This window comes from Rhodamnia argentea, chromosome 7, assembly GCF_020921035.1.
Source record: "Rhodamnia argentea isolate NSW1041297 chromosome 7, ASM2092103v1, whole genome shotgun sequence".
NCBI classification, from domain to species: Eukaryota; Viridiplantae; Streptophyta; class Magnoliopsida; order Myrtales; family Myrtaceae; genus Rhodamnia; species Rhodamnia argentea.
The window spans coordinates 8386367-8526570 of record NC_063156.1 but is presented as its reverse complement, the minus strand read 5'-3'; the positions used below and the strand labels follow the sequence as shown (position 1 = coordinate 8526570).

The 140204-nt window shown below is 40.0% G+C and overlaps 15 protein-coding genes across 21 annotated transcripts in view; 9 read left to right on the top strand and 6 right to left on the bottom strand.

Moving 5' to 3' along the window:
• LOC115752536 overlaps positions 1-572 on the top strand; it is a 2872-nt gene extending 2300 nt beyond the window's left edge. Inside the window, exons 5-6 of the mRNA XM_030690769.2 lie at positions 59-141; positions 254-572. Coding sequence (XP_030546629.2) covers positions 59-141; positions 254-380 — 210 coding nt within the window. The 3' untranslated portion in view covers positions 381-572. The remainder of the gene's footprint in view (positions 1-58; positions 142-253) is intronic.
• An 851-nt stretch (positions 573-1423) lies between these two features.
• On the bottom strand, positions 1424-5919 carry LOC115752534 (long chain acyl-CoA synthetase 8). Its single transcript, XM_030690767.2, has 11 exons — positions 5315-5919; positions 5145-5225; positions 4756-5028; positions 4134-4265; positions 3886-4059; positions 3470-3699; positions 2745-2862; positions 2361-2492; positions 2141-2275; positions 1834-2040; positions 1424-1688 (listed from the first exon to the last, which is right to left on the bottom strand). The coding sequence occupies exons 1-11, from the start codon at positions 5816-5818 to the stop codon at positions 1524-1526; spliced, it is 2151 nt and encodes a 716-aa protein (XP_030546627.1). The 5' UTR covers positions 5819-5919; the 3' UTR covers positions 1424-1523.
• Positions 5920-8993: 3074 nt separating this feature from the next.
• On the bottom strand, positions 8994-13438 carry LOC115752537. 3 transcript variants are annotated; one of them, XM_030690772.2, is made up of 4 exons: positions 13289-13438; positions 12104-12366; positions 10962-11150; positions 8994-9631 (listed from the first exon to the last, which is right to left on the bottom strand). In XM_030690772.2, the coding sequence occupies exons 2-4, from the start codon at positions 12347-12349 to the stop codon at positions 9551-9553; spliced, it is 516 nt and encodes a 171-aa protein (XP_030546632.2). In that variant the 5' UTR covers positions 12350-12366; positions 13289-13438; the 3' UTR covers positions 8994-9550. The 3 variants fall into 3 exon arrangements, with proteins under 3 accessions (XP_030546632.2, XP_048139140.1, XP_030546630.2); XM_048283183.1 differs by lacking the exon at positions 13289-13438 and adding an exon at positions 12739-12936 and having other exon boundaries at positions 12104-12350; XM_030690770.2 differs by lacking the exon at positions 13289-13438 and adding an exon at positions 12739-12935.
• Positions 13439-16399: 2961 nt separating this feature from the next.
• Positions 16400-20414, top strand: LOC115733811 (oligopeptide transporter 1-like). The gene is made up of 7 exons (XM_048283137.1): positions 16400-16963; positions 17487-17929; positions 18152-18249; positions 18356-18925; positions 19027-19288; positions 19428-19610; positions 19714-20414. The coding sequence occupies exons 1-7, from the start codon at positions 16867-16869 to the stop codon at positions 20329-20331; spliced, it is 2271 nt and encodes a 756-aa protein (XP_048139094.1). The 5' UTR covers positions 16400-16866; the 3' UTR covers positions 20332-20414.
• Positions 20415-23835: 3421 nt separating this feature from the next.
• LOC115733812 (oligopeptide transporter 1-like) lies at positions 23836-26994 on the top strand. The gene is made up of 6 exons (XM_048283138.1): positions 23836-24319; positions 24569-24666; positions 24773-25342; positions 25436-25697; positions 25871-26053; positions 26325-26994. The coding sequence occupies exons 1-6, from the start codon at positions 23867-23869 to the stop codon at positions 26940-26942; spliced, it is 2184 nt and encodes a 727-aa protein (XP_048139095.1). The 5' UTR covers positions 23836-23866; the 3' UTR covers positions 26943-26994.
• Positions 26995-31304: 4310 nt separating this feature from the next.
• LOC115752491 (GBF-interacting protein 1) lies at positions 31305-39634 on the top strand. The gene is given in 12 exon segments (XM_030690693.2): positions 31305-31855; positions 33111-33154; positions 33356-33458; positions 33734-33863; positions 33966-33990; positions 33992-34358; positions 34452-34634; positions 34726-35092; positions 35616-35907; positions 36026-36187; positions 37718-38215; positions 38724-39634. Coding segments are annotated over 12 exon segments (2625 nt in total). The 5' UTR covers positions 31305-31692; the 3' UTR covers positions 39015-39634.
• Positions 39635-47349: 7715 nt separating this feature from the next.
• On the top strand, positions 47350-50282 carry LOC115752498 (U-box domain-containing protein 3). Its single transcript, XM_030690708.2, has 2 exons — positions 47350-47809; positions 49108-50282. Exons 1-2 carry the CDS (start codon positions 47439-47441, stop codon positions 49982-49984), a joined length of 1248 nt encoding a protein of 415 aa, XP_030546568.2. The 5' UTR covers positions 47350-47438; the 3' UTR covers positions 49985-50282.
• A 144-nt stretch (positions 50283-50426) lies between these two features.
• On the top strand, positions 50427-53227 carry LOC115752479. Its single transcript, XM_030690683.2, has 5 exons — positions 50427-50767; positions 51015-51070; positions 51953-52137; positions 52539-52640; positions 52885-53227. Exons 1-4 carry the CDS (start codon positions 50578-50580, stop codon positions 52636-52638), a joined length of 531 nt encoding a protein of 176 aa, XP_030546543.2. The 5' UTR covers positions 50427-50577; the 3' UTR covers positions 52639-52640; positions 52885-53227.
• Positions 53228-57241: 4014 nt separating this feature from the next.
• LOC115733074 (probable E3 ubiquitin-protein ligase XERICO) lies at positions 57242-87539 on the bottom strand. 3 transcript variants are annotated; one of them, XM_048283184.1, is made up of 3 exons: positions 87379-87539; positions 85964-86552; positions 57242-57260 (listed from the first exon to the last, which is right to left on the bottom strand). In XM_048283184.1, the coding sequence occupies exon 2, from the start codon at positions 86450-86452 to the stop codon at positions 85979-85981; it is 474 nt and encodes a 157-aa protein (XP_048139141.1). In that variant the 5' UTR covers positions 86453-86552; positions 87379-87539; the 3' UTR covers positions 57242-57260; positions 85964-85978. The 3 variants fall into 3 exon arrangements, with proteins under 3 accessions (XP_048139141.1, XP_030519602.1, XP_030519603.1); XM_030663742.2 differs by lacking the exon at positions 57242-57260 and having other exon boundaries at positions 85740-86552; positions 87379-87537; XM_030663743.2 differs by lacking the exons at positions 57242-57260; positions 87379-87539 and adding an exon at positions 87203-87350 and having other exon boundaries at positions 85740-86552.
• On the top strand, positions 66393-69702 carry LOC115752481 (probable LRR receptor-like serine/threonine-protein kinase At3g47570). Its single transcript, XM_048282040.1, has 2 exons — positions 66393-69141; positions 69305-69702. The coding sequence occupies exons 1-2, from the start codon at positions 66393-66395 to the stop codon at positions 69700-69702; spliced, it is 3147 nt and encodes a 1048-aa protein (XP_048137997.1).
• LOC115752444 lies at positions 81413-84005 on the top strand. Its single transcript, XM_030690628.2, has one exon. It carries the CDS (start codon positions 82068-82070, stop codon positions 83778-83780), a length of 1713 nt encoding a protein of 570 aa, XP_030546488.2. The 5' UTR covers positions 81413-82067; the 3' UTR covers positions 83781-84005.
• A 13182-nt stretch (positions 87540-100721) lies between the features above and the next one.
• Positions 100722-104940, top strand: LOC115752446 (RRP15-like protein). Its single transcript, XM_030690632.2, has 8 exons — positions 100722-101229; positions 101304-101405; positions 101494-101575; positions 101675-101694; positions 101814-101874; positions 104180-104259; positions 104429-104536; positions 104701-104940. Exons 1-8 carry the CDS (start codon positions 100747-100749, stop codon positions 104761-104763), a joined length of 999 nt encoding a protein of 332 aa, XP_030546492.1. The 5' UTR covers positions 100722-100746; the 3' UTR covers positions 104764-104940.
• A 1345-nt stretch (positions 104941-106285) lies between these two features.
• LOC115752445 (zinc finger protein CONSTANS-LIKE 9) lies at positions 106286-113904 on the bottom strand. 3 transcript variants are annotated; one of them, XM_030690629.2, is made up of 6 exons: positions 113724-113904; positions 112027-112774; positions 110220-110441; positions 108266-108567; positions 107022-107153; positions 106286-106880 (listed from the first exon to the last, which is right to left on the bottom strand). In XM_030690629.2, the coding sequence occupies exons 2-5, from the start codon at positions 112594-112596 to the stop codon at positions 107024-107026; spliced, it is 1224 nt and encodes a 407-aa protein (XP_030546489.1). In that variant the 5' UTR covers positions 112597-112774; positions 113724-113904; the 3' UTR covers positions 106286-106880; positions 107022-107023. The 3 variants fall into 3 exon arrangements, with proteins under 3 accessions (XP_030546489.1, XP_048139118.1, XP_030546491.1); XM_048283161.1 differs by having other exon boundaries at positions 106286-106874; XM_030690631.2 differs by lacking the exon at positions 113724-113904 and adding an exon at positions 113467-113661.
• Positions 113905-116203: 2299 nt separating this feature from the next.
• Positions 116204-118937, bottom strand: LOC115732294. The gene is made up of 4 exons (XM_030662933.2): positions 118692-118937; positions 118464-118563; positions 116700-117092; positions 116204-116515 (listed from the first exon to the last, which is right to left on the bottom strand). The coding sequence occupies exons 1-4, from the start codon at positions 118796-118798 to the stop codon at positions 116384-116386; spliced, it is 732 nt and encodes a 243-aa protein (XP_030518793.1). The 5' UTR covers positions 118799-118937; the 3' UTR covers positions 116204-116383.
• A 330-nt stretch (positions 118938-119267) lies between these two features.
• On the bottom strand, positions 119268-120554 carry LOC115732293. The gene has a single exon (XM_030662932.2). It carries the CDS (start codon positions 120370-120372, stop codon positions 119443-119445), a length of 930 nt encoding a protein of 309 aa, XP_030518792.2. The 5' UTR covers positions 120373-120554; the 3' UTR covers positions 119268-119442.
• Between the last annotated feature and the right edge of the window lie 19650 nt (positions 120555-140204).

Here is a 140204-nt window from a genome sequence, read left to right as displayed (position 1 = left end):
TGTTTGTTCTGCTTGGAATAGTGGGGAAGCTAATTAGGATATGGAACCTTTTTTGCAGATCCATGTCACAACCCTCGATTTCACCCTACTGTCTGCATTTGCTCCTTTCTGGGTTTACAATGATATGACCTCTCGGAAATGGTAAGGCATTCCCAATACGACCCATGGCTGTCGTTCAGTATTAAATAGTTTCTTGAAATATGAGTATGGTTAGTTTCTGGGGTTGGATGACTACTGAGTTGTTGAATTGCAGGTACGAGAAAGGTTCCTGGCTTCTCCCTCTTTCTGCGGTGCCTTTTCTTGGCCCTGCTTTGTATCTCATACTACGGCCTGCAGCGAAAACTGTTGCGCTTGTTTCGAGTACATCCGAGCAAAAATAGGTTTGTCAACTCCCTCGTCATCGTGCAGAATCTTCTCTCGGAAAGAAGTGGACGGAGCCAAACAGTCTTCGATTTGGGAGGAAAAATTCATTGACAGAGTGAAGCTTTTGAGATGTCTGGAGATGAGGGTGGATTTGGATGCTCAGATTGTTCCATAGGACATGAAGGTAGGATAGACAAGAGTCTCCAGAGGAAAAAAATTATCAGAAAAACAGTAGCTTGTGTTATGCGGTGCCGATTGGTGAGATACAGTATCATAATCATTGCAACGTTGGATTCAAACTGAGATGGCTCTAGAAAAACAGTTGTGAAGACATCTGTGACACCTAGTAAAATCAGGTTACGCAGGCTGAGACGTACCTCATTGGAGATCATGAATTCGAATATCATCAATTATTTACGAACTTTGAAATTTTATAACATTATTATTTACCTTTTGTTTAACAAAAAATACATCGACTCCTCCCAATCATTGTGGAAAACTTCAAATTTTCTTTTTTTTTCGGTCGAAGGAAAATTTCAATTTATAAAAAAAAAAAATAGCCAAATTTCTTTTTTACCAAAAAAGAAAAAAAAAGACAGAGAGAGAAACCAAATTAGCCAAAGTTTGTTTCATTTTATCATCATGATTTAAGTGAATACCACTGCACGTGCGAATCGAAATTTTGCATGAGAATCATTCACTGTGTTACCCTACGCATAATCTTGGAACAGCAAAGATAAAGAAACCATGGAGAGGCATCAAAGGAGGGTCATTCAAGATCAAATTATGTCTAAATTGTCTGGTAGATCTGTGAATCCAAGCCATTGACTATGCCTTCAGATATCCACAATGGCCTAGACTTCCAGGTATCATTGACCGCCAGCCCTATCAAGGTAGATTGTATGAAAGAACTGGAATCGCCCAAAGATTTTAGACATATATACTCCATTGGAAGTTCAACACAATGGCATCGCATCTCCCTTCTTCGAAAAGAAAGGGATCAAAGTTAAATACATGTGATCCTACTAGCTATCATCTGATGGTAGAGAAACCATTGCTAGGGAAAACAGCAATTCATGGAATTAGGAGCTAAATGATATAGACCTCTGCGGCGGTAAAACGATATGGCAAGCGAGTAAGCATCTAAGTCTTCGCACATATTACTCGTACATCTTTTGGAGCTCGTCTTTGAACCTGGCCTTTAGCTGTTCTCTCTTTATTTTGAGCGCAGCAGTGACTAATCCTGATTCTGGTGTCCATGGTTCTGGCAGCAATTTGATTTTTGCAGGAAGTTCAAACTTGTCTAGTTTTGCTGCCTTTGCTACCTGCAAGTGTGAAATTGATTGTTCAGCCCCATGAAGACGAGGAATTTCTCTCTCAAACACGAAGTAAAAAATAAACATGATTACTACCGCTTTTGGATTAAAAGGTGATATTAAATGCTTTAGGAGAAAATGCCATAAAACCAACCTCGGAAAGTGATCTCTTAATCTCGGCCACTGCCTCAGTTCTGTCGCACAGCTCGACATAATCACTGTAATTAATGCCTGCTTCCTTGGCCCATTTCTCCAGCACCTGATGTGCGGGAACGACTAGAGCAACACAATAGTTGTGGAATGGATCTGCATATACCATGATGCTATCTATGTAACTGCTTGAGATCAATGCAGCTTCAACCTGCACCAAGTAAATCAATAACCTTAACGCCAACAGAGAAAATCATGGTCCAGCCTCAAAAAACCTATACTATACAAGAAACATCTATCATGCTCCACACCTTTCCAAGAGATATGTACTCCCCATGTTGAAGCTTAACAATATCTTTCTTCCGGTCAATAATTTCAAGGCAGCCATCAGGATGAAACCGTCCGATGTCGCCAGTGTAGAACCAACGCATGCCTGTCTCGTCTGCCTGAGACATGTAATTGGTCATAAGAGACCACAGTTGACCTTGTCAAATCTCATTACGTTAAGAGATGCAGGTGATGAATAAGTACCTGATACACCTCCTTGGTTTTTTCCTCATTGTTAAAGTAACCAGCAGTAATGCTGGTCCCACCAACTACTACTTCTCCTTGAGGCATTGGTTTGTCTGATATTTTATACCCACCTTCTTCCCAAGAAACAAGCTGTGATGCAGATCAAAAGTGTACAATGAGAAAGCACACATGACATAATAACGACTATAGAAATACATGAAGTTAATGGTCACAAGTCACCATGGGAAGTAGGTCGGGAAAATAAAGGGGGTCATGGTTAGAGCTTCTTCTCTAATGGCAAACAATGCTCTTTTAGTCTTTTAGACTCTTGCCAAAGTGTAGTATTTCGACCAAAAAAAAGAGCGTAGTATGCTTCTTATATAGGAGTGCATTAATGAATACCTTGATATAGCTACACGGCAATGGTGGGCCAACACGGCCCACACTATTGTCATCCCACTCACTAAATGCAGCCCCAGCACAGGTTTCTGTCAAGCCATAACCTTGGCCAATAGGAGCCCTGACATCAAGAGAAAACCATAATGATTTTACAATTAATACCAACAGGAGAAACATGAAAAGCATCGGATCTTCCAACTATTTTGTGTGACAAAGTTGAAACAGACAAAACAAATTAGGATAATCACCAGATGTTGCACCATAAACTTGTTATGGCACATGAGTGAGTTTGACCTGTCTCAAATTGAACTCTTCAGAGTTGGAAGGAAAAAATAGACATCCTTTTCTAGTCTGTTGGAGTATAATCATTCCCTAATTTTGGTTATGCCATACTCCAGGAAGAAACAATCATTGAACATTCATGCAGTGACATTACCAAATGAAAGTACTGTGATGATCTGCCAATACATGAAGAATGCCATGCGACGAAAGTATAGATTTTAGATAAATCAACCTGTAACCATCTAACCTGAGCAAATTAACAGAAAATAAAAGCCCTCACATCATGGTAGGATCTATGTAGTAAAGTATTAGCATCAATATTGTGCTTACAAATTAGCACTTAGTAGACACATGTCCCTCCCCCCACCCCAAAACTTCTAGTAAGGTTAATGGCAATTGAATGAATAATGAATATAAAGACATGTCTCAGAACGAGAGAACCATACCCCATGCAGATGTTGATAAACCGCTGCGTATCACCAGATAAAGGAGCTCCACCACAAAGCATAAATCGGATATGACCCCCTAGTACCGTGCGAATCTTCTTAAAAACTATGAGATCCCACAACATGCTTTCCAATCCCCAAGCTCCAAACCAGCTTCCTTCTACAGCAGCTAGTCGACGCTTATATCCAATGTCGAATAGATTTTTAGCTAAACCCCCTTTCTCTTCAACCTGGTTTCGTAATTGTGAGTAAAAAAGCTAAATTGATGCATTCTTGAAATCCATTTGTTAATCTCGGCAATATAAAAGATTGCAATAGCATCGGCAGCTACCTATAGCCTACAAGTGCAACAAATGTGAGCCAGTAAGCTCAACTTTTAACAAAAACATCAGATAAAGGGCAGCACATCTCAACACCTTTTTCAGAACCCCATCTCGAACGCGATCTAGGATGGCAGGAACTGCAGCCATGAGAGTCGGCTTCAACACAGAAGCATCTCCTTTTGTACCCTTCTTAATTTTGCTAGATGTGTCTGTTAAAGTTAATGTTGACCCATAACCGATGGCAACACCTGCAACCAACATCACAGACTAGAGAACCATAGTTGTCAGAATATGATGTGTGAGCCTTAACAGAGACAAGTAGACTTCATATGCTCAGATACCTCAGCTGCCAATTCAAAAACATGGGCTAGGGGCAAGTATGCCAGATAAACATCATCGCTACCCAATTTTGGGACCACAGTTGTAACTGCTGCAGCAGTAGCCACGATGTTGCCATGAGTAATCATGACACCCTGTTTCATAAAGCTAAAAGAAATTAGTGCTCACAATTGGGTACAAACATAATGGACACCTCACAAATGGAATAAGAGATCAAGGAACAGCTTTCGAGCGCATTAGATCTGAAATCTGTTCTGAGAAATGTGCTTTGCATCAAGCGCCATGCAGTGTAAGATACAATGCTTTGGAAGATTGGCTCTACCCAGCCTAGTAAAGAAAAGGAGTCCACTTACATACACCACCAAGTGCAAGCAATTTTATTTTTGGGCCACCCAAACATCCCTTACAAAACTATCCGCAAACTTTCTAACGGAAAGTCATTCTAGAGGATTTGCTTATTATTGGACTATTATTTAGTTGCATTGTCATTGGCTATGACCGACAGGCTATGCAAATGTATATGATTACAATCACCACATGTTAAAAGTATCGGGACACTGCAAATACAAAGAAACCCACCAATAGTTAAGCATTATGCATATCAAAATAACAAAAGGCACAAACCTTAGGCAGACCAGTACTTCCGCTTGTGTACATTATGACTGCAACCCCATTTTTAGATGGTAGGCTAGGAGGGGAAGGCCTTTCTTTGCCAAGTTTCTCAATCTCAGAAAATGATTTCACAATCCAATTGCTAATGCTTCCACACAATTTAGAACCATTCTCTGGTTCATCATCATCAAAATAAATGACATTCTGAATTGTCGTTAATTTTGAACTTATGGCAGCCAACTTCTTCAACTGTTTGAAATCGCAGACCAGGGTTGAAACTTGAGTCTGTCAAAGCAGAGATCTCAGAATATGAAAATGTGGATAGATATGCCTGTAACAGTCGCTATACTGAAGTCGTGATGAGATAAATTTCAGTAGTCACCTCACTAGTAGTCACCTACCTCATTGAGAGAATGGACTAGCGCATCCTCACCTAGGGAAGCATAGATGGTGACAACGGTAATATCCTGCCGAAAGAACCCCTGGAAACAAAAGGTACTTTGCAATTGTTACCTTCGTATACAACAAAACCCATAAGGAAATATTGACGAAGGGAAGTACAAAATCATGCCTGAAAGGCAATGAACCATTCTGCTCGAGTATCTGCAAATATGGCTGCACGGCTATCCACATTATGACCCAATCTGACCAGTCCAGACGCAAAGTTGCAAGCACGATCAAGAGCCTCTCGATAAGTGATCCATTCATAATCTCCCAAATGTACTTTCTCGAACTTCCTACCATCGCCAGCTGTGACAATCTCCTTGCTAATGAGTTTCCTCGTCCCAAGAAATCTTTGTTGTGCATGTTTCTTGCAAGATTGCTCAAACAGAGCTGCCATGGTTGTGGCACCCTTCCAAGGAATTTCAACCAATTCGCGCGATCTACTGTTGCGTATGGCATAACCAGCCTCACCACCAACCTGTACGGGTATTCCTCTTTGTTTCACTTTTTTCTTTCCCAAGAGCATAGTGGAGAGAAGAATGGGTATAGCTACGGCAACAAGAAGAGCACCCAAAGCACCACGAGTTCCATAGCTGTTCCAAACTGACATATCAGCATCTAGTTTTTCCATCACTGGTGAGGACAATGAACGTTCTTCTGGATCTCCCAATTGAGGGCACTGGAAATTACAGACTCGCTTATTTCATTTCCTCAAATCGAAAGCAAAGTTACCTGTTAAGAACTACCGTCAAAAATTCGCATATTGTACACCAGCAGAAAGTAAAATTGAGTCCCAAAGGGCCCAAACTTGATATTCAATGAATGCATCTGCATGCACACTTAAATGAATAAAGATAAAAACAGTGCCGAGTGAGCAACCACAAGGTGCGGTGTTGACAAAGCAATAAATACAAATGAAGGCAAATGTGCTGATCGGTGGAGCTACACAACAAGCTGCATATCCCGATATTGCATTTATCACTAAATGACACACATGTATCTCCATAGAACTTCATAACAATCATGAAACAAAAATGGAGTACCCAAGTAAAGGCCAGGAGATAGTACACAAACTCGTGCTTTCTAAAAACATGTCCAATTGGGGGATTCCAGTAAATCAGAAGCAAGAAATCGCCAGCCCCAATTCCGCTTAAACTGGATAAGGAATCTAGGAAGAAGCCAAAGAAATACAAGAAAAAGAGGTTTGTAACTCGTCATTTGCGCAACAACAATAACAGCCACAAGCATGGGGAACCGAACAACCTAGAGCACAGTCGCTGTTTGCTTGGACAAGATACCAACAACAGTGCGGTTTGATCATTTACTCCAGCACCTACAATCACCAACAACTAAAACTTCATCCATCCATACGAGCAACTCTGCTCAAACAAGAGACGGAGATCAAGCAAACAATGGAGAAAGAGGCCACGACCGATGAAACTAAAACCAGCTTGCGGTCGCTCCAAAGAGGCAAAAGCAAATACCTCTCTGTCAAGGCGTCCTACTAAATTAAATCATATTCCCGACAGTCGCTCTCGGAAATTACTAAACTCCCGCTCAAGATCAGACCATGCGATCGACCTGCCTCGACTGGGATGCCGCACGCAACAACTAAACCGACCAACACGAAACAGCTCAAGAGCTCACTCAACTCACCGAAAACACAACAATGACCTTCACCTCAAATGACCACGAATCTCCATATAATTTAAAAAAAAAAAAAAAAAAAAAAAAAAAACCCCGTCACCTAACGATGAACACGACTCGACCACAGCCACAGGCCAGAAAACGAAATGAAAGCGCAGAGCTCCACCGTACCCCGGATGGTGATCACGACAACGACTTCGACGAGCGACGGCGGCGGCAGCGGCGGCGGCGGCGGCGGCAACGAAGAAGGAGGAGAAGAGAATCGATTACCCGTGGGAAGCAGAAACCGGGAAGCCAGAGGAAGTGCCGTGAAGCTCTCTGTAGGCTGCTCCAGTGCAATTGGGAAAGGTTGAGAGAGAAGAAGGAGCAGAAGATGATGGGCACGCATGTCCGTGCACTGTTGCGTGAATGTGTTATTGTTGCATCTAATTGCAAATAAACGGTATAAACCTTTTGACCAAAAAAAAAAAAAATACAAATAACCTTTTTTTTTTCTTCACACCCGAAAATACAATGCCTTGAAAATCACATACTTTTCTTAAATATTACGTATTGTCAAAAAAAAAAAATTCTTTCGATAATTTTCACCTCGTATGTCGGGTTATTCTTGCGAGAGGCGAGGAAAAAAAAATGTGATGTTCAGATTCGTTGAAACAAGTATGGTTGATATGTAAACTTATATGAAATGAGTTCCTTTTTGTGGACTTTTTCAATGTTGTTAAGTGTATTGCTTAGAAAAGTAAATTTAGCTTGTATCTTATGCCGATGATTCGTTTTTCTTCTCGTTCTGTTTTCATAAGATAATTTCTGCATTAAGAACATCCACCACGTTTTGTTTCAAGTACTGCGTATATTCTATATATCGGCCAATACCCAATTCTGATTGAGTTTTGTACAATATGGAGATACAAAATTCTCAAATTTATTGGAGTTGTCTTATTTTTTTAATTATTGTCCCGAGCGACACGTGATGTTTCCATCCGATCTTGGTACATGTTCGGGTCCAAAGCATTTTTAATATTGCCCGTATCAATTCAGCATTTATAGTCAACGTGAGGTGACTTTCAAGTTACGAGATTGCTGCTAAATCGGGAATTCATATTTGTCAATCATGCTTGATAAGAAAATATCGCAATTTTTAATAAAACTTATTTGGATATAACATTAGAATGAAAAGGTGCTGAAGAGAAGAATCTTCTTTTCTTGGGTTTTTCACAAAGCCTTCAAGCATTTATTGACGAAAATACCTTATTGGATGATCTTCCTCTGACTTTGGGGACCCACCAAGGACAGCACAACTTAATTTTTACTATCCACGTGGCATGGAAAGAGATGGTGTGGGCCCCTCGAGAGAGAAAGCGACCACGCGCTGAGTTACACGTGGACAAGTGGGTGGTGGGATTCCCCAAGAATTGATGATTAGAGTTTACAAATGGGATTTTCGAGGGAGTTCGATTTTCCGTGTGATCTGGCTTCCTATCCCATTCGGGGAATCCTTCTTTGCGTGCAACTGGACAAAGGCTGAGGTCCGCATCTCAAAGCTCCTTCTTTTTTTTTTTTTTAAAGTTGATTTTTATCTCCTGTTTTCGAAATATCCAAGTTAAGTTCTTCACATTCGTGGTCTCGTAAAAATCATGATGATTTTCAATGTCGTGTAATAATAAATTATCTAGCCGAAAAATTTCAAATGGATTAGTCGTTTCGGATTCTCGGATTAGTCATGTTCATGTCAAGAAAATGTATTTAACACTAGCATTTGGGCAAAAGTGATTAGAAAAGAGGAGAGAATTTGAATGATTTATAAGAGAGAGAAAAAAAAACAAAGGATTTGAAGTTATCGAGATTAGATGTTAATTCTGATTCCTAATCACGATTGTCAATGTTCCGACAATATGGTTTCCAACGTTCTGGCTGCCTATCATTGTTTTGAGAATTGTATTTTTCCCTCGTAAGAACGTTTAGCGAGTGTCTGAAGGCAGGCATTCCCTCACAAGCCAAAGTGAAAAAAATCACTGCATCTTAAGATCCGCGGTACCTCGGATTAAGCAGTGATTGCTTTTGGACCGTCTCCGTGTATAATTCCCATCCAGACGGCCACGAACGGCTAACTTCCAGAGAGTAATCACTCCAAAACAAATTACATGAGCGTACAGTTGGAATGAAGTTTCTATGAAAGCCAGAAAGCCATTCTCAGCGGCAGCATGCATCGACCAGAAAATCATTTTGGACATATCCCTCTCGGCCACTACAGACTAAATACAAGGTAAGTTCCCTGGAACATTGCAGGAGGAGAATTAGAGGATGCATAACACAGGGTCGCATTCCATAAGACTTCTGTGGCCGCATACATAAAAGCAACCATCGACCAGAACTATGCTCGAGACGAAGAACGGCCTCCAAGCAACACGGGGCAAAGCCTCATGTACTTTATTCCGCTTATGCATGAACTTTATGCATTGATACATGATCCAAGTACAGACAAAAACCCTGGATTGTTTTAGGGCACCGTTTGGTACCGAATCTTGGGTGCTGTCGTGCTCCAGTCCAGTCCAGTTTCCAGTGGCGAGAACCTCAAATGTGGATAGTATTTTAACACACGCAGAAGACCCCTCGAAACTTGTGAATCAAGCATAGGACAAGGTGTCGATCCATTTTCGCGAGGAATGATATGTGAATGAAAGGGGAAGCAGAGAACGCACTAAACCAAGGTCACAACTCACTTAGGGTTGTGAACGCTTTCTTCAACTCGGGCAAGCGCATCAGCAATCACATCAATTGTCCAGTCCTTCAGATCCTCCTGCAATAATACCAAGACAAGAAAAAAGGATTAACCAGGGTTAAATAGGTTGCAGCTTGCATTCCACATGCAAATACACCGATAAACTTAACGAAAAAGTCGCAAGCAATCTTATATAACAGAACTCAAGAGAGAAACATCACTGAAGCTAAAAGGCAGTTGCTTTGTGCAGTAATATGCACAGAAATTCCAAGATCAAGACTTACTTAAGACATGTTAGAAGTGATCTATAAAACTGCTCTCTTTAAGGCTATAGGTGAAACAATAAGAGAATTTCCTTCTTAACACACCCAACCAAATGCCCAAAGTATAAAGCATCTGAACTCTAGCTTTACCTCAACCTAAGCACTTTGATTTAACGCCAAATAGACGTGTCGCAGAGCCCTCAGCTATACAGTTCTAGAGGCAAACAAACCAGGCAGCCACAAAAGCAACAGTCATTTGGGAGTGTTCCTTTAACAATGATGGAAATCTGCATCACCTGAATAGTCCCTCCTCGCAGTTCAAAGATCTATTTAACCACAATAATCCTCTGACACATTTGGCATCCACAAGGATTACACAAGATCCAAAAGTAGCATACAGGGGTTGTATCTTCTCTTTCATTAATGGTGAACCAGAAATATCACCTAAATGCTTAATTCCAAATCTAGAATCCCATTGTCATAGTTCAAGCAGCTCATTTCGAGTTGTTCTGATTCTCCCCTCCAAGAATATTTTGTTAGTCCTTACACTTCAGTAACAATGACCTTCCAAATAACTGACAGAAACACTTTCCTTTAATTGCATTTGAAGGTAAGTCCAATCCTGATCCAGCATTGAAGAGCCACTGTATACACGATAAGGAAGCCGGAAATGCAAGGACCATACTGTAATGAAGCAAACTGCTATACCCACAGTCACCATCTATATCATATCTGACTAACACGGATAAATGTCCTCAGTACAAAGTATTGAACTTCTGAGCAATAATGCAGCTAACATAGATGGGGAAATTGGACAGCTCAAAATTTTGTCTAAATCTATGATGAGAAAGTCAACATTACCATACCCTCTATCTAATGGAGGCAAGACTAAACTTAGACAATTCAATTCAAGTAGAGAAGATGCTACATTGGTAATATGCAAACCCACAAGCAGCTAGAATAAACTCAGTAAAATGGAGAGACCCCGAATAAATTTATTAGTCACACAGACAATACTTAAAGCCTTTCATGATTTTAACAAACTATCAGCATAATCACACAAAAACTACTTAAAGCCTTGCATGGGTTTAATCAACTATCAGCAACATGGGAAAATTTAAACTTGCCAACAGCTTTAATCTCACCATGCGCAAGGGTTCTCCAGTTCTTATTCTAGCATTTGGTCGAGCAAGCTTGGATTCAAAGGGAGTCCTGGGCCTCACTTCTCGTATTTCATCCCACTCTTCACGAGTGAGCATCCTAACTGTGCCTTGACCAGCAGGAGCATGCTTTATTTTTCGCTCAATCATTTCCTGTGATCTGGAATCATCATACTGCAGTGAAAGTCACAAAAACATCAATCTAGTGGAACAACAAAGTTCAGCCATGATTAACTCTGGAAATACCAGAAAGGTACCCTCTGAATACATTCCAAAAGAAAAGGAAATCAAATGAGATATCCATTGACAAAAGCAATAGGATAGAAGAAAGCTTCAGATTGTCATAGGGTAGAATTTGAACCAATTGTCTTGCATGTTGGCAATAGACACCCAATTAGGTGAATCATCCCAATAATGCTCAATTTTATAAAACCTCTTACGTGGTTTATATTACCTACAAGATGGTAAACGAAGTCACCATACAAAAACTCTCCTATGTCAATTATCAAGACTGCAGTATGTGAATGGCAGGAATAGTTGGTTGACAAAACAGAAACATCTAGCACTTAATAATTTGGATCATTCAAGGTGTAGCGAGGGAAATAGTTCCATAAGTAGCTTTGTTTTGATACAAATAAAAACAAGAACTTTTGCTTTAGTAGAATGAGATGGCTTATAGAACAATGAATTCCAAACTACTAACAATAGCTACTTGTACAATATTTAGTGCAATATTGAGCTAACAACACCATAGAGTTTCTCTTATGTTGTTAAAGTTGTACAAGTCAGCATGGGATAGTTTAGTTGAAGATTCTGATGACCTAGGGCGTAAAAGGACCATAAAAACCAGATGAAGCTTCCCGATCTTACTTTGAGGTTGTCTACCAATCCTTGTAATGATGAGACTATCAGGTTTCAGTATGTAGAAACTTAGAGCTCACAAAATAAATAAGTCAAAGATGGAACTACTACATACTCATGATAAACTTCACCATAGTAACCAACTTCTCGACTTAATTACCACATGAGATTGAAAAAGGAAAAAAAATTATGAAACAATAAAATTAACAAGCATGCAACGATTCAACAAGCAAAAGCAACATGTTCTTTTTTATTTTTCCCTTTACCATCATGAGCAGCTTTGCGAAGAGTGCAATTCCAACACCGGCGAGGACCATCGGCCAAGTTGCTGTATCAAGAAATGTTTTTGGCTCCGGAACCTCGACAAATACTTGATTTTTCCTAGGATTCCTCCTCTTCTTCATCTTCTCCAACTCAGCAATCTTCCTCCTCAAGGTGTCGGACGGGCCATCACCCGACACCGTGTGCAACCCTCTTCCAAGTGCTAAAATCCTTCGGCTTAACCCGTACATTCTCGGAAAAGAAAATTCTACACCAATCACATGACATCACATCACATACGAGTTCATACAGAAACTGCAGCCACATGTAGTTTCACATGATTAACCCATTTGGCACCTGACTTGACAAGCACCAAAAGCTCTAAGAAGACGAATTCGAGCTCCTATTCTCGTTCAGTTTCTCAAAAGCCTCTCGCCCATTCACACTTTCTTCACCACCTTCACCATCAAGCACCTTTTCGATCATTTTACATCGAAGAGAAGCCAAAAAAAAAAAAAAAAAAAAAGATTTTAAGCCTAGAGTACCCTCCGATACGAGCTTGAACCCCACAGAAGATTATCCAAAATGACGAAAACTTGAAGACGACTCATGAGTAATTACGAAGACGATGTTCGCTTACCTTCAATGAAAATCGATCAGTCTGAGCAATGAAATTTTTGGTTCCCAGACGATTTTGCAGCGACCCGTTCTCGCGAATGGCATTCAAAAGCACGAAAACTATCGAACCAATCGAGCCTATCTCCCCGAGTCTCCGACAAAATAAGCGGACAACGAACGATCCTTTTCAACCTGTTCGATTTTGTTCTGAAACTCCTCTTGTGCGATTTCCCCCCACCCCCCGGCGTCAATCGATGTCGAGGTGGGGGAACGGTCCAGGCTAGGACAGGCCCGATTGGTTGGACCCAAACCGATTCCGAGGAGAATCGAAGCATAGGCCCGGCTCGAACACTTCGGACCTTTCTCCCCGAGGCCCGAAACATTCCCCCGACCGAACGAGATCGGGCCATTTCGGGCCGACGCTCGAAGCAAAACCCAACCAGCGAATTCTGGCGCACTCAATCGCGCAACGAACTTAATTTAAAAGATGCAATCAAGCTTCACAAAAACCAACGTCTGTATTCCCGAAGCAAAATTAGAAGAAATTCGAGAAAAAAGCTCCGGAAGAATACCTGCCAGAGGCTGAGCGTAGTGAGAGGGCAAAATCCAGATGAGAGAGAGAGATGGATCTCGCTCACTGTTCACTAAAATTGGTCCTTATAGGTGGTGGCCAACGGGCGATTTTCGTGCCCGCCGTCGGCGGCGGCACAACAGACCGACTATTTCCACGGCTGCTGGTGGTGGTGGTCAGTGAGATTTTGGTTTTTTTTTATTTGGGGGGTTGGGGGGGGGGAGGTCCGTGAAGAGAAAAGGAAACATGAATAAAATTTCGGACGGAGAAAAGTAGCTATACGGATATGATCGAACAATTTGAAAAAGTTTGGGAAGCCCATGTAATTGCCCGAGTGATACTTTCTATTTTCATTCCGACTCTATTTTGATCTTAATAACTTGAATAAACTTTCCCGCCCTTATCAAGAGATAAATTAAACATTCGGTTTAATTGTAGTCCCATAGTAACTATTATAAGAAAATGATCATATTAAATGCCTTTTCCTCGAACTTGTTTAGATGATTATGAGAATCGACTACATTGAACATCTTCTTAGAATAGAAAGTTTGATAACGCCCAAAATTTTTGTTTGAAAAAATGTTCCTTCCCAATTTTTTCATTTAAGTCAAATAATTATGTAGTTACTTTTAAAATTACATCCTAAATTGAAGACTAATTTCAATGCACACTAAAATAATTTAAAATACATTATTTTTTTAGCATGTCATAAATGAAACACAAATTTTAATACAAACTTTAAAGTTATTGAAATAGGGATCCCACATTAAGAACTCATTTTCCTTTAAATGTTGCGTTGTCTCAAATTTACAGGGATAATCAAATTATCCAACAAAAAAAAAAAAATTATCCTCCTTGATATAAGTCCTTACTATCATTTGCAACTTCTATCCAAATCCAAGTGGGTGTTTAGCTTTAGTTCGCATGCGTAGATTTTCTATTTTTTGGGAGACATAACATCAATATCTATCATCTTCTCATTTGCGAAGAGTGAAATCTATAAAATCTATAAATTTAGGCCCAAATTTATGCAAATGAGATCAAACTAGCCTAATATAAGCTTCTATTTTTAGGAGTTTTTTAAATTTTTTGTGATTTTTTAAAAAATTTCCATTTTTAATTTTTAATTTTTATTTAATTTTATTTTATTGAGGTCGAGGAAAACTTGAAGAAGCCCTTCAGGTTCAACAAGAAGAAACTGAATTATGATGTACATTCTATCTTCAAAGCCAAAATTTTTTATTTTTTTTATTTTGCACCATGATGATTTTCTTTAAACCGTGAGCATGAACAAATTTATTTGCCTCTAAACCACGATTCTCACCTTTGCCAACGATTCCGCTAGATCCCGATTGAATAATTTGAAAAAATTACTCAATAAAAGGCATCTAGCACATACTTGATGATTACGGGACCTTGTCACATTATTTTCAAGTGGCCCACGAAATGGTTGACTATATGGTCCCTAAATGTGCGATATAATTCGGAACTTTCATTTGTTTAATGCGATCTCCAAACTTTTAAAACATTTTCAACTGAATCCCTAGATGTTAAGAAAATATCAAATGCCATCCCTGAACTTGAATTAATAGAATGACTATATTGAACATCTTCTTATAGTTTAGAAATTAAGTTGAACATGTTATAAAAGTTCATAGATCATATTAATGAAATTAAAAATTCAAAGAACACATTAGATATTAGGCTAAAGTTTAGAGACCAAAATAGTCAAATTTAAAGTTTAGGAATCAAATTACCCGTTTGCTCAAATTTCAGGGACAATTTGTGTCATTATCCCTTCTCGGAGCATGCTAGATTTTCTATTTTTGAGGTCAAACCAAACAGCAGTTTAATTTGCTCGAAAGGTCGTGAGCCTTTGCTGATCAAGTAACAAGCACTGTTCTGGAGTATCTGTTATATTGAGTTGCCCGGAAAAAAAAATTGGAGAAGCCCTTCAGGTTCAACGAGAAGCTGAAATGATGTACATTCTTCTCAAAGCCAGTTTTTCTCTCTTTATATCCCATGTGCCCGTGAGCATGCATTGCCTCTAAACCTCAATTCACAACGATTCCGCTAGTCCCGTTTGAATAATTCGAAAAAAAAAAAAATTAGGGATCGCCGATACTATTTTTCCCCCAAATCTATTGCCGAACGATCTAATCGGTTTCACTCCGACTCTAGTTTCCTTTATTAATGGATCGGGAAGCACCATGACCACACTTGAAACGATATAAATTTAGGTTTGAGTTTGTTATAGTAATATATGTGTGGTCGATGTGTCGAATTGCTCAAAAGGGCTTACCTAAAAATAGGTAAGTACTCACCATGCGAACGTCGAAGCTACTCACTCTTTCTTCTTATTACCCAACACCTAAATGAAGGCTGCACAAATTTAACCAAATAAGCGAGCCACGTTACTAAGTATGCTTCAACTTTTGCCAAGCGAGGGAGTCATATCAGCAGAATCACATTACATGAGAACTTATCCAATGGAGGGTCAAGCCAATCCGAAAAGTTGAGGTACTTGATTGATAAAAAAGAAAATTCAAAGATGGGATTTGTGAAATCCGTAAAAAATTCAATTACCTACGATGTGATTATATCGAAAAGGAAATGAACTGCCAAGCAGAACCTCGTATCAATTATGACCAAAAGGCATAGGGCATGATGCATTTTCAGTAACAAACGTTCTTATCCATTAGAACAATCATGGTGTGGTGGCAGCTGGGCGGTCAATTTTCACTTCTTCTTCTGTGGGTCTTCCATCATGTTTTCCAAATTGTACTTGAGGATCGAAACCTAGGACAAATGTTTAGATACCAAACAAGAGATTGCTCTCTAGGACGAACAGTCCATCGCATTCGCGGTCACAGATATTGCGCACCGAAAATAGTCCGCATAAAAAAAAAAAAAAAACAAAGTTGCCATCTTTCAGATGATAACGTCAATCTATGGCATCCGAGCGCGAAATGTGAACTCTGGAATCCCAATCTTTTCCTCCGGCTCTGTATCATTTCCCATTTTTCTATTTTTGGGGACAGAACAAATTATCAGTTTCATTTGCTCAAAGTTCGGGAGCTGTTTGCAGGTGAAGAACAAGCTCTCTGTTCTAGAACGTCTGTCGCGTGGAGCTGCCCGGAAAACAAACTTGGAAGCGCTTCAGGTCAACAAGAAACTGAAATGATGCCTCAGGGACCCCAAAGACCAAAGGGAGTTACCCCTATGAACGTGCATTACCTTAAACCTCAACTCGCAACGATCTCAGGAATTCCTACAACTGACTAACTCCCTCGTTTGTTTTCTTGGTTTTGTTCCTTTTAATGATTCTGGTAACGTGCATGAAACCAGCTCACAGGCTCTGATCTCTCTGGTTAAAACCCTCTCGTGGTCGGACACGAAGAATTCAGTTGGTTGATCTCTTCGACGCCTGATATTTAAGAGCAGGATCTGTGTTCTTCTGCAAGAACTTTTGCACCCTGAATTCATCCCAGTGATAGGGCAGGAATCCCCTGAAGAAAAAAAAAAAGGGTAGAGAGAGAGAGAGAGGGTGCTGTCAAGTTTCTGGGTTCAGAAATCCCCATGAAAACAGAGGAGAAACCCATCTTAAACCAAGACATTAATGTGGAACCAAGCAAAGATGTTGACTTTGGCCTCAAGGATTCAGGAATGAAACCCAGTAATCTCCCTCCCTCTCTCTCTCTCTCTCTCTCTCTCTCTCTCTCTTTTGTTGAATTTGGTCGTGTTGTATTTTTGCCATCTTAAAGCCTTGATAAGTTCCATTATCGCAGAAACTATTGCCTACGCTTTACTATTTCGCGATTTGGCACGATAGACTGAGATATTTATGCAGAAGATGGCAACTTTATGCTCACGTGGACTTCGGTGCATGAACTCTATGATAAATTGCGAATACGACCGGCTAAATTTCGATAGCCTCCAGCCTAGGAAAACCTTTGCTTCCCACCTGGACTAGCCTATTACCAGCGGAAACAATACGACGAAAAACGAAGAAACAACATTGACCAACCATCTGGCACAATAATTGATTCTAATGACTAGGAATGGTTGCTGCTAAAATGCTGCATAGCCTGTGCCTCTGTTCATTACTAAGATTAGCTTCCCGCTTAGCAATTCATTTGTTTTCCTACATCCGTACTGTTTGATTCGCTCTCTGAAGCGTCCATTCATGATGATTTCAGCTGACATCCCCAATGACTCGCCCATTGAGGAAGTGAGGAACGGAGTTCCAGTCACCGATGACCCGACGCTCCCTGTCCTAACAATTAGGACATGGGTGTTGGGGCCATTAGTGTGCGCCGTCACGTCTTTCATGTACCAGATTTCCACGTATAGGAAGAGCCAGATGTGGGTCAGTGAGTCATGCGCCCAAATTTTACTGCTTGTCCTGGGGAGACTACTGGCCTCCACTCTTCCTGCCAAGATCGTGGGGATCCCGGGAACAAACTGGAAGTTTTCTCTCAATCCGGGACCGTTCAACATCAAGGAGCATGCGCTGCTGGTCATCCTCTCCACGACAGGATTCGAATCAGTTCAGTCCATATCGACCCTTGATGCCATCAAGGTGGTATATCACAAGCATATAAGTCTTTTGGCTGCTATTTTGATGATCATGACATCTCAGGTGAGTTCACTTTCCTGAACTTTGCATTACAACCACAAAGAGAAAGAATAGTCCGCATTCATTCTGGAGAATCTCAGGGCAAAACCAGCTCGGCTTTGGCGAGTGTTGAACTTACTTAACATGAATGCTATGCAAAAAATTATGCCTGGTCTTCTGTAGTGTCAAATTTGTGTTTCTAGGAACACTAATTGCAGAAAGGCAGCTAACTCTTTCAATTTGCAGATGATGGGATATGGTTTTGCTGGACTGTTCAGAAGGCTTCTTGTGGACAATCCTTACATGTGGTACCCCTTAATAGTACCGAAAGTATCTTTCTACAGGTCTGTTCTGTACTTCAAACTATGTACTTTATCTCAGCCCAGCGCATTCCTTCGACCAACCTATGCATCTAACGTCTTGATCTTGTTCTTGCTGACCATATTGCAGAGCCCTCCATGACAAAGAACCGAGAGCTAGAGGCCGGCTCAGCGGATTCCAAATTCTCATCATCTGTGCTGCCTTTGTCTTTGCCTATACCATCGTTCCAATGTACTTCATGCAAATTATCTCGGTGCTCTCAGTCCTCTGCTGGTTCTGGAAAGACTCAGTCGCGGTGCATCAACTTGGCGCGGGTTACTATGGTCTTGGGCTCGGTTCTCTTGCCCTTGACTGGGACTCGGCTACAGCTTATGTGGGCAACCCTTTGATCTTGCCTAGGTTCGCGATCGTGAACATACTGGTCGGGTTCGTGGCTATAATGTACGTGTGCATACCGCTGGGCTATGGGATGAATTTGTTCGACGCGAAGAGGTTCCCCATATTCGATTCATATTCATATGATTATTCGGGAAACGAATACGATATTACACGGGTTTTTGGAGAAGACTTGAAACTTAACGAGCAGGCGTACGGCGAGTACTCAAAGTTGTACATGAGCATCGGATATGTCTTCAAACTAGGATTCACATTCGCTGCTCTAACCGGAACAGTGACTTATTTTCTTCTGTTCCATGGAAGGTTTGGCGCTTTTCCTAGTACCTTAGGAGGAAAAGAAACACTCTTCAATCAATTTCATCTGTACTAACTACTAACAAGGATACGATTTTATAAACTCTCAGGGAGAGCTGGCAGCAGCTGAAGCAGTCAAGGAAAAGCGGGAGCAAGTCCGGCGACATTCACAATGAGCTCATGAAGAAGTACGAGCCTATCCCTCGGTGGTGGTTCTACGTGATTGTTGTGTTGATGGTCGGTCTCGGCATTGCCAATTGCGAATTCTTTGGCCATGAATTCCAACTTCCGACTTGGGCATTTCTACTTTCCTTGGCTATACCATCCATCTTCATTCTTCCCCTGGGCCTCATTGAAGCTACCACTGGCACTGTAAGCGACCAACCAAGCTATAGTCCTCAAATTTGAGTCAGGTTTCAGACCGTTACATCGCAGTTTTCCCGGTCCGTTTGGACCACCAGCCACGATTAGAGTCTTAATTCCTGTCATTTATTGTTTCTCATGGGTGCAGTACCTCGGATTGAGAGTCGTCGCCGAGTTATGCATCGGCTATCTATACCCAGGGAGGCCTATAACCAGCTTCACTTTCCCGGCCTATGTTCAAAGCACTAAGATGCACGCCCTCACGTTTTTAGCCGAGTTCAAGCTAGGGCATTACATGAAGATCCCGCCGAAATCTATGTTCCTTGTTCAGGTTTTCAATATAGTACATCACAATGATCCTCTCTATGTTTCAAATTTATTCAACACATTCATCTCAATGCATCTTTCTGTCCAACTTTCTGCGTGCCTCCTAGATCTTCGGCTCGCTCCTCTCCAGCTCCGTCAAGCTTGGTACTGCGTGGTGGGCCCTGACGTCGGTCGAGAACATATGCGACAAGGACAAGCTGCCGAAGGGGAGCATGTGGACGTGCCCCGGGATCCAGAACTCCCTGACCGACTCCCTGGTATGGGGCGGTCTCGGGCCAGCCCGGATCTTCACATCGGGGTCCTACGCGAAAGTCTACTACTTCTTCCTGGTGGGGGTGGCCGGCCCCCTGGCGGTGTGGCTCGCCGCCCGCGCCTTCCCGGGGAAGAAATGGATCCGGCTCATCAACTTCCCGGTCATCTTCATGTCGGCCTCGTTCCTGTTCCCGGCCCAGCCGGTGCACTACTGGACTTTCTTCGCGGTGGCGGGGGCATTCCACCTGGTGGGCCGGAGGTTGGCGAAGGGGTGGTGGGCCCGGCACGTGTACGACGTGTCCAATGGCTTGGAACTTGGCGCCGCCTTCTTCGCGGTGCTCCTCGCTCTGTGCTTTGGGTTTTCCGAGGTACAGGGGCCGTATTGGTGGGGCAGAGACTTTGAATCCTTCTGTCCATTGCGCACGTGCCCGACCGCACCGGGCGTTGTCGTCGAAGGCTGCCCCGTCTTCTGAGACTGCCCGACTTGAAACTTCAACTTACACACACACGAGTCAAAGCCATAGCTTTTCTTAGTTTTTTTTTTCCCCCCAAGGGGCTGTCAAATTCTCTGCTTTTTAGACTTCGGTGTCGCCGGCATCATCGGGACTCCGCCGCTGCCTCGATGTTCTCGAAGGCGGCCTTTTAGTTTTTCGATCTCGACCGTGAGGCGATCTTCCGCGCTGTCTCGGGGGCCGGCGATCAATGTAAGCTGCATTCTGTTCCTTCATGTCTTTCAATGTGAGCTCGAGGGTGTCGGAAGTATTCACATGGTTCCAAAGACTTGCGCTCGTGGAGAGAGAGAGAGCTAAACGATTGAACACGAATCAATGTGGAGATTTAAGGAATTTAGAAAACCGACATTTTGCCTCCACTACCATTAATGTATGTACCATAATGTATTAATAGAAAGCCGCATCGCCGTCGGCCTCGTCGAGATGCCCTTCGACAATCGGATTTCCGTCCATCGATACCGTTCAGCCGCCGCCGATTTGACGGGAGGGATTTCTTTTAAGATAATCAAAAGAAACTACTACTTAGGCTTAATGATGTTGGATAGATAAGCGCTTATATCGCTTATGAAAATGGATGAACGCAAAAAAAAAAAAGAAAAAGAAACAAATTTCATCGTTCACAAAATGAAATTGTCTGGACGTAAATCTGTTTCCGATAATGAAAATAATTTTATGGATCGATTATTTCAAACGATATAAGAGAATATTCGTGGGAGAATATTTTCAAGATCGTTCATTTTTTTTTTTTCACGAAACAAACGCAACCTTAAAGTGAGGTTGCTTTCTCGCCGTAAAGGTCCAAAGTTGACATTGTCTCAAATAAGGGACTGAATTGGCCGACTTCATCTCTATTAAAGATCGAGGTAGTTGACTAAGTCTCAAATAAGGGATTGAGCTCATCGGCCGACCAAATCGTATTCACGAACAAAGGCATTTTCATCAAAAGAATATTTTTCATTTTTCTATTTCTCTTTTTCTTTATCTTTTTTTTTTTTAATTTTTCTTTTCTTTCTTCATCTTCCTCTCAACCCTCTTCCTTTGCGCTTCATCACCTCCCTCTTCGCCATCCATCTTCAGTCTCCCTACCAGTACCAGTTGAGCTCGCGAGCTTCGCATTAGATTGACATTTGATCAAATCAGAGAGATGGCGTTATGGAAATCGGGCGGGCAAGTTCGTGGTCATAACCCCGCGCTGAGTTGACACACCGTGACCGAGTTTCGATGAAGAAACGAGATCGCAGCGATAGTTTTGCACCAAGTGAGCAGGAACGAACGGAACATGCGAGAACCGACATGGTGACGATGACAGCGAATTTGAAATCGGCCAAGCCGGCTTCTAGCTCTCGGTTCTTTCTCAAGTACGATAGGCAAGGACAAGATATACGAGTTAGACCGCGATGGGTAAGCGATTGCAAAATCGGGCAAAAGCCTCGGGTGCTTTTAACGTCTGTCATCCCGAAAAAGAAGAAGGAGAAGAAGGAATTGCTAAGCAGAAGCTCATGTCGACAAAGGCGTAGGCCATGCAGCATTTTTAGCAACGAGAATTCTAAAGTCATCAGAACAATTATGGGGGCAGCTGGGTGGTCAATTTCGTTTCTTCCTTTCTGGTTCTTCCGTACTTTTTTTTTTTTTCATTTGGGAGAATTGCCAAAAATATTGTAAATTTATCGTAATTATGTCAATTCAACTTTGATTTTTTTTTGGGCTAATTGAGTCATAAACTTTTTATATTTGTGTCGATTCAATCTATTCGATCAATTTTAGATGGAAATCGCCGACATTAATGGTTGTCGTCCTATGTAGTGCGAGCGGCGCTGATATGGGCAATTTTTAATAATGTTTTACATATTTTTGAATATTTTTGTTTTTCCTGTTTTATTTTTGTTTTCTTTCATTTTCTTTTGTTTTCCTTCCCCTTCTTCCTCTAGTCGGTCGCCGAACCTCGGCTACCGATCGGAGGTGAGGGCGAGCAAGGCCGACCATAGCCAAGTTGGAGAAGGTGAGCCTCGCCTAACCAATGGTCGACCCTTGCTTTTTGCCAGACGGACTAAATTGGCACAAATGCAAAAATTTTGACACTCAATTGACAAAAAAATAAAAGTTTCATGGCTAAATTGAAATAATTGCAATGACATTTTGGGCAATCATTGCTTTATCATATTGTACATAGGATTAGAAACCTAGGACAGTCTTTCTATGTGAATCAAAAGACTGTTCTCCAGGCCGAATCGTCGAGCTTAGCCAGTCCTATTCAAACTCGAATAATCTTTTTATGTGATCTTCCACATTGTTTCCGGATCATGTTGGATTTTCTATTTTTGGGGGGGACCAAAACAAATTATCAGTTTCATTGGCTCCAAGTTGATGAGCTGTTTGCAGATGAAGAACAAGCTCTGTTCTAGAGCATCTGTCGCGTGGAGCTGCCATGAAAACAAACTTGGAAGCCCTTCAGGTCAACAAGAAACTGAAATGATACCACAGGGACCCCAGAGCCAAAAGGGAGCCACCCCTGTGAACATGCATTACCCCTAACCCTCAATTCAACAACGATCTCAGGAATTCTTTCAACAAGCTAACTTCCTTGTTGTTTTCTTGTTCTTGTTTCCAATGATTCTGGGAACATGCAGGAAATCAGCTCCTCCGCTTTGGTCTATCTGGCTAGAACCCTCTTCTAATTGGGCACGAGGAATTCAGTTGATTGATCTCTTTGACGCCTGATACTTAAGAGCTGGACATGTGTTCTTCTGCAAGAACTCTTTGCAACCTGAATTCGTCCAAGCGATAGGGCAAGAATCACCTGAGAAAAAGCACAGGGTAGAGAAAGAGACAGACAGACAGAGCCAGAGACAGAGACAGGGGGTGCTGTGAAATACAAAAGAAAAGAAAAGTAGAAGTCTCTGGTTTCGGAAATCCCCATGAAAACAGAGGAGAAACCCATCTTAAACCATGACATTGACGTGGAACGAAGCAAAGATGGTGACTTTGGCCTCAAGGATTCAGGAACAAAACCCAGTAATCTCTCTCTCTCTCTCTCCCCTCGCACATTAAAAATTTCCATTATCGCGGAAAATATGGCCTCCCCTATAGTATTTCGTGATTCGGCTGCGATAGACTGTGATATTCATGCAAAAGATGGCAACTTTATGTTAATGCAGACATTGGTGCATGAACTCTGTGATAAATTGCGAAAACGACCGGCTAAATTTTGATAGACTTCAGCCTAGAGATCAGTCTTTTGCTTCCCACTTTGGGATTGTCCGAGGTTTTAATCCTATGTACAAGTTGAACCAATTGTGGAAGACGCGGGAAAGAAGGAACAAAATTGACCATCCATCTGCCACAATAATTGTTCTAATGTGACTAGGAATGGTTGCTGCCAAAGTGCTACATAGCCCTATGCCTCTGGTCATTATTAAGATGTGTGCTTCCGCTTGGCAATTCATTTGTTTTCCTACATCCGCACTGTTTGATTCGTGTTCTGAAGCCTCTAGCCACGATGATTCCAGCTGACATTCCCAATAACTCGCCCATTGAGGAAGTGAGGAACACGATTCCGGCCACCGACGACCCGACGCTCCCGATCCTAACAATAAGGACATGGGTGTTGGGGCCACTCGTGTGTGCCGTCACGTCTTTCATGTACCAGATTTCCTCGTATAGGAGGAGCCAGATGTGGGTCAGTGAGTCATGCGCCCAAATTTTGCTGCTTGTCATGGGGAGACTAATGGCCTCCACTCTTCCTGCCAAGATCGTGGGGATCCCGGGAACAAACTGGAAGTTTTCTCTCAATCCGGGACCATTCAACATCAAGGAGCATGCGCTGCTGGTCATCCTCGCCACGACAGGATTTGAATCTATGAAGTCCATAGCGACCATCGATGCCATCAAGGTGGTATATCACAAGAATATAAGTGTTTGGGCTTCCATTTTGATGGTCATGACATCTCAGGTGAGTTCATTTTCCTGAACTTTGCATTACAACCACAAAGGGACTAAATAGGTCGCATTCATTGTCAAGAATCTCGGGACAAAATCAGCTCGACTTCAGCGAGTGCTGAACTTACTCAACATGAATGTTATCTTACAGGCTAACCAAACGAGTGGCTATGCAAAAAGTTATGCCTAGTCTTCTGGACTATCAAATTTGTGTTGCTAGGAACACCAACTGCAGAAAGCAACTTACTCTTTCAATTTGCAGATGATGGGGTATGGTTTTGCTGGACTGTTCAGAAGGATTCTTGTTGACAATCCTTACATGTGGTACCCCTTAATAGTACCGAAAGTATCTTTCTACAGGTCCGTTCTATACTTCGAACTATGTACTTTATCTCAGCCTGGCGCGTACCTTCGACCAGCCTATGCATCTGACTTCTTGATCTTGTTCTTGCTGACCATATTGCAGAGCCCTCCATGACAAAGAACCGAGAGCTAGAGGCCGGCTCAGCGGATTCCAAATTCTCATTGCCTGTGCTGTCTGTGTCTTCGCCTATACCATCGTTCCCACCTACTTCATGCAAACTATCATTGCGGTCTCATTCGTCTGCTGGATCTGGAAAGATTCAGTCACAGCGCATCAACTCGGTGCAGGTTACAATGGTCTTGGGCTCGGTTCTTTTGCCATTGAGTGGGAATCGGTTACAGCTTGGGTGGGCAACCCTTTGATCTTGCCTAGGTTCACGATCGTGAACACACTGATCGGGTTCGTGCTTATAATGTACGTGTGCATACCAGTTGCTTATTGGATGAATCTGTTCGATGCGAAGAGGTTCCCGATTTTCGCTCAAAAATCATATGATTATTCGGGAAAAATGTACAATGTGGAACGGGTTTTTGGAAAAGACTTGGAATTTAACGAGCAGGCGTACAACGAGTATTCAAAGTTGTACATGAGCATCTCATACGTCTTCAAACTGGGATTCACATTTGCTGCACTAACCGGAACATTGACTTATTTTCTTCTGTTCCACGGAAGGTTCGTCGCTTTTTCTAGTACCTTAGAAAGAAGAAAAACTCTTCAGCTCATTTTCATCTGTGATAACTAGGATGCCATTTCGGAAATTTTCAGGGAGAGCTGGCAGCAGCTGAAGCAGTCAATGAAAAGCGAGAGCCAGTCCGGCGACATTCACAATGAGCTCATGAAGAAGTATGAGCCGATCCCTCGATGGTGGTTCTACTTGATTGTCGTTTTGATGGTCGGCCTCGGCATTGTCAATTGCGAATTGTTTGGCAAAGAATTCCAACTTCCGACTTGGGCATTTCTACTTTCCTTGGCTATACCACTCATCCTCATTCTTCCCCTGGGCATCATTGAAGCCACCACCGGCAGTGTAAGCAACAACCGAGTTATTGTCCTCAAATTTGAGTCCGGTTTTTTTCACATGGCAGTTTTCCTCGTCCGGTTTTTGGGGCCGTCACATGGCAGTTTTCCTCATCCGATTTCGACCGCTGGCTGAGATTAGAGCCTTAATTTTGCCTCATTTATCTTTCCTCTTGGGTGCAGTACCTCGGATTATCGGTCATCTCGGACTTGATCATCGGCTATTTATATCCGGGGAGGCCTATAACCAGCGTCACTTTCCCATCCTACGTGCAAAGCACTAAGATGCACGCCATCACGTTTATAGCCGAGTTCAAGCTAGGACATTACATGAAGATCCCACCGAGATCTATGTTCCTCGTTCAGGTACTCAATACCCATTTCGAAACCTACGAGACAGTAACATATCCTGAATCAGGAAACGATTATGAAGGCTTAACCAGGTTACCCGACTTTAAGGAATGAGCGAGACGCGTTAGGGGACTTATATGACAATGTCCTTCGAACTTTGGCTGATCCTGCATTTTATCTGAGCGGCCGCATTACAGTTCATCACATTGATCCTCTATTTTTCCTAATCTAATCAGCACATTCATCTCAATGCATCCTTACGTCCAACTTCCTGTGTGCCTCCTAGATCTTCGGCTCGCTCCTCTCCAGCTCCGTCAAGCTCGGGACAGCATGGTGGGCCCTGACGTCGGTGGAGAACATATGCGACGAGGGCAAGCTGCCGATGGGGAGCATGTGGACGTGCCCCGGGATCCAGCAAACCCTGACCCACACCATGATATGGGGCGGCGTCGGGCCGGCCCGGATGTTCAGGCCGGGGGCCTACGAGGGCATCTACTACTTCTTCCTGGCGGGGGTGGCCGGCCCCCTGGTGGTGTGGCTCGCGGCCCGCGCCTTCCCAGGAAGGAAATGGATCCGGCTCATCAACTTCCCGGTCATCTTCATGTCGGCCTCATTCCTGATGCCGGCCAGGCCGGTGCACTACTGGACGTTCTTCACGGCGGCGGCGGCGTACCACTTGGTGGCCCGGAGGTTGGCGAAGGGGTGGTGGGCCCGGCACGTCTACGACGTGTCCAATGGGCTGGACCTCGGGAGCGCCTTCTTCGGGGTGCTCCTCGCTCTGTGCTTCGGTTTTTCCGATATACGGGGGCCGTACTGGTCGGGCAGGGACTTCAACGAGTTCTGTCCCCTGTCTAAGTGTCCGACCGCGCCGGGCGTCGTCCAGAAAAACTGCCCCGTCGTCTAAAGACCGCCTGACTTAGAATTTCAACGCACGGGTCTAAGGCCATAGCTTTTCTTAGCTTTCGAGTTATTTTATTTCGAAGTTATCTAGGATTTATCTTGATTTGTAGTTGCACTAGGATGTTTCTCTCTCGTGTTTCGAAAAAGTGAATGAAATATTACTTTGATCACAAGAAAAAAAAAGGCACGTTATTGTTGTTCTCTGGCTTCTAGATTTCAATGTCGCCTGCATCACGGGGATGTCTCCGCCTCGACGTTCTTGAAGGCGCCTTTAGTTTTCTCCATAAAAATCAATTTTTTTTTTTTTTGTCGAACTACAAAACTAAATTGCATTACAATAGAAAATGATATTTTGGCTCGATAAATAGAAAATATTTTCATCCCAGAACTACCCTTTTTTTCTAATATGCTTTTTCAGGAATTTTCTCCTTTTTTTCACATTAATGTAAAGAGAAATTCCCCAGCAAATCCATGAAAACTCAAAAATAAAAAGACAAAACCAAACAGGATTTTTTTTTTTAAAAAAAAGGTCCACATAAAAGGAAATTATTCCAGGCCAAAAAGAGAAAATGCCACGTCAGACCACTGCTTGGGGGTCACGTGCTGGGCCTCTAGCAATCCGTCTAGTAAATACAATCATGGGCAAAAAGGCTAATAATCATTCTTTTGTGGGAAAATTTCAAAAAAGGGCCCAAAGTGGTCCGTTTTGGTGCACGAGCCACCCTCCACCACCATTAATATATACAATTTTGTATTCTTTTCAATATTTTTTTTTTTTTTCCCCCTTTTCATCATCTCCCCATACTCAAACGCCTCTATGCGCCAAAATTACATGGTGCATAAGGCCACTCAACTGCGAATGACATCCCAACAACACCCATCTCCCCTATGCCAATAGATACTATCCGTCGAAATAAAAGTAGAATTTACCCGATTGGCTTTGATGACGGAGTTTGGCCAAGTAAAGCGTCATGTGGCTCGTGAGGTTGAAGCTCTCCGTCAAGTGCACCCCAAGGTATATGGCGTCGGCAGATAAAGAGGCGTGCCGTCGTATCAGGCCTCCCGAACACCTTGGTGTTCGCCCCTCGCCGACACTTCTTCGGAGTCCATGATGGACAGTCGGGTTTTCATTCCTCCTCCATAGCCAACATTAAGCCTCTGATATGACCCAAGAAGAAACTTTGGTAGATTGATCGAGAACAGATAACCGATAGAGTCCAATGCCAGATTTTTATCGGGGGATTCGATCGGATATAAGTAGAGATGAAACATGATTCGATCTTGGAGAGTAGTTGCTGAATGGGAAGAATGACAACGCATAGAGAGAGAGATTAATGCATTGATTGCGAGAGACTAAGAGAGCTTTGTAGCCTTGCTCTTCGTCAACTGTTTGGCCAATTGGAATGAGGCGGGACGTGAGATCAAATTCTTGGAGCGTCGAAAATTCCTTTGGGTGACATTCCCATGAAGAAGTCGTGCTTCGGGGAGATGATGAACGAGGGGAGGGAGGGGACAAAAAAATGAAAAACAGAAAAGAAAAGGCAAAAAGACAAAAAGACAAAAATACCCTTTGAATAGGCCTTTTTTGAAATTTTAATTAATGCTTTCTATTTTGAGAAAATGAGACCACTTCGGGCCATTTTTTGAAATTTTCCCTTCTTTTGTATATAATCCGTTTTGGTGCACGAGCCACCCTCCACCACCATTAATATATACAATTATGTATTCTTTTCAATAATTTTTTAAAAATGAAAATTAATGGTGATAAGGCCACTCGTGCGATTTTTTTTTTTTTTTTTGCCGATAGATATATCGCGAAATAGAAAGAATCGCATTCATGTACCGGGCCGGGATGAACGAGGATTTACACACCCAATCTCCAAGGTATATGGTATTGGCAGATAGAAAGGCATGCCGTCGTCTTAGGATGCATTTCGTCGCTATTCTCGGAGTTTGCAATCAGGTTTTTCATTCCTCGACACCCATTAAGCCGCTGATATGACCCGAGAAAAACTTTTAGTTGATCGAGAACAGAAAACCTATAGAAGCCAAGCTAGATTTTATCATGGTCGTTGGATATAGTACAATGTACATCATTCGATCGTGCCATTACTGAATGCGGAATGAAATCATCGGAATAGGATTGGAACCCCTGTTGCCTTTCTTCGTACTGTTTGGCCAATTGGAATGAGGCGGGACGGAGATCAAATTCTAGATCGAAAATTCCTACATTCCCGTGTTTTTAATTTCGATCGAACGAGGGAGGAATGAGCGAAAAATCAAAGATTGTGAAAAGAGCTAGTGCGCAAGTGGGTTATTGATTTAGCTCAGGTCGGTACCTTTTCCACAGGGAAAATTCGAAGTGGTGAGGAGACTTACCTAATCTGCTATTACATGTGACATTTAGAAAGACTAAAGTTCAGATCAGAACAAAAAATAAAAGAAAAGAGCACATTTCAATTTCGACATGTCACCGAATGCAGTAATTTCTAGGTCAATTCCTATTACTTCGGATTGCCTCGTTCTTGTACACAAACGGGGCCCAAGTATAATAAAAGCCGACATCATTTCATCTTAGGTTGTAGGAACGAACTTTTTAATAAGAAGTAAAGGGAATTTACTTAGAAATTTAATTATCTTGGCAAAATATTGACTGGTACAGAAAATAATGGAAGTTTCTGGAACATTCGGAATCAATTTTTGGTTCAACATATAAAACTTTATTAAGGACTGTGTAACGGCGGCGCCCTGTTTTTTTGACATGATAAGAGAGCCTCATTTGAGCATAATAAGAATAAATAAATTCATTAACTTACATGCTCTACTTATGGAGAAAATAAATTCAGTGTTTGAAAATCAAAATTACCATGTAATGGCATATGTGACTACCATAATGGCGCCCAACTCGGCCCTAGACCGAAGCTGCGTTTAGTCGTCTGGATTTTTAGCTAGAATTATGGGTGATCGGTTCCGGACTTGGACTTTGAAACCTATGCTGTTATAAACGGTTCCCAATTTTTTGAATATGGAACGGACTATATTTTTCTAAAACCGGTTCTAGAATGTCCCCTTTTTTTTGGCCTACATGAGAACTTCTGTTTTTTTTTTTTTCCTTTTATGATTTCATTTTATTCGGCAAAATAATATGAGTAACAAAAAGACTCAAAATAAAAAAGGATCAATATAAACCCATATCCGCCAAATAAACGATGAAAAGTTCAAACGCATATCCACGTACAATTATAAACAATAAAAATTTCAAACATGTAACATCAAATATAAATTATAAAACTCTATTCCCAATTCATCAAACTAAATTTCTAAACTCCATTCTCCATTCATCCATAAAAATATTGCTCCAAAGAATAGAGAGAGGTGATAAAGAATGGAGAAGAAACAAATGAGATGAGACAAAGCTAGACTCAACTTAGAGTAATTATGTTGTTTTTACTGTAATTAAGAATCGGTTCCAAAATCGATCTAGTTTTCGGCTAGGGGTTTCACTTGGAACCAAAAATGGGACTTGTTCAAACCGGTTCCAAAAATTTGAAATCGAAAACCGGATCCGTTCACGTTGGAACCGAGAACTGGATCGATTTTTTGGGTGGTCCATTCCCGTTCTCGGTTCTATCCGGTCCTGCTACACACCCCTAATCAAGATATGATTGGATTGGATAAAATATGAAATCTAGAGATTTTGTCATATCTTATTTACTGTTTGGTGAATGGCAATATTAAAGTTGGATATCTTTATATCTCATTTTGTTCATTGTTTGGTATGGACGGAATATCGGTTTAAATGAACCTAAAAGTTGAAGATGGTAAGAATCTCTCATGACGCTCTTATCTACTTCATTTATTCCCTTCATTTCTTCGACCTTTTTTTTCCTTTTTTTGTTCTTTCTAATTTGTTTGCCAGACTTTTCTTTTTCGACTAAACTTCTTTTCTCGTCTTGAAATATATGCCGTTAATTTCTCATACAATAATCACGTTGTGACTAACAATATCATTGATGAACTGATTTAACTACAGAGTCGAATAAATACTTGCAAATCAACTCTAGCACCATCGGCTGAATTTACTTTTATTCGGAACAAGATTAACATAACGTGAGTTGGAAATACGGAATGTACCATCTTAAAAAATAAATTTCTTTTGATGATGTTATGATGCAATAAACTTCATGTGTGCATGAAATAAGTAGGTGAATACTAATCAACCCAACTCGAATATGATATAATATGCCAAATTAATAAACGAGCTTTGATTAATTTTTGGAATACTATAGTGTAGAATGTTAATAATTAAGATTAACATTTTTTTTGGTCGGAAATAATTAAGATTAAGGAAGCATAGAAGACAGCCCTACACTCTCAGAGACTCTTTTCATTTGCCTCCCTCCCTTCTCCTTCCTCTCTCTCTCTCTCCCTCTCTCCCTCTCTCTCTCTGCACTTCACCTAGATCAATTCGAAAACCCCCATCAACCCAAATCACCCGCACACTCGATCGATTCTCTCCTCACTCGACACCCATCTCCGCCACCCTCAATCTCTCCATTACCCACAATCCCGAATCGCCATTCCCTCCGTCTCCTCTCGCTCTCTGCCGCGCCTCCAATTTCCGTCTCTCACCCTTTAAAAAACATCCCACGCACGCACGGGTGCTCTTCGCCATAAAGCGGAAAACGAGCAGGGGGGTTCCTGTTGGGTGGGGCGGGGGGTTTCTTCTTTCTTTTTTGAGGTGTTAATCGAAGATGAGCAGTGGTGGGTCCAAGGTCTCAATCCCGAGCAGCGTGAGGAAGACGATCCAGGACATAAAGGAGATCACGGGCGGTCACAGTGAGGAAGAGATTTATGCGATGCTCAGGGAATGTTCCATGGATCCAAATGAGACTGCCCAAAAGCTTCTTTCACAGGGTATTCCACTTTCTTAGCTCCGGTTGCGTTCGGGTGGGGTTGATCTTGATTTTTGTACTTTTTGGCTTTGGGTCTTGATGGGTTTGTCGTGGTTTAATCTTTGCGTTGAAGACTTTTAATCTTCTGGGTTTTGAGTCTTGGAGCTGTAATTTCTGTAAAGATTTGGATTTGGTGGTGAGGCCATGTTGTATGAGAAGTTGTAAGTGCGATGACTTTTAGCTGTCTCAACTCTCAAGCCCTATAATCTCTGGCTTGTAAAGCAGTGTTCATTTTATGTACGACAACTCGTTCCTTTGATTGCCAGTAGTGCTATGATTGGATTTCCGGTAAAAGTACATGGTGATTTGTTCAGTCCGAATGATATGATGCATTTTGGTGGTTGGCGCCGAGACTAGAGGCCTTTGGTATATCTGTATGCGGGTAGAAGAAAGTGGTGATTGACTAACTAGTAACCATACTGCGAGTGAAGTTACTGGACTTTCTGATTTCGCTGATGTGGAATTTATTGATGGGAATAGTTTCTCACATTTCTTTTCTGACCTTTTGCTTGCTACAACCGTTAGGACAAGGCATATCTTCTCTGTCCGCAGGAAGAGGCATCTTCAAAAGGAACTTGCTGGAAGTGATTTCCGTAATTTTTGCGCAATATACTTGTGGTTTAAAATTCAAAAGCATTCTGTTCTACATTATTGTGTTTCAAAATTCAGTGTGTGTGTGGTGTCTCTGCTTCCACGTGTTTGGCAGTCACTCTGGAAGTGAACTGTTGGCTTTCCATCATGCTTATGCCGCTGTTCTTTTGATATAAACAATGTCTTATCTTGTGGAGATCAACTTATGCAGCTATAAAGTAGTCTATGTCTACCTCATCTTGCTTTATATGTTGTATTGAGAAATCTATATTTTCCTCTGTGATTTTATGGCTTCATGAACTTTGAGTGTGATCCTTTACATTAAAAAAATGGAGAGATTGGTTCTAGTCTTTTCCATGCTGTGGCAGTAGGGTACCTGAATTTCAAGAGGGTGTGAGGCATTGAAGAAGTAGAACGCGTTTAACTTCTGGTGTTATGTGTTCTTTTTCAAGCTATTCGAGCAATTATATTTTTTGTAGGAACGCTTTCACTCCTTTCATTTTGCTTCATATTTGTCTGTGATCTCACTGAAACTCATTTGTTGCATTTCATGCTAGAGTCGTAATTTTGCTTAACTGTCAGTGACTTATGATTGTTTTGAAATTTCTCTCTGCTTTTTATATCAGATACATTTCACGAGGTCAAAAGGAAGCGTGACAGGAAAAAGGAGGTATGGGTTTATCGATGTTCTCCATATTTTTCATTTTATTCTGTTGGTTGTTGTTCTGCTTCCTTTTTTTGCATGATCCTGCATGTATTTTTGCCAAGCATCCATTTGCCTGTATTATTCCTGGCAAAATCTGATTAGTGATTTCGTCAAACCCTCTCAATTTGCCATGTGGTCAATATTCCTCTTTCTCTGTTTGCACAGAATTCGAACCGAGAGTCATCAGAGTCCCGATGGCAGCCTGGCTCGCAGGGGCGAGGTAGTAAGAGTGGTCGTTCCAATTATTTGCCTCGGCATGTATCAAATGGTAAATGACTGTTGGGGATCAATTTTATTTCATCTATTGTATTCTTTAACTTTTACAGTAGTCTCTTGACCAATATCTTTTTGTATGATGGTTATATACTTGACATTCTTAAATTGGTGGCAAATTTGTGTAGGCTCTCTCATTCTATGACATGTGGTTGAGCATTTCTTGAGAAGCCTTGTGTGGGCTGTTATCTGCAATTGGCCATGTAGTAAAGTTACTTATTTTTCGGTCTCATGAACCCTGTCTAATTATATTGTTGCACCTCTTCTCAGATGCTGGTGATGGCAGGAATGCCGCTGCTGTCAAGGAGAATGGAATTAATCCATCAGCTGATAAGGGTGTCGGTTCATCTCTGCCTACTTCACACGTGATAAAAAATAAAGAGACTATTTCAGTGGCAAGGTGAGAGCAATTTCATAGATTTAATTTGATTTACATGATATACAAATTATTTTTCATTTGGAGCGAAGTTATTACAGTGATTTCTATGACGACCTTTTGCAGCTCTCTAGCTGGTGCTATCAATCATCCCAAATGCTGGGTCCTCTGCAAATATTACTTTTACTGATGCTGTCAGTTCATCTGGAGGAAATCGGAGAGGCTATTCTGAAATGATTTCACCATCTAAGCATGGTCTTGGTAAGGTAGACAGCGGATCAACCCTTCTTGATACCAATGGAAGTGTCCAAACTGCAGTAGGAGGCGGCATCCCTTCTGGGCAGTCCATGCCTAACACTTCGCCATCTTCTTCAGTCTGTTTCTCATCTTCTGATCCTGTCATAGTGCCCTCCAATGATTCATGGATACCCAGTTCTGTGAGTACAATAAAACGTGAAGTTGGGAGCCATCGAACTCCTGTTGAACCAAATGCATTGAGCAAAAACAAAGCAACCACTGGTAGGAACTTCACAATTTTTTTCCGTTTTTAAGAAACGTTCATATTTGTTGATGCTCCTTAGGTAATCTTTTTCCTAAATATCAATGCTGTAGCTTCTGAGGTTGGTGGCTCTCTCGAGCATGAAAAGATGCCTGACCAATTTCAGGAAGCTGAGAAGACTGGAACTGTGGATCCCTCTCAGCATTCATTTGGTTCAACTCATGGTGTCTCTTCTGTTAGTCGCCCATCATCCAATTACAACAATCGTTCGCAGCAGCTAGTTGGGTCTCAGAAAGGCATTAGTTCTATACTGTTTAAAGTGAATTTGTCTGTAGACTGATAATGTTGGTTAAGTTCCCTAAACTATTAGTTTTATCTTTCTAACAGTGGGTTCAAGTAAGGAGTGGAAACCAAAGCCAACAAATCCTACTGCTTCTCAAAGGTCTGGAACGGCTGCACCTGGAGTCAATACAGTTACCCCCTTGCCATCAGCACCAAGCATTCCTGATCCAGAAGAGGCGGCTTCAAATCTGCAGAAAAAACTGGAAACTTTACGTCTTTCTCAACGTCAACCCGTTATACTCCCAAACCACATCCATGTCCCTGAATCTGAAAGAACCAAGTTCAGCTTTGGAAGTTTTGATGCGAGTTTTGGCATAAGTACAAACTCCATCAGTGCTCCTGAGAGTGATAAGAGCTCCACAATTGTCTCGGAAATGTCTCTGGCTGTCGAGGAAACCATAGAGGACTCAAGGTTTGTAAGCAGTAAAACATTTGTTAGTGCTCTTATGAAATGTTGACTTTTTCAACTGGAGGTCATTATTGCCTATATTGCTTCGTAAAATAAATTTATCAATGACCGCTACTCTGAACGTCAGTAAACCCCAATAATTGGTTGAACATTTAGTGACCTATTGATCGCTTTACTGCCTGTAGTTATTCACGGGTTACCACACACAATAATGAAGTTCGGGTAAGACAAGAGTTAAAGCTAACATTAAAAAGCAAGAGGCACCTAATTCAATTAGTGTTGATTATGGTGGTTTCTGACTTGGCTGGATAATTGGAAGTTCAAGGGCATTGTTTCAGAGCTTTAGTTCATACTGCTCTAGGTTCTAGTTGTTAAGTTGTTAACCTGTATGTCTTTCAATTTGACAGAGGAACTCATTTGATTTGGTTGTATCTGGCGCAGAGTGGTTCTATAATTAGCATTTAGATGGTGTAGCTGTTCTGAACCTTCAAGTTGAATTAATGTTATGTTTATCTTGTTTTTCCAGTGGCCAAATTGCCCCGGCAACTGCTGACGAAGAAAATTATCAGGATTATCCACAATCACCAAAGAACGTCCCTGAGAGTGTTTCTCCTGCTGAGGATGACGTCTCCTCGAGTGCAGCTCCTGATTACAAAGAGTTAAAGCACGAAGCTATATTAGCCCAACAGCACTCGGTAGTTCATACTTCTCCCAACTATAATTTTGGGTTTGGGCCCCCAATAGTAGGAAGTCAGATTGCTCCTTTCGAAAATTCTGAGTCTCAAACACGGGATGCTTCTCGCCTACCAAGCTTTGTGGTAAGAATTTCGCCTATCTCTGTCCTTTTATAGGCAGATTGCTACATTTTGCTATAGTACTCTAGCTGTAGCTTTGAGCCTTTGGTTCATGATCTTTCTTAAACGGTCTTGTATCCAGGTTCAACAACCTTTTGATCCAACAAGTTATTATGCTCAATTATATCGGTCAGGCGTTGATGCTGATGGCCGCCTTTCTCCCTTTTCTTCACCTGGAGTTTCTACCAAGTACAATGACAGTGTTGGGGCCTTGCAGCAACAGACTCCTCAGCCTTCCCAAGAGGTTTGTATCGATACTTTGTTTCTTATATCATGTATTTTAATGAGTTTGGCCCTCATATGAACTGGTTGATGTTTTTCTTCCGCAACTTTGTACCTTGTATACTCCTTCCAATTGTGACCAGAACTGAGGCTGAATACTATTCCACCATTGAAACGACCTATAGCGGGGTAGTTCATTTAGCTTTGCTTCCTCTGTGCTTATTGCCTGCTGCCAATCTGCTTTTTCATCTGTGAAGCCTGCATAAAATTGTTTGTCAGAACTTCTGAAGTGCGAATAATATTTCAGGGCTGCTAAATAATCATCGCGTTGCTGTTATAGTCAAGACCGATCATTCAGGGTGTATACATCAGCTCTTGCTGATAGAGGAATGGAAATTAACCAATCCTATATTTTGTCTTCTAAGTAGATAGCAGTTTACTGAGTAGCAGACTTAAGAAATAAGCTGTTAGCTTTTGAAGTGTCAGCTTCCAGCCTTCTGAATCCTGCTCAGATAAAGCCTGTAATTCCATACAAATTGCAATAAGGGAATTTTCAGGTTACTTTTCCACAGTTTGGTTGCTTTTCACCATTTCGAGCCAGTGATCAACTAAGATTTTCAGAATGATCATAAAACTCCCACAAACATTCTCCTTTTGTTCCTGCATGTGCACTGCCGATGGATGACTCATTTGAAATGGAATATTGTTGTAAAAATCCAACTAATGCCAAGGTAAGAATTAAATGATCGGTGGAAGGTTCTATTCCAACCTAGTGTCCAATGACAGCAATGAGCTCACCACCAATTTGGGCCTTATGAATTGACGGGACTTTGTTATTAGTTAGCGCCATCCTGTCCGAGCATTGCCTTTTCGTCTCAGTGCAGTTGCAATATCTAAAAGAATGGCTAAATTTTAACGACCTTATAATCTTTAGCATCTATAATAAACTTATAGTCACAACAAATGGAGTCCCTGACAGACCTGAATGATGTGATAACTATAACATTCTAGTTCATGTTGAAAGCAACCTGTTTGGTTCATTTCTCTTTTTGATGAATATTGTTAGTAGCTTGTGGTTGACATGGTGTTAGTGAACAGACTTGCTGCCTTTTCTGTCCTTTTTTTTTTGGTCGAAGCCTTTTCTGTCTTTACATGTCTGTATGAACGTAGATTAATGTTCAAACAAATGTAAGCTAGCCCCTGGCCGCTGAAGTTCAAACCTTAAGAGTAATGTGTAACATCTTTCTTGAAGGTGAAGGGACATGGACCATTGGAGCTTGGATTTTCTTTTATTGTGAAAGAAGCATGACTTTGTTCTGTCTTCTTCCCAACATCTTTCTGTCTTCTGAAAAGGGATTTAACATTTTGAGAATTTTTTTATGTCCCATGATTTGGTAATTAACAGTGCGTCATGGTGTCCTCATGTTTGTTATTGTTGTTTTAAGCAATTTTTTGATTGAAGGAAGGCATTGTCCTATTAATCTGAAGATTCTGAACAACAAAACTTCTTTTTATCAATTACCGATGCTTCCGCATGTTTATTGTGCCACAGGGTGGGAACTCCTTGGTTCTGTCTACAGCTGGACCAACTCCCCTTGTGACTCAGGCTGCTGGGCTCATGCAAAGCTCAATCACCATGACTCAGCAACCACTCCCCGTATTCCGTACTCCCACCGGGGTTCATATGGCTCCTTATCCCCCAAATTACATTCCTTATGGACACTATTTCCCTCCATTTTATGTTCCACCTCCAGCCATTCCCCAGTTCTTAGCGAATGGCGCATTCGCTCAGCAGCCTCAGGCAGCTAGTTTGTTCCCTGCACCACCTACTGCTGCTGCTCCGGCGGTCAAATATCCACTACCTCAGTATAAAACAGCTGGTAATGCTGGTAATCCGACCCATGTTGGAGTGCCGATTAGTTATGGGCCTTATGGTTCATCTGCTGGTTATAATTCTGGCTCTGCTGCAACGGCTGGGAACTCCAATACTAATGAGGAACTTGGTGCATCTCAGTTCAAGGAAAATAATATGTACATTGCTGGACAACAGGTTGGCTTTGTTTTTCTATAATTTGCCGGGTATTTTTTGTAAAAGTGGTTCCATTCTTCTGTTAACTTCATCTGAAAATGTACTTATTTAGCATGAGTAATAAAAGTTGACTTACTGAAGGCTCTCCTCTCACTCTGGTTGCTTCAGGCAGATTCAGTCGATGTATGTTGAGAAGTATTAGTTATGTTCAGTTGGATGTTGTGCAGCAAGATTGGCAGAGTATGAAGTTGTTTAATCTTGGTATTCTTGCTGTGGATGTCTGTTGTCTAGGAAGCGTGCTAGATGAATAATGCTGAGGGTTTTCTTAGATGGTGTTGCGTAAATGTGGTGTCTGGGTAATGTGGGTGAGGGACATTGCATGATCTTGCCATGTTGGCTTTCTATTAGTGAGGGAAGATGCAAATACACTGTAGGATGAGGAGCATCCTCTATCAAATAAATTACAATAAAGTTTCATATTTTCCTGAGGGACATCATCACTAACCTGGACAGATTTACTATTCTGCAGAGCGAAGGGTCACGGGTTTGGATTGCTGCACATGGCCGTGAAATTCCTAGCTTACCAACCACTTCATTTTACAACCTTCCTCAGCAAGGTCAGCATGTTACATATCCTCCAACACAAGCATGGCAGGTTTGCCAGTATTTGCCACCTTCGAGTGGCAGTGAGAGCTCTAACCGTGTCCCAACATCTACAGCTGTTCAAGACTTGAGTGGAGCAGTCGATATGACAGGACCCGCGGCCAATGTGTATCAGCAGCCACAGCATGCACAGATGCACTGGCCTAGTAACTACTGAGAAATGATACTTTCTTCTTCCTTTTGACTACAAACCTGGTAAAGAAGTCTACATCTAGGGTTTTCCTTTTTTTGGAGAGCTCCCGCGAGTTGAGTATGCATCTTGAAGTTACGGCATTGGTTGGTTCTGGGAGTATGTGATCAACGTAAAGGAGGCTGGAGTCAATTGTATCTTCTCGTTGTTTACTGAAGAGATAAAAGGTGCAGTTAACCTGTAGCTGGTCGATCATTGAAGTAAAGTTGAGATCATGATGTCAGGTTCTCTTAATGCTCTTTTTAATGATGTTATCCCTCTTCATTTTTGTGGTTTCAACTCTTCCTGTTTTCTTCTTGTACCCTTTCTTTCTTCCCCCTTGCCGTAGAATTTGGACCCACTGATATTGTTGTTTAGTGAGAATATTTTTCGGGTTTTCCTCTTCATTTCAAAGTTTATAGGGTTCGGTAAGTTGATAAATAGATTGTTGTCAAGTTTCGATTCCATTTCCTCTTTTGTTGCTTTGCCTGTAAAGTGAATTTTGATAGCCGGAAAGCGATGTATGCAACTGTTGTACTTGGTATAAACAAAGTGAACATTTGAGTAGATTCAGCTGCTTACTGAAGGAATATTTGATTCATCATCAATGGATAGCATTAGTTACTACTGCATTTCCGAGTTTACATGTTGTCTACTAGTGGTTTCATTTGATTCTCCAGGAGCAATCTGACTTTCCATCTCTGAAATATTGCCATGCCTTTTTCCCGAGCAGTTGGATTTCTTGATTGGAGTTTGAGTAAGCAATGTTAGATCAGATTCTCATACCACTGCTCTGACTTGCTTATTGTTAATTAGTTTCCTCTGGCGCTCTTAGTAGGACTGTGTAAGTGTTGATTTATATTAAGTTCTCTATTTATGCTCGTCTGATTTTGCCATTTACAGTGACTGATCATGATTCAGTGCTGTGTCAACATGGAATATGTGGTACACCTAGTGAGCATCATGATTCAGATCTTGATCCCTTAGGTGTACACATCGACTAGGAGTCCCCATGAAATTCATGAACCATCTCCCTGTTCATAGTGTGGATATAATGAATCATGGTTGATGACTTGGTATTTTGTTCTCTGTATCAGACTCCAAACCTTTATGCGGTTGTGATAATTGGGCTTGCATGTCCTTTGAGAGACGAATACCATGCATGTTTTCCTGAATAACTTGTTTCTGCAGGTCCAGAATACTGAGGCATGGAAATTTTGTTATTTAGGTGAAATAACAGAATTGTATTGCCTTAATGTAGTTGCCAGAGGCAATGGGGTTCTCTTATGCTTTGTGTGTTTCCGTGCTGTCTCAATGCTGGTCTGTCTTTGTTGCTGAATTGGAGGGTTGTAGACTTTGTTCTGTATGACACTTTCTAGATGTAATGGTTTGTACTGGCAAAGCAAGCTGTTTACACAGATCCACATCATTTCATGTATTAGATTTCACTTGACAATTTACGGCAGGGGAGGGGCATGTGACGGGAGGGGGCCGGACAGGGAGGAGAAGCTTTTCCCCGCCGTGGCCCGTGCCTCGTTTGGGGAAAAGATTTGAATTATTTTCTTTAAATAGTATATTGAAAATATGTAGTTAATTGGTATTTTTATGACAATAGTGACCTATACAAATTAAAACCTCCCCATATTCTATAACTAGTTAATTTAATGAAAATATCAAGTAAGACCCTGCCTATTTATATTAGTTTTTTGTATCATGCGCTTAATAACATGTATTTTTTGGTTGTTCTCTTAGTTCTAAATTAAGTGGGTAATAAGTTATCATGGGGTATATGATGTAATAATCTACCTTTTAGTATACTAATTGTAACTGAATAGTAGTTACAAACATGGTTTTCTAACATATATTAACAAGCATGGTGGGACGAAGACCGTCTTTGCCTCGCCCCGCCCCAACCCGCCCCACCCTGCCAAGTTGCCTTCCTTGTTTCCTGGCAAATGCCATGCTGGGCAATTTTCGCGGAGAGATTTTGCTCGTTTGAGCAGGTATCGGAGGGGACGGATACCCTTGGCCAATTTCTAGTCTTAAGGCTCGTTGGGATTAAAACTATCGTAAGCGCTTCACCCACTGTAAGTTGTTTGAGTGAGCTTTCTTAAATAATCTCTTGCCTATCATTCTTTCATCTTCACTTTGTTATCATGAAAGAATTGGAAAATGACGCAAATGATCTTTCTGTACTTTGGTTTAATGTGCAATGTTGCACATCGACTTTTAATATGTTCAATATGATTTATGAACTATTGGTAAATATTCAATCTAATTCCGAAAAAAAATGTGAAAATGTTCAATATCATCTTTTCGCTAATTTTGAAATCTACTAAGGTGGCTTTCAATCTATGGAGTTTGGACGGTTGACAAAAAAAGTTGCACATGAATTATTCAGGTAAGATATTTATCTCAAATCATGATATAAAAATCTAAATAATCAAATAATAATGGACATGGTAGCATCCTAATTTTATTTTTCACTTTTTGAAGTAGATGATTTCATACCAAAAAAAAAAAAAAAAAGAGTAGATGATTAAAAGTATGGACATATTGATTCACCATTTTTAAATATCTAACTTGGCACATGACAATTCACGTCATTAATAATGTTTGATTTGTCATTTGAGCAAAATGAGGAGCTACATTACACATTTGAAAGATTGCATTGAATAGATGAAAAGTCCAAAGGCCATATTGCGCATTAGATCCAAATTCACAGACCCTTTTTGTTATTTTCACTTAAAAAATATTTAAAGTATCTGGTGTTATATGAGTGCCGTTTCTTGTTGGTAAATTGAATGCTGCTTGGGGTAAAAATGTTGCCCTCCTTTGGAGTACTAGGTTTTTTGGTGGAATGATGTACCTGGGATTTACTGCCAAAAGAATGTAATTTTGAATTTGGAAGAGATTCGGACGGCTGATGCTCATCATAATTATCTCGTATCGCCAAATCTTACTTCCAAACATATATGCACCACATGAGGGTGACATCTTTGTCTCTCGAGTGGAGTACTACGTAAAATCATCGTGGGATTGGAAGAATTTAAGGATATTATGCACATCAAGAACAATTGAAACCTAGGACTTTGCGAACTTCGATTCCATGATATGTAGGATTGACATCCCAAGGCAAAGAAAAGGACATCTAAGGAAAGGGAAACTCCATTGTTTCTTGAGTAGAAGACAACAATTGGAACTTCACTCCTTTGAATACACTGACATAAAAATCATGAATATGGTATGGTTTATGTCTTTCATCATCCACATTATTTAGTGGGAGTCCCAAATTCATTGTAGGTAAGGATAACCAATTCAATCATAAACTTTTCGATTTTGCCAATTTAGTTCAAAATATTTTGACTATTTGTCAATGTAGTCGTTTCGGCCAATCTTGGTGAAAAATCGCTGATATGGACGTCGGCCAATGTTGACATGTTCCAATCCAAATTAGCCGGAAGGACTACCATTGGTAAATCGTCAAAAAGACTTAAAATTGAATCAGTAAAATCGAAAAGTATATAATCGAATTGATCATCGTATGAGTTGTTTAAGAGCTCTTGATGATTATCCCTTGTTTAGCTGCTAAACATGTTCGGTTGCTCACTATTGGGCATGGGGAAACCATTGTTTCTCATACGTATTTCTGGCCCAAGTTCTAAAGAGCAAACCTAACATACAAACATTAAGACCTTGTGAAGGATTGAATGCCAAGATTCAAAACTTATGACCTTGTGTGCGAGGAATCTAGGAGTGAGCGGTTTAAGATTGGTCCAAGTTTTATCTAGAACTTGAAATGAAGCCATCGGAACCGATTATCTAATTTTTGGAACCCAAAACCTATCCCGTATAGACTGAAACTTCTTATGTCACGGGTTTCGAGGACGATTCTAGGTTCTACTTAGGTTCCACTTGTATTATCAATTAAACGATTGCGGTGAATCATCACCTTTAATGACCATCATTTGCAGCTACAATCGATCGACCACAACTCATATTTATGCATAAAAAGTATGAAATATTGACAAAATAAAGTCTCAATAATGAATATTGCTAGAAATGAAAGCTCAGATTAATGGTTCCAGATTATATACTTATCATCGGATGTCATGAAATACAGCAAGATTACGCGAAGACATAGAATAAGAAAAACACGATCACATTGAAACACGGAACCTAACTTCGAACCTACTTGTTATAATTGGTTCTCTAATTTTTAAAATCTGAAACCTATCCTGTATACCATAGAATGGAAATCGAATTAGCTTTCGATTCTACCATGAAACCATGATCATTCCTTAATAAATTTGTCTCCTGGGAGAGTCCGGTGCACCGAGAAAAGCTACGTTGGACGTGTAGCGGAACAAGCGAATAAGACCAAGAAGAGACGGACAAACATAAGATATTGCCTCGTACTTCACTATGCAAAGGCCAGCTTTGATGTCACTGTTTTCACATTTACTCTCATGTTTCTGCATACCCCAAAGTCGGCATCTGTTCATCTTCTTCATTATCCCCCTCCGCCAAAGATGATAGGCTGTTGGCTTATTCCCTTTGGCTTCATCGACCCTCGCCGATCCATATGACAGAACGAGCTTGCTTGAAAAACTTGTGCATTGATCAATCCCAAGTGGTCAGACTCAGACCCTCTTCCACCATAGCCCAGTCACTGAACATCATTATGCTCCACAAGCTACTCAAGGTCCCCAAGCTTGCCCGCCCCTCGCGTCCTGCCCCGCCCAAGTCCGCCGCCGCCGCCGCCTGCGCCCCGGACGAGGATGCCTCGTCGGTGTTGAAGATCGTCCACGCAGGGGGCAACGTCGAGTGCTACTTCATGCCGATCCCCGTGGCGCGGATCGTCGAGAAGTACCCTTCCTTCTACGTGACGTGGCCCGAGGTGTTCCGGCGCCCGTGGGAGGCGGTGTTGGGGCCCGACGAGACCCTCGCCCTCGGGGAGAAGTACTACCTCGTCCCCCGCCACACCGTGAAGAAGCTGCGCCGCAGGACCCGGCGGCCCAGCAGGGACGACAACAGGTCGGCCGACTTCGGGAACTCGCGGTCCTTCCACGGCGGCGGCGCCAGGGCCAGGAGGAAGGACGGGGACTCAGGCGGCTCGTTACCCAGGCGAGGCGACGACACGAGCGACGTGAGCACCGACTTCTTCAAGGCCTCTAGGAGGAAGAGCTCGACTGCTAAAAAGCACGTCAGCTTTCTGGGGACCGACGAGAAGCCTAGGAAAGGGCCGTTGCCGCCGCCTCCCGCCGCGGCGGAGAGGAAGCATGGCAAGGTGGTGGAGAAGGCAAGCAAAGGGCAGAAGAAGAGAAGTCAATCCAGTGGGGAGAAGGGGAAGGTCAAAGTCACCTCGACTTGGCAACCAGCCCTTGCGTCAATCAGTGAAATCTATGGGTCTGATGACTAACAGTTCCTGATGCTTATGCAAGACAGTTTTGTTCTATTTTTACTCCTGCTTCCGTCTAAAAACATACTCCTGTGAAAAATATATATTTTTTGTGGGTTGATCCATGTGTTTTTCTTTGGGGTGTGTGTGCTATTGATAATTGACAGAAAAATCAAGGAGAATTACCAAAAAAAAAAAAAAAGTGCTAAACCTATTGCGATTATGCCGATTCAGTCATTAACATTTTTGCGTTTTGTAAATTCAATCTTAAGTCTTTTGCGTTTGTCCCAATTAAGTCTATCACATCCATAGATTTCACTAAAGAAAAGCTAAAGAAAATAGAAGAAAAGAAAAAGAAAAAATTATAAAAAATTCAAAAAATACTTTTCATAATGCTTACGAAAGAGTCTATATTAGCATTAGCTAATCATAATTGGCCGAATGGATTGAATTGGCTTAAATGCAAAAGGATTTAGGACTGAATTAGTAACAAAAAATGACTTATGATTGAATTAGCACAATTAAAATAGATTTAAGATCATTTTGGTAATTCTTTCAAAAAATCAATGTGTTTAAAATACTTGTGCTTCTAGTTCTTGGGTAGCACCTCATCCATCCATCCAGCCAACGGAACAAAAGATATTCTCCGTTTATTTCGCGAAAAGTGAATAATTTAAAAAATATTTTCTTGAAAATGATCTCTGATATCATTAAAAAGTTATTAGCCAATGAAACGAGTTTTATTACCGACAAGAATTTCTGTCTTAACATTTTTGTGGACAATGAATGGAAATACTTTTCGTTTATTTATTTTTATAAGAGATATAAACAATCACTTTCGGGAAAAATATTTTCTAAATTGCTCAATTTTCGCGAAACAAATGCAGCCGAAGAGAATATTTTACGAACAAAAATAGTGAAATTTATTTTCAATGATTGAGTGAGTAGACGAACAAGGTGGTGTTTCGAAAGCACTTAAAAAATAGTTTATGATATGACAGTCTTACGGACACCTAAAAACTGTTATATAATCGATTTTCTTTCGTAAAAGACGCTCACTTTGGATTGAGATTAGTTGAATTACTTTTTTTTCTTGTTGCTAAACTGTACACTTCAGGCAAAATGACTCATATAGGGTCATTTCTTACATTATAATGAGGTAACTTTAGCAAAAAAAGATCTGATAAAAAAAAACAAGAATTTATTTCATAGGGCACACCCTCTACTTTTTTTCAGGGGGGGGGGGGGGGGTCATAATAAACTTTTCATTAAAAACTAACTCAAAGCGGAAGAACCTGAGAGGTGGGCTTTAGTACAAAATAAATCCCAAAGAGCATAAGGGAGAGAGGACACCCAATCCCGAGGTAATACATTTTTCCTATGATTTTTGGCTATCCAATATATAATCTGATTGGCTTTCTCTCGACACATAGGAAATTAGCACTTTGATTGGCATCTTTTCTTACTAGCAGCAAATCTACTAGGAGAGAATTGTGAACTCAAATTCTCTAATCATTTCAATTGAATCAATGTATTTTTCCAAAAGCTTTGACGTGAAAATGAAATCAAGTATGTCCGATCATTCGTTGCTTGAAACTTTTGATCACGACATCCGGTTTTCGCCGGTCGTCTTACGTGTTATAGTTGACCACCCGATGTAGACAAGTTCACTTGAAAATGATGTCGGTATAGTTAATTTTCTGAATTTTTTGTTTTTGTTTTTTTTCCTTGCCCTATTTCCCCTATTCGCATTTCATCCCTACCCCCCACCAAGCTTTTTTTTTGTTTGCAACATAGAAGGTGGAGCATTGCCAACCCATTCCCGCTTGCAACTTCCACAAGTCCAGTATCTTGACGTGCTGTTTCGACATGCATAAGATAATTTTACAATTTTCAATAAATTAAGAGTTAAAATATAAATTTATCAAAAATATATATGCTTAAGTCATATACCTAGCAACCCCAAAATTAATTTACCCAGCCAACCAAAAAAAAATCTAATCGTGAATGCCTAACAAAAGAAAAAGAAGAAATTCATTGCCGATATTTTTATATATACATGATAATTAATTATGTATATATAAAAATAGATATATAATATATAACGCGTCCCAATGTGTCAGAATTCTTTATTTTTAGAGAAAATGACATGTCGTGTCATATCCTGTTGTGTCGCGTGTCGATGTTGGTACTACTTAGCCCCCCACAATCATTGACATAGGAGAGGGTGAGGGGGCAGCCGCAAGGAGGCGCAACGTCGATGAGACCACTTTCAGGTTGATACAATGATGGAGAAGCGGTCGATGGGGACTTGAGTAGCATGGCTCAATCAACTAGGAGGATGTGGAAAAGAATGGAAAAAAAGCAAAAAAAAATTAAAAAAAAAAAATAATGACGCGACAATTCAATCACACCGACGGCACCCTAAGTAGAATAATTGTCGATGTTTAGACCGCTTTATCAGATATTTCAATCGAAACTTGAGCAAAAATTTGGTTACGAATTTTCTCTCACAATATTGGTTCAGTTGAAATGATTAAGATTTGATTTAAATATTGCTCGACGAAGACTGAATCTGCAATTCCCTAGCACAAAGTAGACACCTATGAGCAAAATTCCTTAGGAAAAAAAAAAAAAAAAGCAGCCATATTGATCCAAGATGCAAAAGTATAACTCTTCCAAAGCTCAAAATATCAAATACAATTATGCCAAATTCTCCTCATTTAAATAATTGCTCTGGAAAAAAAAAAGCTTTATTTCTGACAAAATTCCATTATCCAGATAAACAAACCGGAAAAGGAAAATAAAACAAAAAATAAATTTAATAGATTAGCCCGTCGTAGAAACTCCGGCGGCGGTGGTCGTCTCGTCACCAGCATCAAATCAACGACTAAGAGAGAGAAAGAGGGAGCTCGGAGCCGGTCCTTCTAGAGAGAGAGAGAGAGAGAGAGAGAGAGAGAAGCGCAGAACGGCGGAGGAAGGAGAAACAGAAAAAATGTTAGAGGAAGACGATGCGGTGGTCGAAGACGAAGAAGAAGGAGGGCGAGGAGGAGGGAGGAGGAGGAGACAGAGCGAGAGGCGACGTGATCGTGTGGAAGCAGCAGAGGAGCCACAGCCGTAGCAACCTGTTGATACAGGAAGTGTCGGGGCGGTTGATCAGCGGAGATCTCCAGACCAAAATCCAGGCCGCCAGGGACATCAGGAAGGCTGTCAGGGATTCGGCGTCGTCGTCCTCGTCCCCGTCGTCGTCGCTCAAGACGAGGTCGAGGTTCGCCGCCGCCGGAGTCGTCCAGCCGCTGGTCCTCATGCTCTTCTCCCCGAACGACGAGGCGCGCGAGGCCTCGCTCCTCGCGCTCCTCAATCTCGCCGCCAGGAACGAACGGTCTCTCTCTCTCTCCCCCTCTCTCTGGTGATTCATTTTAGGTTTTTGAGCTCTCTGCTGTAGAATTGCATAGTGCTTCCGGTTTTCGGCTGTGTATTGATATCACTTTTCTGTTTGTGAGAGATGAAGAGAGGTTTAAGTCAGGATGCCGTGCATGAAAGATTCGAGGTTGAATTATATAATTCAGGAAGATTCATTGACCAGTTGAGCTTAAGAGAGGAAATTTGAGTGGTGGGTCTTAGGAATAGGTAGTGAATTTTTGATGATGAAGTTGGATGGAGTTGCGATTGACTCCGTTTAATTGGGCCTGTTGTTTCTCTTGCTTCCTTTTCTTCCTTTCTGGCGGAGCAGATTGAAGATCCATGATGTATTGATATGAACTTCTAGCAGGAGATTTGAGGGACATACAGGGATATGATTGTTTAGAAGTTTCTTTGCTTAGTAGGGTGTTTTTCCTCATGATAAGAATGGAATCCTAAGATACTGAGGTTAGATTGATGGTGGTGGAGTTACTTTGATGGATTTGTAGGAGAAGTGCGTTGAAGTATGAGAGCAAGGCAAAAATTCAAACTTTTGGAGGAAGAAAATGTGATTCGCCTGATATATAGTATACTGTTAGAGGCAATCATTGTTGTTTGGTATTAAGAGATGCTCGTTGCAGAGAAATTGTTGCTGAGATTGTCACCTATATTCACCTTTACTATTCTTGTGTCTTAGTTGTACGTTTGAAATCTGTGATGATGATTAATTTGCTAATTACCTGAAGTCTTGGTCCGTCAATCAGATTTTTATTGTTTCACCTGTGATGAACCAACTGAGTTATATGATGCTCTCTCTGTCAATTATGGTTCTTGAGCTGTTGCTTGATGAAATTAATCTCTCAAGCTTGAGGCTACGGGATATTCTTTATCTTGGCTGGAAGATCGATTTAATATCCTTTCCTATTCCACCCTTCAAATGAGTTCTGCCTGAATCCTGAAATTTGACTGATAATTCTCATCTATAGACTACCATACTCTTAGTCTAAGCGGTAGATCCAATTTTATAGCGGTAAAGATTGTAGTTATATTTTATACCAAGTATGTGAGGACTGTTTTTACGAGAAATGGGCAGCTAAGAAGATAAGGACATTCTTATGAATTGATAGGTTGTAGGTTGATATCTTTGGCATATGCCACGCATTTTGGAGGTTGCACTATTGTTTGCAAAGTTTTCATACTTAATTCTCCAAGAAGATTCTTTTAACTGCGCATAATGGAGATTTTCTCATGCAAAATACTATGTTGTTATATTTTCAGAAACAAGATCAAGATAGTGGCCGATGGTGCAGTGCCCCCTCTTGTAGAGCTCCTTAAGATACATAATGGCAGCCTAAGGGAACTAGCTACAGCGGCTATTTTAACACTCTCCACTGCTACACCAAACAAGCCAACCATTCTGGCTTCTGGAGCAGCACCTCTTCTAGTGCAAATTCTCGGCTCTGGAAGTGTCCAAGGTAGAGTTGATGCAGTTACTGCCTTGCATAATCTCTTCACCTGCAAAGAAAGTGCCACAGCATGTCTTGATGCTGCAGCAGTGCCAGCTCTAATTAATCTTCTCAAGGAATGTAGGAAGCATTCCAAGTTTGCTGAGAAAGCTAGTGCTTTGCTGGAAATACTTTCAAATTCTGATGAAGGTAGAACGGCCATTGCAAGCTCAAATGGTGGGATTTTAACCTTAGTGGAAACAATTGAAGATGGTTCTCCAGTTAGCATGGAGCATGCGGTGGGGGCTTTACTTACGTTATGCCTGAGCTGCCGAAGTAAGTACAGAGTGCTTATTCTGAATGAGGGTGCAATTCCAGGGCTTCTAAAGTTGACTGTTGAAGGTACTCCAGAAGCTCAAGAGAGATCCCGCGCACTTTTGGATCTGCTGCGGGAGTCGCCACAAGACAAGAGATTGGCCTCCTCTGTTTTGGAGAAAATTGTTTATGACATTGCTACTAGGGTCGATGGAGCTGATAAAGCCCCTGAAACAGCCAAAAAGTTGCTACAAGATATGGTTCAAAGGAGCATCGAAATCGAAACAAGCCGAATCGTGTCCAAGGGTGTGTCTTGTACCACGGAAGCTTCCTCTGTAGGATGTTCTGAACTCGAGCAACATACTTCAGTAAGTCATGAGTATTTTGGGCTGTAAATGCATACGTCAATGGGAGCTGTTCTTTCCATGTAAGAGCAGAAGCATGGAATCCAAGGAACTGGACAACACCCTCTCTGGTTTGCTCGTGAATCGTTGATCATCTGATCTCCATGCTTTTGGTTGTATATCTGTGAATCTGCTCTTGTATATATAAGAACCTCCCTGTTTTATGTTGTGGGTTCTTATGCTAGACGGCTATTGTAGTATAGGAGGTGTTGACTAAAGTTTTCGAGTGATGACGGGTGCTTGTCAGAAGCTTGACATGTATTGATGGCTAACCTACTTCATTTGCAGATGTTAACCTAGACAAAATGAAAGTGAAAAGATTTAATTTCTTCTGCATAAGTTGGGAGCGTGTTCCGGTCCAGTATTGGTTGGAGTTTGGAGTGGCTTCCTACCTGTTTAAATGCTTCTCCATTTTATTTAATTTCTAATTTTTATAGTTCGGTTTCTTTTTGCCTTTTTTATTATTCTTTTGTTTCTTTGCGTCCCATCTCCCAATTTTCATTTTGTCGTCTCCTTCCCCAACGATCCCATCAGACCGTTCCTCTTCTCCTCCTCCTCGTCTTCTTCTTCTTCCTTGTCTTCAGATGGACTTCGATATCAAGAACAATGCGCAGTATCCACTGTACAGGACCATCTCGTCTACATCGTCTTCAGCACCTCAGTCACCGATGTACAGACACTCTGTGTACCCCAAGGTGGCGGCTCAGCCACATGCCTCCGCTACCCATCCCTCCCCCTATCACCAGACCGCTCATCCTCCTTCTACCTCATCCTGTAAGCTCACACGCGCCTCTCTCTCTCTCTCTCTCTCTCTCTCTCCGGCTGTTAAAGAAGTTGTTGAATTGGTTTATGATGCTATTGGTGATTTGATTGGATTCGACGGATTAGCTGAGATTTTGCCTTTTCGTTGTCCTTGGATCAAAATGAACTGTTCACTTCTGCTTTTGACTGATGTTCAGTTGATCCTTTCCGCGCAAATTCTGACTGTACCTTTCTCTTTTGCTTAGTTTTGGCAGTTTAGCAGCAGGATTGGGCGTCAGGGTTGCTATATTGCCAGAGTACAGGATACCTCCTCCGGTGAGTTTTATTTTTATTTTTCTTGCATGGTATGGTTGATGTTGTTGTGGTGTGCCCCTGGTCGCAGTTAGAGATCCATAGGGTTACTTACTATTGATCATGCGAGGTTGATTTACATTTACTGTTGCTGTCCGAAAACTTCTCTGGATATCCTTTGTACACAGAATTATGCGAAAGCTGCATGATAGGCTTGCTTTGTTTGTTTTATTCCTTATCAATGTGTGACCATCAAAATGAACCAGGAAGTTATGCTCTCAATTATGATGTGCCAAAAGTCTTCCCACTGCATGTAAATGAAGAGCTAAGTGATGACCGACTGTTTGACAATCTTTAGATGGGTTTATGGGCTTGTTATCAAGTGAAAAGTAGATAATGTCACCTTTTCTGCCTTCACTACTATTTCCCCTCTATACTGGAGAATGTGCTTTCACCTGTTAAAATTGGTCGTGATGACATCATTGTTTATAAACTGGGAAGAGTTTCAACTTGATTAATACTATGGACATAGGTTGCCCGTGGAATTTTTTGTTCCTTTTAGATTATAATAACCATGGAGTTTACTCTCACCTATACAGAGTGCGACAGCGTGAGTACAGTTCCTGTCTTTTGTGCAAGACATTTTCCTGGAGCTTAGTGTGTCTCTAAGAGCGGGTTGTATGCAAGTGTTGTTCTAGTCCTTTTGCTTCTGAGTAATTTCTTGGCTCCATCCTTATTTGCATAGTAATTGGACCTTATAAATTGGATTTGGTCAGCTGAATATTTAAGTATGTGGAATTTGGACCTGCTATCTCTTCGTATCCTTCTGCAGTCTGTCCTGCTTCCATGCTAGTTGTGATTCTAGTCTGGTTTTAGACATATAATTGTCTCATTCTTACGTATCAGAATGTGTCTGATTCTCCTTATAGCCCCGTCTTTCTCCACAAATTGGAGAGAGAAGTCAAAGCAGCTTCCAGTTTGACTTTGACTTTGAGAGAAAAATTTGAGCTTAGGCAGAGAAAGAAAGCGAGAACTGGAGCAGGCTTGCCATGGAAGATCTTCCATCACGAACCACCAAGCCAACTCAATCAGTATGCAGTCCTTTTCTGAAGTTTAGCTATATGAAGTTGCTATATTATGGATGTTTCCTGCAACTGTTTTATCTAACTGCTATAGGTTTTCAGGTTAAGCCTGAAAGAAGTCGGTCTTTCTCATTACCTAACTTCTGGACAGTTAATTTTTGTCGAGGAAAATGCTAAATAGTTGAAGAAAAATCAATAGACTTCTATGATTATGTGGGAATACTAAAAGAACTTGATCTATTTGGTAATCTGTCTTGTTCCATATATTGGATATCTGATGATTAGGTTCTAGTGATGTATCTCCTAATGAGTTCAACCTCCTATATAGACATGCTTAGCTTTGAGAAACTTAGCCTTTTCTGCTTAAACATTGGTTATTGTTTATTTATCTTTTTCATATTCCAACCTAGGGTCGTGGTGGCAATCCAGTTGTTAGTAAATACATTGCATCCGGGCTTAGTCCTGAAGCTGTTTCTTTGGCAGTTGCAAATTACAGGGACACTCCTGTGAAGGTAGTTTTTTCCCATCTTTCTAGAAGGCTAATCAACCGTCTTTCATATTTGTTTAGATCTTTCGATACCGGGGCATTATAAAGGCACATTCTTCCATTAGAATCTTAGGGTCCAAATTATCCAATGGCGCAATTACATAATTAAGCCCGCCAATGCATAGACATCCCGCCTCTTGCAAGCATGTGATGGGTGCACCCGCCATCTAATTTGACTCTTATAAATTGCTTCATCTTTAGCTATCTAGGTTCGGGAATTCGTAAGTGGGTAACACTCTTTTGCGGAAAATGGGGTTTTCGTCTAGTGGTGTTGCGGAAGTCTTGGTCACATATGATAACGACTCTGAAAAAGCATTGGCTCATTTCCTCAATGATCCATCTTGATGCTACCTGATGATATTCAAGATCGTATATTGCAGAAGCGATCTTTCCTTTTCAGTCTGCATTTTCTTGTTGTGTAGTCTTCTATGCGTGATGAGGTTTGTCAAAATACAGGTTGACATTAATATACATCATGTGAAAATGGATCTGATGGTGAAAAAGATGTCTAATGGCTGGGACATGATTAAAACATTGTCTAATTGCTTTCGTCCCAGCTTTATTTATTTATTTATTTTTGGTCGAAACGTCCCAGCTTAAATTGAGTGGACACATTTTAGAGAGGTACACTGTTGTGGATTTAAACATTTTGGGATACATTGCGCTCAGGATTGCACTCATATTTGTCATGAGGATTGTCAATTACTGTCTTCTGAAACATAGGTTCTGTTTATTCATACGCCAATAAAAAATCGAACCGAATCGTTAGGGTGTACACATGAACTGAACCGAATAACTACCCGAACTGAACTGAACGCAACCCAACCATGGTGCAGTTCGGTTTTCCTCTCTCTTTTTCCATTTCTGTTTTGTCCTCGGGGCTTACTCTTCCGAAGCATTAAACCTTGGCGACAATGGCGAGGGGGATGGCCAGGAAGAGGACAGCGAGCTTGGTCCCGAGGAGGACTTACTGGAGATTGGTGAGGAGACTCCAGAGGGACCCGCATGGGACCTTCGAGAGAGGTTGGACTTCTTGTGCAGTGATGACGACGACATGTTGTCCGCAGTGCAGCCAGGCCTTATCTCCCTTGCTCGACCCTTGAGGCTGCCGGCGCCACCATTCTCGATGAGCCCTCGTTTTGCGAATCGTTCAGCATTCTGAGGAGAACCGTCCGTCGATCCGAGCAAATGTGTGGATATAGGATGGCTATGAAACAGTGGTTTTGGTGCGAGTCTGTGTGTTGTGTTAGTGTTGTGGGTGGAGATATATACATGGTTTGTGAGGTATTTTTGGGGAAAGTGCTGCATGAATCTTCCTGGAAGTTTCATGGGTTTTTTTTTGGTCCTTTTATTTTTCCTTTCCTTTTTATGCAAATGTAGGTTTTACAGAGAGGGAAAAAACCACGTGGCAGACATGTAAAGTGTCCAGATCTTGAGAAACCATTGGAGGAGTAGGAGCGAGCGACCGGCCGATCGCAAAAAAGGAATTAGAATAATTTGACACTACATGATGAGATGATTAGGCTGGTCAAAATGGACGTTGGCATTTGATAGAAGAGAGAGTTGGTAGAGTTGGATAAGGATGTAGTTTTCCCCTTTTCGATGCATTGTTATCATGGAAAGTAATTTATAGTCAAGGATAATACTATAAAATATTCCAAATCGGCCTATCCATGATATATTTACCTCTAAATTATATGTCGTAAAAAAATATTAAACTGGTATACCAAGACAAATCTACCCTCATTTAGCTTGTGTATTTGTCTAGCATACTCGTTGAACTATGACGTGGAAACATGCGTGGCTAGCTGCACGTCTGGCGTTGATCCCTCTTTAAATGACGGCATTATGAGGAAGCCAAACTTGAATAAAATGAACTGAGATTGGGAATTAGGGAAAAATTGAATTTGCCCACTCTCTCTCTCTCTCTCTCTCCCCAAATCACCAAAATCTTATGGCTAGATTCGGGAGTTAAAAAATTTTTGAAATGCGAGAGAGCTCTTGTTTGGAAGGAAAGTTGCTGAAGATGGCAAGAACGGAAATGAGTTGGTATCCATGGCCATCAAGAGGGTGCTAAAATGGAGACATAGCGAGGAAGGATCCTAGGGGTCTCATAAATTCTTCGCTCAAGAAAGGGTATCCTATGAATTTGGCATTTTTCATGGAGGAGCTGATTGAAGAGAGAGAGGTTGCACATGTGAAATAAGATGAGGCAGAACTAGCTCTGATACCGTGTTAAAATGTATAACTACGAAAACTTAAGTTAATAGGTGAATGAAGATCAAATATATGTAAAGAATATATGACTCGTTTTATTCTATAGAATTTATATAAAGGGAATACATTTAAAGATTTTAAATCGCACCAAACAATTACTATTTTTGGTCATTTTGATTAAAATCGGGGGTGATCGATTTGAAGATGGCTAGTTTATAAACTTGGAATCTAGTGCCTCAACTCTCGGGGGTGGTTCCCCAATCATGGAATTGGGAACTGACCTTGTTGACCCTAGAACCCGCTGGTTTCTTTTTTTGTTTTTTGCAATTTACAAAGCATAAAATATGCACATGTCAAACAAAAATACAAGTATTTTCGCTTGAAATAATATGCCAAACATATTCAATATCAAGAAATATTTTCTATTTAAAAAAAAGAGTGCAAGAACTTAATTAATTTGCAGGTCACCCGATTCAAAACTTATTTGATTCCAAGTTCTACACTAGAACTGTCCTTATAGGTTTCCGGCTTCAGGTTCACAGTTTGAATCGGTAGGTTTAGAATATAGAATTGAGAGCCGCAAGTGAGTCTTCTCTTTCTGTCTACAAAAATGAGCATGCCATAACTTGATGTCTTTAGTCATTGCAACTCTTATGGATACTTCGTCTAGTTTCCAGCTTTTGGAATCAAGAACCGAATCACTCTTCGCGTAAACCGGACCGACCTTCGAATCAAACTAGTCCGATTGCTCACCCCTGATTAAACCGATTCAAGAGTAAACATAATTCTTAAACCCCTGACAAGGATACAAATTTGAAATCAGCACGGAATTCCACAGAATGCAGCAATATGATGGCGTAACTGATATAGACAGCGAACCGTGGTGCAAGGTAACAAAATCAGGGAATAGAATGAGAAGTTTCCGGCAATGGAGTGATTTTAGAGAAGAATTTCTAGGGCCTCTCTCTCTCTCTCTGTCTCTGTATATGTATATGTATATATATGTATATGTATATGTATATGTATATGTTCTTCATGTGCTGCTCTTGATTTCCAATTTTCACTGGGATTTCAGTGAAGACTCTACTTTGTTTTCCCCTTCTTTTTGCTTTTCAAGTCAGTTTTGCTCGTGCATATTTACTTAGTTCATGTTTTGAAAATATGGTGTTAAACGTTGCCTTCTTTTCTTCCAGGAAGAATTGTGTGCGCCTGTGTGTGTATATATATAACCAATGAGTACAGGCCATATAAATCACGGTCCTGACCATTAACATTAGGTTTAGGAATTCAGGTTCTAGGGTTTAGGGTTTTTAAGCATAGTTGGTTTCAATTCCTTCATTAGACACGAGTTTGCGTACTTTGTCGCTGCTGACATTTATGTTTAGTTCTATCTAGGCCGTAGATGCAGATTTAAAGAGGCACGAGAACATACCTCACGAACTCGAATCCTCTTTGAGGTATGCTCATCACTCACAAATAGTTATCCGGACGCCAGTGACATATATCATAAGGCTTTTGGGCCTCAGAAATATCCAACTCATTTTCTCACAAGGCAAATTGTAAGCGCTAAGTTCATCCAAAGACGAACAATTTAACCACCACTTTAACCTTTTTTTATCCTCTACAACCTATAATAATAGGGCTCTTAGGGGAGTTTATATTTTTCTTTCCTTAGTTTTTTTCCCTCATCTTAGGTCGGCTAAAATTGACACAAATACATAAGGTTTAAGGGATGAATTGATCCAAAAAGAAAATTTAAGATTGAATTGGAACAATTATAATATGTTGAGGGCTTTTTTATAATTATCTCAGAGATTTAGTGAGAACTTTATTGGACCCTCTACACCTGATGATCCTCATGCATTTCGATAGACTCAACGCGCTCATTTAGTCAAGAGAGCAAGGGAAGGGTGCTTCCAAGAAGTATCCTATATATCTTCCCCTCAAACAAGAAGATTAGACGTGGCATTTGTTGAGTAGACGATTTGGGGGCATCGGTCTTGCCTCATCATTGACAAGAAGACAAATTGACGATCCATTGAGGTTTGAGGAACACAATAAGAGAGATTTCCCTTCGACGCACACGAATAGATGGACATGGTGCGTTCTTGCCGTTTCCATGCACGTAAAAGATGCCTCATCCTTTCGTTTCCATGCCCAAGCTGTTGTTCCGGGTCAAATCTTGCAATAAAATGTGGCCACGCATTTAGAAAAAAAAAAAAAACGAAGGATAAGCGTTCGAACCCGATGGTAACAATACTTTCTTAGAATTGAAAATTCTTCGTTTAAAATGGTTCGACTCTCCCTCCTTCCGTTTTCGTTGATGAATTGGCATTTTAGTTATCTCCTCTCTCTCTCTCTCTCTCTCGGACTTTTCTTTGTTTTTCTTCTGTTCATTATAATAGTTAGAATCGGCTTCAGAAAAAGGAAGGCTAGAACACTAACAGGTGTCCAATATTGAACTCACCTGGTGCGACGAATTGAGAGCTTTTCTTTCAGATAGTGTAACCTTTTGAGGTCTTGTGAGACTCCTAATGTCCCATGGCGATGTTGTTATCCCTTAACCATGTGAAGGTCAAATTGGATAGAGGGCTTACATGGCTAATCTCTGGAGGATCCTAATGAGAACAATGCGAATGAACAGTAACGTTTTATAGCGACTTCTTTAATAAGTAACCAATTGCATGAGAGATACGTAGAAATACAAGTGCAGGGTCTATACGTATGTTCGATTCCAAATGAGTGAATGTATAAGTTAATAGGGATAAGCCGAACCATCCCATATTGCTCGAATGCATAGTTTCTTTTAGGATTAGACGTACAAATATAGCAAAGTAGAGAGATAAGGCAAGAAAGAGAAATGGAGATACAAAGTTTATCTTGACTCACCTTTAAATTAGAGTTACATTCAATAGAGAATTTCACTATAATTAGCACATCCCACATCTCTATTACAACACTTAATTATAAAAGAAAACTATTATATATAACGATAGCTATTCATAAGCCCAAGTCTAAACTATCAATCAAATACAAACTCAAATTATAAAAGCTCGTCAGAGTGGTCCCCTCGGACCTCCGCCCGCTTATCGAGAAGCGAGACCCCTCTTATATTATTTTCGATAGAGAGTATGAATCATATCCCTACATTTCAATAAACCATATATTTATGAACATATGACAGAAGGGTTTCTTATTCTTGTCCTTGTGGTGTCATGAATGAACTCTTTGAGTGCTCCTTCCTCGAATCTTCCTATGATAGAGCTGAAAACCGAAAACGGTCCTAACGTGAGGCCATGACCAATTGACCATCACTATATGCCGTCGGCACAACGACACAGGATGTATCCGAGGCTGACAATGGAAGCTGTAATTGCGTACTTTGCTGAGAAGAACTTGCTTCAGTGTCTGTTCCGTCTGATACTTCTCTCCTCCTCCTCCTCCTCCTCCTCCTCCTTTCGCTGTTTGCTCCAATAGCTTTAGGAAATACCTTTCGTTTTGATTCTTTTCCGGTGTACAGTTTCGATCTGAGGTGGTTAGACAATTTGTGGACCTTCTATGTCACGGAGCTGATCTTTGACTCGGGGCGTGGCCTGCTTTGATGCTAACACGTAGCGTCTGTTACGTGTACGATACAGATCGAGACCTACGAAAGGAAAAGGGATCTTTTCACTTTTTCACTTTTGAGTGATTAAACAACTTTTTGTTGATGAGGCCGGGATGGCTTTTAAGTCGTTTATATTATGCGAATACATAATTGATTGAGCATAGTTAATTTTTATGCATACACTATTAGGATTGGCGCACAATTGTAACGAAGTAAAAGAAGCGAGAAAGAGAAAAAATTTGAGGCACGAGATCTTATATTGGTTCACCCTTAAACTAGGGCTACGTTTAGCGGGGGATTCTATTATATCAGCACATCGCACCTCTTGTTATATCACTCATTTACAAGTGAAAAATAATATATATAGTAGTAGCTATTCATGAGCCATATGCCCAAACTACTAATAAAAAAAATATTGGCTTAAATTGTAAAAAGACTTTTGATGTCCAGGAGCACTACCCCCTTGAGACCCCCTCCAGCTCGACTTCCCCGGACCCCACTCGCTTATCGTGGAGCGGGGCTCACGTGCTTCCCTGTCGCAAGGGAGAATGAACCACACCCTAGCATACATGACTACGCACAATGTAAGGGATAATAACAAAAAAAATGTCCTAAATCTATTTTATGAATTCCAATTCAATCATAAACATTTCAATTTATCAAATTACATTTTAAACAATTTGATAATTTGTTAATAAAGTCATTCCGGCTAATTTTAACAAGAAGTAGTCGACGTGGCTTGTCCAATCATTGTTGGCCGTAGTACCTAGCACATCACCGTTCGCCATAGCACCCGGCACACCGACATCGGTCGACGTTAACGTGGATAATTATGTAATTTTTTTTTAATTCCTAATTTTTTTTCTTTTTTCTCTATTTCCCTTCGCAAGTCACTAAGTCTCGGTGATAATCAACGAAGGTTGGGACACCTTTGCCGACCATCGCTGAGGCCCCATAACCGGTGGAGGAGATAAGGGAAAATGAAAAACAAACGGAAAGAAAATAAAAGGAAATAAAAAAGAAAACATTGCAAAAATTCAGAAAAACTTGAAAAAAAATGTAAAAATTATCCATATCAGCCCTCACGGTGCCACACCTAGGACGATGTCCACATCATCTATCGATTTTGCGTTCGGAAGTGGAGCATAGTATCATGTAATGGACATATCTCGTTTTCCACGGATTAGATGTTCCCATTGCAAGGACAGAGCACGGTCATCTATCAATTTTGCGTTTGGAAGTGGAGCATAGTATCGTCATCGTTCTTCACTATTTTCTCTTTGTTTTTCTCTGTAGAGTGAACGTTTGAGAAATGGCGTATTATAGAAACATGATTTTATTACATTCAAAAACTGATAATTGCATTTGGTAGTTAGCCAATATGAATAAGCATCCGTATAGCGTTCAAAGCGCAAATCTCCATCTTGATAACTCAGTGAATAATCGACAGTACCCTTCAAATACCTCAAGATTTTTTTGATAGCAATCCAAAATACTCGACCTTGATTGGATTGGTATCTATTTACCATTCCAATTGTATAATAAATATAAAGTCTTGTATATATCATAACGTACATTAAGCTTCCTACAACACTTGCATATGGGGCACTTTTCATTCGTTCCTTTTCTTGTGGAGTCTCGGGACATGTTCTACAATTCAATCATTCACCTCTTGCAAATAGGATTATCTAGGGGTTTACAGTCTTACATATGAAATCTTTCAAGGATTTTATTTGTATAAGTCTCTTGTGAAAGAGATAATGATATCTTTGAACCATCTCTTGAAATTTTAACTCCAAGATGGTATGTAGCCTCACCCATATCCTTTGTTTCAAAATTGGCAAGCCACCAGTTCTTATCTATATGAACAAACTCCATATTGCTCCCAACAATTACTATACCATCAACATATAATAATAAGATCACAAATTGATCTTTGGATCTTTGATATAACAAAGACTTCACGACCAAATAAACTCTATATACCATTATGACATAGTATATATCAATAGATCTTTTTTCTTGTTTTTTCGTAACAAACCTAATAGCTTGTTATATATAAATTTCTTCTTCCAATTCTCTATTGAGAAAAATAACCAATCTATCCTTTTGACATAATTCAAGATCCAAACTAGCCATTATTGCCAAAAAAAGGAAATTGATGTAAATCTCACCATAGTAGAAAATATCTCTTCATAATCAATTTCTTTCTGTTGATTATATCATTTCACCACAAGGTGAGCCTTCTACATTTCAATTGACATCAATTTTACACTTTATTTTGAGAATCCATTGATTCCCAATGGCTTTGCGTCCTTTCAAAAGATATTCCTTAAATTTGGTTTGATCTCATTGATTCCATTTCTCTTTCTATTGTTTGTATCCATTTTTCCATAGCATGGCAGGTTGGAGAACCTCATTTACATTTCTCTTCTCATCCCCTTCTTGTGGAGCAACCATGGAAGCTTCCCCTTCAACGTCAAAATGTCAATGAGGAATGCTTTTACAACTCAATACACTTGGTACTTCATGCTCCATTACGCTCCCACTAGGATTAGATGACAATGACATTGTCTCATCAAATGGTTGCACTTGAGACTTATTCGAACTTAATTTCCCACATCTTACATTGCTCCCATTTGGATGAGATGCTCCAATAATATTGTTATTGTTACCACGATCTAAGGTTTCAAATAGGGAATAGCATTCACCTATGTTGCCCTTTTTTGAAAATTCATTCTCTAAGAATGCGACATCTCATGATTCAAAAGTAGTTACACTTCCACTTTCTTGCTTACCTATAAACTTATACCCTTTCGAGTACTTTTAGTATCTCATGAAGATACTCTTTTTGCTTCTAGGGCCCAATTTTTCATACTTGCGGGAGGACCCGTGTGTATAGGTAGGACATTCCCAAGGTTTAAGGAAACTCAAAATTGATTTTCAATTTGTCCATAACTCATATGAGTGAAAGTAATTGATTTAGAAGGTACATGATTAAGTATACACACGACAATCAACAAAGTATCACCCTAATGGAAACTTAGCATGTGCTAACATAAATCTAACAATTTTCACTATGGTTCTATTTCTTCTTTCTGCAACTCTATTTTATTGAGGAGTCGCTGGAATAGTTGATTGTCTATCTATTTCTTTTTCATCACATAGGTTTTTGAACTAATTAGATAAATACGCTTGACTTTGATTGGATCTCAATGCTTTTATTTTCATGTCTAATTTATTTTCTACCATGCTCATAAACTTCTTAAAGCAACTTAATGCCTTAGATTTATGAGAAATTAAATCCACATATCTGAATCGAGTATAATCATCTATAAACGTGATAAAATATACAATCTCATACCTTACTATCACAATCATTAGACCACATATGTTTGAATAGATCAAATGCCAAGAAAACTCAGCCCCTGTTCTTTTTCTAAATGATTTTTACGTTGTTTTCTCCGCTAGGCAATACTTACAAATAGGCAAATCGACTTCAATGCTTCATAATAAGCCCCCTTTGGCTAATTTATTCTTTCATTGTTGGCCAATATTACTCAGCCTAACATGCCATATATTCACTTCATTATCATAAGATTCAGAAGATGTGAGCAAGAAATAACAAGCATTAACATTATTGCATTCAACATTTAATACAATAAAACCATCTAGAAAATATCCAAAACCATAATAACTTGTTCTCAACAACAAGTCAACACCATCATTATGAAAGTTCAAAATAAAACCAAGTTCAACCAAAACAAAACCAGAAAACAAATTTCGACAATTCTTTGGAGCATATAAACCATCATGTAGGAACAAAGTGTGACCATCGCGCATATTTAATAGGCATGTGCCAATCCCTTTGAATTTCACTATAGAATTATTTTTCACATATATCTACTTTGCTCCATGTGGAATTCGTCAAAATTCCACAAAGCCATCTTTGTCCTTCGATACATGGTCTATGGCCCTTCAGTCTACAGTCCACAAATGAATAAAATTTAGTTAGAAAAAGTAAACTAGAGACATCAATAACACTCTCAAGTGTATAAAGGGTTTATATTTTCTTTGGCTTACCACGATCGCGACCAAAGTGATCCTTTTTACCACAATGAAAACACTTTACTTTTCAAACATTTTTCTTGAAAGGACGCTTTCCTTCCCCATGTTGGCCAAACTTTGATTTCTTTCCTAAAGAATTTGTTCCTTTTCCCATCCACTTCTTAAACACACCTTGATGCTTGCGCTTGGAGTTTGAAGCCCCATGTGAGCTAGAACTAGCATAGTAAACGTCGGTTTCCTATTTAGCCACAAGAGGTAGTCCTCCTCTAGCTCAAGATGGCTCATAGCATCCTCAAATGTCTTTATTTTTCATTGTGGGTAAAGTGAATTTTCATATGCTCCCAGCTGCTTGCATTTCCTGCTCATCGGTCAAAATGTGGCCAGCATCTTTTAGTTCAATAATCATGTTCGACATTTGCCTCAAGTGCTATTTAATATTTTATCCACGAGGCATTTCATAAGTGTCAAACCTTATAGTGAGCTGTCATTGCTTAGTGAGTGATATCTCACCAAACTTGGCTTTTAATACTTCGTGCATGACTTGGCATTTTCAAAACCACCTAAACTCCCTCATGACATATTTTTCAGGCTACTTAGCAACGTAATGCGAACAATGGATTTCTTATTCTTCGTCCATGTAACAAATGCCTATTTATCCCTTCTATGTTGTGCAGTATTTCCATCTTCAAGTTTTTTCATAACTAGGTTAAGAGCTTGTAGTGCTTCTCTCTTCTAGAACATACTGGATTTTCACGTTACATATTTCATAACTCTTGCCGTTTAATTTCTCTCCTTTGTTTAGCTCGGGTACGATATTCTTAGAAGCTATAGCCATTGTATCTTAACATGAAGTTATTTAGACATATATTCATGAATTATTAATGCCTAACATTTATGCATCTATTTTACACTAACTAATTACGTTAATGAATAATTTTACAAGAGGTTTTAGATTCGAAAGTTCGCTAAGTTTCCAATCATCATCTAAGATCCCTAATTGAAGTTATCATCAATATAATTATTTATGTAAATTTGACTTCATTAAAGTTACTAAAACTTTCTAGAACTCCTTCATTCAAATAAAGTATTAGACATAACAAGATATGAACTAATACTCAAATAATACATGCAGTCAAATTACGGAATACAAGATACAAATAGCAAGTAAATTAAATCTTATACATGCTATCAACAAATCATTATTTGCACAATTTCTATGTGGTTATATACATGTAAGACAACTTCTGCATTTTTAAAAAAATAGAGAAATACAGGAGAAAAAATACTCAAAAAAGCCCCAAAATTCGTGCATGTAGGGTTTCATACATATCTTTACAACTTTAACATCATCAAATATGCATAAAACTCATACCAAATTGAAGATAATTCTAAGACAAACACAACGACGCCTCGCACGCCCACATCAAAGCTCTCACGTGCCTACACACTCCAATCAAAGCTTCAGTGCGTGGAACCATGTGCGGTCAATGTTGACTGGATCGGATCCCGCGCCAAGTTGAACTCGGGTCTGGCTAGAAATCGAGTTGCGGGTCGAGTCGGAACCCGACCAGCATGACGTCAGCCTATCCGCAAGCACACAATGGTTCGCGCTCGTGAGCGTGTGAAGCCCATGCTCTAGCGTGTGGCTACCTTTAGCGTCCTCTAGCAGAGAGAGACCTACCAAAATTCTCGTATCAATGAGACGATACCGGCGGTATATTCAAAATCGGGCAGTTATTTTTAGCATATGTGATGAACCACGTAACCGTCGACAGTCCTCCAATGACTCGAAGGAACTTGAATCGTCTCTTTCCCGCCTCTATCGATTATGCTTATGTTCTTCTGACGGTTGTGTAGAGGGTGCAATTGTCGATGGCCATTCTTCCGCCGGATGTTCAAGCAACCACTTCTAGCACGTATTTTGAAAGATGTTTCAAATTTTTGGACACATCTCCTGTTGCTAGCGCCAGAATACGCAACTATTTCAATTCCATCATCGTGCCTTACTAATGGACACGTGGCATTAACTTATATCATTGCCGATAAGCATTTTAACATCTCCGGCCAATCGATAACCGTGGTAATCTCACATGCCGTGAGCATTGACTACCCATGTCATGATATTCTGCTTTAACTCTTTCCGTTGTGCCTCAGCCCTAGGCACATGTGTTGATGGGCGAACTATTTTTAGGTCAACCATCGCTAATATAATGTGATTTGGTTGAGACAAATGTGGTATGGTTGGATAGGTGGGAACTTTAACATGACAGGTGATTGTTTAGTTGGAATTTTTTTCAAGGAAATTATTCAAAAGAATTCTAAATCTATTGTATGATCGCCAATTTACTCCTACATTTTCTAGTTTGGACAATGTAGTCCCAAATATTTTGATGATTTTCTAATGCAATCCATCCAGCCAATTTAGGCAGAAATGGTTGACGTAATGATCCATTCAACGCTAGTCGACCTACATGATAGAACCGATAGGTATTTCCTTATTATAGATAACGTATGCATAGGTGATCTATTTAATGGGCTAGCGTCACTACTAAAGCTTGACGATCTTAAATGAAAAGACGCCATTTTTCAATTTTTTGAAGGAAATTTTGAATTATTTCTTTTTTTCCTATTCTTTCCTTCTACTATTCATCTTTTTCCCTCCGTCGATCAACAGGTTCTCACCAATGGTTTACAAAGGTCGCCACCCACGGGCAAGGGCTGAGACACCCTTGCGAGATCAGGTGAAGGTCGCGATGCCCTCGCAGATTTGGGTGAGGGTCCCAAGTCACCCTTGCTCAAATTAGACGAGGATGTTGCGGCCTTCACCACGCCCTTGCAGGCCATCACAAAGGCTCTTGTGACTGGCAGAGGCAAGATGAACAGTATAAAGATAGAATTGAAAAAAAATGATAAAAAAAGAAGAAGAAAAAATGAACTATACTGCCATATCTAAATTATGTAATAATATAGATATGAAGTGTGTTACACACGGATGTGGACAAAATATATTTTATAATGTAGAAAGAAACTAGAAGTCATAAATACGTAAAGGAATAAATAAATAATTTTTATTTTTATTTTTAAAATTAGAATTTAAATATAATTCATATTTAATTATTATTTTAATTTTACAATTTAAGAAGTTTGTTATTCGAGAAAAAGTTTAGTACTTAATTAGTACAGGACAGGATAAACTAACCACCAAATGCAACCTAAAAGGTTTAGGATTTCATTGGCCAAATTGAAAAGTTTAGTACTTAATTAGCGATCACATAATAGGTTTAAGAAATTTTCAATAATTTTCTCCGCATTTTTTAGCTTGCTCCCTCCAATGGAAAAATTATTCAACTGTAGAGTGTTTGTCGAGAGACGACTCACCAGGGCGGTCGACACGTCCCCTTGTCGAAAAGTCGTGTTCAAATGGAATCCTAAGACTATTCCAATGGGATCCGGCTTGGTAATGCAGACAAGAAAAGCACCGTTCACTTGACTTGGCTTGACTATGATTGTTTGTCTCTGCACCCAAAGAGAAATAAAGAATGAAACTTCACAATTATATTAAAGCCAAGGGATATGTGAAGAGAATATTCTAAAGCAGCAGTTATTTAACGACTGAGCATACTTACAAATCATTATTCCAAACAAAAGCAAACAAAAATCGCATTAGAAGTCTATTCAAACGAAATAGCAGCATCCCTCCGAAGTCTTTATTTTCAATATTTTCTGGTAGGTGAAATGCGATGGCTTCAAACTCAATAATACACTCATAGTCAAACTTCAAAACTCTGTGACATCAAGAATTTTCGCATGTTCCCATTCATAGAAATGGATACTGCTTCGCACGAACACTCAGAAAGACTCCAGCTGAGAACAGCTTTGTCTCAAATCCTCATGGCCCTTTCCTATAGAGATCGGGTTTTACCCGAGTCATTCTCATGCTTAGCCACCATCATTCTTCTGATATGGAGTGTCCTAGCTTCAGCAGAAATTGGCGGGAACGAGACCGATCGGTTCGCTTTGTTGGAAGTCAGGGCTCAAATAGCTGATCCCAACGGTGTTTTGAGCTCATGGAATGATAGTAGCCACTTCTGCGAGTGGTACGGTGTCACATGCGATCGAATACACCAAAGAGTTGCCGTACTAGACCTGCAATCGAAGCACCTCTCCGGGGTCGTGGCACCCCAGATCGGTAACCTGAGCTTTCTGAGGGAAGTCTATATGCAGAACAACAGTTTTCGCTCCGACATCCCTCCGCATTTTGGACGCTTGTCTCGGTTGCAGAAGTTGTTCCTTAATAACAACTCGTTCAGCGGACAAATCCCTTTGAATCTCTCCTATTGCTCTAATTTGCTCGCTCTCAACTTAGGCTACAACATGCTCAAAGGAAATTTGCCAACGGAACTCGGCTCCTTGTCCAAACTCCAAGAACTGGTATTTCAAGTCAACAGCGTGATGGGAAACATTCCGCCGTCATTTGGAAACTTATCCTCCCTTCAAGTCTTCGGGGCATCTTTTAATAACCTTGGTGGTTTGATTCCAGAGACTCTTGGCCGGCTGAGAAATCTAAAGATCTTCGCTCTCGGCGCGAATAAATTTGTTGGTAAGATTCCTATCTCAATCTTCAACATATCCACTATGACAATCCTTGATGCGGCTGGAAACCAATTAGAGGGGGCCTTGCCCAGTGACTTAGGCTTCACTCTTTCGAATCTCGAGAGAATCATTTTGAGTGACAACCACCTCACTGGATCCATTCCTGAGTCAATATCCAATGCCTCAAAACTCAGCGCAATCCAAATGATGTTGAACAACTTTACCGGGAAAGTTCCTTCTTTCTCAAAGATGAGAGGACTCTATCGCTTGCGTATTGGCGAAAACAACTTAGGAAGCGGGCAATCTGGTGATTTAGACTTCCTATGCTCTTTAACCAATTCGACAAACTTGAACGTATTGGGCATGGCGTTTAATGCTTTTGGAGGACCAATACCCGATTGTATTTGTAACCTCTCTATCACCTTTTCACAGTTTGATTTAGGTGGCAATCATATTTCTGGAACCTTACCTTCTGGAATTGGAAATCTCATCAATTTGGAGATCCTAATAACATGGGGCAATAGCATCTCGGGAAGCATTCCTTTCGAGATTGGAAATCTGAGCAAATTAAAGATTATGGATCTCAGCCAAAATAAATTCTTGGGGCAGATACCAGAATCTATCGGGAATTTAAGGATGTTAACCAAAATGTCCTTATTTGGCAATAATCTGCAGGGCTCTATACCATCGTCTCTAGGAAACTGCCAAAATCTACTTCTCTTAGACCTTTCAACCAACAACCTCAGCGGCCACATACCCCTAGAAATTATGAGCCTCTCATCTTTGTCAATTTATCTTAACTTGTCTCGAAATAGTCTTATCGGCTCCCTTCCAGTAGAAGTTGGAAACTTAAAGAATCTCGGCAAATTACATCTTGACGGGAACAAATTATCTCAACAGATTCCAAGCAGTATTGGCAGTTGTGTAAGCATGGAAAGCTTATTTGTGCAAGATAACTTCTTTGAAGGGCCTCTACCATTGACTATGAGTTCCATGAGAGGCCTTCAGGTTTTGAATATTTCCAACAACCGGTTGTCCGGTCAAATCCCAGTGTATCTAGAGTCGCTGAATCTAACAAATTTGAGCCTATCGTACAACGATTTTGAGGGTGCATTGCCTACTAGGGGAGTTTTTGGAAGTATCATCTCAACTTCAATTGTTGGAAACAAGAAGCTTTGTGGGGGTCTGCCAGATTTCCTACTACCGAAATGCGAATACAAAGAGTCAAAACGGATAAGAATAAGCAGAACTGCAAAAGCTCTAATATCAACAATCTTTGCTCTTGGAGGAGTGGCCTACATGCTCTCTTTATTATATTTCTTCCGGTATAAACACAATAAGAAAGCATCAATTTCAAGCTCGTCTGATGAAGGGCTTTTGCATGTTTCTTATCAAAATCTACTGAAAGCAACATGTGGATTCTCCTCCACCAATCTGCTCGGTGTGGGTAGTTTTGGATCCGTGTACAAAGGACTGCTTGATCAGACTCAGTCGATTGTGGCCATCAAGATTCTCGACCTTACGCGTCACGGAGCTTCCAAGAGCTTCATAGCCGAGTGCGGGGCCTTGAGAAGAATCCGACATCGTAATCTCGTGAAGGTACTCACTGCATATTCTGGGTTTGATTTTAATGGAAATGATTTCAAGGCACTGGTCTATGAATTCATGTCGAATGGGAGCTTGGATGAATGGTTGCACCCAATTGTTTCGCAACATACAACGAGACGCAAGTTGAGTCTACTTGAGAGAGTGAATATTGCCATTGATGTTGCTTGTGCACTAGATTATCTCCATCATCACTGTGAAACGTCTACAGTCCATTGTGATCTAAAGCCGAGCAATGTCCTTCTTAACGATGAAATGACCGGACATGTAGGCGATTTCGGGCTTGTCAGGTTCCTCCCAGAAGCAACGCATAAGTTATTGGCTAATCGATCAAGCTCTGTTGGAGTAAAAGGATCTTTTGGCTACGTGGCTCCAGGTAATGTTGTAGAAGTTGGGCCTTTTAAGTTTATTTCCTTATATCGAGCACGCAATTGGAGACCCATCCTTAGATAAACAAGCATAGGCATGAACCATCACCAGAGCATATTTCAATCTCAACTATTAACTATGCATCACCATGCTCTGTTGACCTGTTGTAGAGTACGGCTGGGGAAGGGCGGTATCCACAGAAGGAGACGTGTATAGCTTCGGAGTTCTCGTATTGGAGATGTTCACAGGTAAGAGGCCAACCGATGACATGTTTGAAAGCGGGCTGAACCTTCATCGCTTTGCAAAGACAGCTCTGACAGATCAAGTGGACAAGGTAATTGATCCCGTTCTACTTCAGGAAAATGAGGGGTCGAAGAAGACACCGGTTGTCGCTCTAGATGGCAAGAACAAAAGCTGGTTTAGTACTCTGGGGTGTTTGGTTTCAATCATCGAAATAGGAGTTGCTTGCTCTTCTGAGTCGCCAAGGGAACGAATGGACATCAGGGATGCATTGACTAGTCTCCAAGGAATCAGGAAGAAACTTCTTGAGTTCATTGCCATTGCCTAGTTGATGTACAATCTAAACTTCATATGGAGTAATGTGGACTTCATGGTCATTGCTTTGTTCGAAATAGGCTGTGGAATTTGGCCATTCACAGACAATTTGAATCTGGCGACAGCAAAACCACAAGTGATGTAGACTAGTGACTTAACAATCTAAGAAAGATCAAATTGGTTTATGTTGCCGTAAATAAATTATCACTGCCCTTCAGCTGTGTGAAAAATAAATATATTTCGTTTTGCTTTAGCCCAAAAGGTGGAAATTCTATCCTGCTTGATAGTTGCACTAGGAGAATGTATATAAAGAAAAACGGCAGCCTTATTTTTGCCCTTACTGTGTAATACCGTTCTTATTTCGTTGTTCAATGAATTGTTCCGTTTCTAACAGAATAACCAACAAAGCTAATTTTATTTTATCACCAATTTCACGCTATAAATGTTCCATTTCCCTCAACAAGATATTATCTTATCCTGTATTAGAAAAATTACCAAAAAAGTCTTAAACCCATTATAATTATGTTAATTCAGTCCTAAATTTATTTTTGCCAATTGAGTCTTAAACTTTTTTACATTTGTGTCAATCCAGTTCATTTTTCCTATCAACATTGATGTGGCAACGCTAGTGCACATGTGGCAAATTTTTTATAATATTTTAATATTGCTCAAATTTTTAATTAATTTTTTACTTTTTCGTCTTCCTTTTTTCTTTTTTTGATTTAGGGCCAGCAACCTCCGATGGCCATTCAGCAAGGGATGCGAACCCTCACCGGCTGCTGGCCGAAGGCTGCCGTCGTCGGCGACCTCCTACCGGCCCTAATAAAAAAGAAAAAAAAAGATAGAACAAATTACTAAAGAAATAATTAAAATTTTGAATTATATTAAAATATTAACAAAAATTTGCCACATCAGTGCCTTACTGGCCAAATTAACTGAATTGACAAAAATTTTAGGACTTAATTGAAAAAAATAATTTGTGACTGAATTGACACAATTGCAATAAATTTAGTACTTTTTTGATAATTTTCTATCCTGTATATCCCATTAAAAAACTGGTGAAATTGGTCATTACACTACAAGGATAATTACAAACTTTCACCTGAATTTTAGTAGTTAACTTTTTTTTTTCCTTTTTATCATTTTTCTTTCACCAATTTTACTTTTACGTCTTCTAAAATTAAACCGCGTCACAACATTAAATTACTATGTAGATGGGCTAAATAAGAAACTTAAATTTTGACCCAAAAAAAAAAAAAAAAAACCTACAAGGAAGGCAAAACCTACTTTCGGATACTTTTAAAGAATTCATTTTCTCTTTTATCAGTAACAGAGAGGTAAACATAAGGATTTATATTTACCAAATATATATATAAAAGGATTTATCAATTGTATAAAGTCTCTGTTTGCTAAAGTCAACATCGTACCTTTTAAAATAGACCAGCCTATATTTCACACGAGGTCAATATACAAATGGATACGGCATGTCACTATTGCGTGCTGACTATGCGTACTTATTTAAGTACTCCCTTATCGTCTACCATATTACTTTGTAAGGCGATTTTATAAATTGCCTATGACATATGTAGCATTAATCAAATTATTTTGCAATAAACTCGAGTTTAACTATCAAAAACAGTTAATTCGTGGAGCATTGCGTAGGATTTTTGTTGAATATGCCCCAGAATGATGTACACCACAATTCGTGCCAAATTTAGGTTTACCAATTTTCATTCCATTTAATTTGTCAAATTTTGTTAAGCCTTGTCATCCCTCTAAAATCATTTTGGTCCCTCTAAAATCATTTTGGTCTCTGAGCTGCAAACTGTTTTCACATTTTGTTCCCCAAGTTTGGTTTTCCAGTTACATGAAGAATCAAATTGGTTTGGTTTTTGTCTGAAAAAAAAAATCGATTTTCCTCCAAAACTTAGAGAGGAGAAAATTATATCATAAATCTTAAAAAATTATGGAAAACTGTGCACGAATATACTTGTGACATGCTCCGGGAGTCTCAAATAATTTGAATTCAATGAAAATCTTACTACATGAGTCGCCAAGTATAGAAAACACAAAATAATTTTAAAATGCAAAGTCATACGAAACAAACAAAAATATTCCTCTATCAATCGGATTGGACAAATTCAATTTTTGAAGCACATATCACAAGGGTCACGCAAATTTGTGGAATCCTCAGAAGGACTAAAATGATATCGAGACCATACTTATGGGACCAAATTGCTAAATTCTAAAACGGAGAGCTGTTGTCAACAAATGATTTGGCACTCTGTATATATGCGTACATTCAATTTCACAATCGGTGATTTACTAGTAAGGAAAATTTTCAAATAAGAGCCCGAAATGTCATTATTTTTTTCAATTAAGGGCTTGAAGTGAACCTTGTTTCGAATAAGGGCCTGACAAACTCTTAATATTTCAAAGAATGGCCTGACCAAGGTCATTTTCGCCATTTACTTTTTTTCTTTATTTCATCTCTTTGTTTTTTTTTTTTTCCGTTCTTACGACCGGTGAGAGCACCCTAGCCTAGGCCCTTGCCAATTGTGGCAAGGTGACTCTCGTCCCGATCCGGCGGGGGCCGATCTTGGTTGTGGCCTATGAGGGGTTGCCTTGACGAGGCCATCTCTCGTTACCATCAAGGGTGGCCTCACCCTGCCGTTGTCGGTGGTCGGCCATCGCCCGAAACCAGCCATTGGCAAAAAGGACGGGAAAAAAAGAAAAAACGAAAAAAGGAAAAAAAATAAACGACGAAAATGTCATTGATTAGGCGTTTCTTTGAAATAATGAGAACAATTCGGACCCCTATTTAAAATAATGAATGCATTTCAAGTAATTATTTAAAATTTTCCAAAAATTTGAATAAGACCACACAAGTTGTGATGTAACTGCATAAGCAGAACCAGTTGCCAATGTAGCAAATGTGAACCCGAGAACCACACCATACACTCCAAGAGGCCCATTCCTCGTCTGGGTAAAAGTTGTTCATGGACATGTCACAGCCAGACAGACATTCTTCACACCAGGCAAAACGCGCGTAAAGGCAACGTTTTGCTGCGACCTCGAATGGCCCCCGCTCCTATTGTGGCGTGTGGGGCACGTGCGACTTCTCCCGGTGTCGTCCGGTGATGGGCGACCACTCCAAATTCTCGTCTCGATGAGAAGGTTTCATTGATTTGTTCAAAAACGGCTTTTGTTGTGCAGAAAAGAATCAATTGACAATGAATAGTACGTTCGAAAACGGGTTTTTCGGGCTAAAAACGATTACGAAACACAGACGACCTAGAAGCAAGAACGATTATGCTCTGATACCAATAAAGAAAACACATTCCCATTGTATATGTAGCGGATTAGACCAAAAAACGTGTCTATAGATAATCTTGAATCATTTATCGCAGAAGTATATTACGTAACGGATATATCTCATTTTCCACGGATAAGATGTTCCTGTTGCAATGAGAGAGTACAATCATTTACCCATTTCGCGTTCGGAAGTGGAGTATGGTGTAGTCATCGTTCTTCATTTTTTTTCTTTTTGTTTTTCTCTGTGTAGTGAACGTTTGAGAAATGACGTATTAAGGGAAAGTGATTTTTATCACGTTCAAATACTAACAGTTATCCAAGGTGGGCAAGGGCTGTGATAGCCTACATGGACGGACCACGGTTCACCAATAAATCCTAACACAACCTAATGCTTAGTTTGTGACAATCGAATTCGCTCGAGTTTGGGCTCGAAGAGTCACAATACTATGTTACGTTGAACTTGAGCTCGGCCTCGAGAAGTTGGCTCCCCCAATTTGGATTCAATTTTGTATGATAAGCATCATCAATTGAAATTATATCTCGATTGCACCGCTCGAATTTTCTCCGTCGAGCCCGCCGGTACAATATGCTAGTTCCGTCCTTATTGCCGTCGGATGTTGGACTTGCATTTACACCTCATTATGTAAATCCTTGAGGTTAGCACGCATTACTTTCAAGTGGTTACTTTTTCCGGACAAAAGAATAAAATGCGTTTCAAAATAGTTGTTACGTAATTTTTTACGTTTTCACTTTTCATTTCCAGAATTGAAATTTTCGTTTGACATATTAAAGATCTTGAATTCGTAAAGAGAATATGCTGACGTTTTGATTGAAAAAAATGTGCAATTTCATTTTGCAAGGTAATTTTTGTCAAAGGTATATAAATAAAATACTAAAAAGAGAAATTGTATTCCAAGTACACTCCATATTAAATAATAGGGTTAATACCACGAAAAACCCTAAACTAGTACATTTGTAATAATTTAATCCCAAACTTTTTTTTTTGTCACTAAAAATATCGAACTGGTACATTTGTAATAAATTTACCCAAAACTATTTTTTTTACCATGAAAAATTTCAAACTAGCACATCAGTGATAAATTTATCCCAAATTGGTATACATATGATAAATTTACTCTCCGTTAATTTCTATAAAATTTTACGATCAAATTGCTGAGTTGATGACACGTGACACTTGATGGGTGAACTAGTTTGGGATTTGTACTCTCTATTCGTCGCAGGTGTATCAGATTGGAAATTTTCATGGTATTAACTCAATTTAACAGAAACTAATATATGGTAAATTCGTCACGGTGTATCGGTTTGGGATAAAATTGTTATGGATGTACCAATTTAGGGTCTTTTGTAGTAAAAAATAATTTTATGGTAAATTTCTCACGGGTGTCGGTTTAAGGTCTTTTGTAGTCAAAAAATAGTTTATGATAAATTTATCACATGTGTACCAATTTTGAGTTTTTTGTATTCAAAAAAATAGTTTGGGTAAATTTATCATAGGTATACTAGTTTAGAGTTTTTCATGATATTAACCCTAATAAATACGAGGTACAACCTTATTATTCTTTTTTAAAGAAAGGGGGTATAAGCCGAGTGCGATGTTATCACTCTTCTAATAAAATTATATCTAGTCTAATCTCCTATCAAGGTTTCAACCAAAAAAAAAAAAATCTCCCATCAAGGAAGGAAGTAAATCTCTTGGGACCTATCTAATGGTATAATGTCATTTACATCATAGGATTGAAGTACACAATTTGTTAATCAATATGCACATGAGTTTCTTCCCTAAAAGTAGGTACGATTTCAACCTGTTGAAAATACTCTAACGTTTTCTCCATATGAGGAATGAGAATGTCACCAAAATTGAGAGAGTAAGTTGATTTCTAAAGAAGGGAAATAAGTTGATTTCTAAAGAAGGGAAATGGACACTTTGCGAATCTACTTTCAAAATAAGTTTGCGAATCGCGGAATGCCCAACATGATGGTCATTTTGAGACCCAAGTAAATACCCCAAAATTCCGCTTTAGGCGAAGAACACTTTCTCACGGTTGGTACGAACCTAGCAAAAAAATTAACTAATTCATTACAAAGAAGCTCACCTACTGAAGTTGGACCGGCTTGCCTTTAGAGACCCCACTGGAATTGAGTTTTACCCAACTAGGAGAAACGGTCCGAAAGGATGTTCTTACGAACCGAAGGGATGTTCTTAACATATCCAAAAATTAGACCCACATCTGCGCTGTGAAAAGAGAAATCCATCTGAAATACTCTTCCTTCAATTCAAACATGTCAACAAGTTACACAAAAAAAATAGTGGCCAGTCAGTCTTGAACCTATTGCATAGATGCTATTCAGTCCTCAACTTTCGAAATTTTACTAATTTAGTCATAAACTTTTTTCATAGTTCAATTTAGTCTTTTCGGTCAATATTCATTGAAAATCGCTGACCTGAAAGTGTGCTACGTAGGATGGCCGTTGATGACTTATCAATCTAGTTTATTGATTCAATCAAAATATAGGTCACTGATTTTTTTTTTTTGGATCTTTTGAACGCACCAATTTTGTTAGGGGAAAATTGTTTAAAAAGTTTTACACCTAATATACAATGGTCAATTCAGTAATAAATCATTCAATTATGCCAATTTAGTTCTAAACCTATTGTATGTTTAGTTCTAAATCTTTTAATTATACTTGTACATTAAGTAATAAATCTTTCAATTGTACCAATTTAGTCTTTATCCTTTTCACATAATAGCAGCAATGTGTGTTCTCCCAAAGCAAAAGAAGAGCAGCAAGTGATTTGAGTACATGAACCGTGGAGATGTAGATTGAAACGATGAGCATCTTTGATAATCTAGCATCCCGTTTCGGCCCAACTGATGATCATGCCGTCCCTTGCCTGCCTTCTATTGCGGCAAAATGTCCTTCTAGTGATATCAAGGCCCCGGAGTTTGAGATTGCAATTGCACTTTTGTGCAGAAAAATTATCAAAAAAAAATCTTAAATCTATTACAATTCATATCAATTCAATCCATTCGGCTTCTGACAAAAAAAAAAATTCATCCGACCAATTTTGGCCTGCTAACATTGACGTGATAATTTTTAATAATATTTTAATATATTATTCAAATTTTTTTTCCTCTTCTTCTTCCTCTAACCGGCGAGGGTGAGCTCTGCCTCACTAGCCCTAGCCTCTGGCTGGTCACTGGAGCAACTAGAGGAAGAAGGAGAAGGAAAAAAAGAAAAGAACATAAACAAATAAATAAATAGCTCGAAAATATATTAAAACATTATTAGAAATTTTCCACATTAGCTCCGGCCAAAGTTGATCGGATGGATTGAATCGGCACAAATTTAAAATTTCTAGAACTCAATTAACACAAAAATAAGGTTTATGTTTGAATTGGTATAATTACAAAAAGTTTATGGCCTTTTTTGTAATTTCCCCCTTTTGAGCTACATCAATTAATAGGGAACAAGAAGGGAGAACAGCAGCACTATGCAGTCACCCAACTCCCACATTCAAAACCATCGAAAGAAATTCTTGAAAGATGCGCTGCGACGATCCAACCAATCGGGTTTATCATTTCGCCCAGCCTCGACGTTAAGGACACGCATGATAACCATTCTATTTATGAAATTAATTTATTACTAGAAATAGATTTTTTATTTCTAGTTTTTGGATGAGTTTTTGAGCGAAAAAACGCGTTTGATAACGACATAAAATTTATGTTCCTAAAACATAAGTTCATTTGATAGCGGTTGAACTTCTGGAATATTATTAACACAAAATATTCTATGAAAAAAATTCTACTTCATTTTTAATTTTTTTAATAAAAATAATTTTTATTATTAGAAAATATTATTTCATATTGAAAAATAAAAATTATTGTACATTTTTTACTCCAATGGTGGCGGTGGTTGCGATGACCGAAGGTGGTGAGCGGCAACGGCCGGCGGAGGGTAGCGGTCGGTAATTAGCGGCAAGGGGTGGTGGTCGACGGTGGAGAGGTCGGCGGTGGGCGGTGATGGCTTGTGGTGCGGCACGGGGGCGATGTTCGGCGGTGGTCACGATGTTGGATGGTGGAGAGCAATGGTTGGCGAGTGGGGGGCAAGCGATGCCGCTGTGCTGGGTGGGGTGGGGGCCGAGATCGGTGATGGGCGTGAGTGGGGTCGACGGTTGGCGGGGGCCGGCGGTGGTCACGATGGTGGTGGTGGTGGGCGACGGCAAGGGCTATCGGTGGTTGCAAAGCAAGGCCAATGGAGGTTGCTTTGGTCATTGGTGACCGCAGATAGTGGGCGGGGGCGACCGGCGGAGATTGGAGGTGGGTGGCGGTTAGCAGCGGTGGGCGGCAACTAGCAAAGTAAGGGCAACAAAGAGAGTGCGACAAAGACTTGAGAAAAAACAAAGGGCTTTGATAAGTTATTTCTTATTTCTGTTTCTAGAACATAAAAGCTACACAATTTTTAGTTTCTCATTTTTCTTTCAAATCTATTTATGAAAAAAAAATATTCTAAAAATAGAAAAATATAATTGCATTACCAAACGAATTTTTATTCTAAATCTGAAACAAATTTGAACAGAAACGGAGAAATAAAATAATTATCGTGCGCGGCCTAATCACCCATGATATCATGCTTCGAGAGCTATAAGGTTGGGCCGCTAGCCGTGCAGAGGCGTTTCGTCGACTGATTGCCATGTGTCCACAATTTTTACTAGATTTTCCACTCTCATTTTTTTAACTATAAATAGAAAATATTGCCCAATGCATCAATCACGTAAGACTGGTTTAAAAATTACCATTACAGAGTGGAAATGATAAGATACCAACTAATTGAGATGAAAACCCTAGCTCTGTCCAAATAGCATGGGCATAAGGGGTCACTTCTTAAATGGCAAATCATGAGCACAACTTACAGGGGAAACCAAATTCGAACATGGAAGGGGTTATTGACAATAGCCTTATACCATAAAAGTTCTTAATTTTTGATTCAGTCCTAATTTTATCTTAAATTTCTTTTTTGTCTCATTAAAAAAAACCTGACTTTTAAGTACAGTCTCAATTCTACCTTAAAATTTTCTTGTCTCGTAAAAAATTACGAACTTTTACTTGAGTCTCATATCTATCATCGTTAACTCTCCGTACAAAATCGCCCTTAGTAATATTATATGGCATTTCCACGTCATTACTCTTGTTTTTTCCCTATATTTTAGATTTAATAAGACATCTTTGGAGATGAATTTCCACGTTAGTCCAAAATGCATCTTCTTAAATTTGTAACTTGAGTAAAAATTAGATAAATTAGGGTTGGCTTTCTTCAATTGCTCTTAGTCTTAAGAGAATTTTCCTTCCATCTCATTTGAGGATCTCCAATTTTGCACTCAGTTTTTCAATCTCTTGTGCTCGGGACTCTTCCAACCTGCTCGGAACGCCCGAATTCCTCGCGCTCGAGAGTTTTTGATCTCTCAATTCTCAACAAGAAATTTAGGACGGAGGGCTAATGGAAATAAGATTTGGGATTCAAGTAAAAGTTAGGGATCTTTTATGAGATAAAAGGAAATGTTCATGGTAGATTTGAGACTAAACCTAAAGTCGTGAGTTTTTCATGAGATAAAAAATAAATTATAGTAGAGTTTGGATTGAAGCTAAAGTTTAAGGTTTGGGTTAATACCATGGAAAACCCCAAACCGATACATTTGTGATAAATTTGCCTCAAAGTATTTTTTTAATCATGAAAAACCTCAAATTAGTGCACCCGTGACAAATTTATCTTAAACTATTTTTTGACCCTCCAAAAATCATAAATTGGTACTTTTGTGACAAATTTCTCATAAACTAATTTTTTTTACCGAGAAAAACTCTAAGTCGATACACTCGTGACAAATTTACTCTCCGTTAAATTAGATTGATACCACGAAAAATCATAAATTGATAAACCTATGATAAATAAAGGCTAAAAATTCCAAACCGGTCCACCCATGAAGTGGCATCTCGAATTTTTCCATACTAGAAATAATTAGAGAGTAAAAGAAATTCTCTCGATCATTATTTAAGGAATTTTTTATAAGTGGTTACTCCACAACTTCTCAAGAAAGTTATTTCTAAAATTCTCAAAAAAGCTATTACTTAACTTATTTGGAAAGTTTTCCAAAAAAAAATTATATTAGAAAATATAATATGAAGAAATAGTTTTTGAATTAATATTAAGTCAATTGGAAGTCAATTTTCTAAATGATAAGATTAAAGTCAATGCTAAATCAATTAAGTCAATGGTAAGTCAATTTTCTAAAAGATAGAATCAATGTCATTTTCAAGCATTTGATGATAGGATAAGATCAATTTCGTTTTCATGCATTTGATGATAGGATAAGATCGATGTCATTTTCAAGCATTAAATACTAAGATAAGGTTCAATAATAACCATAAAAATGGACCAATCAAATGAGGATACATAACTGCTCTAGAAACCTAAGAGTAATAGCTTAAACAAGTGAACTAATAGAATACCGATAAGTGGCTAATCTAAGAGCCTAAGATACCTAGGGTTTAAGATGGACCAATAGAATTTCGATAAGTAGCTAATCTATACTAGGATGACATATATAGTGCAAGGTGGCCCAATAGAATGGAGATAAGTGGCTATTCTAAAGATAGGATGAGATATTGAATAATAGATTTGCTAGGTGATCCAATAAGAATAGGACAAGAAGCATGTGCATTAATGGTATAAAAGACAAAAACTTTAGGCTATAAAAGGAAGATGGTCTCCCATTTTTGGATCACAAAAAAACCATCATTTTTCTCTTCTTTACCGCCGACTCTCTCTCTCCCTCACCTCATGCCATCGACACCGTTGCCTCAAGCCACCTTTGCCTCAAGCTGTCGAGGTCATGCCGCCGTCGCCTCTTCCTTTGGCTTAATTTGGGTTTTGTTCGTTAATCATAGTGAAATATGATAATCCGGTGAAAGGTAAATGGAATTACTAGATCTAATGCGATAATGTCCGTTTGTTACTTAAACGAATTATTGCATTAGATTGACATGAATTGTGTGTATTTTGTGTGCGATAAGTATGTTATTGCATTAAGCCACAACAATATTTTTTTGCATTAAAATAATTTGATGCATGCGCCTACAAGAATGTGTTTGTGTAGATTATCCGAGAAACGACGTATGGCCCGAATAGGCAATTATTATAGTTCGGATAGGCAAACGTTTTCTTAAAGTCTCAAGGGTTCATATTGTGAGTATATTGAGCCGTCATTCCCATGAAAGTGATTATGCGAGGCGTTCACCTTTTAGTGACGTTGAACCCATAAGTGAGCGTTTTCGAGATACGCCTTACCAACTATGGCCCGGATAGACAAATATTTATGACCTAGATAGGCACACAAATTGGCAAGCTAAGAATGACCTTTTGATGTGACTTGCATGGATTGATATATTCATGGCATATGAACAAAAGTTATGTGGTGGATTCCACTCATTTGATGATTTACAAATAAAGGTTCATACTCATATTTACAATAGATCGCATGATAACTTTGTTGAGTATAAATCTGACATTCCTACCTTAGGCTTATTAATTTCATTTACTAGGCTGCTTGCTTATCCCTTTATTTTTTTCAAGAAATTGATGGACCCAGCACAAGCTCCTCTATTTGGCCAGTCCACCCACATGCATGTGTACTAGAATGACATTGTCGATGTGGAGTCTTGAGATGTGGGTGATAATAGCTAGAGAGAGAGAGTATGAGAGTTAACCTCTTTCGTATTTCATTAATAGAGTAATAAATGAGAGGTTATAAATAATGATTATAAGATATATTGATGCATAAATAAGATTATGTGTGTTTATGTATGGAGGTTGTCATGTCTACTATTTCAATATGTCCACCGTTATAAATAAAGGTTGATAGAAAATAAGGAAGACGGTTAAAGAAAAATATAAACAGGGTGATAAGGGGAAAGGTCCTGGGGTCTTTACACATAAATTGCCACATGCCATCCGACTTAATAATTTGACAGTTAGATTTAATGAAAACTAAATGGGAATAAATTTGTCACAAGTGTACTAGTTTGAGGTAAATTTGTCATAAGTGTATTAATTTAGATTTTTTATAATAAAAAAAATAATTTGGGATAAATTTATCACGGATGTGTCATTTTGAGGTTTTTTTTATGGTATTAACCCTTAAGGTTTTTTAAGGTATTATTTATTAATAAATGCGATACGATGGCACAACACGCCTTAACTTCATCTGGGGCAAGCTCGACATGGTTAAGATAGGATCTCTGTCCCTTGGTACTCCCTTAATTACGTGTTTGCCACTGGCCCTGTCGGTGTGTCCCGTTAATGGCCGAAGAAAGGAAAAGAACCCAAGTCAAACACACCCCTTCAAAGACGACAGCTTTCGTCCCCGCAACGGAGCGACCCAAATACGCTGAGCGTCGGATCTCCATCCAACGCCGCGGACTCGCTACGTGCCAGCATCAGAAGGCCAGAACCACGCTCGTGGAGCGAGCGCGCGACTCGCTCTAAACCTAAGCTTCGTGATTTCTTTAATTGGATTTGATTTAATCATTTGCCAATTCGTTTTCTTGACTTTTTGCACACAGAATCATGGATCTTCCACGAGGCTCTCTACACTGTCATAAACTACCCAGCTCACACCCCACTTACCCTCAAGAAAGAGAGGAGAGAGAGAGAGAGAGAGATGGATATGACTAATGCTCGACCTATCGCTGGTTCTTGTTCTTTGGGTAAGTATTGAACTCGATTTCGCATCGACCCTTTTCTCTACGAGCTCCAAGTTTCCCTCTTTTTCAGATCTTGAGCTGATTTCACGGGTGCGTTTGGGGACCCTTCATTTCTTTTCATTTCCACATTGATTCCCACGTTTGTAACCCTTGTTCGGGTCTCATTGCTTTTGGTCATTTGGTTCGTTTGTTTGTTCGTTCGATTAGCGTATTTCAGTCATTTGGGTAGTCTTGGATTTGGATCTTGTTGGGGGTTGTGTTCGGGTTCGTTGGGTTTCTTGATTTGATGAAAATGTTGGGTCGGTCTGCGCTGTCGCGAGCCGGTGGCTTCCGGCCGGATAATTTGGGCCAGCACGCGTTGGCAATGATAGGCAACCTCTGCTTCACTCTGTTTGTGGTTGGGGTTCTGATTTTCACCATAATCGCCGCGACTTACCAGCCGGAAGATCCCCTCTTCCATCCGTCGACCAAGATCACCACATTCCTCACGTCGACCACCAATGCCACCTTCAAGTCCGATGACACAGTGGTCAAGACCGGCGAGGATTTCATGCCTGCGAATCAGACAGTATTTGATAATTTCATCAATGTGACTGATGTCGAAAACCCAGTGACTGTTTCAGCTGAAACCATGGGTGGAAATGAGTGTGAGGGGAGTGTAGGTCAGCCAATCGATTGCAGGGACCCAGAAGTTTTCCACCTAATGATGACAGCCACGATAGAGCTGTTTAAGGATATACACTTCTACAGGTTTGGGAAGCCTGTTGCGGGATCCAATGAGAGCACCTGCGATATGGCGTGGCGGTTTAGGCCTAAGGATGGGAAGGCGGCTGCTTTTTATAAGGATTACAGGAGGTTCGTGATTTCTAGGTCGGAGAATTGTACGCTTAGTATTGTGAGCATTGGGGATTACCATACGGGTGTCAATGCTAGGAAGAGGAAGAAGAATCAGAAACCTGGGTTTGAGAAGCAAGCAGCAAAGAAAGGGGAGCAGACTATATCGTTGCCCGTTGTTGGGGAAACGGTGAATGACTCACTTCCGGTGGTTGAGTCCGAGGGGTCGTTCAAGGGCGGCAAGTACTTGATCTACATGGGCGGTGGAGATAGATGCAAGACCATGAATCATTATCTCTGGAGCTTCTTGTGTGCCTTGGGCGAGGCCCAGTACTTGAACAGGACTTTGGTCATGGATTTGAGTATTTGCTTGTCTAAAATTTACACGTCGTCGAATCAAGATGAAGAAGGAAAAGATTTTAGGTTCTACTTTGACTTCGAGCACTTGAAGGAGTCTGCATCAGTGTTGGACCAGGAACAGTTCTGGGCGGATTGGGGCAAATGGCACAAGAAAGACAACATGAACCTTCACCTTGTGGAGGACTTCAGGATCACTCCTATGAAGCTAGCAGACGTGAAAGATGCCTTGATAATGAGAAAGTTCGGGTCGGTGGAACCCGATAACTACTGGTATAGGGTATGCGAAGGCGAGACTGAGTCTGTTGTTAAGCGTCCCTGGCATCTATTGTGGAAATCAAGGCGGCTGATGGATATTGTGTCATCAATTGCAGCAAAGTTGAATTGGGATTATGACTCAGTTCATATCGAGAGAGGGGAGAAGGCAAAGAACAAAGACCTGTGGCCGAATCTCGCAGCTGATACCTCTCCTGATGCACTTATCTCAACATTGAAGGACAAAGTCGAAGATGGGAGGAACCTTTACATTGCAACTAATGAACCCGACACCTCCTTCTTCGATCCATTGAAAGATAAGTACTCAACTCATTTCCTTCACGAGTACAAGGAACTTTGGGATGAGAACAGCGAGTGGTATTCCGAGACCACAAAGCTTAATAAAGGCGTCCCTGTTGAGTTCGACGGATACATGCGGGTTTCAGTCGACACTGAAGTTTTCTTGAGGGGTAAAAAGCAGATCGAGACCTTTAACGACCTCACAAACGACTGCAAGGATGGTATTAATACTTGCAACACGTCTGCCAGTTGATAACCATCGCACTATAAGTTCAAAAGCTTCATGATCTCTCCAGATTGCTGATTTGTGGTATGTTTCAGCTGTACTTTTAGCTGTTGTTGGCAAACCCGTGTAAAACTCACGCTTTACACTTTTAGGTTTGGCATGGAGTTACATTTTTATCAGCCTTGTACTAGTAGCAAAACATTGTTTTTGTACTTTTGTCTGTTGTTACATCTCTGGCAATCGTTTTTGCAACTCGATCTCCTTATTCAGTTGGCGGATTGATCCAGTTCTGCGCAATGGGGAGGAACTAGAGGAGGGGGGTTGTAAAAGAAGGTTGTGGCGAGGCTTCCTTTTCCCTTGGGGGTTGGACCTTTCTTGAGAAGCCAAGAGCTTATGTAGTTCATTGCTTGGTGTGAGTTAGACAGAGGTGCATGGCTTCATCTTCATCTGACTTAGAGAGCATCAATGCGGATGACCTAGAGGATCGACGTTGAATAGAATGATGTCGGCGAAGCTTCCTTTTTCTCCACTTGGGTGGTTGGACTTTTTCTTGAGAAGCCAAGAGCTTATGTAGTTCATTGCTTGGTGTGAGTTAGACAGAGGTGCATGGCTTCATCTTCATCTGACTTAGAGAGCATCTTTGCTTCTTGCATCTTTTCTCTATCAACTTGTCATGCAACTTCTGTTTCATCTTTGGCTGGAATGAAAACTTCTTAGTCGCAACATGCTCGACTCACGGAAAGATAGTTTACTAGGCGGTATCTGCCAATGGTGTTTTGATGTTATCCGGTTTGCAGCGTTCCCGAGCCGCTTTTAGTTTCCTCCCGTCGGCTGAAACTAGACAAGCGAATCGTTCAATTGCTATGGTAGGAGAGGGTTGAAGTGGAATTCGATCTTAACCGCTGTTATGCGAGGAAATTTGAATTGCACATCTCTGTTGCACCCTGAACTGGCGCGTGCACACAGTGAATTAGATGAAACAAAGTGATGTTTTCTTGAGTGCCACCACAGTGCATCAACTCTTGTTATTATTGATTCACCGAGTTGGACCCTTCTCCCTGCCGCCGACAGCGGCATAAGACCTTTAAAAAATCCTTATATGGAGAATAGAAGTATCTAGATTAGATCTCCATGAATCACAGACGATCACCTTCGATCCTTCGTGGAAAGAAAACACGTCACAACATTAAGAACAACATGTCAATGTTGGAGCTATCTAACTATACAAGCACCATGTTTTCTTTAATGATCTGGACCCATTTCTTTGTCGGCTTCGTCCGTCACAGGCCCATGAGCATTGGGATCGCGCATGTTCTATTCTCTCCCCGTTTGTCCCGAGTCCCGTAGATGCTGGACGAGGATAAAAGTCATTACCTAAACAAAGAGCGACAGAGACCCTCCGAAGATGCGTCCAAATCTAACACCCACATGCCCCCCACAGTGGTAGTTTTGCCAAGTCTGGCACGAAATTTTGGCTAAGATACAGCTGTTTCCAAATTCAAGAATCAAGACATACCCAATAGCGGGTTGAATCACCAAAGACCCAAGATATTTTTCGAGGAAAGGAAGATTTTTTGGCCCTAACTCAACTTGCCAAGAAGAAGATCCATACTTTGATGGGACGAGTGCCCTTTTTTATGTCCTTTTCATGTGGTTAGGCTCCAATTGGCAATTGTCCCGTGTACCATACCGCGTGTAACAATCTAGACACACACAAATTGAGGGTCCTTACCTCGGTCCAAAAGACTTCGCAAGTACAGTGATGCCAGCTCGGCCTTGACATGACGGAACAGAGTCCACCCTGAACAATCTTACCATGTAGTAGACTACCCATACTATGAGAGGGAACCTCTTGAAACTAGTGTTTAACTATTCTAACAAGAGCTCAGATGATTCATAAGTTCAAGCTCAGAGCTGCTTGTTTGGTTCACTTAAGAGACGAAAAGAATGTAAGAAGGGACTCAAGGGAGAGGAGAAAGATCACAATGCATGAAAAAACACTAGCAACTTTTCAATATGTACAGCCACAAGGCGCCCACAACAGCATAAGCTCTTCTTGTGTTTCCAAACATCTAACCACATTTCGCACAGATTCACAAGTACAAAATGTGTATTGCAGCACCCATCACACACCAAAAGCCCCTGTTGATGCGAAAATACCTGTACAAACTATCGGCTGTACAACGCGCAACACGACGGCCCCTTAAAAATCTCTCTCTATTGATTCACCAGAAGCATGAGGAAGAAACCTCCTCTTCCACCATCATAGGCTTCCGACAAAGTGGGCATGTGATCTTCCAATAGTCCAGCCACTTCTCCAGGCACAGCCTGTGGAAGATATGCCCACAGGACAGCTTGCTTATCTCCGACTCAGGCACAAACTCGGTCAGGCAGACGGAGCAGTCGCGGTCCTCCCTCTTGTGCCCTCCGCACACGGCGTCGAACCGGATGGACGGGGCCAGGTTCCGGAACTGCTCGATGTAGCTCTTGGACGGGCTTATCCTGTACTCAAAGGACTCGGAGGAGCGGGCGTCGATGAGAGAGTCCGGCAACGATGGGGAGAGGCAGGAGAGACGGAACCCAACGAGGTGGAGGATGGTGCGGACAAGACCTTTGATGATGGAGATGGACAGGGCGGTGTTTACTATGAGAACACAGAGCATTCCCTCAGAAGGAGCTGGAAGACTTGAGAGACCCATGTTGATCAAGGTTGGAGCTTCCTCTCTTTTTTCCTCAGAGGGTTATGAAAATGGGGCAAAGCACAAGTAGTTGTCAGGTTGATCTTGATGCTTGATCAATCTGCTCAACATTGAATAGAGACATTAGAAAACTAACCAAACAAAGTAAGAAAGGAGATAATACTAAAAAGTGGGTTAGTTCTAATCAGCAACAACAGCCCAAGCTACCTCAATCATCATAAATTGTACAACCTCCTCTTCAATATAAGTGAATGCATATCCAGCAAAAATGTGATCTGTCAAAGATTGTCCGGAAAAAGGACTAGATGTTTGGCTTTAAGGGAAAAGGGTCTTCAATCCTCATGAAGACAAAACATTAAAAGGAAACTCAGGAGCCGTAGAGCACAATCAAGCTGTGACAAGCAATTTTTCATGAAATGAAAACCTAGCATCATTCAAAAAACCTAAGATAATGATTATCTGAAACGTACAGGTACTAGATCACCAGAATCAACCAAAAAAAGGAAGCTTTCAACAAATTTCTGCCTCAATAAGGATTCTTAAATAGGAGAAGGATCTTCATTCATCTATTTTCTGCTGGAACTCCCACTGTATCATCACGGGACAAGTTCATTCAGAATTCAACCCTGGTGTATGCGAGACTGGGGTTTCCACTGCTTAAAGATGAAAAGATCCCAAACCATGAAATGCAAAGAAAGACCCACCCAGGTTTCTAAATCTATCCAGCCACAGAACGGGCAGAACCCATACCCAGTATGAAATCAATTCCTTTATCCACACAACAGTAGCAGAATCACTCTTGTAGCAGCTATCCCAACAAATAACAAGAAGAGATCACAACTACAAAAAGACAAGACCCCCAAGCACAAGCCAAATCAAGAAGCAACAAATTAGATGGGAACAGAGAGACTGGAGCCACCACTTACAGAAACCAGGCGAAGCACTGGATCAAGAAAGGACACAAGGAGGAAGAAGAAGAAGAAGAAGAAGAAGAAGCAGAAGAAGAAGAGGAGTAGATGGCCACGAGATTCACATCAACATGGAAGTGGGTGATGTCTTCTCTCAAGACCCTTCGAAGCGCTTGTTTTCAGGTTTTCTTTTTTTCTCTTTTTGGGATCGAAAGCACTCGCTGCTCTTGTCAAATCAACCTCTTGCTCTTTATTTATAGAGCCAAAGCTCCAGACTTTCCTCATGTGTTAACCCCGCTGAGCCTAACTATGGTTAGTCCCAGGGCCTTCCCCAGCTAACCATGGTTACTTTCCCCACGAACTTTCCTCATCCTTCTTTTAACCTGCTAACCTTTTGAGAAGTAAAGAATGGGGAAACTGGGAAAGGGAACAAAAACCCGAGCGGCCATGTTTTTTATTTGGTTATGCAGTTTGTGGTTACATGACTGCTTTTTTTCTTCCTATTTTTTGAGTGGTATCTCAGTTCTCAATTTTGAATATCCTTATTTTCCACATTTTTCTCGTGCATGTCTCCGGATAAAGTGGCTCGCTTTTCTTCCTTCCCCCAGCCAAAAAAAAAAAAAAAATACATATGTCCTAACCATTGGAATACAAAAATAACGAAGAAAAGCATGATAAATACCATAATTTTCGTACGATACTCATTTAAGTATCATAATATTTTTTTTATTACTCGAGTTTTGTAAATCCAGAAGCAATCACTAGGAAGAAATGCTCAAATGCAAATTGCAAGTTGGAAGTTACATCAGATTAAGGGATTTTGAAAAAGCTAAACTTGAACTCAAAAGCTTTTGGAATTGTGTTACTAAACGCCTTAATTTTGACATAAGGGCCTTTCGAGAAAAAATTTCAAATAAAAACCTAAAGTATCTTCATTTTCTCAAATAAACGCTTGAAGTACACTCGTTTTCTAAAATAAAAGCATGAAGTGCTCTCAATATTTTTAAAAAATGTCCGGTCGAAGGGTATTTTCGTCCTTTACCTTTTCAAATTTTTTCATTTTTTTTTTTTTTCGTTTTTTCCTTTTCCTCCGCCCATCCTCAACCTCAAGTGTTCCTCACCGGGTTAAGACCTTGCCTCGCCTAGATTGGGCGGGCGAGGGTGACCCTCGCTAGATCAAACGAGGGCGGCCCTCGCTTGAGTCCGGCCACCTCTGCCGGTGGCCCAAGGAGAGAAGAAGCAAAAAGAAAAAAGAAAAAAATAATAAAAAAGTACATGATGAGAACTCCTTTGATCAAGCCTTTTTTTTTTAAAATAATAAGGACACTTCAAGTCTTTATTTAAAATAAAATTCACTCCATGTCATTATTTGAGAAAATGATGGCACTTTAAGTCTTTATTTGAAATTTTCTCGACCTTTGAAGGCTCATAACATGCCCTAAATAGACTAGAGTTCCGTGATAGGTTGGATTGTTGCTATTTAAAGGTAATTCGAGTCAAACATATAAATGTCAACATGAATAGATTATTCTTACACCGGAGCAAAACAACACGATATTTGTTTCAGGCGAGAATGAATGCGAAAAAAATACTATTTCAAAATAGTAGGATAATAGGTTTTCCAAAACGGGATATTTAATAACTTTAAAAATAAAGAAAAAGCTTTTTGAACTTCCCAATTACATACTTTCATGATTAGTATATAATTTATGTAATTTATCCGCATTGAGAAACCAACATTTAATGTAATTCCTCAAGTTGCTAGTGGAGGTAGAAGTTTGAACTAATGAAAAATGTCTTTGAATTGGACTTGTAAGGGATATGATAAGAATGCCCATGTTAAATGGGTAGTAAACATTCGCCTTTTCATTCTTCTATGTGCAAATAATTTCGTATTCGAGTTATCCATTCGGATTTGAGCTATCACCTTCACTGGTTAACGAAATATCGCGCGGTAATTACTCAAATAATAAAGTGACATTTTTTTCTGTATTAGGGATAATTCGTGAAAGCCGAAAAAGGGTTCAAAAAGAAAAATGGAAAATGCAGCAAAAACCGACCGTATTCGTCCTTCATTGGGAGGAAATTGCAAGTGGGAGTGAGCTGTTATATCCGATGGGATGTCGAAGAATTCGTCCTATCCAATTGGATCACTCCATCTCGATCGTTGAATGTGTTCAACTTCATGTGGGACTTACATAATTTGAATTAGCTCTCATGCATGGGGTGCGTGCAACAACTTTATCAGAAGATGGCCTTTATCTTTGCATACTTGTATGTCTGCCGGTAACTTTATTACAAGTGTCCATCTGTCTGTGCTTAGTTGTCGAATGCCTAGAGCGTGTGTCGTGCGGAACTCGGGTGTCCCAAGCGCTACGTGTCGCGCTTTCTGCGCTCGCTCATGCATCGTTCGTCTCGATGAAGTATTGCTTCAATCATTGAGCAGTTCCCAACGTGTAATCGCCAGAAACGGGACGCTAGCGACTTGCTTTTTAGACTAAAAATGGTGGAGAAGAACCAGAGAGGAACAGACATTGTGCTGCTAGTGAAATGTCTAAAGCAGTTAAATTATGGGAAACGATAGGAGCTTCAATCGTTTTCATCGAGCCGGATCAATAGGACAAACCTTCGCCCCGAAATACTTAAGTTATTGTGAAATGAGCCTCTCATGAATGTAAGAATTTTGCTTCGTACATAGAGCAACTTAGATTGTTAGATTTACCGATGGAATGAGATTCTTGAATCACATTGCGAATATCAAGATGCGGCAATTACTTGGCTTGAGATAGAGTTTCAAGCACTTGGACCCTGATATGATTGGGGTGGGGAAAAAGGGATGAAATCGAAACCTAATTATTGATTCAGACATAAGGGTATTTTAAGCAAGTGTATAACCCCATCAAGAAAATTGATTATGGTGCTGTTAGTGTTAGGTTATAGGGGGGGCCCGCCCAGCCCATAACCCACAAGGCAGTTACTTTGCTTTTGTCTTTTAAACGTGATAAAGATTATGTTCTTTCTCAGTTGTTAACGCACGACGTTTGTTCTGCAACAAACAAAAAGAGAGAACAGTCAAATAGAAAACGGACAACGATACTTTGTTCCTCTCCCTCGTGGATGAACACACACTCTCTCTCTCAAAGGTTGCAAAAGAAACATTTAATCTGTGTAACAAAAATGTATGTTTATAATCGTAATATACGTTTTCAATCAATGATTCAAGATTTTTTTGAATATGTTAAATCCGCAATTTCGTACGTATAGATTTAGGAATTTGTTTCCTACATTTTGCTAAATTGAGCTTGACCAGTTGGGATGATGGTGTTGCAAGGTGTCGGCTTGAAATTGGGGTTGTCCCAAGAATTGGGATGAGTGGCTTTGGGTAGGGGGCCAATCGAGTGGGCAAAGGCATGACATGTGTTATCCGAAGGGCAAAGGACTTGGAATTGCAAGAAAGTCATGCGAGACATATGATTCCATGTGTGCTGGCCTTCTCCCATTGGTATGGAGTTCCATTTCCCTTGGAGCTCCACAACCATCACATCCAATTTCTTTCCAAATCAATCGAAAAACAACAAAGAAGATGAGCACAACATAATTTGAAGACAAAGTTCCTCTCTCTCTCTCTCTCTCTCTCTCTCTCTCTACATTTTGCTCAATTGGATGAATGTTGAGGAGCCACCTTTAGGGGAAAAAATTGTCCTTTGGGGGAGAATGGTGGTGGGAAAAATGATCACCTACACTTTGGACAAACAAGTTCTTGCATGGAATGATTGATGAGGCTCCAAAAAAAGGAAACCGACATCGACAAATGGTGATATATTGTTGATAATGAGCCAACCCGATTTATATGGGTGAAACCTTTGAATTTAGCACTCACGTAGTGATCAATTGAAATAAATCGCACTTACCTTATTGATCTACTTTGAATGATACCATTTTAATGGGCTTTGGTACTTTTTTTTAATAAGATATTTATTATATTTTGACCCAACAAAAAAAAAAAAAAAAACAGTCGTTCATTCCATGGGGGATTTAAAGATGTCGTGGAATTCATATCGATTGTTCAACAAATCAAATCCCAATTTTGATGTGTCCAGCTACAAAGAAAGGAACATATCACAATTTGCACTATGAAGAATGATTATGTGACAGCTTTTATTTCACTATAAGATTAACAAACTATTCTTGATCACGAAAAGAGAAAAACAAGTAATAAATAATTAAAAATTATTGTGGGGTTCATGCTTTTAAGAATTTGTGTCCCAAAACAAGCTGCTACTTTCAAAGTCACTAAAGACTATTATACTAGTAAAAGCCATTGAATTAATCAATAGCTTCAGGCTATATTTGATAGTCGGGATAAAATTCAAAATATGATAAAATTTATAGTATCCGATGTTTGGCTTTTGCTAAAAATAGGATAAAGTCGGATATAAGAGGGATATAACCATATAAAAATATCCCTCGATGAGTTGGAATAAAAGCGGATATGATTTCTAATATCCATAGTAAGAAATTTATTTTTCTTGAATAAAAAAATTCTTAAATTAATAAATTTAGAATAACAAAAAAATAACAACAATTTTAGATATTTTAGTATTTTATGTATATCATTATAGTTTACTATTTAATAAAATACTAAAGAATAATGGAAGGGGGAAAAAAATATACATAAAATAAATAAAAAAGAAGGGAAAAAAATAAAAATAAACAAATGAAAATGAAATAGGCAAAAGTGTCATGAGAGATTCTTACCATCTCCATTTGTACAATTTTTAAATTCATCTACATTGATATGTTGTTCATATACAATAATGAATATGATAGGTGTGAAAATACTCGATTTTTTTTATTATCATGATTTCCCAAACAGTGTATAGGATATAGTAAAATCCTTGGATTTCATTTTCTATTATATCTAGTCCAATCCTGACTAGAAATCTAAACAACCAAACACAACCTAAAAGAATTATGACATGATATTAGGATGCTTCTCTCTCTTTCATTTGTTAGCCTACCCCATAATCATAGTTTGGGGGACACATGCATTTATCCTAGGGAAAACTACTCAATCATTCATAAATTTGTTATACATTTGTCAATTCAATCATAAACTTTTAAAAAAATTTCAATTTAGCCCTAAACCTTTAAGTAAAATTTCAATGTAGTCCTTTCGACTAATTTTTGCTTGAAATCGCTGACTAGATAAGTTCAAACAAAATCCTTCATTAGAGGATGATATAGTTAAGATTGCATAGTAGAAACCCGATACCTTTACCTAGGGACATGTCAAGAGTTGAGCCTACCAACATATCTAATTGAACTTACATCTTCTCAATTTAAATCTCCAACGCCCACCTTTTTGCTTGATCTCTTTCTTCGGACCGAATCATGTTAGCAATCATTAGAATCGCATTGCCGCATCATCCGCATTCTACTTTGCTAGATCAAAACCTAAAGATTGCTTGAAAATTGCATTGGTTACGAGATTCGTTTCTTGAAATATTCACCAAATATCGAAATAGATTGAGGGCCATTAATTTACCATTAGGTCTATTACCATTTTGTTAGAAACACGTAGCGTAACTCCCATATTTTCATATAAGAGATCGCCCAAAGGGAAGCCCAAGTTTGAGCCTATAAATATATTCAATTAGACTGACATTCACTAAAAAACTTAAATCAATTAGTTATAAGGTAACTATGGCATATTAACTACTTCATACCTTACCAATTTTTCTATGTGGAACTTTTTCTCTCACGATTCACTTGTTTATTACAACATTATCCTATGGATGACTAAATTAAAGAATGAAAAAAGGTTTGCGATCAATGAACATTTTGTGTTCAAAGGAAGTTTAGAGTATGAAGGATGATGCCTAGACCGACGTGTTCGAGAACAACACATTGCGTGGATGTCAACGCCCCATCCGACCATTAGCATTGAGGTTATCAATGTTGTTAACACTCTCGTGCGTGGCAGTATCTCTTATGATTCTCTCTCGTTCTCTCGATGACACATCAACATCTGTCAACATCACCATGGTACACACTATCGACGAACTATCATCGAGAAAGTGGTCCGACCACTTCCACGCGACGTTACTCACCTCGTTAAAGGCAATTGGTCAGACAAAAGTTCCAATGTTTAAATGTTCATTTTTGTTCATTATATCTACTCTTACGTTCCTTTTCCTACAAAGCAAAAGATAGGAATAAATTCAAGGACTTCTTATTCAATCTAATCACATCTTATTCAATTCTAAGCCTTCCACGATCGTACGCATGGTCAAAAGATCAAAAGATCATGAGGTTGTATCTCGAATAAAAGTTCCCGGAACACCGGATAAATAGCTAAGTAAATATCGTGACTTTTAATATATTGACTTCTCTCGTGATTCGCACAATTGATATTTTTGAGAGCTCACGAACATTTTCTTGTTAGGTATGCTGATTAAGTGCCTCTAAGACACTTGTTAACGAACTTACATTACTTCATCATGAATGTTCGGATCCTAGGTCAAAAGTGAGAGTGGACCTCGACAAACCATCATGTCAGAACTCGAGACTGGAGATGAAAATTCCATGGATGGACTTGGCGTGGAAGAGGGAGAGAGAGAGAGAGAGGGGGGGTTGTCTCCAAAGCATCACCAGTTTATTGAGAAGAAGGGCCATTTCAGTACATCACGTGGAATCCCACACGAGAAGACCTGGCGACCACGAGGGCGACGGGCGGGATGAAGACGAGAGATCTTTCGAGGACCACCAAGCGTCGCACCGTCTGAAACCAGGGGGGAAGAATCCGAGTCTCCGCTATACGACAAGCTAAATCACGCACCGAAAGGGAAGTGGAGAAAGAGTGCCTCGGCGACACTCGTCAAACATGCGTCGACAAAGATGAATCACGAATGCCGTACCGGAAAATCACCGATCGATCGGAAAATTATTGAGTTCCATAATTCGAATTTAGAACGCGTAAAGACGAGATTATCAAAGCAAATCGACGAGGAGGAACAATAGGGATGCGAGGATATTCACGTGAATAGAGGCGAGGGCGGGTCCGTGGATTTAACGATGTGGGGGGTCGTGGAAATCGAAAGACTGCCCATGTCAAGAGTCAATGGGGGGGTCACGTGCCGACCCATGTCTGGCCATGGACGTGTCGGCTGCTCGCAGGAAGGGCTCACGAGGGCACCGGGTCCTGGTCTTCGTCTGGTGGTGTTGGGCTTGGAGTGCGAGGTTCGTTGAACCGAATCTACGGAAAGGATCTCCTCGAAGCGGCCCAGTCCTAGGTACAACGTTCCACGTCCGATGCCGTTTCGATAGTTGTTTCCAGCGGCGGCGCATGGGCAGGAAGACGGGCCGGGGGGGAACTTGGGAAAAAGTGTTGCTCCCCCTTCGTTCGATCGATGATGCGGTGGAGAGAGTCGACACACTAGCTTGGGATCTCGAGTTCTCTCTCCTCTCGATCGCTCCGCCACCGAGCAATCCATTTCGCCGATGCGGGACGGGACGATTCGCGTACTTCCTAACTCCCCCGTTAGTCTATGGAGAAGTACTTAAAGACAATTTTAATTGATTTGTCGAGGATGGTGTGAAATTCGACCACCGTTACATGATGTACAGCAGCTTTTTCGGTTCATATAGTAGCAATGTTGAAAAAAAACATGGCACTTGTTCGAACTTGCCGAGTTTAAGAACCACAATCACATGAATTTTCAATGGCCTAACTTGGTGGGAGGTAAGATGTAGATATATGTTAAGAACGAGATAGAAATTTATAGTAACCTAATTCTATAGTTCTTATTTTTATACAATCTCTAGTTGATATATCCAAGTCCATGAAATATCTTACTTGTTTAATATAATTAGGAAGATGTAAATCAAAGTGCTGATCACTCGCCAGGAACAGATTTATAATTAATTCAAGAGCAACCGACCACATGTATGACAGTTCACGTTAGATTAACTCATCTGCGTGAGGTTCCTATTGCCACCGGTTCTTACTTTCTTACTCTACTATTACGGTTGCTAATGGTGAAAAGGTCCTTGTTCGTGGAGTTGGGAAAATGGATTTAGTTTTCAGCTCTTCTAACATGTTATTTGTACTATCATTATCTTCTAACTTGCCATGTGTTAGTAAAATTACTAGGGATCTAAATTGCAATGTTACTTATCCTCGTGATAAGGTCATCTTTCGTGACAGAACCACATGGAAGAAGATTGGTGAATGCCGGCTTCAAAAGGGACAATACACTCTTGATTTTTCTAACACGGGGTTGGTTGCTAGCTAGAATAAAGGCTTAACACATCTCAACTGTGGCAGGTGTATAGGGCACCCATAAGTTTGGGTGTTACGGTCTATTAATCCTAATTTTTCTCTAGATTTAAGTTCTTCTTAAACTGGTTATTTTTCTAAACAACATAGATTGCTTTTTTCTCAAAAAACAAATAACACATTTGAACTATTTGAGTTGATGCATTATGATGTTTGGGATAATGCACTAGTTGAATCTCGAGATGGTTTTAATTACTTTATTACATTTATAGACGATAAATTTCGATCTACTTGGCTATATTTGCTTACTCTAAAAGTGAAGTACTGACTGTCTTCAAGGAATTTAATCGGATGATTCATACGCAGTATGGTACTCCGATTGAAATATTATGTATTGGCAATGGGACTAAATACACCAATCACCCCTTTGAGTCTTTTCTTAAAAGTCCATGTATTGTACACCAAACATCATATGTTAAAACTCCCCAACAAAATGGGGTTGCGGAGAGAAAAACCTCTCATCTCCTTGAGATGGCATGATCACTTTTGTTTCATGAAAACTTACTCTAAAATTTTTGGTCAGATGCTATTCTAACAAATTGCTATTTGATTAATTGTTTCCTAATAAGGTGTTGCAATACAAATCTCCCATCAGATTGCTCCTTAGACAGCCGATTAATCTCTCTCATCTCCGTTCGGTAGTGTGTGCTACATTCACACTTCATCAAGGAGTAAATTAGATCCCTGTGCTACGAAGTCAAGGGAAGAATAGTGGTGACGATACTAACAACTATGATCACAATGCATTCAACATGAAATTTGCTCCCAATACCGATTTTTTTTTTTTTTTTATATGATTTGGTTATTGATGAGACCGAGAGAGATGGAGAGACACTTCTAATCAAAACACAACTGCTTTAGTTCTTGACCCTATCTAGGAAATAGCTCCAGTTCATCGTTCAATCTAAGCATATCATCCCACAACTCATCTTCGAGACTTTTTCACGTATCAGTCATCTATGACCTATCTCATACATGCTTATATTTATTTTGATTACATCTCTATGAAGTTTTGTACCTTCCTATAGAGTATAAGATACAAATATTGAACCTACAAACTTTATTGAGGTGCAACAATCAGGTGTGTGGAGGAAGGTCGTGGATGAGGAATTCCAAGCTCTTTATAAAAAGTTAGACTTGAGACATTATTCCATCACCTATCGAAAAAATGTCTTGTAGGCTGTCAATGGATTTACAAGATCAAGTACAAAAATTATGGTTTGATTTGAAGGCACAAAACTAGATTAGTGACCAAGGGACACACCTAAACATATGGAGTAGATTATAAATAAGCGTTTGCTCCTATAGCAAAGATGAACGCTGTCATAGTTCTCATGCCAGTTGTTGTCAATTCTGGTTAGTCCCTATTCCAATTGGACGTTAAAGAATGCATTACTTCATGGAAAGCTTGAAGGGAAAGCTTGAAGAAGAAGTGTACATGGACCTCTCTCCGAATCACCCCTTAAAAATTTCAGTATTTGTTTGCAAACTCAAGAAGGCAATCCTATGGTCTGAAACAATCACCTCTAGCATTGTGCAAAAAGTTGAATACAACTCTTGTGACGTTTGGATTTAAAATAGACAAGTTCGACCGTTCTCTATTTGTTAAGGAAAATGCTAAGGGAATTGTGGTAGTATTAATCTATGTTGACGACATTTTCATTGCCAGTAATAATCTACAAGAGATTGAAACTCTCAAAAAGTTCGCATGAGAAGTTCGACACCAACAATTTTGGTCATTTGCGTACTTCCTTGGAATTGAAGTTGGGCTTGTTTCTCTCCAAGAGAAAATATGCGTTGCATATATTAAAGGAAACAGGAAAATTGGGGCCAAATCTGCAAAGTCTCATGTAGACTTTAGAAACAAAGTTGTAAAAAATGTTATTCCTCTCCAAAATTTTGGCCAATTTCAAAGATTAGTTGGTCGGCTAATTTATTTGACGATTACTCAACCAGACATTTCATTTGTCTTTAGCTTTGTGAGTCATTTATGCATGGTCTTACCGAAGGTCACATGGAGCTTGTCAACCGTATATCGATGTGTTTGAAGTCATGTCCAAAACGAGACATTCTTATGAAGAAACTTGGTCACGCAAAGGGTGTAGGATTTTCTGATGTTTAGTATGAGGTAATCTCGTTATGTGGAAAAGCAAAAGGCAGAGAGTATTGTTGCTCATTTGAGCACTGAAGTAGAATATAAAGTTATGGCTTTTGCCACATGTGAATTGGTTTGGCTTGGCTTGCTATTGAGTAACTTGGGTCTTGAAGGATCTTGTGCTCTTATGAAGCTATTTTGTGATAACAAAGCAGCAATTCATATTGCGTCAAATCCGTCTTCCATGAAAGGACGAAACATATAGAAGTCAATTGTCATTTTGTTCAAAAGAAAGTTCAGGACAAAGCTATCGAAACTCCTTATGTTCGAAACGGAGAACAATTTGCTTTGCTAATGTGTTAACCAAACCTCTTTCTAAAGGTGTATTTCAACAAATATTGGCCAAGTTGACCTCAGAAAACATCTTTGCCCCAATTTGGACGGGGAGTTTTGGCAAGATAAACTTGCTAAGTCATGATAAGATTGAGGATTACGGTCCGGTGCATAACAACTGTAGTTACCAAAAAAATCACAAGCTATGTTTAGCAAATATGTTGTATTTATTCTTTATTTAAGGAGAATGAACCTCCTCCAACAAGCTAAGTTGAATGCAGATTTCTATCAAGGAAGTAGGCTTCCAAGGAACCTTTCCTTGGTCGACTTAACCACAAATACCTTTGTTCATCTTCAGTTTTCTTTGTCTCTTCCATCTTCGTGTTAACTCGCTATAGCTTGTTCACTAACTTTTATTGATTTGTGAGGGCGATTTGCCGTCACTATCACTTAATCTATTTCGTTTTGAGAAATTTTATTAGTACAAAACTCTATTTGAAGTTTTTTTTTTTTGGTCGGAGCAAAACACTATTTGAAGCTTTGGTAGTGCAACTTAGGGGTGTCAAAATAAAACCGAAAAACCGAACCGAACCTTTAACCGAACCGAGCCGAACCAAAAATTTCATACATTTCGGTTTGGTTTGATTTTCGATTTAGATAATGAAACAAAAAATCATTCTTTTTTTGGCTCGGGAAACTTATGACTGATTTGGTTCGGTACGTGGTTAACCGAACTAAAAAAAAGGCTCATCTTCTTAAAGGCCCGTTTTATTATCTTAACGTTTTACGATGCCTCTCTTCTTTTTCACCCAAAAAAAAAAACCCTCCTGTGAAACCCTATATCTCTATTTCTTAATTGCTAATTGTGGAGTTGATTCGATTCATTTTTCCCATTATCATGCTGAGTTTACATTAGCTTTTATCGTTTTGTTTGAGAGTTGCATTTTCTTCTTCAGTGCTATTTAAGTAAAAATCTCTGCTGATCTTGTCATTGAAATTGTTTCTGGTTTATAGATGTCTACAATGAATGAACCTACTGGCACAAACAGAAAGAGGACTTACAGTGTCTTCTTTTCCTTATTAAATATGGGGATCGCCGTCCTGGAGGCGATTGCAAGCCATGTTACACGGACTCGCTGTTTTGCAATTTTTTTTCGTGTCGGACACGTGTCCGACACGCTGGGATACCGCCGGACTCTTCTCGGACACGCGGTCAACGCGTGTCTGAATCCGGACTCGCGGTCAACTCCACAGACACGCGAGTCCCGTTGAAATAAACAAAACACCCAATTTTGACCTAATTTCGAACTCACCCCTCTCAGTCGCCAGTCTCACCTCTCCCTCTCCCTCTCCCTCTCGCGATTGTCGAGTGTCGACTGGCCTCCATCTCGCGACTCGCCACCGTGGCCGGCTCCCATCGCCGGCTTTTGCTCGCGCCGGCCTCTCCCTCTCCCTCTCCCTCTCGCGACTGTCGACTAGCCTCAGCTCGCGCCTCAGCTCGCCGCCTCGATCACGCCTCAGCTCGCTCCTTCAGCTCGCGCCTCAGCTCGCGCCTCTGCTCCTGCCGCGCCGCCTCAAGGTATCACTCCTCTGCTCCCCCTCCTCTGCTCACGCCTCTGTTCACCCGCCTTTCATCTTGGCCTGCGAATCGCGTACGCCCATCTCGCTCCCCCACTTAATTTTACTGTTCTATGCTTTTTTGATTCCACCGTTTCTTGAATTGCAATGAAGGCATTCTGGAGATGGAGAAACTTTCCCCAGAAATACCCACAAGTACCAATTCTTCGTCGCCTTCGTTGTAGATTTTAGATGATTGATACCTGTAAATAGTTGGATATATAGAAAAGGCTTTAGGATTCTGTACCGTGGGCCATTTATTTTTCTCTCGTTTTCCCTCCTCCACTGATGGCCTAAAATGGTTTTGCTGTTACTATAATAGTTGAGGATAGTGGTTAAAGATCCGCTCAGAGTGGAGCATATTTGCACATTACATGTTTGAAGATCTATAGCGGCTAGAAATGGGGACTTCTCTGCATTTCTTGGTTTGGGTGCTATTTCTTTTTCTCTTCTTCACCCCTGAAGATCCGCTCATGATGTATTATTGTTGAAATTATAAAAACAATGATTTATCGTGTATATTTAAAAATATACATATAATATAAAACGTGTCCTAACGTGTCGGAATTTTCTACTTTTTGAAAATTCAAGTGTCGGCGTGTCGTGTCTGTGTCGTGTGTCGTGTGTCGTGTCCCGTGTCCGTGTAACATAGATAGTATGATTTAGAAATTTACACAAGGTTTAGAATACATTTAACTGCTTTACCCATACTGGTTCCACTTGAGTAACAGTTCCCTGAATGTAATTTTTGTGGGATTGCCTTGTCCCATAACTCTTTTTAAAGGACATTTGGTGTCACACTTCAGGTTGGGAAAATTTTATAGCGGCATCATTTTGGTTTTTTGGCTGGGTTGACAGTAGAAAGGTTGGGAGGATGTTTGTTTTTATTGAAATTATCAAGTTCTTGGTGAAGATGTTTACCTTAACAAATTTATGGTTTGAATAAAATGTCCATCTATTGGATTCTCGAACACTGTATGGAATATATGTGTTTAAATTAATGCTTGTCGATGGTCAGGGTCTAACCGCTGCCATTACTGAAAGAAATTTCAAGTCAGCCATGCCTGGAGAATCTCATCTTTCAGAAGCTGGGGGAATCCCAAAGAAGAGAAAATCAGGGCATAAAAAAGGCCACAAAGCAAAGAAGGTGGTAAATGTTTTCCCAGGGGCTGGCGAAAAGACTAAGATAGACAAGAGGATGAGAAAACTGTTCCGGAAGAGGGCAAGAGAATACGATTCAGATGATGATGAAGATGAGGAGGTTGCAGTGCCCAAAGATGATAATGCTGTTCCACTGACCGATAATGAGAAGAATTTAGAATCACATGGTTTGGATGACGATAAACCTGAAGTTTCTGACGACGAAAATAATGAAGAAGATGATGAAGTCCATCCTGGAATTATAAAGTTCACGGAAGGTGTTAGAGCATTCAGGACAGCTTTCCAGAGTATCATCAAGAAGAGTGTGTCCAATGATTCCCTTGTAAGCTTGACTGCAATGCCAGAATTTTTTTGATTAAATTGTGGACTTTGTCACTTAATTGTGCCCGTTTGCAGGGTCCCATAATGTCAGCACACAAGAAGCTTGTTGCAGAGAAGCTTGCCGAAGAGGAAACTGAAAGGAAAGTTAAAGGGGAGGCGAAGAAGGAAAAACACTTGGTACATGACTCCCACTTGCTTTTGACCGATTTCAGTTCATGCTATCATTTGATTACTTGGAGTTCATAATGTTTTGATCAATCAACAGGTGGGAGAAAAGGGGCATGTGAAACCTGCAAATTATCTAGATGCACATGACAAGTTTCTTATAAGCGTTGCTACCAAGGGAGGTATTCATCTTACCCGACGGTGCAAAATTGCTTGCTTAAAATTTTTTGTACTCTTCTAACGACTTGTTTTATACTCAATTTGCATTTGCTTGGATTCAGTGGTCAAGCTATTTAATGCGGTAAGTTTTATGTGAATCCATCTGCACCTCTTTTATATTGAAGCTGATTATTCGTCACCCATTTTCATTGAGCATATTGCTACAAAAAGGTTTGATCCATTTTATTTATCTGCCTACAGGTTAACAAAGCACAAAATGCGCAAAAAGGCTTGGATGCCTCAAGGTCTAAAGATGCAAAAGGTCTGAACTTGTACCCCTTAGTATTAGTTCTTATCACATCAGTTTCCATCCTGACAAAGGTTCTGATTATAAGTGATGGTGTGCATGTTATAATGCATGTTGGCTTCTGGGTTCATGTTTTTCTGTTTGGAGATTTGTTGGTAGAGATTTTTCTTATCCAGAACTTCTTGTGCTGGAGTTGTGTGTTTGCAGTTTCATGTTAATCTTCGCATAGGCAATTAAATATATTCTTCCTCTCATGCCCAATAATTATGTTGCATTATACACGTACTCTCTTTTAGGTATGCATCTCCTTTGATAGGAAATCTCTTACGTTATGTTCCTACTACCCAAATATGTATATTTCACCATTGCTAATATATATGTTTTTCTGAAGGAAAAAAAGATTCGGTTGGTTTTATTGTAGAAATGCATGGAACCTATTAGTGAATTTGAAGACATCATTTCACTGAGTTCAGCAACAAGCTTGGTTTGAAAAATCTTCAACAACAATTAAGTAGTCTGCCATATAACTCTAATCAACAATTTATTTTTGAAATTATTCCTGAACAAGTCTTTAACAGCAAATTTCTTCAGTTACTTTGAGTGATGAAACCTGGCATCTAGATTGTTCTGGTAGTAATAATTTTCTTCTAACAACTTCTCTCCAGCTAAAACCTTTATCCATTAGGGATGGGCGGAGCTAATAGCAATCCTTAGTAACCCTATCTACTTGGACTTCATCAAATTTTGACTTCATTGCTTGTGCTTGGAAATTTTTGGCTACTTCCAAATGCTAATCTTTTTGTTTGGGCTGTTGCATTTCATATTTTATTCAACCAGTACCTGTCGCTGGTCTTATCTAGCAAATATTCTTCATAAAATATATGTTAAATTTTGGCAAAAAAAAAATATCATGTTAAATGATTATGTTTGTAAATTTCTTGCCTATGGTGTCATATTACTCGGTGTCTTATTATCTGAAAGTTTTATCTATCGCAATTTTTTTTTTATTTTTTATAAAACTTGTCTTTTAATCCAGCTTCTTAAATTGCATGGCTATATGATTCTATTTTTTGTGTAAAAAGTGTAAGACTGCTTCCTTTTATCCCAGAAAGCTTTGAGAATTTATGCTTTGCTTGGTCCCTTATTTTTTTTTTTTGGTTTAATTTAGTTTATCACGAGCTGATTTTGTTTTTTAAGCACTACTTGTTTTTAGAAAAAATCTCAAAAACCAACTTGAGTTTTGTCACCTATATCAACTTGTATCCTCATTTTTCATAACCCGCAATTTGCACCTACAGAAAAAGTCCTCAAAGCTTGAAAAATTGATTTGGCCCTCTTTCAAATAGAAAACCACAAAATATCTATCCACCATTACCTAACCTATTCAAGGTTTACAGTACCCAAATCCAAAACCGGCCTCCATGTTTTGCCACCACCCACCACTGACTAACACGCTGCCTGCAGTCGCCGCACTGACCACACCAAGCCAACCACCAGGATCCTCCCTCGCATTTATTATTTAATATATATACCCATGTAGATATATCCGGATACTCACAGTAGGCTACCAAGTAAGTAAATTAAAGTAGTGTCTAACTAACAATGAAGAAAGAGCAAGCTTTCTCCGAGTAAGAGGCGAAGCATAATTAACTTCCTTCATCTCACACGTGAGCTCTAAAGGAGCTCGGTCATGGTGGCCCTGGAGATCGGGCTCAAGCTATGTTCAGAGTTTGGCGAGCTCCACCTCCGAATCGAGGTTGGGCCGACCTCGATCTGGGCTGTCATGGACGTCGGACCGTCGCCAACCTCCAATCTGAGGTTGGTGGCGGTCTTGATGGCCTCGGGCGAGGGGGCCGGGTGTGAGGTGGAGAGGGGGGATTGGGACACGGCGAACGGCGAGGGTAGATGCGGGTATGAGCCACTGTAGATGATGGCTCGGACTGAGAAAGCGCCGGCGGTGGTTGCTGAGTATGGCGGCGGGGGCTGAGAGGGTGGGGGAAGAGGGAGGAGGAGGAAAGAGGAAGGAATTAGACTGTTAAGGTTTTCTTTTGGGTGAAGGGAGTTATGAGGGAAATTTGGGAAGGGAAATGGCAGTTTGGCAAATAAGTATGCAAGGATCGTGGTTGAGAGAATCAAGTTGAAATCTAGTAACAAAACACAATGCAAAATGTACATTTTCAATACTGAAGATGCAAATTGATATATGGTAGAAAAGTGGAGATGGTTTTCGAAATTATCATTTCTTGTTATCAATGATTCATGTCAGTGCTGTATAGCCTGCATATTTTTGCTGAACATGGTCTTGACTGGCACTTTGCAGCGATAAAGAAGAGGAGGAAAGAAGCCTTCTTTTCTGAACTTAGCAAACCATCATTCTCATCAGCCAAAACTCCGGCTAAGGTGGGGTTGTCAGTCTTCTTTCTTTTCCGAGGTTCTTCTGTGTGTGTTTTATTTGTTAAGGTACCGCTCTTGTCTATTCAAGGAGCTGGCATACCACCTCAGTATGTAGTATCTGAAATGAATATGATTGGACAAATTTGAACGATTACGTGGTCTGACTGAGATGCAGGTTCATACGTCTGCTGGTGCTGGAGACAGTGAACCACCTGCTTGGGCTCCATTACGAGATACTTACATGCTTACTAATTCTAAGTTGAAGGATTGGGATAAGATGCAGGTAAGTTCTCTCACTAGATACGTGCGTGTGCAGATGCATGTGTATTGGGCACTCGTGTTTTTAAGATTATCACTCAATATTGCAGACTTATGTATAGTGGTAGGTTCCATTTTAATCTATCCCATTCGGAGGGTATGCATATCTAACCTTGAACCTAACTATAGGAATCGAGTGAACCAGAAGATTTCAGGAGAGGATCGGAAGATAGCAGTTCGGACGATGATTAATTGTTTGACCTTCACACACATTTTTTCCAAGAGAATCAGTAGGGTGAATTTTTGGATTGGCTTCGGAATTTTCTGTCATCTGACACATCTTTCTCATGGATGTTTCCTTTTCTTCTTATTTATATTTTGACTCATGTACCTAAGATCTGCAAATGAGTAAATCATCTGTTTCGAAAAGTTTCTTTTCCCTATACAGGACCTCAGCATTGTTTTGAGAGTAACTACCAGGATGTGCTTGTCACACGGGAGATTGTCATGCATTTTAAAGTGACCCTGGTCTAAATTTTATTCTTCTACTAGAATCGGTAGTTGGATTTCGGCGACAACAGTTGTAGTTGACTCAATTGCATGATGACACTGTACCAGAATGTCTGGGAGCTTGAGAAATGGACTGGCTCGGGTTTAGCTTCGCTGCCAAAAAGACATTGCTGAGCTTTTGTCTCTTCCGTTCCTAATTAAACCTTTCAAACGTTTGATCATTTGATCGGCTCTCTGAATTTTGTCTAAGCCATTCGATCGAAAGAATAGACTTTATGCCTACTTTCTTTGATTGAACGATCAAATGTCCAACTTACGAAGGCATGAGTTTGTATAGTTTTGGCAGGAACGGTCCTTTCAGTTAAGAACCCGACCCTGCCCTTTTCTTTCCCCTAGTTCGAAGAACATATGGGCATGCCATGTCTGTTGATTACAAACCAGCACAAGGACGTGTATTCATACTAGATCTCTTATGGTTTCAAGTATTTTTTGCTGGCTTTCGAGTCACGTTCAAGCTCAACGCTGCAATGTTATCATCGGATGTCACGAGTTGAAAAGGATAATATTTACCATGCCGGAGAGTGTATTAATTGAACTAATCTGGCAGAGTGAATTTCTTATGTCAATCAGTTTTCTAACCCAATTCGGATGATCTCCATCGCAAGTAGAGCTGTCAAATAGGTGGAGGTTGGATTTAAATCGGGTCGAAAACGGCCTGGCTCATGTTGATTCGTTTAACTCGTTTTGATTTACTTTCATGTTATATAAATTTAGTGACTCATATTCGACACAATCTATATTTGATCCGATTTATATTATTAAAATACTTCAATATTAAAACAAATTCTAGCTCACTTAAGATAGTTATTTTAGCTAACCTAATTATGATCAACTTAGCTTATTTTTAACAATTCATTTATGACCAATCACTATTAAATATGAATCAAATATGAATTCTCGACTGATTTTGCCACCTTAGAGACATGGACTTTCCATCAACCAATAAGAAGACCAACCCGAGGAAATACATCAGGAGGTTAAGCTTGCAACCTTTTGAACACCAAGGTAGAACAATCAACATATTCCCTTAGGACCAAATCCTTATCTTCTGCAGAAAATTGACGATAAAATTTGCTTGCAAAGAAGTAGTCCAACTCTACATTACCAAGTTGATCATGACTAGGACAACACCTCCTGGATTTCCTGGAAGGGACACATCAAGAAACAAGCATCTGTCTGCGTAAAACGATAAAGACTCCAGATAGATAACATAAACTCGCTTTACAACATGAACCATTCGCAAATGATGTTTCCTCTGCTGTGACGTCCAATCGTGGCGACTCAATAACTATACAACACTTTCTGTCAGGAGTTGGATTCAATAGATTCAGAGGCGAAAACTCTCCATCTTTACAAACCGCTCTTTCATGCTTACACTATGATCCTACATGATCCACCTTATAAGAGGGCCTGTGAGACCGCATATAAATACAAGACCCATCACTGTACACTGTTAAGTGATAGAAGCCCGAAAAAAAGGTTCACCTATGTGAATTTGTCCCGGCCGTATGCCTGCATAGACAATCTCTAGAAGCCAGGGCACGAAAAGCTACCGAAAAGCTCAAGTATAGTTTGATGTTTCCACAAAAAGACAGAATGTAATCGGCTGGATTCTCCAGAAGCATAGCCCTTTTGCCCAAAAAAGTCCAGCAGTGAACATGTCTAGAATTTGCAAAGAAACCCGCCTACTCGAAAGCAAATGCTCCCACTTCTGGCCTGTAAATGTCGCATCTCATTAGTTCTTCATCGCAGTATTCCCAGTCTTTCACATTTGTCTTTGTCCTAAAATATGGCTGCTCCTGCAATCAAATACACATCTGATCAGTGAACGTTGGAAGAGTGTCAAAATTTCGCTATGCCCCAGGTAAACATGACCAAGTGTTTCCAATTAACATATGAGTAGATCTTTCCTTTCTGTTAAGTACAGTTGAAAAACGTACTCTCAGTAGCTTCTGGTTGGGCTGAGAGGATCATAGTCGTAAGCTTCACCAGCCTTCACGAAACGCCCCTTGACTCGCCTCCTCACATCAGCCCTTGCTTTCCGTGATTCGTATCTCACTGTCTTCTCAAACCTACGAATTATTGTTTCCATTTTATCAATGCCACACATCGACCCATCAAACGAATATACCATATTTCTAAATCAAAACAACATACAGACAATCCAGCACCACACGCTATTTAAAGTCTCACGAGCACATACGTAGACAAAAGTGATGAACACAATACATTCAGAATATTGATTCAAGAAAGATGGGGAAGCTATCTTGTCTGTCCTCCAGAGAGACTGACCGATCAGATAGCAGCTTCGTTCCAAATATTAGAGTAGTTCAAGTGAAGAAGTGGGACATCCCATACTGATTTCAACCATATTTTCTTATGCCTTGAGTTTTAACGGTCCAATACTAGGGTGTCTAGGCATAGAGGATCCACACCAGTCCGTCTCGATAGGGTCAACTATACAATGACGATACCATAGGCAAGAAAGGATCTTCCCATATTTTCGTTTAAAAGGTGAATGGCTCGACACCCTTCCTCATTGCATTTTATCCCTACTCAGGAGCCAGTTGTAAAGTTATTTTTTTCGAATACATGATCAATGATATTTTGTGAACAAATGCAAAATAAATATATGTCAATGTGGATTGCCTCGGGAAAGAGCAATAGAGCTTTTTCACATGGCGCTAACTTTATTAGTAAGAAAATTTGGTGTTATGCAAAATGATTGTCGTGTGCACATAGTTTACATTAAACACTCGGATCACATTTAGCTTTAGTATGACAAACACAGATGTGCCAGATAATAAGATAAAGATAAATAATTCAAAACTCATTTAACTATTTGTTATACATGTCATGTCATGCCACATCTCTTTTGAAGTAGAATATCTTCTCCCAGAAAAAAATCAAGTTCTTGGGGTGAAGATTATTGTTTTTTTATCTATCTTGATAAAAGTCATAGTTAAAGCTTGAAATTTGACGTAAATGATTTTGACTGTCAACAAAATAAAGTATCATCAATAAAAAAAAAATCTTAGGAGTGTTTTCTTCATTGGTCTCTACATGAATAGATAGCTTGATTACTGATATGTTGTTTCATATATTTTGCAACAGTAGATGCAATGGATAATCCTGTAAAATCAATAGGCTAGGATATCCCCTAAAAGGATAGAAAAGCACTTACGTCCGTGTCTTCTTTTTCTCCTTGTAACGCATAACGGCATTACTCCTGCTTGTAGACGGAACAGAACTCTCAGCACCTGGGGGACACCAGGGGGGCTCCCCCATGAGAAGCATGGAAGAGGCCCCGCAATCTTGATAATCTCCAGCGCTACTCTCCCCAGTAAGACCTGAGAATGAAATGCCCGAATGGGCTTGCTTGGATGTAAAACAAAGGATAGGTTCGGTCTTCGAGCTCATAATGGAGTCGCCCGATGCTACACTGCAAGCCGGCTGCGTGGCACTAGGTCTTCCAACAGATGATCCCTGAATAAAGAATGAAAGCAGACCAGGAGACTAATCTCCATCAGCCAGTAGGAATGGAGCAGTGCAAACATAGTAGGACTGACTGAAAACTATTGCATGCCACCAAAAATCAACATATTACAATATCTCTTCACTGCCTGCAAAGTTTGTTGTTTGCGTAAAGGAGGCACTGCTGCCGCAGTGTGTTCAAAACTTGGTGATTAGAAACGAAATTAGATGATAGATGGCATCATGATCCCAAAGCCAGGATTAGAAGAAGTAATTTGCTTTAGGTTTTCAAGCCAAAAATTCTGTCAGACTCCCCAGCATCATTTTGGACTCAGGTAAGTTCAAATCTGGCAAGTATTAAGATAGACAATAGTTGACAGAAAACCACAGAAAAACAGAAAGGAACCTAGCTTAAGAGAAATAATCAAAATAAGGTATTTAAATGGGAACAACTTCAACCACAGGATTACTTGTCGGCTGAAAACAACACAGGACTACTTGGACACCAATACAAGAGCGTTTTGTACTTGACCACACAAGAAGATACATAACTGTCACATAACTGGTTAGTCTCAGCACAGCAAAATCAGTGCAAGTGAGAATGTTATAGATTGATGTTGAAGACTTTTGAGAATGCTATTCATTGATAGTCAATTCACAAATAACAAGCATACGCAAGTATTTCCGTGCTCATATTTCCAGACTCCCTTGCCCTGTCTCGTTCCATAGACAGATCTGAGTTCAAACAATAGGAAAAGTTTTGCTATAATTGAACCTGCACTACATCAACCAATCAAACCTCCATTCTCCATCTACACACAATCTTTTGCGAACTAGAGCACCCAAACATCTGTCTCACCAATCAGAAAATTAGTAGCTACTTGAGACCTAACCCTTCATGCTGTCCAATTCCATTTGCTTTTATAAGTCTCATCCAGAGTTCTTGGTCCAGAAACCTTGTCTTTTGCTTCATCCAACACAAGACGGAATTGAATGCAGAATCAACAGTCCACAACTAACAACCACAAAGCTGCAGCATGGAGTTTGCAGCGCTTGTAGTTTTATGCCAAATCTTTTTCTATGTATAACAAATCCAAGGATCCATGTTAATTAGTGTGTACATTCCCCTAGGTGCATCATGAGTTATCCAAGGATAAAAGAGAAGTGGATCAAAAGCTACACATAGAGTGTTAGACATTTTCTCATAGATGGCCATTATGTGACAAGAACATATAACAAAAGATCAAATCTTCCATGTGGTATCTCACTACTGATCAAGTCATTCAAAAGGTAAATTCCATTACACACGAGGAGACAGCGGTATCCATATCACATCATGGGCATCATTTCTATCGTGTGATGTCCAACATAGCCTGTCTGTTAATCTTTCAATCTCTATCACGTTTGTACAGTATAGAAACCAGTGACACTGGTAAAGAACGCATATTTATTTACTACTTCTCATGTAAACACTCAAGAGGATTTGCTCTACATCATAATGATAGAAGACCTTTTACATTGTGTTGAACACCAAGGTCAAAGAGCAAGAAAAAGAAAAAATTTGCACATTTACAATCAAATCCTTTGTATTATTAACATTATAAAGTGGGTTTCCCATCAACATTCAAAATGGGAGCATGTGTAACAATTGATGAGCAATATACCTCGGCAAGGAGACCACCCTGACAGTTGGAATCTGCAGCGGACATATCCTTTGTGCCAAACAAGCTATCCAGTCCACCATTTTGAAAAAGTTCTTCTGAGTTATTTAAAGTCAAGCCAAAAAGTTCTTCATAATCTTCGATGTTCATATCTACTTCATCCATATTAAATTCCTTAAATAGATCATCATCACAGACTCCAGAATTTGACATTGGATAGCAGACCTAGATGTTAGAAAAAACACATTTAGATAACAGTTAATTAAAAAGGAAGAGATAACTATTTATCACATAATATCTACACAGCACACAAGCACAAATAACCAACAAATTATCAAATATGCATTGTTCTCTGTTAAGAAGGCCAGGCTTCTGATTTACAGGTACGGACACTGATTACCATCTGACCAAATCATCATACCATGTTATCTCGATGCATAGATCAGGACAGACATCGTTAGTCATCAAAGTATGAATGACAGTAATAACAGATTTCCAATCTAAGCTCTGAAATAAAGGATATTCTATTAGAATATCCTAATACTTGCAAAAATACAGTGAAATTAGCAAAGCAAACACGACACTCTTCAAGAGAAGGTTCCATGTCGTAGATTGCACAGAGGGCAAATTAGCAAAGCAAAGGTGCAAAAAGCAATCCTATGAGTTCAATAAAACTAAACTACCAACAAGTGAAGCAATTCAGTACCTTAGACTCATTTTAGAAAAAGATGGGGAGATGTGGAGACTTCCCAAGGATCCAACTTGCATAAAGGTAATGCCTAAGTAACTTTTGGTGTTTGCATGCTACTATGATGCCACCAAAACTCACGAGGAAATTCTTTACAGCTACAAATTAATTGCGTATACTTTAGGAGACAGAGTGCTTATTGCCCAACATCATGTACATAGACGAACATGGCTGGGATGCAAATGTTCTGGCGTATGCATGGGAAATTGAGGACGATTGGGTTAGAAAGGGAATTGTGTGTTTGTTGATTTGGACTAGATGAGATGCTTGTACGAGCAACCCGGATACACCTTTAGAACACCTGACTTGTAATAAGGGCAGGTCAAAAGGGTTGAAAAACCTAACGGAAATTAAAAGGAAACGCTATCGGAAGGACATCTTACATGAACTAATATGTATCCTGAGGAAAATAGAGATAGAGAAGAATTCCACAAAAAATCCTTATAGCCGATACCTTGCAAAAGGAAAAGGCTTCATTTTGTCGTTGTTGGTACTGCTATTTTGTTGTTGTCCATCATAGATTGCATTCTTAATAAGTGAGGTGAAGAAGCCAGTACTTGATTTATACAAAAACTTCACGTTTCAGGTACTGGACAGGCATTGGATTTAGTGAAACACCAAATGAGTCGGAAATTGAGAAGAATGGCATGAGAAAAGGGGGTACTTCAGCAGGATAGAATCGACAGATTATTAACAGTTATTTTTTCTGAGTAATGCGTATACAATGCTCATTCACACATAACTCAGCAGATGATAGTGAAAAAAGAATGTGACAAAAATTTAAGAAAAGTTCTCTGCAACCTCCTGTTTTTAGCCTAGACTATGTCAGATGTCACAGACAACATAGAAGCAACTAATTGTTAGCTCCCCAGTCCCAGCTTTTTATGCTAAGCCAGTAGCCAGCAATAGATGTCGAGTTGAATTGCATAAGAGATTTATCAACCAAATTTTTTATCCTCCCAGCATAGGCACAAACTTCTTCCTTTCAAGTTGGTGATATAGGTCAGTCAACTAAGTAATCAGAATGAAAATGATGGGTAAAAAAAAAAATTAAGTACATACCTTATTCAACGTATTCACAGGTAAAGCCAGCTGGTCCAGACTCTGCGACATGGCTTTAAGCTCAGCTAATGAAGATGAACCTACCAAAGCATCTGCCACGTTGTCGGCTTGCAAAACAGAAGATGTATCTAGGCTGGCACTATTGTCTAGAGTATCCCAAGTTGTCCTCTCACTATTCTCAGTGATGCGCATCGAACCTAACCCCTGCTCACAATTGGATTCTCTAATCGAAGGCAAGTCTCTCACAAATGACCAGAGTGAGGAAAGTTCATCAGAAGATGGGCATCCAGAATAACAATTTATCGTCTGCCTTTTATGCCCAGAAGCCGCAGTAGAGGCACCGTGACCTGTCCAATCGCAATTCTGACAAAGCGAGACCCTCTCTTCTGTGCATCTAACTAAAGCGGGCTGCACATTGCATCTTTCGCATAGAAGTGTTCTCGAATGGCGCCTTGACAGGGCATTAGCGGAGTGGACTTTCTGATCACATGATAAGCATAAGCAAGCTGAATCTGACCGACAGTACACCATGGATCTTTGCTCCCCACAAAAATCACATATGAACCCCATTGTTTACCTTCCAATTTCCTCCGAGGAGTCTTCCTCAAACAAACCGAAACCTTGTAGAACCTCTCAAACTTAGATGCTCAGCATATGCCCAATATTAGTGATATTGTGCAAATGTCCACAACTCAGTGAGAGGCTGACAGTCCGCGAGAACTATGCGGTTACCAAAGTAGATGCTTTCCTATAAGCAAAGAAACCCAGAATTAGTTCCAACCATCCAGGGATGACAATAAGCCTTCTTGCACCACTCGATATGATGACAACTGCAATGCAAATTCATCTTCAACCAATAAACACACATTGACAGTTGCAATTATTTTTCTCTTATGTACAGAAAAGTCTGAAATTAGAGTTGGCGGTGACCATAAAAGGAAGAAAAGTAGTTTCTGACTCCAGCAACAACAGAAGACTTGACTTTGAAGGAAGTGTAAAAGGGAGAGAGAAAATTTTGCTTCAGATAGAATGTAGAGATGATAGTCTATAACAAAAAGGTATGCAATTTTATTTTATTTTTCACTTGAGAATCCAGAAGAAAAAAGGGCAAAAAAGGCATGAAGATATATACTTTATCTTCAGGAATCCACTTTTGTAACGATCAGGTTCTGCATTATAGTATCAAAAAGCAAAATAACAATTACACCGATTTCCCATATCACAGATGAACAAACCCAAAGAAAAGAGAAATTAAATTACAAGCTTGAAAAAAGCAAAGGCATTAGATTCACTAATAAATTGAAACAATAACACTTAAAGCAAATCAAACAAACCAAAAGGAACAAAATCACAACTACTCCCCAATTCAGTATACATTAGGGAGATAATTCACCGACAATTCATAAGCAATCTGCATCAACCACCAAAAGACTGAATTACCAAGGCGAAAAAGATAGAACAGAGACACGTAACAACATGATCGTCCCTCTTCACAAACGGAGCTCAGGACCCAACTCAGCAGAAGGCCAGAGGAAACGAAAAACAAGAGCAGATACAAGCAACAGAAAACAAAACTCAACAAGAAAAAAAAAACAGAGAAGAATCAGAAAGCCACAAAAAAGGATCAGCTTTTTTTGTGTTTTTTCCCTTTCTGGGTCTGAGAAAGAACTCTCTAGACAGGATCAAGAAAAAGAAACCTGAGATGGGCTCGAGATGGAGGTTTCCGGAAAACAAGAGAATCCCAAACAGGAGGAACTCTTTCAGCTGAACTGTAGAAACAGAGAGAGAGAGAGAGAGAGAGAGAGAGGGGCCAAGGTGGATAGGATGGGCATGTGAATGTAATGAATAGGGGGAAAATGTGACATAAGCTGATAAAGCACACGCAAAAAGGTCATCAAAAGCGCAGAGAGAGAGAGAGAGATGAAAAGGAGAGAAATTTAATGTTATCAAAGGGAAAAAGTGCAGGCTTGGTGGGAGCCCACCATAGATCCCATTAGTGAAAGGCAGAAAAAGTTAGGCCCTTTCCTTTTCCTCCTCGGTCCCTCCTAGAAAAACTCATCTCTCCCTCTCTCTCTCTCTCCCCCCCCCCCCCCTTCTTCTTTTATTGTTTTGCCTTTGTTTTGGTTTTTCCTTATTTAATTCAGCTTGCTAATCTGCTACTTGTTGTCAACTCAAACACAACAGACACACTTGACTCTCTCTCTCTCTCTCTCTGTCCTGAGCTACACCTGTACCTGCGATCAAACACTTGTGTTGTGTCTGGCTTTCACTCGTGCTTTTCTCTTTGCTGGATTTGGCCTTTTGATGCTTTGGCGGCAATCAACAGGTACACCTTTTGTACTGCACTCCCCTCATTACTATGCCTAGCCATCTCCTTACTCCTCTAGAAAACTCTTCCTCCCTCGTTTTCACCACCCCATTTTTTCTTTCTTTCCTTCTTTTTGGCTTTTTTATGGAAAAACCCGGGCGATGAGAATTTCTGTGAAAACATTCTGAAAAAATTTAAAAGAATTTTGTGAGATGAAGAAGGAGTGAAATTTCAATTTTTGGGTAGTTCCCTTTATTTCCTTGGGTAAAAAAAAGGGGGTTGTGAAAGTTGGATAGTTGACTTTCAAGTGAAATTAAAGCTAATCAAATTTAGGGACTTTCATTAGCAACATGGCATAGGGTCTTCAAGAAAAGATGACGTGTCCCAATATTATAAAGTATAAACCCTACTATTGTTATTATCTGCAGCGATTCAACCTAAGTTTGAAAAAAACAAAAAGCATGGTCAAGTTCATTTAGATTGGAATAAAGTTGAACTGGGCCAAGGCCAAGAGGCTGATTGAGTTTGTGGGTATCTCCGGTCATTGTCATGCCAGTGCTCAAGTAGGGAACTTGCACTGAGCCTCTGTGGCAAGTAATCCAATTATGATGCTTTGACTGCTTACTGCATAATGGGCATCTTGTTCTTGATAATGTAACGTACACTACATAAAAGTGCAAGATGATGAAACAATCAGACGAAAGATAAAAACACAATCTCTCAGCTGAGTCGATTTGATTTGGAATTACTCGGAGACCCAAGCTTGTTGGTTAGGAATGTAAGCCGAATTAGAAATAAAAGTGATTTCACTATCGTGTCATCTTATTCGTATTGATTATTTGGATCACTTCATATATGTCTGTAAAATAATTCATGATAATTATAAAGTGTTTTTTGTTCAAAGGCACGATCGCGTACGAACTTTTTTCGGTTTCAAATGAACCGTGTACTGTCGTGTCTATAGTGGATTTCTTTAGGCAAATTTATCATGTAAGGAACTGCAACCGTTAACTTTGGACGGGCCACTACGAAAACCAGGGGTAGTGAAAGAGCGATTACCCTCAAGCGAAAATTTTTCTGATTAAGCATCCTGTCTAGATTTATCATGGTGAGTATATTAGCGCCATTGTTTTGCAATTAGCATCACAGAGAGAGAGAGAGAGAGAGAGAGAGAGAGAGAGAGAGAGAGATGCACCATTTAGATCATAAGTTGTACATGCGTACGAGAACAAAACACAAAGCTGGACTCAGAAGCCCAACACGTTGAATTTGTTCAAAGTGAAATTGTGCAGAATCAGTCAACCGATCAAACCTAATCATGTGATTCAAGATGTGGAGCCAACCTGATGAGGTTCAACATCATGCACTTTTTAGCAAGACGTGGCCTGGAGAAACAATGAGGAGACAATGAGGAGACTCTCTCTCTCTCTCTCTCTCTCTCTCTCTCTCTCTCTCTCTCTCTCTCTCCGAAGGCAGAACTCTTCTCTTGTCGGCTAAAGAAGTTTAGCTCTTTTCGCAAGCGGTGCGAGCTTTAGGTTCTGCAGTTGTCGCGTTTGGCTCCTTACTATTCTGGCTCGCTACCAAGGGATCCTTCAAAGGAGCCAGATGAAGCAATTCGAAATGTTTTGTCTCACTTTGAAGTATCAAAAGGGCGCAACAAAGGATAATAAAAGATGTCCGTGCAGCGCAGGAAGAAGTGCGCGTGAAAGCCCGGCTACGCGGTGGGAAAGTAGGAGGATCGTTTCCATTAGGGCCCGAACCGCACTAATCTTCTGATAGTTCAGGCCGTTGAGACAAAAAGCTATAGCTTTGGCAAATGTTCGCTTACGACAAAAGGGTATATGGATCAGTGTCGAAAATGTCAAGATCCATCAAATGTCTCAAGTATATTCGAAGGTTAATGCCATGCATTTGCTATACACTGCAGTAAAATCTTTCTAAGCCTTTAGTTCGGCATTATGCAAATGTCTCGTTAAGTAATAATCATACAGCAGATGCATCAAGTGACAAGTCAGATACCGAACCATAGCCATCGCAAATATTAGGTACTCAACCATATAGGGCACGCCACGGCTCTTCTCCATCCCTCGATGTCTTTGAAGGATTGCTCCACAGAACCTTGTCACGGGAGAAGCACAACCCCACATTGTTTGCCAAAAGCTCTCCCATGGTGTGAAGTGTCTAGAAAAGGACAGCAATCAAATAAAAATAAACTGTTAATAGGTAATAACTCTAAGAGGAAGGGGGGACCATGGTGTTCCCATGAATGTTAAGTACTGACATTCTCACTTTCAATGCACAAATGATAATGATGGTGATACTAAGAATCAAGATAAGATTTTCAAACTATTTAGAAGGTCAGTACCTCAAGAGCATCTGTCGATCCTTTCTCAGAAAATCTTTCACCTACCCTTCCAACTAGAATAACAGTTGGCAACTTTAAGACACGTACAAGGTGAAGAAAGCAAGCTAAAGGTTCATAATGGATCTCCATGGGTGATGGTGGCTTCTGGGCTTGGGCCGTGATAGCACGAGTGACATCTGTTTCTCTCCCTATTTGCAGGCGGTAAAGACATATTCTTCTGCTGTCCACGGGCAAACTTCTTTTCTCCCACTTGAGGTTTGATGACGATGAAATAAAGGGAACTAGAAGAGTAGGCACCGTTTCTGATGTTTCATCCATTATTTGTGCCAAAACTTCATTAAGTGCGCAAGCTAATACAGGTGGCTCGTAACTTTGCATTTGCAGCACGGAAACCTTAACACAGAAAACCAAAATCAAAAGAAGAAAATAGAAAAATAAATTTCTGATAAAAAAGAGAAAAGAATTAAGTACTCCACACAAAATATTACATAAAGAAGACGGGATACAGAATAAGAATCAGCCTAAGATGGTTAAACAAAGTTCACATCAATGTACCGTCTATCTGGACACCAGAAACCGAAGTAAGCACAACAAGAGTATTATCAGAGCCATTTCCTTGAAGAAAATCTGCCCATTTCCCTGATATAATCATATAACCTCATCACCTCAAAACAGAATTTCGTTCAATGACAGGTTATTGCAAAGTTTGTGCAATGGATAAAGGCATTACTGACGAGAATAAGAGAAATTTGCAATTTGAGATTTTTGTAGTTATGGCAATTCGCTAAAGGTTTTTCACCGGATATACCAGACTTAAAGACAAAGTGCTCATTCTTCCTCCATGTAATGATGACACTAGGGAAACCCAAATTCGTTACTCAAGGGTAGCAACAGACAAACCATAAGACATGACCCGCCCATTACATCAAATATACAAATGTTTCATTTGCAGATGCTCATATACCCTGCCACAAAAACAAGCTCTTAATAAGTATTAATTATTAGATCCAAATAGTTTACTTACTTTAATGTGACTCCCAGCAGAAAAACACTACATTACACTGTTAGTTAGGCACATTATGATAGAGGCGATTGTGGGAAAGCTCCTGCTTCCATATCAAGCACAAAAATTAACCAGGTCATCCATATAGAATAGGGACTGAACTTTACATATTACAATCACTCAAGAATTAAACTCCAGAGAACTATGGTCAACAGAAGCTCTTGCTCGTGAAAATTCAGCCTCAAGTGCATAAAATCATAATCTGCAAATTCCATCAACAGTTACCACGAGCGAAGATTACAAGCTGGGCATCTAATATACACATGCAAATGCCATTCCTGTCCTCAAGATGTGGACTCCCACTACCCGGATTTTAGACCATTCTAACCGCTAAATGAAGTGGGAGATGCTTCAATGCAGCTTTGATTTGACAACAGTTCATCCATTCTCATAGTTTGCATTGCCACCGCAAACAAATCTCCATTTTAATCAATATCGATAAATGATAATGTTAGCGTGCGTCTAAATCATCAACACTCATAAATCTGCTCAAAGTGTAAGCTAACACAATCTCTTTCTGCCAACTCCCAAATCAAGATGCATCACTGCAATCTCCACTATCCGAAACACAAATAACCATCTTGCCCTAATCGGCCATCTTCAAAACAACGTAATCAACCCATCTATCGAGCAGTGAAACTTCATTTGGCAGTTAGTGCGCACTATGTACAATGCATATAGCCAGAGACACCGCGCGATACCTGATAAACGCCGCGGTCATCGACGAAGTGAACAACTTCCCCGCGAGCTCCGCGGTCTCCGATGCCGTAACGCTCCAACGGGAGCTCAAAGGACTCCTCTCTGCAGCGGAAATGACAATCAATAAAGAAAAACTTACGATCGAAAATGCGGAACCGATTCGAAACAAAAATGTTAACTGGAGACATGAAATCCCAAGCAAAAACGAGAATCGACGAGAAGATGCTCACAGCCGGCGAAGATTGGAGCTCGGGTCGGGTTGGAGAGCGTCGGCGAATGCTGGACCGAGTCCGTCCTGGTCCTTGAACAGGAAAATCACCTTCGGAGCTACTTTCATGTCTCAATCGATGGATTGCGTAGCTCTATGCTTAGCCTTGTCTCTTCCTCCCTCCTCCTTCCTCAATCGGGACAGAGAGAGAGGCTGAACGGAACGGGCAAAACGCGTTCTTATCTAGAGTCTGAGACCGAGCGGCGAGGGCGTCGAACTTGATCGGCGAACAAGCAACGAGAAACGGGTCGGGTCGACTCGAGTTTTGACATGGGTCACGAAACGGGTCGAGTGTTGCTCTGCCAAGACCCCCAATGGGCCAGCCAATCCCAAGCCCGTGGCCCAATAGATATTGGGTTGGGCCATAAGCTTTTTTTTTCTGGCCTTTTTATTTACACAAATTCTGTTCAAATTACTGCAATAATTGGTTGGCTGAGTTGATTCAGCAACATGAACTCAATCAAACCATAAGGGAATTAGAATTTAGCACTATATGGAGATCACCATGATCATCAAGAAAGAAGATGGAGATGCCATAAGAAATCTTTCTTCCCATATACTTTTTCATCGGTAACAAAATCTACGATTACGAATCTTTACACGACTATAAATGTATTTAGCAAATTCACAGCATCGAAACGAACCGGCGCGTTCATTTCGCGTCCCGTCCAAAAGAATAGAGATCGTGGAGAAATGCATCACCGTCTCTGGTCTCACTCGACTTTCCATGCATACAAGAAGAGGCAAAAATCCGGCGCGGTCGAGCCGGTGCGCGCCGAGTAGTATCTGCTGGCCGTGCTGCTGTCGCTGTTGGCCCCACGGCTGCTCCCGTCCTTGTCGCTCTCCGCCTCGACCAGCCCGGGCTTGAAGATGAACAGCCCGTGGCCGGTGCCGGGGCTCTTGAACATCCAGTCATGGACATCCCAGAACACCTGCACAGGTTGCTTGTTCACCAAGATGTTCTGGTTCCCCCTGAACTTCCAATCCAAGTTTCTCACATGAATCACCAAAGCCCCATCGATGTTGATCCACATCTCAGGCTCCCTGTGCCCGAAAGTCGTGCTCTCGACCGTGATTTCGTGCTCTTTCGTCCTCTCGTCGAACCTGGCCCTCGTCGCGAACGTTTTCTTGCCGAACACGTTCTCTTTCTTGTAGAACAAGACAGCATCCACAAGGGCAGGCCTGGATTTGGTCCTCTTGTAGGCCTTCTTCTTGTAATCCCCCAACAGCAGGACTACCTCCTCGTCCGAGACGAGGGCCACGTAGTAGTCAGTGCACGGCTCGGGGCTCCCCGAGAACTTGGCCGACCGGAGGTCCCAATACACGTCCACCCGGTTCGACTCGACCTCAAAGGACTTGTACCCCTTCTTGCTCCAGAAGTGCCAGGGCTTGAGGTCGATCTTGCACGTGTAGTGGAAGTCGCCCTCCAGGCTGTCCACCGTGATGCTGAGGGAGTGGTTCATCAGGTTCTTGCACCATATGATGGTGACATTGTGCCAGTACCCGGCGATGTTGGCCTGGTACGCCAGCGTCACCGTGCTCTGGGCCGTCTTGATCGTGACCGGGTCATCGGTTATCCTCTCTGCCAGAGGCGGCGCTTGGGTCGGCAGCGACGTCGCCCTATATGAATGGTCGAACGACATCGTTCATATGTATCCCCCTCTCGTTTCGCAAGGCCTTCTCTCGCAAACGTGCCAAGTCTAAATCTCAGGACTTCAACGGATAACGAGAGACAAGTTGCGCGACAGGGGATGTAACACGTACATAAATCCTCTACGAATCACGAGATGAGCCGCCCGGAACATATGCATCGATAGCCAGATAGAAGCTCAGTCATTTTCGCAATCGAAAAGCCGGGGGCGAGGTGATCGTGCACGGAAGCCCAATGCATGTACGTTTGGAAAAAACGAACAAGAAGGCCAAATCAAGAAATGCTGAAAATTGAATCGTGGAAGAAGGAAAAGAGAAACGAATTTTCCCAGGAAACTGAAGAAAGAAAGAGAAAAGGGAGAATGGAAGAGAATGGAGGAGGGAGGAAACGAGAAGAACAGGTGTTTTCTTGGAGGAAAAATCTCCATCCTGAGGTTGTGAGCTGTGTGAGGTGTCCGAAACCACGGGGGTTAACTTTCACTCCAGAATTTTTACATCGTTGAGTGTTTTTTTTTTTTTTTTTTGCTATTTTTTTCTCATTTTTGTCTCTGCCTGAAAATGATCACGTGGCATTTCCTGGTTGGAAGGTACCAGATTTACACTAAGAAATATATATATAGATTGTGATCTTTTCTGTGTTTTTCCTATAAAATCTTGGAGAAACTGAAGTTTTCTCGTTCAGACATTTGGTAAAAATGATGACTTTGACGTTGGTCGAAAAACTTCGCTTCAAGAATTAATGGGGCATATTTCTTTATTCAATAGGATTTTGTGTTAGTTGATTTGCCGTAAACGGCTACAGAATTGAATTGTTTTTTTTTTCTTTCATAAGTACTATTCATTTCATGATATATTTGTAAAATTAGTTATAATAACAGTCGGACTGTGTTTGATAGTCGTGACAAAATTCATGATAGGATAAAATTTATCATATCACGTGCTTGGTGCCCGTCCGAAACAGAATAAAGTGAGATATAAGAAGAATATAACCTAAATAAAATTATCCTACGAGAAAGGTAGGATAAAGGTGGATAGGATTGTAAAAGTTTTTTTTTTTTTTTTTTTGAATAACAAATTTCATAAATTAATAAAATTAAAATATGTTAGAATATAAATAATATTTGATTTCTAATATAAAATTCAAAATAACAAAAAAAATAACAACAATTTCATTATTATTAATTCCTATTTTATTTTATATTCAAATTTATTTCTATCTTATAATTTATTTTCAATATATAATTTATATTTCTATTTATATTCATGACAAATTTTAGTTATTTAGGGATATTAGTATTGCTTAGTGTTTAGTAAATTTTTATTAGAAAATGATGGAAGGGGAAAAAAGAAATAAAATAAGAAAAGAATTAAAAAAAAAAGAAGGAAAAAAAAAGGCAATAAAATGAAGTAGGTAAGAGTGTCATAAGAGATTCTTAACATCTATGCTTGTGCAACTTTTAGGTTCATTTACACTAATATCCCGTTCATATGATATAATAGGAAAAATATTTAGCTTTATTGTTGCGATTCACCAAACAGTGGATAAGATATATGAAAATCCTTGAATTTGATATCGTATCTTATCCAGTCCTATCATAACTAAAAATTCAGATGACCAAACGCAACTAGGGTATTGCTCTTTGACCTATTTTCTGCATGATTCGCTAGTGTCGACATGTATACGTAATGCTAATTCTTATGATGGTGGTGATTGTAATTTGTATCCAACTGCTTAGGTAAGTGTAAGGGTGTGCAAAAGAATCGGAAACTGTCCATATAGCCAAGTTTCAGACTGAACCGGCTTATTTTGGGTGGTTCCTAGGGGAACCGGTCCGGTTCCCGACTCAAACATACTGGGATCGGTGAGTACTAGTCCGATTCCCAGTTTTAGGTTTGGAATCGCCCACCCGGACTCCCTGTATCGGATCGGTACACACACACACACACACACACACATATATATATATATATACATATACTATATGTTATATGTTAAATTTTTCTGTTAAAAGTTTCAAAAACCGTAATTGCAATCTCATTCAGACGGTCTCATCTTTAACGTTCTCTCAACTTTGCCGAGAAACATCTGGATGAAATTGGATCCATCCTCATGGGCGTGAACGCTTGTATGCTTTGGTTGGCCGAGAAGCATTTGTAGTTGATACGCTCATGCTGAGGTTTGATCAGATTCTGTGTTTGTATGTAAAAATGATTTGGTAGTGAGGAAAACAAGACTAAAATTTATGAACGATAGACAACTCACTAGTTGATGAATATATTTACGTCTTGAAACATCTATGTGTGCAAACAGATGTGGGCATAGAATAGTAAAATTTTAGACGTGGCCGGTTCCATGGACCCACCCAGGATCTAGATCGGACCGGCGGTCGAACATGGACAAAAGTTAATAAGTTTTTGTTTTTCGTGCTTTGTAATTTGTATCCATCTAAAAAATTATGAACAAGATATAAATTAAACTATATATATATCCATAGATGAATTAATATTGTTTCTAGATTTCCTATGAAAACACTTAGATTCAAAATAGCAGGAACATTTATCGGAGACAACTCTAAATGAGGTTTTACTTTTACTAGTATAGATATGACAAGTTAAGATATAATTCAATGTAACTATCGTAATAGTAACAAAGACCAAAAAGGTAAAAGGTAAAAAAAAAATTAGCACACCTTTTTTTTTTATTTAGGAAACATATTGAAGTAAAAAGGTATCGACAGAATAGTGAATACTTGTGAGTAGTACCAAAAAAATAACTTCATTTTTTTATGGGAAGATGAGGAATTTTTGCATCAATCGGTTTTGCTTTTATTTTATTTATTTTTGAGTTCATCAATCGTCGATCCCAACTAGTTTGGAATAAATGTGATGTTGATGTTGACGAGGAACTTTTGGATTGAAGAAATTAAATGTTTAAAGACTCGATTGCACATTCCTCAAGAGTTTATGGATTAGATTTCACGTTTAATGTGATTTTTTTTTTAATTTTTAAGTATTTAATGTAGTTATTTTTATTTGATCAATCACGAGTTTGTCGGTGACAGTCGATTCTTGGAGCTTTTTTAGTAGGCGATAGTTGCCCATTGTATGCTTGTGATTGATTTTTCCATTTTGAAGTGGCTGCCCAAATTAGGAAGACAAAAGAGTAAATAATTTTCTTCTCGAAAGTAGAGGGAGACAGGGAAATGATGGTGGCGGCTGACCAGTGGAATTGCAATTTGGCCCCCAAATTTTTAGGGATTGTAACCCCCGGCCTCCCTCTGACGTTTCGATTTTCTGATTTGCCCCCCCGGTCGTGTGTCATCTGCACAAGCAAGGAGAAAAAAAATAGAGGAACCACTAAAAATGTATTTCTAAACTATGACTCCGTTTGTTTTACGAAAATAAATAATTTAAAAAATATTTTTTAAAAATGATTGTTCATATCAGTTGCAATTTTTTTTTTGTCAAAGTATCGGCTGTGAAATTGAATGAGCGAAAATATTCACATCGTCCGCTAAAAATGTTTAGACATAAATAGTTGTCGATAATGAAAATATTTTCATCGACTAATTATTTCAAGCAATACAATGGTTATTTTTAAGAAAACACTTTTCAAATGAAAAAGCCTATATGTTGATATGTATTTTGACTTTAATTCCGATCGAATTCTGGACGGAATTTTAGTCACACGCTCTCATGTGCAGTACATTTTGAACCGTTGTTCTACTTTTTCATTATATGTACTTGTATGAGTGCCATCACATGATCGAAGCTTCAAGCAAAATTCGGTCGAAATCAAAGTCAGGGGACACGATGCAACCGATTCCCGAACTTCATGGGACCTATTGCAAAATCGAAGTGTTCCGAGGGGGTACAATTTGGAACAAATCCTAAAAACTTGGGAGGCAATATGTAATTTGCAATTTGCCACTACACCCTTAATTCGAGGATTGATCGTAGAGGTTTCACTCGAACCCTATTACCTACTAGTCAATGACTTTGGTTGTTTTCAATTTGGGTAACCCTTTTTGTTTTTAAGAGGAGGCCTCTCTATTGAACTTCAATTAGTGAGAGAAAAAAAAAAAAGATGGATTGGGACTAATCGCATTTTTTTAATGGGTCGACAATAGATCTTGTCGTTTTCAATTATTGAGCTAACGTTATGAGGAGCGCAAAGATTACGCTGCTTCACTTTAAAATAACACGCGGTTATTCCTTTGACCAGCTCCATGTTTGAGTGGTAACTTTGCCTACCAAGTTGTATAATTGACAACAATAATAATGGTTGGGGAGAGAGAATTTTCTATTTAATTCTTACCATCATTGAGGATGTTCGTCTCAGATATTTTTCCTCGGATATTTTTCCTCCAAGTTCTGCAAAATTGAACTTAAAATTTCCCCAAATTCCTAAAGAAGTAAGCACCATGAAGGTAATAGTTTTATTTTTGACAAATCGTGAATTCATTCGAAATCGTAATTGTTTTGAGATTGAGAAGAACAACAAAAAAATGAAACCCTCTTTTGATTCGAAATCAACCCATTTTATTTGTTGGTTCCACTCTAGGAATTTGATCCACAGCATTGGTGAGCGAGGACAAGGACCGGATCGAGGTGATCGTAGATAGGGTCGATGCGGTCAAGCTCGCCATTTTGCTTAGGAAGAATGTCAGGTTCACAAAGATAGTGTTCATGAGCGAGGGTGACACGAAAGACCGAAAAGAAAGCCAGAGTAAAGACAAGCCTAGCAAAGCGACGGCGACCCAACCTGTCATATGATCTTGCAATGGCTGAAGCCCACACCGTGAAATCGTCTGCATCCCACACTACAATGAACCCTAGGGTTGGTCCCAGTAGGATCAACCAATAATATTTAGATATTAAACCATACCTTCTTATAAGGTCATTAAATGAAGGCATAAGCTGAAGATCTATAATAGCACTCTTCCTTACCTGTAAGCTAGACTTTGGGCAAGGACTAAGTGTGGAAAAGGTCATTAGTTCCTGGGCGGGCCAGTTTCCCAGCCTAGAACTGGTAATCGACCCTATGATCTTGTGCGAGGAACCACACCGATTGGTTTTGGAACTACTTAGGAACCAGCCAGTCTTTTTTATTTATGGAAAAGATCATATCTTATGTTAAAAATCTATAAATTGTAACATTTCACTATAAAACTTTATGTTGGTCAAGTGGTTATGGTATTGTTTCTTCACAGTGAAGATTGTGGTTCAATTTTTGTTTGGTGCTAAAGTGTATCAAATCTCAAAGTAACTTCAAAAATGGTTATTGGGAACCAAACCGGAATTGGTTTGGACCAGTTCTCGAGTAATCGGGAATCAAACCGATCCTAGAACTGTTTTAGGCTTGCAATGCTGTTCGCAAGAACTGGCCTTAAATTGGTCAATCCAAGCCTGTAAAGCGCTTCCGTTGCAAATATGTCCGCTGGACACACAGCCTCACGGTTTTGTTCCTCCGAGATGCCATACAAAAAACGCGTTTTTTAAGTCTAAGGGCACCCAAGCCTTATAAAGGCTTCCCAAGACCTCCTCCTAGGCAATGTGGGACTAGAGGAGTTGTGACAAAGCCGGTTCGATCTGCTTCTATTGAGCTAATTTCACTACTTTGGTTCGAATTCCTTTTCCTCTTTTTGGGTTGCTAGCCATCCCCAACCTTTTTGGGACCTTTTGTGTTTGCATGCCTTTTCATCGGACTTTTTATTAGGGAGACCAGAATAATGATTCATTTGGATCTACGAGCTTTTTAAGCTCCAAAGGATCGATGGCATGAAACTAGCTACGTGTGCGTCATCATTCTATTATTATTGAACAGGGACACAGACTATTTCATTAACATGATAATTTTGATGATAGAAAAATATATGGATTACATCAATAATTTTCTTTTTTGTACATTTGTTCTAATATTTCGATACATAAATTCCGTAACTTTGGACTACCAACTATAGATTTCGACCTAACGATTATTCTGACATTTCCCTTGATAGGTTAATTTTTAGATCGGATCCATTTTGTTTTTTTATCATCTTCTTTTTTTATTTTTTTCCTTTTTGTGCCAATTCATGTGCAGGAGTTACTTGCTAATGGAACATATGTTCGGAATACATGTATATGAAGAAGGAGAACCACCCATTTTCCACTCTGGAGTCTGCAAAGATAGACTCAAAGCCGGGCTTCTTCCTCAACTTGATCGAGCTCAACCCAACGACGGTTGTGCCAATTTGATCTTAAACATTTTCACTATATCAATTTTGTCCTAAACCTTTCGACGATTTTTCAATTTAGTTCTAAATCTTTTAATAATCCGCTAATGTAGTCCTTCTGGCCAGCTATCCAAATAAAAAGTTTAGAACTTAATTGAAAAATTTTCAAAAGGTTTAGGACTAAACTAATACAATTGAAAAGTTTAGGAATAAATTGGTAATATTGTAAAAAGGGGACTAAATTAGCTACGTTGTACAATAGATTTAAGACTTTTTTGGACAAGTACCCCTATTTCCGCACCCGCTATCCCCATCGAACTCATGTTTAATTCCTCCTGCCCAAAGTCGCGATGATCCTCGAGCACCTCTTCGACCCGATCGCCGGCAACAAGGCCATGCTTCAAAGGGTCCGGCGATTAAGTCCACACCATCTGCCCCAGAAGACACATTGCTTCGTGGTTGAGAAAGTTTTGGAAAGTTGGGTCCATAAAATTTTTTGTTCTAATATGCTTCTTTGTCTACTTATATAAAAAGGAAAAAAAACCAACATCGTCCCATGCAACATGGTAATATGATGGATGACCATATCGAAGTCAACGAGAAAACTAAGCGAGTCTTTTTTTATTGCACTAAATGTAATTTCTTCGCCAAAAAGGCAACGTGGGGGGGATGTTTCCGAAGTCTATGCAACATGTGAGACAGGCATGTACAAGTACGCCCTCAATCTATAAACTAATGACTTCCGATGTGAAATGTTGAAAAAATGTTAGATGACGTATAAAAAAAGATGAAAGGAAAAGTATCTAGGAATAATTGTCGAGGTTACACTATCCTTAGAGTTTATTCCGTAGAAACTCGGTGCGTAAGGCTTCTAACGACTATCCTCCCAAGACACAACAGACTTTCTTCTATACTCCGCGCTGAATATTAACAACATTGTGTGTATAATCCAGCAACAAAATGAAAGATATATGGAGGAAATGAAAATTGTCTTTTTCAATCCAAGATCAATAATTGTGGTTTAGAGTTTAATTTATATGCAAAACAAAAAGATAGAGTGGTTAAGAAAGTGTCATAAATCAATTGGTAACTATTAAAGAAAATGGTTGTTGGAGATTTTATGAAGAAAAAATCAAACATTACAAAATCATTATACGGCCGTTAGAAAACCGTTAGAAAATCGTTATATGACCGTTGTAAAGCCGTTATAGAATAATAGATGGTTTATGAAGAAATAAATCGTACATTACAAAGTCGTTATGATACCATTAAACACCAAAACATTGAAAATAATGATGAACAAACATAGCGGTCATAATTTCTATCAAATTTATTTTTAAGATATTTCAAAACTGCTAAAATATCCAACCTGAAATCTCAGGTTTTTTTTTGCCCTTTTAGCCCCATAATTCAACACATGAAAATTTTAATGATTACTTTAGGGTCTTGGATATGAGTAAGTCCTTAAACTACTTCGTCTAAATTCTAGGACGTAAAATTCTGGGGATATTTCCTCGAGATAAAGGGAAGAAAAATATTTTCTCTCAACTTAGGAGATGGCGGTGGAGAAGTTGGACTCCACATCAACTTCCCAATGTGAAATCCCAGGTTTTTTATGCCCTTTTTGACCCATAATTCAGCACACAAAAAGTTTGATAATTACTGTTGGGTCTGCTCTAGAGTCTTTTGAATTCCTAGCAGCCATCTTTTTTCCCTTTGTCTTGTTCTGCCTTCTCCGAAATCGTGGGCCACCATCGCCGCCGCCGACGACGACGAGAGAAAATTTGACCTGTCCATTTGAAACGAGGTCTATCGTGACCGATCTTTAAGAAATTGGAGGCCACGACCTTTCCAAGACGGAGCTCAGAAATTTCACTGGCCATGAAAGCATTGGCTGGATTGATCCAATCACGAGTTCAATTCTAGGATCTTTTAATCGTACGCTTTTTCGGTTGGTGTGAACGCGGGAGAATATCATTTTTATGAATGACTAAAGAGACTCGATGGATTTGGACCAAAAAAAAAAAAAGAGACTCGATGGAGGAATTCCTTCTATAAAAAAAAAAAGAGTTTGTTGTGAATGACTAAAGAGACTTACACTTCAACCAAGAGCTAAACCATCTAGACACTCTCATTTCGTAAAACAATTGGAAACTGGCTATGCCCTCAACCGGAGAAAATGTCTTCCAATCAGTTTGTGAGATTGGTAATTTGGTATAGCCACCCGTTACTTTAAGATACCGAAAATACAATTAACAACAAAAAAAGGGGAAAAAAAAAAACACGGGAGCTTATCATTAAGATCGTTGACACGGTGGTAAAGGAGTCGCTCGTCTTCTACAGAGTCATGGGTTTGATTCACGTCACGGGGAAAATACACCCCAGAGAGAGATCATAGCATCAGGTATTAATCACACGAGTACGGCCTCAAAATAGGGTCGGGAAAGACAAGTCTTTTGCCTTTTCTACAATTTGGAGACACTCATCGTGCACAGACTAACATGTGTTAATTATGAGGAAAAGTATCAAAAAAGTCATTACCATGCCATATTAGTACTAACTCAATCCTAAACCTGTAAATTGAACCAATTTAATCTAACCCTTTTCACATTTGTCCCAATTCAGTCTATCCGGCCAGCTTAGGTCGAAAATTGCCGATGTGAAAGCCAATTATCCTAAGTGGTAAGGTTAACGCTGACATGTATATTTTTTAATAATTTGTCAATAAATTTGGATTGAGCGTGAACTTTCCCTTGATGTTCTCTCAAAACGGTCCTTTTCTCATTTTATTATTCCTTGTAGTGGGTCGTCCACCGCCCCCATTGACTCCTAATTCTCAAGTCACAGAGAGGGAGGGAGGTGGGGATGATGACAATGATCATTAGAGACTTTGGCTGTTAAGAGTCAACTTGGGGAAACTTTTTCGTTGGGAAGATTTTCCCAATTAAACTTAACATATTTTACAATTGTCAATTTAGCTCTAAAAATTTTATGCGGAATTTCAATGTAGCTCTCCTGAGTAAATTTCGCTGGAAATCGCAAATGTGTCAATCTAGTTGTCGTCGGTGGTCCTACGGGGCGCACCGCCATGCTAGGGTTGAATTGATAAGATTGAAAAATTTAGGATTAATTGAGTAAGTTCTCCTTTTATTCCATATGGAAGGAGGCCTTTTTATGAACTTCAAACAGCGACAAAAAAAATGATGGATTGGACTAATCGCATCTCTTAATCGGTCAAATTTCAATAGATTTTTTGGGGTTTGATATCGAATGTATGTACGTAGTCATTTACTTGATGAATGACATTTTTCTACCGACTCCTATGCTTAACGATAACAAATCTCGGAAGCATATGTCGTCAATTATGCAACGCATATATAAACGGTGGGGAAGAGAGGGGACAATAGGTATTTAAATAGAAAAGGACAAATAACAAAGGCGAAAATCGAAGACCTGAATGTTAAAAAAGATTTGACTTCTGACTACGGAGAGTCTTTGTTCAAACCGCTGAGAGTCTTCTTCGAAGGAGATGCTATAAATACAGAATGGTATCTCACTTCTCCCTCCAATATGTTCTCAAAATTCTTGGAACAAATTGTAGAATTTCGAATTTGAAGAAATTCCTAATCGAAGCCAACCATCATGAGGGTAATAAATTGATGAGAAAATCATAGACTTAAGTCACCTTCTTGATCTGTTTTTTTTTTTTCCATTTATTTGTTATTTTCAATTTGGTTTAGTTTTTTTTTTTATTTTGGTGCAGCAAAGGCTCGTGATCAAGGTGTCGATGAACGACCACGTCTCGAGATTTTGTTGTTTTGGCCCCTCGAACCCTCGCTCCAAAGCTTTGAAACTAGCTGGTGGCTTTCGAGGAGTCCAATCTGTGGCGCTGGTGGGTGATCGGGACTGGAATCGAGGTGACTGGGGATGTCGACGTGGTGGACCTCGCCGCTTTGCTCAGGAAGAAAGTCGGGTTCGCGGAGATAGTGTCCGTGAGCAGCGAAGAGTATCGTGGCGAAACCGCGCAGCCTGCCGTCATGCCGCCGTACCCGCGCCAGGAAATAGTTTACGTCGGGGATCCATACCCTGACCCCAGGCGTTGGCGCTTCTAGGATCAACGAAGATATCCATCGAAACTTTTGGGATCGTGCTATGTCCGAGGCTAGTCTTCTCTGATTTTGACTAGCTGGAATCTCCGAGATAGAGATTTTTGAAATCATGACTTGTACTGTTTTCGCATCCGTTGTGATGGTAGATTAGTGACGAGGTACCAAAAATTTGAAGTGTGTTTTGATGTTCAGCCTAACGAGGGAATTGTTTTACAAGAAGTTCTAAATCTATCATCAATTCAATCGTAAACTTTTCAGTTTATCATTTGGGAAGGAGGAGGTGGGGGTTCGAATCCCCACCTTTGAGAGGAGTTGGGATGAGGACGTGTAAGGAGGAAGCGGGGCTTCGCAACCTGCGTACACACATAGCTTATACGGTGGCTTGTAAAATAGAATAGAATATGACCAAATAAAAAAAATTAATCTTAAACCTTTTGAAGATTTTTTAATGTGGTGACGTGGTGGTCTAGTCTGCGATGGCCATTTACATGGCACGACCAGCACTCATGTGAACGATTTTTACCTTTTTTGAATTTTCTTTTTACTTTGCTTTTCTTTATCCTTTTATTTCTTTTTAGCATGTGGCCGATCTCCACGATGGCTGGCGACCAACGACGACCAGCCACGGGTGAGAGTCGCCCTCGCCAAATCCGAGCGAGGGGGGAGTTTGTCGCAACCCTCGTTGGCCACCTCTTGCCCAGATCTAGCAAGGTTGAGAGTGTTGTGATCTTCGCCTGTGGCTGCAAAAATGAAAAAAAGGGAAAAGAAGAAACGAAACTGTACATTGTCATCGCTCAGTGATTTGTCAAAATGATATCTTAAACGACCTTTATTAGAGACTAATTTAATCTCCACTCCGCGTTACGATGTCAATTTGATTCTTAATTAGATGACCCATATAATCTCCATTCCATTGTTATCGTATAGAGCTTAGGGTTTTCTTCTTCCTATACAAGAAGGCTCTTGTTGGAGGATCTTGGGAACGCTTTTTCTTATGAACTATATGACCCGATGCTTTGATAATACTAGGCCTTTTGCTTAAATTCCATAACTTTGGGCTACCAATTATACATTTCAATCAAACAAGTCTTGACATTTGACTTGATACGTAGATGTTTAGTAAAATTAACCGTGTTGTTCTTTTATGTCTTCTTTTTTTTTTTTTTTTTCTTCAATCCACATGCAGGAGTTACTTGATGATGGAAAAAGTGTTCAAAATTTTTTGTGTACGAAGGAGAGCCGACCATTTTTTTTCCCAATGGAGTTTGCAGAGACATCTACTCACCGGAGGGCTTCTTCCTCGGCTTGTTTCCGCAAACTCTTTCCCCGAGAAGCTCGTGTTTACCCCCTCCCGTTCGGCACCGGGATGATCCCCAAGTGCCTCTCCGACCCGGTCGTCCAGCGACAAGGCCGTGCTGCAACGCGTCCTGCATGATTACTCCAACGAGAAGTCGTATGCAATGCCAATAGCTCCGGCTGCTCGCCCTTGTTGGACCTAACCGGCTGCTTGCCCCTATCGGACCTCCCAGCGCTGGCATTTTTTTGCTGGCCCAGCGCAGAGTCTCATCAGGCCGGTCCTACTGTGGCACTGGAAGGAAAAGGACGATTATGTAAGGGTCTCCAAGGTGCTCCCTGAGGGGGTCATGTACTGAGGAACAACGACGACCAGCAAGTACGCATATGCCTTTAGCGGCCTCGAGGTGGGGAGCCGAAGGATCGCGAGGCGGTACTTGGGAGGTGCATCCCAGTGGCGATGTCCGAGCACTACAAACTTCCTTGGACGTGCTAGACTCGGGCACCTTGTCGGCCTGGGCTGCAGTGGGCGAGACACCGGGTTTCAAGGAGATCTTGGTAGGGGGATACCCCAAGAGGAGTACAAGAGGATGCACGAGGGAGCGAGGCAAGTGCAGAGGCATTGGCCGAGGAGGCTCGACAGTGATTTCACAAAGTGAGAAGTGCATTGGAAATCCAAAAATATAATATATCAACATAATAAATAAAGTAAAAAACAATTCTTTAAAAGATTTCTAAAAGTTTTAAAAATTGTAATTAAGTCCTAAAACTTATTACAAAAGTGCATTCGAGTCATAAAATTTTCAAAAAGTGCAATCACGTCCTAAATTTTTTCGTATTAGTTCAATCAAGTCCTTCTACCGATTGCACTTTTTGAAAATTTTGAGACTCAATTGTACTTTCGTAGCTAGTTTTAGGATTTCATTGCACTTTTTGAAACTTTTAGGACTCAAATGCACTTTCACAGCAAGTTTTAGGACTTAATTGAACTTTTTGAAAGTTTTAAGATTTATTTGCATTTACACGACTAGTTTTAGGACTTGTAACGCATTTATCCCTTTCACAAAAGGCCTAGGGACAGAACCAAAGTGACGTGTCTGAAAGAACTCCTTACTCAAACATAGGAGCATGGGTTTAATGACTTGTCGGCCCAAAAATAACCTGTTTGGGCCGTGATGGGCCCATAGAGCCCATTAGATATCATCAGCGGGACTGACCAACGAATCCAATACAAATTGAAAGATAATAGCTACAGCCGCAACAGATGAGGCATATTCGGTAAGTATTAGAAATCGGCACGATGGCGAAAACGTTTAATGCCTAACACATATGAATAATAATAAAGCTCAATATTCTCCAAAAAGCAACAATCCCTAATGCGAGCAATAAAAATTACAATCCATAAAAAACAGAGAAGTTGAGGCGAGCGAGACTAAAGGTGTTTTTTTTTTTTTAATAGTAGCTAAAAATCAACTCCAAAATCGGTTCGGTTCCCAAGTAGGTCTTCACCTGGTAGGGGTGAGCGGTTCCAGGATTCCTTACAGGTTCCACTTGGAACCCGGAACCTACCCGTCGGAACAGGTTCCTCATTTTTTGGAACCTAAAACCTACCCGTCATACTTTGGAACCTAGAGCCTACCCTATCACGGGTTCTAGGGTGGGTTCCAGTGTACCCGAGAACCTATCAATTTCTTTTATTTTATTTTCTTTTTTCATTTTTAGTTAAGCAAAATGAGAGTGAACGCTATAACATCTAAGAGAAAATAGAGGTGAGTGATTTTAGATTCCGTACATGTTATATTTATTTACCGAAACCAATCCATTGGAGCATGTTTATCATTTTTTGGAACCTAAAACCTAAAAATTACCGTGAGAGACCAAAAGATTATACACTCATCATCGGATGCCATAAAACATTATAGGATCGTGCAAAAATATATACCAAGCAAAATAGATAAATTTATTTTAGGATCCGGGTCTAGGTTCCAGGTTCTGGGTAATGGAACCTGGAACTTACCCGTTAGGACAAGTTCTTTAATTTTTGGAACACGAAACCTACCCCGCATTCTTTGGAACCAAGAACCGGACACATAATCCTACATGTTCCGGTTCCAGGTTCTCGGTTCTACCCTGGAACCATGCTCACCCCTACCACCTGGAACCGAGAATCGGACCGGTTCCAACCGGCTTCCCTAAAAATTAGAACCTCTTCCCAGACCGTTTTGAACATAAACGGGTTCCCCGGACGTATTTTTCGGGTGATCCAATCCAATTTTTGGATAAATCAAGTCCGGATACATATCCAAAATAGGGCCGGGATGGAAGGCGATGGTTCCGCTGATTTCCATGCACTTGCGTTGTTGACAACAAAACTTGACTATATAACCTATCGTGGAGTTCGTCGATGACTAGAAGCGACATCTTCTTTTGTTCTTTTGCTCTTCCTAATTGGCAGGTCCTCTCTCCTCTGGGATTGGTTGATTACTTCAAGATTCTGAATATATTTAATTTTCCATCTTCCTTAAGAAGAATATAATATGATTCTAAAAATATCAACCCCGTACGAGAATGTTTGACTTTTCAATGAAATAATCTTCATGAATTTATTCGGTCGTAACATGCCCACCTACCTGTTTCTAGACAGGTTTTGTTCCACACAACTGTTGACATTAAGATGACTCGGTTAAGTTGACTCGTGGACTCAGGATTTCGCAAGATCAAGAAAGAAATATCGACTAAATTACTCTCAATGAAAAGGGTGTGTCAATTGAATGAAGTTGAATTAGCAGTTCCCCTCCGATGAAGCCAGTCATTGGCAACATGGTCCCGGCCCCGTCGCGGTCGCCAGCTGCCTGCCATCCCTAATTCCGCTGTCAGGATTTGACGGAATCTTGTGCCAAGTCAAGGGACAAGGGACAAGGGAGCTATATTGCAAGTGCGCCCAAACGCTTGCGTGGAGTGATCTCGAAGTGCCATTCTTATTAAAATATTAAACGTGCGACATATATTGCCTAAACTCATTTTATTCAAAAAAGAAATAAAAAAAAATTGCCCGGATCTCGAAGTCTATGTGCATCTCGTGAGACACGTGTCATGGGCAGACAGATCTTTTGTTGCGGAATAGCCTATGCGGTGCCTAATGAGTTGAGAACAACAGGCCAGCATTCCTTCTATAGTTTCATATGAATAGTGCGATGAATCGAATCCACGTATCTAATCATATCATGTCTTACCTAGTTCAAGCATCAAGCGCCTCGAGCAAGACACACGAAACACTTCAGCACAACAACTAGTTTCAGCCTGCCATGGTCTCATATTAAGAGCGGTATCAGCTCCCGATCGATTTGTGAGCTTTTTAGAGTCATAATCTCTCTAACCTACCAACTTCTACCACAAATCCCCTCATGTCACTCTAACAGTCAATCGCACCTTCTCTTCTACATCGCTGACTCTTCATCGTGACGCCACAAGCTCTACTTGCAAGGGTACCCGAATACGAGAAAATTCGGCATATTGGGGTCGCGAAGCTTCCGGTCCGTGATACACGTGTGTGTACACACACCTTTGATACTATGAACTAATGACTTTTACGATGTGAAAACGCCGTGTCTTTTGAATTTCTGGCAAGCCATCCTTTTCCTTGTCTTGTCGCGCCTTCCCATAGCCCATGGGCTACGACGCATTGACGACCGGAGACCCACTGCAACGACAACGAAAGCGTATGAATCGGTGCTCATCCATCTCTACTGACCTTCAAGAAGTTGTGGATGCCACGACGTTTAGAAGAGGGAGCTCAGAAATTTCTTCCTAATCAAATTGTGATTGGTATAGCCACACAGACCACACATGACCTTGAATTGCCCCTCGTACGACCAAAAAAAAAAAAAAAAACAGGAGAATCAAAATGTGGGCTCACCGGTAAGAAGATCGACCTAGCGGTAAAGGAGTCACCGGTCCTTTACGAGGTCGCGTGTCACGAGTTCGATCCGCATTGCCTAACCGCGGCATATCAGGTGTGGACAGGCCTTCTCTGACTACTGGTATCTTGGTTGGGCTGTGACGACGGATGTGGCAACCTCGGGTTCGGGTTGCGAAAGCAGGTACTGCATTTGTCGTGCGCAAAAAGAATAGCAAGTCACCGGCCGACGCCATCGCTATTTCATGTAACCAAATTTAGATGCACAAGAAGGAATGCTAGAGGATCAAAACAGCACAAATAAACGAGTTAGAGGGCAAAACGCTGTCATATGTAATAATTACCCCCACACTAATGTTTGGCCAGAGACATTATCGATGGTCGAGCGCTCAAGTTCGAATCAATCAAGTCGGTAAACCTGTGATTGGACCTGGTTTGAATCAGTCATTACTTTGGATTGAGCACGAAGTTTCCCTTTGATTTTCTCTTTAATGGTCATTCCCTCGTCCTATTATACTTTCTAGTCGCTCGTCTGCTCATGCCACGGACTTCACGTTCTCAAAAAGGGACGATGGCGGCGATGGCGATGGCGATGGCGATGGTTATTAGAGACTTTGGTTGCTAAGAGTCAATTTGGGGGACCAAGGCATTTCTGTTGAGCTTTAATTAGTGACAAAAATGATGGATTTGATTAATCGGATCGTATTTCGATTGATTTTTTCGGGTTCGGCCAGATTTATCAAATCGTCCAATCAAATCGGATCTGGATTGAGCCATAAATAGTCCAACTCAAATTCATTGATATACCCATTTATGACCTATTTGTTGCAATGCAAATTCCTCGACCCATACCCAATTCATACCAAATCGGACTCATATTGCTAAAATATTTATATATTTAATCCAATTTAGAAAAACTTATTTCTTATAAATTTTTAAAAGAATTATGCTAGTAAAACACGATGGACAATTTTTATTATTTAAAAATATATGAAATTTCTCTTTTTTTATTTTTCCCCTTTTAAGTTCGGCATGGGCTACCGGCTGACCCTCGTTGACCACGGGCAAAGGCCGCCCGACCCTCGCCGATCACTAGGCGAGGGCTATGAAGTCCACCGCCGACCCCCACTGGCTTTGTAGGAACAAAAAAGTAAAAGAAAGGAAAAAATAAAATAATAAAAACTGTTAAAGAGTTGTAAATGGGTTCAAAAATTCCTCGCTGGCTTCACTCAAGTAATAACCTTGTTAAGCTAAATGAGTTTAAAGACCAATCTATTTACAATTCATATATAATTAGGCTTACAATTCCAACCCATTAACAATTCATTTATTAAAACTTTTTTTTTGTCGAAGGTTATTTATTAAAACTTGACTTACCCATATGTGACACATTTCATTGAATATGAGTTTTCAATCCATTTTGACACCTCCAGATTGGACATAAAAATCATATACTTAGTCAATTTTTTTTATGAACTCCATTGTGTGAATGGAATTTTTCTACCAAGTCGTATGCTCAGCAGTTTAATAATCTCTGAAGCATATGTCACCAATTACGTAAGGCATATACAGCAAGAATAGAGCCAAATTCCAAAGACTTAATGACGTTCCCCAAGCTTGACTACTGACTGCTAAGTGACATGCCCGGCCTTTGTCTATTTAAGTCATCGAGTCTTCTTCCGAGGAGTTGCTATCAATCTTATTCGAGCAAATTAAAGAATTTGGGAAGTTCCCCAAGTTCCTAATCGAAGCAAGCACCATGAAGGTAATCAATTGATGAGAAAATCATGAGTTTGATTAGTGGAATTCACGTTCTTGTTTCTTTTTGCAGCAGAAGGTGGTGATTAAGGTGTGTATAAACGACCGTGTCTCGAGATTTTGTTGTTTCAACCCCAAAAGATCCCCCTCAAAAGCTTTTAGACTTGCGGCTGGCTTTCCAGGTGAATTTTTTTTTTTTTTTAACCTCTTTCGAGATTGAGAACAGCCGAGGAAGAAGAAGAAGAAGAAGAAAAACCCACCTTTTGATTCGAAACTGAGCCGTTTCCTTGGTTAAATTTCTCTCCAGGAGTTCAATCCGTGGATCGTGTGGATGACAAGGACCAGATCGTGGTGACCGGAGAGATCGACGCGGTCAACCTCACCGTTCTGCTCCGGAAGAAAGTCGGGTTCGCGTACATAGTCTCCGTAGCCGAGGTCAAGAAAGAAGGCGGGGAGAGCCAGGCCAAGCCTCCCAAAAAGGAGGACCCGAAGCCCGTCATCTCGCCGTGCCCGCGCCAGGAAATCTTCTATTTCTGGGATCCATACCCCGAACCCTCGTGCTGGCCCCTATGCTAGCCCCTATAGGATCGATCGACAACCATCGAGCACGGCGACCTCATACAAATAATGTACAACATCGATGTGATGATCTTATTTACACGAGCAATTTTGAGATGTGAATCGAGTCCATGGCCGATTCTCACCGAGATGGAACTTTGTGATCGTGCCACGGCCAATACTACTTCCCTCTGATTTTGACTACATTGGGTCTCCAAGATTGAGATTACTGAAACCATGACCAATACTTGTATGAGAAAATTGTCCAAAAAGTTCTAAATTTATTGCATTTTGGCCAACTCAATCATAAACCTTTCAATTTTGATAATTGAGCCCTAAACCTATTTAACATTTTACTAATTGAGTCTATCCAGCCAATTTTAGCTGGAAATTACTGATGTTGACGCTCGTATTGTCACATAGGATGGCCGGTGCTTACGCAAACAATTCTTTTATTTTTCTTAAATTATGAATTTTTAGTCTTTTATAATTTATATTTTTTTCTTTTCATTTCTTTCTTTCTTTTCCTTTTTCTTTCTACCAAGTCTAGAGAGGGTCAATGGTCATAGGCAAGGGATGGCCGACCCTCACGGGACTTGGAAAGAAAAAAAAAAGAAAACGAAAGAAAAGAAAAAATATAAATATATAAAAAGATTCAGATTTTTTGAATTATTGTCTATGTCGAGATCGGCCATGCCACGTGGGATGACTAGCGTACACGTTAGCAAATTCTAACTAAAATTGGCGAGATTGACTCAATTGGTAAAACATGAAAATGCTTAAAACTCATGTGGCCAAAGTGTAATAGGTTTATGACATTTTAGACAATTTTTCCCATACTTTTATACATCTGTTGTAAGGGAAGATTAATGGCGAAGCCACCAAATATAATGCGAAGTGTACCGTTGACTCGACGTCCGTCTAAGGTGTTCTCGCTATTTCTTGAACTTAATAAGGTCGATTTAGTGGAAATAATTTATTTAGACAACCGTGCTACCAAAGTCAATATAAATTTCGGGCAGTTGGGAAAACAGACAACAGGCTTGCTTTCCAGTCCTAGTTCGATCGCAAAGTGATCAAAATTCCCACGAAACAAATTTTTGTCAAGCTGAATTTTACAAGACACTCGTGTATCTTGGGCTTGAAATATTAGAGAGCCGATCTCGAATAATTCTCGAGCTGACCCTCAATTACTCACGTCGTGTCGTGTCGTGTCATCTGTCGTTTGGCACAAGGGGATTAGCGGGTATTGATTGTGCCATTGATATGAATTTTCTCTTCTTTCCGTGGATAATATTCATCTTTTCCTTTCCATACAAAATCTTTTATACCGCCATTTTTTTATATGCTATAAATCCTTTTATTAACGTTTGCTAAAATGTTCATAACCTCCAACTTATGAATGTTTCTCCATATCTCGTCATTCAACTCATTTTATTGCAATGAAACTATTCAGATTGGCTTGTGATGTTAAATCGGACTTCTTCACATTTGTACATGGGAGAGAACCTACTACGAACACCCTCGTGGTTACCTCGGCAATGGCCGTTCACCCTCGCTGTAGGACGGCGGGCCGACTAGGTTTAGCGGCCCTCACCACGATTTTGGCGAGGCAAGAATCGCTTCTTCCGCCATATTGCTGCAGTAGAAATGGCATGGGTGGCAACCGTTGCTTAGTTGGTGAAGGTGGTGTTGGGAAGAACCAGGCAACAATTCACCAAACCTAATTCAGGATAAATTTTTTCCCCAAAACTAAATCGATCAAAATCGATTTAACCCCAGCAATAACCAGCTACAACCTCAAAATATGTAAATGTAACGTTGGAATGATAAGGAGACAAAGACGACGACAACACCAAAATTTCACGTAGAAAACCCATCGAGGAAGAACTAGGGATGGCTCAAGACTTCCACTAATTATCAAGAATAGCAGGATATACAAACGAATTCTTCTCTAGTCACACACTGGAGAC

What these genes read in the sequence shown, in the direction of transcription:
- LOC115752534 (XM_030690767.2), bottom strand. Translation starts at nt 5,818, where the DNA reads ATGGAAAAACTAGATGCTGATATGTCAGTTTGGAACAGCTATGGAACT. An exon ending in TAGTCCATTCTCTCAATGAG is followed by an intron (nt 5,029 to 5,144) that starts GTAGGTGACTAC and finishes CTGCTTTGACAG; the next exon opens with ACTCAAGTTTCAACCCTGGT. An exon ending in TTTTTGAATTGGCAGCTGAG is followed by an intron (nt 4,060 to 4,133) that starts GTATCTGAGCAT and finishes ATGGTTCTCTAG; the next exon opens with TCTGTGATGTTGGTTGCAGG.
- LOC115752537 (XM_030690772.2), bottom strand. Translation starts at nt 12,349, where the DNA reads ATGTACGGGTTAAGCCGAAGGATTTTAGCACTTGGAAGAGGGTTGCAC. An exon ending in TCGCAAAGCTGCTCATGATG is followed by an intron (nt 11,151 to 12,103) that starts GTAAAGGGAAAA and finishes CTTTCACTGCAG; the next exon opens with TATGATGATTCCAGATCACA. An exon ending in CTGGAGAACCCTTGCGCATG is followed by an intron (nt 9,632 to 10,961) that starts GTGAGATTAAAG and finishes GTATTATTGCAG; the next exon opens with GAGGATCTGAAGGACTGGAC.
- LOC115733811 (XM_048283137.1), top strand. Translation starts at nt 16,867, where the DNA reads ATGAAAACAGAGGAGAAACCCATCTTAAACCAAGACATTAATGTGGAA. An exon ending in CCGAAAGTATCTTTCTACAG is followed by an intron (nt 18,250 to 18,355) that starts GTCTGTTCTGTA and finishes ACCATATTGCAG; the next exon opens with AGCCCTCCATGACAAAGAAC. An exon ending in TTGAAGCTACCACTGGCACT is followed by an intron (nt 19,289 to 19,427) that starts GTAAGCGACCAA and finishes TCATGGGTGCAG; the next exon opens with TACCTCGGATTGAGAGTCGT.
- LOC115733812 (XM_048283138.1), top strand. Translation starts at nt 23,867, where the DNA reads ATGATTCCAGCTGACATTCCCAATAACTCGCCCATTGAGGAAGTGAGG. An exon ending in TTTCTTCTGTTCCACGGAAG is followed by an intron (nt 25,343 to 25,435) that starts GTTCGTCGCTTT and finishes GGAAATTTTCAG; the next exon opens with GGAGAGCTGGCAGCAGCTGA. An exon ending in GATCTATGTTCCTCGTTCAG is followed by an intron (nt 26,054 to 26,324) that starts GTACTCAATACC and finishes TGTGCCTCCTAG; the next exon opens with ATCTTCGGCTCGCTCCTCTC.
- LOC115752498 (XM_030690708.2), top strand. Translation starts at nt 47,439, where the DNA reads ATGCGGTGGTCGAAGACGAAGAAGAAGGAGGGCGAGGAGGAGGGAGGA. An exon ending in CTCGCCGCCAGGAACGAACG is followed by an intron (nt 47,810 to 49,107) that starts GTCTCTCTCTCT and finishes TTATATTTTCAG; the next exon opens with AAACAAGATCAAGATAGTGG.
- LOC115752479 (XM_030690683.2), top strand. Translation starts at nt 50,578, where the DNA reads ATGGACTTCGATATCAAGAACAATGCGCAGTATCCACTGTACAGGACC. An exon ending in TCCTCCTTCTACCTCATCCT is followed by an intron (nt 50,768 to 51,014) that starts GTAAGCTCACAC and finishes TTGGCAGTTTAG; the next exon opens with CAGCAGGATTGGGCGTCAGG. An exon ending in CCACCAAGCCAACTCAATCA is followed by an intron (nt 52,138 to 52,538) that starts GTATGCAGTCCT and finishes ATTCCAACCTAG; the next exon opens with GGTCGTGGTGGCAATCCAGT.
- LOC115752481 (XM_048282040.1), top strand. Translation starts at nt 66,393, where the DNA reads ATGGATACTGCTTCGCACGAACACTCAGAAAGACTCCAGCTGAGAACA. An exon ending in TTTTGGCTACGTGGCTCCAG is followed by an intron (nt 69,142 to 69,304) that starts GTAATGTTGTAG and finishes GACCTGTTGTAG; the next exon opens with AGTACGGCTGGGGAAGGGCG.
- LOC115752444 (XM_030690628.2), top strand. Translation starts at nt 82,068, where the DNA reads ATGAAAATGTTGGGTCGGTCTGCGCTGTCGCGAGCCGGTGGCTTCCGG.
- LOC115733074 (XM_048283184.1), bottom strand. Translation starts at nt 86,452, where the DNA reads ATGGGTCTCTCAAGTCTTCCAGCTCCTTCTGAGGGAATGCTCTGTGTT.
- LOC115752446 (XM_030690632.2), top strand. Translation starts at nt 100,747, where the DNA reads ATGCTTGTCGATGGTCAGGGTCTAACCGCTGCCATTACTGAAAGAAAT. An exon ending in GTGTGTCCAATGATTCCCTT is followed by an intron (nt 101,230 to 101,303) that starts GTAAGCTTGACT and finishes GCCCGTTTGCAG; the next exon opens with GGTCCCATAATGTCAGCACA. An exon ending in CGAAGAAGGAAAAACACTTG is followed by an intron (nt 101,406 to 101,493) that starts GTACATGACTCC and finishes ATCAATCAACAG; the next exon opens with GTGGGAGAAAAGGGGCATGT.
- LOC115752445 (XM_030690629.2), bottom strand. Translation starts at nt 112,596, where the DNA reads ATGGGGTTCATATGTGATTTTTGTGGGGAGCAAAGATCCATGGTGTAC. An exon ending in AGGGTGGTCTCCTTGCCGAG is followed by an intron (nt 108,568 to 110,219) that starts GTATATTGCTCA and finishes TTCTTTATTCAG; the next exon opens with GGATCATCTGTTGGAAGACC. An exon ending in GAGAAAAAGAAGACACGGAC is followed by an intron (nt 107,154 to 108,265) that starts GTAAGTGCTTTT and finishes AATAATTCGTAG; the next exon opens with GTTTGAGAAGACAGTGAGAT.
- LOC115732294 (XM_030662933.2), bottom strand. Translation starts at nt 118,798, where the DNA reads ATGAAAGTAGCTCCGAAGGTGATTTTCCTGTTCAAGGACCAGGACGGA. An exon ending in ATGACCGCGGCGTTTATCAG is followed by an intron (nt 117,093 to 118,463) that starts GTATCGCGCGGT and finishes TTCTGTGTTAAG; the next exon opens with GTTTCCGTGCTGCAAATGCA. An exon ending in GATCGACAGATGCTCTTGAG is followed by an intron (nt 116,516 to 116,699) that starts GTACTGACCTTC and finishes GTCCTTTTCTAG; the next exon opens with ACACTTCACACCATGGGAGA.
- LOC115732293 (XM_030662932.2), bottom strand. Translation starts at nt 120,372, where the DNA reads ATGTCGTTCGACCATTCATATAGGGCGACGTCGCTGCCGACCCAAGCG.